The sequence below is a fragment of the Acomys minous genome, assembly GCF_964271855.1.
Source record: "Acomys minous genome assembly, chromosome: 10".
In the NCBI taxonomy this organism is placed as follows: domain Eukaryota; kingdom Metazoa; phylum Chordata; class Mammalia; order Rodentia; family Muridae; genus Acomys; species Acomys minous.
In genome coordinates this window covers 29647872-29769767 of record NC_140491.1, presented here as the reverse complement: position 1 = coordinate 29769767, position 121896 = coordinate 29647872, and the positions used below count along the sequence as shown (strand labels likewise).

Genomic DNA, 121896 nt, shown 5'->3' with positions numbered 1-121896 from the left:
CTTTGGTGTATTTCACGATGGTGTACCATAGCCATAAACATACCATGGTCATTCCCCTGGGGGCTGAATGCATTTAGGAAGGGCACACTTAGTCATTGCAGGAATCTCACCTTGGCCCCTGACCTGCAGCATGAGAGTTAACTGGAGTAGAAAAGCCAGCAAAAGCCTGAAACTCACAGGGACTTTCCCAGTGAGTGAGAAATGCCTCTGCATCCAAAGGTTGAGCCAGGAGCCAGGTCAGGTGACCCTCTTGAGTACTCACACCTCCAGAAGGGGCAGTCTCTGTCATATTTCATCTGCTTCACCATTCTGATCCTCCAAACAGTAAGTGTCACAGTAGATGCTTCTGGAACTATAGAGGTTTTAGCAAGCAGCTTCCCTAACCTTAGCTATTGTCCTAGGTAGTGCCTTTCTCCTCAACCTTGGTTGTGAATAGCACAGCTCCTGATTGTCCTGATTGGCCAATTGATTTCCCCTTAAGCCAATCACAAAGAGAGGTAAAAAAACTGTTTACATTTGTGATAGTTAACACTACGTTTAAGGTTTTAATTGCTGTGATATATATGTAAACCCCTCCCTTGTACAAGCTGTACCCTCTCAGCCCACTTCCCTTTCCCCCAGATACTGAAGACTTTTAAATTTTTTTATTTAATTAATTTATTCAGATTACAACTCAATTGTTGTCCCATCACTTGTATCCTCCTGTTCCTCCCTCCCTCCCACTTTCACCCTACTCCCCTCCTCTAGGTCTATGCCCGAGGGAAGAAGACTATTTTTAAACTGACAAATCTTGTAAAACTTGCTGTTCTTGAAAGAAAGTAGGTCATAAAGCTAACTGCTATTTCTGCTTTTGTGATCAAGCTTGCTTACTCTGCTCAAAAAGGTGACTAGGACAACTGCAGGACACATATGTCAAAATAAGGCCCTGTGTGGTGGTTTGAATGGAAGTGGCCCCGTAGGCATCTAGGGAGTGGCACTACTAGAAGGTGTGGCCTTGGCCGGGTGTGGTGGTGCGTGCCTTTAATTCCTGCACTCCGGAGAGAGAGGCAGGTGGATCTCTGTGAATTCAAATTCGAGGCCAGCCTTGTCTACAAAGAGAATTCCAGGACAACCAGGGCTACACAGAGAAACCCTGTCTTGAAAAACAAAACAAAACAAAACAAAAAGGTGTGGCCTTATTGGAGGAAGTGTGTCGCTGAGGATGGGCTTTGAGCTTTCAAATGCCCAAGCCAGGCCCAGTGTCACTCTCTCTTCCTGACGCCTGCCCATACAAATGTAGAACTCTTGGCTCCCTCTCCAGCACCATATCTGCCTGCATGTTGCCATGCTTCCTGCCGTGATGACAATGGACTAAAACAAACAAACAAACAAACAAAAACCAAACCTCTGAACTATAAACCAGGACCAGTTAAATGCTTTCCTTTATAAGAGCTGCCATGATCATTGCATCTTTTCACAGCAATAGGAACCCTAAGACACCCTGCTGTTGTTATTTAAAACAAACAAACAAACAAACAAACAAAAAACAAAACAAAACAAAACAAAAAAACCCAACCCAAATCCCGGTTATTCAATTTTACCGATGAAAATTCAGGAGCCAGATGCTAGGGTGAAAGCCTACTTGCTCAGAGAGACAGAGAAAACACCCAGCTGACATTCCTACACAGCTCACATCTCAGAAGGAAAAAGCACCCTTCTCCATGCTGTCTTAAACACGTTCAACTCAATGTCCCTTCTTTCCACTTCCTGTGCACATCTCTAAGCATGCTCTGGACTTCTTGTTCTCTATGGTTTTTTTCCCCCCATGTTCACTTCCTGTCAAGCCGGTTGCTTGCTCTGCCTCTTGACCTAGGGTTAACTTTATTTAATCCTGTTTACAGAAAGCTCTTGGATTAAGGTGTATGCTAGGGCTGAGCCCCACCAAATAAGAAACAGGTTTTTTCCAGTTCACAATCCCTGGGTTCACAATGGGATCAAATAACCTACACATAGGCAGAATACATGTAATTTTGTGGTTTGTGCCTTTTTTTTTTTTTTTTTTTTGGTTTTTCGAGACAGGGTTTCTCTGTGTAGCCTTGGCAGTCCTGGACTTACTTTGTAGACCAGGCTGGCCTCGAACTCACAGCGATCCGCCTGCCTCTGCCTCCCAAGTGCTGGGATTAAAGGCGTGCGCCACCACCACCCGGCGTGGTTTGTGCCTTTAAGCCCTGGGCTAATATGGCTAGGGGTTGTGTCTTGGGAGAGCTCCCAGGTAAAGTCCTGGCCCCACATTGGATGCCAGTACCTACCTAACTAAAGCCTTTTCTTATTAAAATTTATTTATGGTCATGGTGAATCTCTGTATGACCCCAGACCTATAGCAATACTCACCAGGACAAAACCTTTCCTTCCAGCCAGCTCTTTTAAGTGGGAGACTTGGTGGGGGGGCGGGGGGGGTGTAGGCATCATCACTGGGATGACCCCAGGCAGGCTCTTGAGGTGCTGGCCAAAATCTCAGCCCCTGTGTCTGACTCAAAGCCTTAGCAACCGGTCCTGTTGGCTTCCTGTTCAGCAAGGACTCCTAGCAATATCTGATTCTATCTACTTTTTTTTTTGCTTTTTTGCTCTTTTGCTTTTTTGCTTTTTTGAGACAGGGTTTCTCTGTGTAGCCTTGGCTGTCCTAGACTCACTTTGTAGACCAGGTTGGCTTCAAACTCACAACAATCCACACGTCTCTGCTGGGATTACAGGCGTGCGCCACCACGCCCGGCTTCTATCTACTTTCTTTTTGGCCTCCTGTGTCTCAGGAATTCACTGAGTTTAGACCCAGAGAGCATCTCAAGCCTGGTCTCTCACTTGGCTGCCCTCCAGCCTGCCTCTGGTCCCTCTGTGCACTCATGGCTCCGTGGCTTCATATCACATCCAAAAAAACAGCCTGTGTGGCTTGTCTTCTCTAGTCACCCTGTCTGCACTGCTTCTCTTGCAGTCTTGGGAGCCAGCTACCTTCCTTGGGACCACTTAAGCTCTGTTCCAGCTGGGGCTGTGCACCTGTCTCACTCACAGCTGTAACCTCACAGCTATGCCAAAGGCTGGCTCATGGCTAGTGTTCAATCATAACCTCCACAGCCAAGAACTGCAAGTATCACTAAGCCTGGTAATGGCTCAGCCATCTTACGCAATATTCAGATCTGACAGCACTGGCCACTGCCCTCGAATCCAGCACTCGTACCACATGTTTCCAAAACAGTAAAGTATGAAGTTAAGACAAGACCATAATGATTGCAGGACCTAAGGGCAGAGGGAGGACAGGCCACCAGCAGGGTGAGCAGCCTTGGCAATAACCTTTCTGCAAGGGTACCTGGGAACATTCTGAAACCGCTGGCATCTTCACCCTGGACACTGTAGTAGTGATAAGAACGGCATAGCAGTCTACGGGTAGGAGGCAGTGTCCTGGCTCTTTGCTCGCCCTGGGGAGGACCTGCAGGTGATGTGGACCCTCCGCTTCTGTTCTGGCATTCTTGTTCTGCCTAGCAGTCTTGTATGAAGGATGGGTCTCCTCTCCTAGTTCAAGTCCCTCCAGAGAGCTTCACATCCTGTCTTTCTGCTCCCTCTTGCTCCCTCCCCTTCCCACCCCTAACTTTGCGGGTTCTCACATATAGAAAGCGAGGGTCCGCTACTGTTGGTGAAGATGCCTGCAGGGCCTGCAGAGAACCTGGGGGATTTAGTGGGTCAGCTGAGGTCCTTGCTGCTGTGTGATCATTCTTCAGAGCCCCTAAAGGTATATGTGACCTGAAGAACACAGTCTGCTCTTCTTTGTCAATGGCACAATTGGGAACACAGAGAAACAGAAGGAGCAAACTGCAAAGCCACAATTTTGTATGGCGTCACTTTCTTCTGATAAAAATAAAAATAAAAATAAAAATAAACCTCATTCTAAGGTCTGCTTTGGTCTTCTAAGAATTAAAGACCAATATGGATTTGTTTTAAGATATTTGGATAGATGGAAATTCACACAGGAGTCTGGGAATCAGAAGTCTCCTGTCTGCCCTTCATGCTTTTATAGAGAAATAAGGAGATGGGGTGAATCCATCTTACACTATAGATGTGGCCATGGCTCAGCAGAGCACAGACCTGCCCTCTGATTACTTAAAAGGATAAAGGCCAGGCTCTGAGCTCCTGTTTGTCGTGAGCAGAGAGTTTACACTCAGAATCCGGAACAAAAGAGTCAGGCCAAGAGCAAGTGGTACGATTTAGCAAGAGAGGTTTATTAGCAATACAAAGGCAACTACAACAAAAGGCAGCGGCTAAGGCTCCAAGGCCAAGCCACCAATACCATTTCATTACACTCTTAAAACTATCTTAATTCTAATAGGAGTAGCATTTAGCATCTTATAATATCAGTGTTCTGGGAGCTTATGCCATTAGGGTATACGACCTGATATCGCGAAGTTCTGTCGAACAGGTTCGCTGCTGCGACTTGAATCAATTCTCGGGTTGTTATCTGACAGCATGTCTGTCCACTCCGTCCGGGAGGGAGCGCCCCGTTGGCTGGCAGCATTTCAAGTGATCATGGTGGCAGCGAGAGAGAGAGCTAGAGAGCGAAGAGAAGAGCGCTGGCTGCTTCTTCTCAGGGTTTTTATACTTACTTTAACCTTACCCTCTCTAATTCACACATCTAGCTTTCTGCGGCACTCTTATCACCAACTTGCAGTCCTGGCTGCTCCTAGGTCAGAACTTACTACTAAGGTTTTATCTATCACTCACACATCTGGTCAGACGTCAGCTTTTTGGGCTGTCAGCTATTTTCTACGCTGGGCTCTGAAACAAGCCCTGACATGTAGCTGCTTCCTACACTGGGCTTTGAAACAAGCCCTGACATGTTTATTACACTGTTGTGCCCTGGCTCACACACAAAAGGCTCACCTGGTCTCAGCTCAACATGCAAAGGCTCTGTAGAGAACCCAGACCTGATCGAGGACAAACTGGAAAATGTCCCAAGGCCACACAGGAAGGACTAAGGTGAGACAAGACTGGAATGCAGGTATGTCTGCTTCCCAAGCCAGGTGACTGTCCCTGTGTCTTCACTTCCGCCCTTTTCCTGGGAGGACCTTGTAACTGGCATTGGTTGCTCAGGCCCGGAAACAGGAGAGGTTTGCGTCTAACGTCTGTGTTCAGTTTATCTCTGTCTTTGCAGCCTGAGGCACAGCCCTCTCTCCATCTTCCTCACACCCTTGGCTTGTTTTGTTTTGTTTTGTTTTGTTTTGTTTTGTTTTGTTGAGACAGGATCTTATTACATGGCCCAGGCTGGCCTTGAACTCATGATCCTCCTGCCTCAGCCTCCCGAATAGTGACGACCCCAGGCCTGTGTCGCAGGCCTCGCAGTGCTCTATTCGTGGTGCCCTGCCCTCCATCTTCCACACTGGGAACAAACTCCCTAAAAATATACAGCTGACTATTGGGGCCTCACATTATATCCAGCTCTCTTCATGAGCTGATGTCTCCACTTAGGTTCCTTTGTGTCATTCCAGGACAGCAAACAGTGCCATTCCACTCAGTAAATTTTGTTTGTTTGTTTGTTAGTTTGTTGTTTTTTGAGACAAGGTTTCTCTGTGTAGCCTTGGCTGTACTGGACTCACTTTGTAGACCAGGCTGGCCTTGAACTTGCAGAGATCTGCCTGCCTCTGCCTCCCGAGTGCTGGGATCAAAGGCGTTGCGTCATCGCCACCCGGCTCACTCACCAGAATTAACACAGGACTTAATGGTTACAGTTCTGGGTACAGACTGGAAACCTGGCAACAACGTGCGGGGGACTGAGTAGGTACTTTGGAGAAAGTGAGGCCTCAAAGGAACTTTATAAAATGGAGATGTTAGACCTTAGAGCTGAAGGTGTGAAAAAACAAGAATGTTCCAGAATGAGAAAGACCCGCTTCACTCAGCACTGCACCTCCAGGATGGTAGATAGTCCACACTACCCTGTCTTTGCTCCTCCTAGTGGCTTTCAACTAGTCCTTTTGTCTCTCATCAGAGAAGCTTCTAGAGTGGTTCAGAATCCTCTCATGTTGATCTGAGCGGGCTGGTATACTGGAATTGGTGCAGGCATGCTTGGCCACAGCTCCATGCCACCATGCTGATTCCCATCAGTTTCAGAATGCAGAGGGCAGCTGAATTTTGCCCCTGAAGCTGAATGACATTGGCACCATTATTACCACTGATACCTTGCATTGATTGCCATCTGTGCTGGGCTGGGCTGAAGGACAAGCCCATCTCTCTGTAGGAGGTGGTGATCCTGGGTCATCGGGGTTTGTGTACTGCAAGATGACAGAGAATTAGGCTCACTGTGACCTCTGTAAGACCGAGACCTTCAAAGAGATCTCTATGTTATACCCAGAGTCCCCAGAGAGAAACGGAGTTCGATGTCATGCAATACACACAGGACGTTTATTGAGCTGATGCGTCAGGGTCTGTCCAGCTCTTTCAAGCTGCAGACCTTGAACAATAGGAGCAAGTGCTTTTTTTTTTTAATATATCTTTTTGCAAAAGCAGAATTTAGCAGGCTAGCAGGGAGGGGTTAGTACATTTCAGGGGCAGTGGAATATTTTTAGACACAGCTGGTTGTCCTTGAGTCAAGCTGGACCCTGTGCACAGACTGAGACCTTGAGTCAAGTTGGACTTTTTATTTTTTTTATTTTTATTTTTTATTTTTTATTTTTATTTTTATTTTTTTGGTTTTTTGAGACAGGGTCTCTCTGTGTTAGCCTTGGCTGTCCTGGACTCACTTTGTAGACCAGGCTGGCCTCGAACTCACAGCGATCCTCCTGCCTCTGCCTCCTGAGTGCTGGGATTAAAGGCGTGCGCCACCACGCCCGGCATTGGACTTTTTATTATCTTTAAACATAAGTTAGCTGTCCTTGGGGCAAGCTGGACTCCACAAGGGGGCCAAACAGCTTTCCCTTGTGTCCCAGACACACAGTGATCAGTGATTTAATATTGGTACCTTGGTTCAATATTGATATTGCTTCCTGGACCCTCCACCTCTGGCTCCTACATCATCAGCCACCATGACCTATGGCTCCTGTATCATCAGCCACCATGACCTATGGCTCCTGTATCATCAGGTAGCTGTGAGGATGCATGGGATGCAACACACACAGCAGTGGAGACAGGGCTGTTATATTTGGTTCCTACAAACAGTGTCCACTGGGAGGTTGGATGATTAGCAGCATAAATTCTCCCTGCAGCATTAATTCCTCCTGGGACAGTAAGGTGACATAGGCACAGGCTCTTGGGATCCAAATGTGGACATCTTCAGGGATATCAGGGATGCTACTTTTGCCTGCCACCAGTTGTTGAGTGGTAACAACACTGAACGTGGGATGGGGTGGGGGTGTATGTAGTTTGTGTGTTTATGTGCATGTGTGTATTTATATACATGTAAGTGTGTGCATATATGTATGGTGATTTGTATATGTGTGTGTGTGCATGTGTGTGCACTCACACGTGTCTGTGTTTTTTCTGTGTGTTTTCCTGAGGTTCAGAAAAGGAGTCATTTCTTCTCATCCTCTGAGATAGAAAATGAACAAGAGGAAAACAGGTGTTTTCCAGAGGACAGTGATATTTAAAAAGTGGCGTGCTTGGGTGGGTGGGGTCTCGTGCCCTCAGAGGATCTGCACATCGTCTTGGCGGCTTTAGCACCCTTATTTGCAGATGAAGAGGGTAGAGTGTTATTTAGTTGTAAGTTCATCCCCCCGACATTTCTTGAACTCTTTTAATGACTTTGACTTAGGTCAAGTTTCCAGCATTGGGTATTGCGGTCTGAAAAATCACGCATGGCTGTTATCGCGCGGCGACTCTGGGTTCCCCAGAGACTCCCATGTGAGGCCATATTAGCTGCTGTTCTCAGTGCTGTGGTCAAACACTCGACAAAGAAACTTAAAAGATTCCATTGGGGGGCTGGAGAGGTGGCTCAGCGGTTAAGAGCACTGACTGCTCTTCCAGAGGTCATGAGTTCAATTCCCAGCAACCACATGGTGGCTCACAACCATCTATAATGTGATCTGATGCTCTCTTCTGGCCTGCAGGTGTGCATGCAGGCAGAGCTCTGTATACATATACATAATAATAAACAAATAAATCTTTAAAAAAAAAGATTCCGTTGGGCTCACAGTTTGAGGGGTTGGTTCATCCTGCCAGAGGGGGGCACAGCAGCCAGAGTGTGAGGCGGCTGGTCACGTGGCATCCGCAGTCAGGAAGCTGAGGGAAAAGAGTGCTGGCACTCAGCTTGCTTTCTCCTTTTACGCCGTCCAACCTCGGTGCACCAACACTAAGGGTTGGGTCTTCCTACTTCTGTCCTTTCTGAAAATACCCTCAGAGATGTACCCAGAGCTGTTTCCATGGTGATGCTGAATTCCATCAAGTCTGGCAGCCATGATTACCATCCCAGGGGCTGAACTGCAATCTCTGCCTCTACCCACCAGTGCCAGGAACATCCCTTTTTGTGACAATGGACAGTGTATCCATGCTCTGCCAAATGTCCCTGGAAGGCCAAGTCACTCTGGGGTTCTTCCTCCCCTCCAGGCCTCCACTTAAGCAAGGCCAAACTCTGCTGCATCCTTCATGGTCTGAGAGGCTTGTGCTCTAACAGCCAAGGGTTTAAGAGAAGTCCTGGAGTGGGTGCTGCGTCTACCACTGTGTTGTCACAATTCCCAGCTCAATGTATTAGTCAGGGTTTTCCAGAGAAACAGATCCAACCCGCTATGTGTCTACATCTGAAAATGCACTGAGATGGTGAGAGTTAATTTAAGGAACTGGTCCATGAGACTGAGAAGAAGTCATAGGTCCCAAATTTCCAGAGCAGGTCAGGGTTAAAGACGCAACAACCCATGCCCAAAGGAGTTTGCTGGTCGCTTTCCTTGTGGCTGGGGCAGGTCAGTGGGGTTGTTTGATTGTTGTTCACCTATGTTGGGAAGCTCCGGCTGAAGTCTCACCTCGATCCAGCAGTGTGAAAGGCTTGTCAGTCACACTTACCCAGTGCGAACAACTTCTAGGCAGAGGTCTGTTGTGACCCATGGTTTTGGAGGGCTGTCTCCATAGTAGGCACCCTCCTTGTTTCTGAGCCTGTGGTCAGCTAGAGGGAGCATCATGGTTGAAGGGTGTGAGAAAGCTGACAGCAGAGAACTCACAGACACATCCAGGAACACTTTACTAATGCCATGCAGTGTTTTGTTGTTGTTGTTGTTGTTGATTTTGTTTTTGTTTTTGTTTTCTGAGACAGGGTCTCTCTGTGTAGCCTTGGCTGTCCTTGGACTCACTTTGTAGACCAGGCTGGCCTCGAACTCACAGAGATCTGCTTGCCTCTGCCTTAACATGTGCACCACCACACCCAGCTGTCATGCAGTTCTCAGTCTACAAGCTGACTGTCAGGGCTAACCATCATAGGAGGTGGAACCTTCCAGAAGGGTTAATGTCTTTCTCAGAGGCTGGGTTAGCTTTCCCTGGAGCAGGATGTTAGATTGTCCCCTCCCCTCATCTGCAGGAGCCTCTGCACTACTCACAGGCACCTGTGCCACATGCGCTTATCCACCCTGTTATGAAGCAGTGTGGGTTCCTTGCCAGAGAGACGAGACTGCCTGACCTTGAGTCTTCAGTCTTCCAAATTGTGAGCCAAATGAAACTGCTGTTTTTTTTTTAAAATTATCCAACTTCTAGTATTTGTTTTTACCACCAGGAAAGAGAGTCTCAATTCTCTGCAAATTAGTGATAGTTTAAAATACTTTCTAACTACTCTTCAAATCAGAATTAGGCATAGACTCATTTCGAAACAATTCATGAATTCTGAGTGCACCCTCTAGAGTGCCCTGAAACTTCCAAGCTCATAACAATTTCTGACATTTCTGAACAGAACCAGCAGCTGGGTACCTGTGTCAATGGCAGATTTTTACCCCAGGCTCACCAGGCTGCCTGTAGCAGTGAGGTGCTTTTTGCTTGCCTGTGCCTGGGCAGGGTCAGATCCAAACCAGTTGATTTTAGAAACTGGTCCCAGAGTTTAAAGTATTAAAATTGTGAAACCTAGTCTGGGCTAAAACCAATTATAAAACACGCACATATACAACACAGAACTAACGAACGAGCAGTTGTGTAACAGGCATTTAGGAGAGGTTCCTGGGGCCTGTGCTGTGGGATGCTATTCCTTAGGGTGTGGCCAGAACCCAGGCTTGCCTTTAGGCACACAGAATATGTGTGAGGGAGGCACCCCTGTGCATATGCTTCATAAGAATGGCATTCATCTTGCTGAAGACTCTCACTGTCAGGCTATGAAGAGGCAAGCCGCTGGGTGGCAGCAGCCATGTGTCAGAGAACTGAAGACCTCAGAGCAGGCACCTATCAGAAACTGAAGACTGAAGATATCTTCAGGTGAACCATTAGGAAGAGGCCATGGCTGAGCTGTGCCCGCTCCAGGCCATGGAAGTGTGAGAGGAAAGCTCTGTGACTTTAGCTGCCAAACTTTTGTAACAATGTTCTCCACCAATAGATATTATTTTACCATTCACAAAGTATTGTAGAAAGAGGAATTAGTCTTTCTATATTAGTTAATACAATAAATTATTACAACAGTAGTTTAGCTGGGCAGATTCTGAGCTACCTTAGTACCTTTAAAGCCCACATAAAGCCAATCACTGCTGATCTAATGACTCATGGGGTGGCTTCTGCTCCATTAGTCTGTTCCTACAGCTGCACGTTCAACACCATCTTGCCTTTCTTCCTTCCTTCTTCCTCCCTTCTTCCTGGCTTCCTCACTTCCTCCTGCTGTTTGTTAGAGAAAACATCTTTTATTTAGACAAAAAGGGAGAAATGTTGCAGGGTATTTGATCCCATTGTGACCCCTGAGATTGTGCACTGTAAAAACCTGTTTTTTGTTTGGCATGGTTGAGCCCTAACACAGACCTTTAATCTGAGAGCTTTAATAAAGTTAAAGGATTTAATAAAGTTAAGCTTAGGTCAAGAGGCAGAGCTAGAAACCAGAGGACAGGGATTAAAGAATAGGAGGAGCTTTTGAGCTGAAGGGTATTTAAGACAGCACATAGAAATAGAAGGAGCTTTAGCTCTTTAGCTCTTCAGCTCTTTGGATGTTAGCTTTTTGGGCTTTTTGAGCTTTGAGCTAGCAAGCTTTGGGGTTTGTTTTTTGTTGTTGTTGTTTTTGTTTTTTGTTTTGTTTTTTTTTGTTTTTTGCTTTTTCCTCCTGGGCTGTCAGCTGAGCTAGTGAGCCTTCTGAGCCTTTTCCATCAGGATGTGAGCTGGGTAGGAAGGTCAGCTGGGTGCTCTCTCTGCCTCTCTGAGCTAGTAGGTTTTCACCCCAGCATCTGGTTCCTGAGTCTTTACTGGTAAAATAGAATGATTGGGATTTTCTTTTAAAACAACAAGGTTTTAAAAAGGGCGCTGAAATATAACCCCACTCTCCTTCTTAGCCCTACCTTGTCTCTCTTTCTTGAAAGTATTGCCCTGATATTGTTTTTCTCACTCTAATGCTTTTCTTGATAGATGTGCCATTTACAGAAATTTTACCAAGTAGAATATGTTTCATGTGAAAAATAGAAATAGCATGCAAGAGCCAAACTCTATTAAGAAAACAACAACAAAAATGGCCAATGGAGTAATTTTTTTTTGTTTTTTGTTTTGTTTTGTTTTGTTTGTTTATTTTCAAGACAGGGTCTCTCTGTGTTAGCCTTGGCTGTCCTGGACTTGCTTTGTAGACCAGGTTGGCCTCGAACTCACAGCGATCCACCTGCATCTACCTCCCGAGTGCTGGGATTAAACGCATGTGCCACCACGCCTGGCTCAATGAAGTAATTTTTTAAGCTGATGGATAATTTTGAGACTCTAAAGAATGTATACAAAATAATGTCCAAGGATCTTGTAGAAGAAAAGTAGTGAGAAGGATTTTGCTGTTGTATCTTTGACATTTCAAAGATGGGATCATCTTTCACCCTTGTGAAATAAATGAATAAAGTGGAATAAAAATACAAAAGAAGAATCCTGTGGTTGCTGATCATTTGCTCCCAAGTTAAGGTGGCTCAAAAGGGGATTATATGTTGAGTGTGTTGGAGTGTATTTATAATCCCAGCCCCAGGGGACTAAAGCAGAGAGATTGCTACCAGCTGCTGTCTCAGAAATCATAAATAAATGAATCCATTTATAAATAGTAAATGTTAATAAAAGGGGCTTTTCAAGAAATTTGTAATAAGAAACCTCACAACATGTTTGTGCCTACCTCTGCTGTGCCCCCCCCCCCCACCTTACTTATGGAAGCGTAAAAAAGTGAAACCACAGCACAGAAGAAAACACCAGCACTTCTGTCTTTTGGTGCTTGAAAACTCCTATCCACTCATAAATATTTAGGAGTGGGATGGTGGGGTACAATTGGGTGTGTATTTCCTTGTCACCTCCAGTGACAAACAGTGAGAGCCACAGTTGGGTAAAGAGTTGCAGAGTCCAGTGGTTAGGGACGTACTTTGAGAGCTGCTTGACTAAAAGGCCACCCTTTTTAGGATCTGAGCTTGCAGTGCTCATGTCCTAAAAAAATATGAGGTCCTAGCAGATGCCTGGGAAGATGCCAGAAGGGGAGCCTCTTTGGCACCTTTGAGGAGCAAATCCTTGACTGAGCTGGAGAGAATGCAGTGGGGACTAGGAAAGCCTAGGAGGGTGATAGCAGGGAAGCCAGGCTGTCAGGCCTGCCCTCCTTCCCCTGAGCTGGGCTAATGCTTATTATTTAATAGTAAAAGGACATTTTACCAGAAGGGGTGAGCCCAAGTGGAAACAACTATCTCTTCTCATCCTGAACAGGGGAACTGTTGAGCAGTTCCATGCCAGATTGTCCTGTTTTGTTTTGTTTTTCAAGACAGGGTTTCTCTGTGTAGCCTTGGCTGTCCTGGACTCACTTTGTAGACCAGGCTGGCTTCGAACTCACAGCGATCCGCCTGCCTCTGCCTCCCGAGTGCTGGGATTAAAGGCCTGCGCCATCACCTCCTGACTCAGATTGTCCTTTTAACAAAGGAGAGATCAAAGGCGGGTACTCCTCCTGCTGTGCCCCAGCAGGCTCCCAGTGCCAATGCTTAGCTGGGCCACTGCCCCTTTCAGCCTCCTTGGGAGGTTTTTAAACAGAAGCAGCCAGTTTCTGTGCGGGTCCCAAGGCTGGAGGACCAGGGCCTCCAATATCTGAGATGAATGTCCTAGCTCTGGGACAAGCGGCAGAGAAAGAAGGGAATGGGGATGGGAATAGAAGAGGAGGCGAGAGGGGAAGGAGAGGAGAGAGAGGGGAGGGGAGGTTAGAATTTACCACCTGCTCTTAGGTTCTACATGCACTTGGGGTGGTACCACTGCTGGGCTGGTGGTCTGGGGTCCTATAGGAAAACATGCCGAACAAGCCATGAGGAACACGCCAGTAAATAGTGTTCCTCCACAGCCTCTGTCCAGTTCCTGCCCTGAGCTCCTGTTGGGACTTCCTGGATGGTTGCATTGTAGCCTGTAAGCCAAATTAGCCCTTGCCTGCCGAAGTTGCTTCTGGCCAGTGGGGAGTTCCCCACCCCCTCCTACAACAGAGCAGATGCCTTACCGACACGGAATCGTCTTTACACAGTTTAGCTACTGGAGTACGATAATCTGTTGCTACTCTTCTGTCACCAGTCAGTTTGTCTGGAATCCTTTTCTTTCCCCAGACAGACATGGTATTGGGATCGGGGCAGATGAAGAGACTCTGGGCTTTGGCGCCTTTGTGGTTTATCTATAGCTGTGACAGCAGCAGGTGGCGCCCTCTAGTGTTAGAGATCTTAAGTTGCCCTTGGATGTTGAGAAACTTACTGTGCTAATGTTACCCATCTTGCTTAGGCCCTAAGAATTCCAGATTTTTAACCCTTGACAGCCTCCAGGCAGGCCTCGGTACCAAGACTGCCCCATCCTTAACGACGGCTACTGTCACAGTTCCTTAACCTGAGGTGTCCAAGGCCCTTGTCCCCCAAAAGGCTCAGCAGTCTTCTCTAACTGTCCCAGTCACAGAGCCTGAAGCTAATGTTGAGTGCCTCCACCCTGTCTCCTCTGCTTCCACTTTCTCCTTTGCTCCTGCCCTGGCCATTTTCTCCAACTGTTCAACCTCCTCTTCATCAGCTGCCGGTCATTGTCACCGCTTGTACAGCTTGGCCCCATGAGGGCTCCTTCCAGCCCCACTCTGCTGCCGCCGACCCCCGCTGTTCCTCCCTTCATGTTGCTGGCCTTAGTAAACATGAAATAAGTGAATAGAATGAGTAAGTACGGCTTCTAATTCTTTTAATCTAGTAGGCTTGTGACACTCTTCTTCCTGACAGCACCATCAGCCTTTTAGAAATAAAAGGATTCTTTCAATTAGGCATTTCAGGGGCAATCCCTAAATCGAGGGGAGCTACTGGCATCCCATGCTCAGAGGCTGGGGGTATGGTAGGATGAGACTGCTAAGCATGCTCAGTGGCCAGGTCTGGGCCCACTATGAGGAACTAACTGTCCTGCCACAATGTCAGCAGTGTGGAGACTGAGGGGGCTGATCTCCGGGGAAACAGTCCAGAGGGGGCTGAGAGCTTGCTGCAGACAGAGAAACTGAAGGCCACAGTCAAGGCTTAAACACTGAAATGAGTGAGAATCATACAGAGGAAGTGGACTGGTTGCTTTGCTATTTGCTGTGACAAGGCACCTGACAGAAGCAACTTGAGGGAAGAATGCCATCTGGTTCACAGTTTAAGGGGGCTTGAGTGGTCGCTCAAGGGTTAAGAGCATTTGCCGCTGCTCCTGCAGAGAGGGCCTGGGTTCAGTTCTCAGCATCCACTTGATGGCTCATAAGCATCTGTAACTCCTGTTCCAGGAGACCCAGTGCTGCCTTCTAACTTCCCTGAGACACACACACACACACACACACACACACACACACACACACACACACACACACACACACACACACACATGCTTATACACATGGAATAAAATAAATAAATCTAAAATTTCTCTTTAAAAAATAGGGTACCCACTTTTTCCCCTACAGTAAATAGGGTACAGTGGAGTTCATGGCTACAGGATGTGGCACTGGAAGCACTCAGAGATCAAGGGGCAGAAAAGTGAGGATGCCAGCACTCATTTGTTTCCTATCTCTTTGTATTAATGTAGGGGTCTGGGCCATGGGACTGTGCTACCTACAGTCGGAGCAACTCTTCACCCTCACTGGGTCCTCATAGAAATGCCCTTGCAGATACACTGAGAAGTGTTCCTCATTAATTCCCTAGGCATCACTTAACCCAATCAAATCGTCAATCATAAGTAAGGATCACAGGTTTTAGACGTCTTATCACAAAAGCAGAAAAATTGGCCCTAAATGAGGAAATGGCTGTGGTTCCTATTAAGAACATGTCAGGGGCTGGAGAGATGGCTCAGCGGTTAAGAGCACTGACTGCTCTTCCAGAGGTCCTGAGTTCAATTCCCAGCAACCACGTGGTGGCTCACAACCATCTATAACATGATCTGATGTGCACTGTATACATAATAAATAAACAAATCTTAAAAAAAAAAAAAAAAGAACATGTCAGCTAGCCTGGGAGAAACAAACTATCTGGACTGGAGCTGACAAGGCAACAAGACAGCTTTGCTCCAGGGCAAAGACACGTGCTTGGTGTCATTTAATGCTAATGGCAAAACTGGCCTCATCTTAATGGCTAGTAGACCAGTGCGCTGCAACCTTCAACAAGTGAAGAGAAGCCGAAAACTGGGGAGGGAATTTGTCTGGAATGGGGGATGTGTGGCTGGAGAGCTACAATCTGGAGCTCAGCACCCTTGCTTTTAAGGCCAGTGTGTGTGTGTGTGTGTGTGTGTGTGTGTGTGTGTGTGTGTGTGTGTGTGTATGTATGTACCTTGCAGTTCAAATATACTGTTAACATACATGCCAGAAACAAAACAAAGCGCCTTAATATGTCTCAATTTGCCCAGAAGTGCCTTGGGCAAGGGAATACATGTGTTGAAATTCGCTGTAAATGGGAGGTTGGTTGCTCTCCTTTCCTATTCTTCTGAGGCAAACACGCTGGGCATGCAGCCACCTCCTTGTAGGCTGTTCTTTCCAGACTCCAAATCCAGCCCTTCAGCCCCCTGAAAAGTGTGTTCACTGGACTAAGGGCTCCCATAAATGGAGATTATAGGAGCAGAGACCAAAAGACATGAAATAGCCACTTGGAGTTGTGTCAATTTTTAATAATTAGTGGTGCTACAGGTGACAATTATGGTGACTTGAGGATGGGGCTCTCTGATAGATGCTTAGATGAATGAATCACTTCCCAAATGCTTCAAACTGGCAAATGGACACAAGAAAAATCCAAGCTGGCTTTCATCTTAACAGCAGACAGAAAATCAGCGGCTGTGGTTTCAGACTGTTCTAGACAATTCGTGTCTGGCTTCTCACTGGTCTATTTTGGGGGATAGTGTCCAAGATGAAGACCCAGAGCTCTCTGCAAAGTGGATCAAGTCTTTGCCCTCTTCCACGGAGAGCAGATTTTCAATTGCTTCAATGAAAACAACGTATCACAGATTGGAGACAGGCATCTCCTAAAATGTAAACAGTATAATGGCATTCTAATTTTAGGTGGGGGTGGGGGGTTCTGTTAAGTGTGCTCTGTTAACCAATTTCTTTTAAACACACTCTCATGTAGTCTTGTAGAGCATTCAGCTCTAGTAGCTTCTGCGTGACTTGTTGAGGAAAAGATCCTTGAGAAGTATTTCATGCCCAGTTGTCTGGTGGCCACCATCGACACCGGGTCAGTTGCATGAACAGAGGCGTGGCTCAGCTTCAGTTTTACATTCAGTTTACATGTGTACACCTCAAAAACCAAGTAGTGAAAGCTGCCAGTCCTAGCATGTGGGAGGTGGAGGCAGGAGGGGCAGGGGCTCAGGGCTAGCCTTGACTACATAGCAAGTCTGAGGTCCAAGAAGAAAAGAGGTTCTGCTCTAACACAGACCTCAGTGGGCAGTTCAATAAGACTAGTATCAATCCCTTTAGCATGGGGAACGGAGTTGGGGGGTGGGAGAGCACCGGCCCAGCATGAGACTCCCTGTGTTCCATCTGAGTGCATGCTACACAGGAGACTACTGGGTAAAACAGGCTGCATTTCTGAGGCCACAGGAGTCAACCTCCCAAGCTGGCCTCTTAACCATAGCATTTAGCAGATCAGTGTGAACTGAGAAAAGGAGTCCCCATACTTTGTCCAGATCTTCTTTAAATTGAGCAATTCTTTTTAAATTGAAAATATATTCTTTTTCATATATTTTGATCATGGGCTAGCCCAAGGGGCATGTCCCCTGAAAGTCTTCATTTATCAGGAAAATGGGACAGAAGGGAGGACATCCTATTGGGACTTTAGGTGAGAGAAGCATGGGAGAATGGGGAACTAGGAGGACTCAGAGGGTTATGGAAACCTACAAGAAGAATTATGATGGGCAAATCTGGGCCCAGGGGTCCTGCTCAAACCGGCACCAGCCAACGACAATACGTGCAGTAAACATTGAACCCCGACCCAGATCTAGCCAATGGACAGGACATTCTCCACAGTTGAGTGGAGAGTGGGGACTGACTTTCACACATACTCCGGTACCTCATATTTGACCACATCCCTTTGATGGGGAGACCTGGTGGCACTCAGAGGAAGGATAGCAGGCTACCAAGAAGACACTTGATACCTTATGAGCATATACAGGGGGAGGAAGTCCCCCTCAGTCAGTCATAGGGAAGGGGAGTAAGGGGAAATGGGAAGGAGAGAGGGATGGGAGGATACATGGGATGGGATAACAATTGAGATGTAATAGGAATGAATAAATTTTAAAAAATTAAATTAAGTTAAAAAAACTAAAAAAAATATTTGATTTGAAGAATGATCTTCAAGACTGGTTGCGTGTTGTCGCCAACAGCAAAGAAAGTTATGAAGTGTGTTACTTCAGATTAACCAGATGAAGAGGAGGAGGAAGAGGATTAAGACACATTGGTCTGGAATGTTTTGCATTAATTCATAAATAAAATTTAGGAACAACAACAACAACAAAACCAAAAAAAAAAAAACCAGGCAAAAATATATTTTTAAAAAAGAAAAACTAGATCAGAAAAAGAAAAAAAAAACATACAGCTGCAGACACACACACACACACACACACACACACACACACACACACACACACACACACACACACAACATACAAGCAAAAGACCTGAAAAGTTGGGGCTGGAGAGATGGCTCAGAGGTTAAGCACATGAACTGCACTTCTGGAGGTCCTGAGTTCAAGTTCCGGCAACCATATGGTGGTTCACAAACATCTATAATGTGATCTGATGCCCTCTTCTGGCCTGCAGGTGTACATGCAGGAAGAACACTGTATAGAAAAATAATAAATAAATCTTAAAAGAAAAAAAAGTTATTTAAAAAAAAAGAAAAACCTCTTTGGCCACCTACTGGTGGGCATGGGACCTGGTTTGTACATCCAGTGAGACTCCACAGGAGAGAACTGTGCTAGCTCCCTTAGGGTGAGAACTAGGCAGCCATGTTGCCTGAGTTGGTTGAGGAGGAGCCTGCCTGGTGGACATGCTGTGCTGATTCAGTGTAGCTGGTGGTCTTAGGACCTTTGTTTCAGGCAGCTGCCGCTGTACCCCAAATGCAATTGACTGGCACAGCTATTGTCCTGGCCACTACTGTGAATGCTCGTCCAAGAAATCAGTGATCTGGGCTTTCACCCTGACATTCTGTGCTGCCTAGAGACTTTCACAAACAGATCTTTCTTGTTGAAATGGCAAAGGTTAGAGGTGTGGGACCTTCTTTTTTTTTTTTTTTTTTTTTTTTTTAAGCCTCCAAGGAAATGAAGCCCATCCCATTAGCACATCTCAGTTACCTGGTTACACATGCAATGGGGTCACTTGATGGTATTATCCTGTAACATGGTTTCTATTCTTACAGTTTGAAAGTTATACTACTTTCATGAAAAAAAAAATCAGCGTGTTTAAAGAAAACAGTTACCAGCACCAAGCATGTGAAAATGTCCCCTGGTCTGGTACAGGGCAGTGTCCATTTCACTTGTCATGTTGCTATTCTCTTGAGAGCTTGGATCTGAGAACTGTGAATGTGGTCAAATGTCACCACTCTCACTGTCTTAGGCACAAGTGTGGGGGCTGTAGGAATGCTTCAGTGGTTAAAAGCATTCAGTGCATAATCATGAGGACCAGACTTACACAGTAAGCCAGGTGTCCCTTGTATGCCTATGCCCCCAGTTCCAAGGGAGCTTTGCTTGGGATTGCTGGCTTGCAGTCTGAGATAACAAGAGCCCCAGGTTCAGGGAGAGGCCTTCATTCAAAGATTCTGGCCCCCACTTATGTAACACATATGCATGTATATTCACACACACACACAAATGAAGCTTGACTTCAGAAAAATAAAAGCAAACACTTTTCACTAAATTCTCCCAAGGAGTCTTCTACCAATGCTTCCCGTTCTCAGTTGATGTCCACCTAACTCAACACAGTGTGAGGACAGGACAGGCTAAGCCCCTCAGGCGCTGCCCACCGACTCCGTCACATTTGGTCTCAATGCCAAACATGTTTCTGACCTTGTTCCGTGGTGGCTTGTGTCTCAAATGATGTAACCTGATTCTCTTGGCTTCTGTCATCTTTTACACACGAATGGCAGAAGCAATAGCAAGAACCAGAGAGGAATGTTTTTATGGAGACTACAAACTTGCCCCCAGGAGCAGTGCTTTGAGTTGTTTTGGCTGCACTGCAAGTTTTCTCAAACTAGATCTAGTTACTGGCTTGAGGTATTGAGGGTGAATACAGGTAGGAGGGTGAGGCAGGATCTAGTCAGTATCAAACCCAATGCTGCAACACATGAGGCTGGATTATAAGAAAGGGGTGGGCCAGGTCAGGCCATGCGGGGTCTGAAAGCAGGGATAGGAACAGGGTGAGGCTTGTTTTCTCTTGGGCTGTCCGGCCATATGATGGCCACAAGGTAGGTTTATAAGGACCTACCAGAGGTATTGGCTGCTGAGCCCCCCAAAGCCTCCCGTCCTCCCACATGCACCACCACACAAAGCCAGTGATCCACAGTCAAGAGGAAAGATATTTAATTATTTCTCAGTCTAATCTCTTAAAGCGCTCAAAGTGTTTTCACAAGTGCAAGGGAAGGGATTGTTCTCAGCCAACATTTACCAGTGATTCCGACACACGCAAAGAAACTGCCAATCACGGTGCTTTATACTTACTTTAATTTCTGCACTGAAAAAGAAAAAAAAAAGGTAAAAACATGACAAGTCACAGTGACATCATCTTGTCCTTAATCTCTGCTCTTGGGGCCAGAGGGGGGAAGAGACAGGAAAACACTGAAGCATGATGATCATGTGACCAGGCCAACTCAGTCTGGCTAACAAGGGCTCTACTTGCCTGGACTACTGTCAGCGCGCCAGCTCAGGAACATGACAGACAACAGTCAAGGTACATTAAAAAAAAAAATCCCATAATTCCATTCTTAAAATCAAGCACAAAATATGACGATGAGATCAAGGTTCACATGTCCCTGTGGGATCCGGGTATGGGTTCAGGGAGGCAGCCATATAACATGACTCACACTGAGGAGCAGATCTGCTCTACACAGAATGCTGACACAGGGGTCTGCATGCGGCTCCTCCTCTCCAGTGCAGCTGCATCCTGCATGGGAAAGGGGAGCCGTGGCCTGCTCCCTACCCAGCTTCCTGATAAGCTGCAAGAGCCACAGGGGCTGGGGGTCTGTGCTTTGGAGGCTGCTGCCTCTGGAATGTTCCACGCTCTCACGATCTGGTGGGCTGTAAGTTTTTAGGTACGCTCCACACGCTGTTTAAGTCTTGCTTTATTTCTCATGTGCAAACTGTTACTGTCTAAAGCTTTCAGAAGGACGCGTACAGACATGGACACCCTGCAGAGAAGAGGGTATTCGCAGGCCCTGCTCACTCCCGGGGCGGGTGGGAAGGGGAGCGTTACAGAAATAGTTAAGAGAAGGGTACTCTGAGGCAGTTAAACTCTAGTCCCTGATTCGGTCCGTGGGGTGAGCGGCGTCTTCAGTAGGTGATTGTCCACTCCTTCACAGAGGCATCATGAGAGGTGGTGACCAGTGTGTGCTCGTCCAGCCAGGCCAGGCTGCTGACATGGTGCAGCCGGTGAGCATCTGGGAAGAGAGTGGAATTAGAAGAAACGGGCCCGCTCTACCTCTACCTGTATTTGACTAAGAACAGAGAGCCACTGGGCCAAAGTCATCAGTGAGAAGCAGAAAGTAGCATAGTGGCAGCTCCACTTTCACAAGGACAAGTTTGTCAGGACAGAGGCGGGAACAGGTGAACTCATCTTTGTACTAAATCCAGGTGAACCAGCAGATTCCTGGCTCACCAAGTGGCTCCTCTCTAACTCCCAACACTTAATCCTCCCTGGGGCAAAAACATAAAAACGAAAACAAAAACAAAACAAAAAACAAAATCCTTTTCAGGATGGATCAACAGTCAGACAGGGTGTAACAGACACACATGTGGGTCCACAGGGTCGGTATTTACAGACTCAACCAATGAAGGAGGGGAAGCATCCAGCTCCACCATGGCTCTGGCTCACTGATCTGAACACACAACATGACAACTGTTTATGTAGCATGCATGCTTGTCAGCTAACGATGGCTGAAGTGTACAAATGATGTATGTAGTTTATATGAAAATGCTACTATGCCATTTTTGATAGAGGAGCTGAGGTCTTGAGGACTGCGCGTCACACGTGGGCCCGGTATGGACAAGAGACGGGACTGAGGACCCGTCTGGCGACTCCTGCAGCAGTCACGCTGGAGCCAATCAACTCCAGCTGCCACCTCACCTCCATTATTCTTGACCACAGCCAGGAGATACTACTGTACTTTTGGGGTTAACTTCAGCTCAAACTTGTCATAAAGCCCCAGGGGCCTCCAAGTTCCAGGAAAAGGGCCCCCCTACAGGATCCCTGGTCTCTAAACTCAAGGCCCAAATTGATCCAGTTCAGCCGTCCCACCTAGGTGGGACAGATGTGTCTCAAAAAGTCAAGCCATACTGGGCCTGAGAACTCTGCAAGCTGCAGCATCCTCCATGGCAAGGCCAGATGCCAGCACCTTGTATTTGAGAGTCTGTGAGCACAATAGGTTGACACCAGCCCCATTCTGCACATGAGCCCTGACACACTCATTAGCTTCCTGATCCAGTTCACTTGTGAACTTCCTAGATTTCCTTACAAACCAAATGGCTCCTTGGAAGCTGCTTCAGAGCTCCTCTTCCTAGTCTGCCTTCTAGTCTCACTTGCAACTGTAGTAGGTGGTGGTCTCAGGATAGCGTTAAAATAGGCCAGGATCCCTGTTCCACTGAACACAAAAGGTTGCCTTTTGTAGCAGGTAGACCCAGGGGACAGTATAAAATGGCATGTGGCTGTCTTGCTCAAGACCACCAGCCATATATGACTGTGGACCCTAACATGGAACTACCAGCAGGAGCAGTGGTGAGAGGTTGGATAATCAGAATAATGATTAAAAAAAAAAAAAAATCTGGCTCCTTAAAAAGGCTTTTCTTCCTGTATGTCCTATATATGGAGATCAAGGATTCCTACCAGAAAGAGTGTCTAAGGATTCACCTGCCCAGGCCAGCAGAGTGCCTAGTGTGTGCTGGATGAAGAAAGAACGGAACATCTCCTCCAGGTCACTTTTAGAGCAGACCCCAGGTTACTTGACCTTCGGAGCCACGATTAGGGGACGATCTCTAGAGCAGCCTACATAGGCCGGATCTTGGCCAGGGCGAGGCCAGGGGTGGGAGTTACCTTGGATCTTCACTTTGGTCTCTGGGTCACTGAGGGTCCACACGTACACCATCATGTCCATGCCACCAGAGGCAAAGTGCTCATTGTCTGGTGACCAGGCCAGGCACACAATTTTTGCATGGTGTCCATAAAACACATTATTCTCCTAGCATAAAAAGAAAACAGAGGTGTAAGATCGGAGTTAGGCCATGTGTCCTCCCAGACAGCCCTCACAGTAACAGGGAGAAGCCCCAGTCCCTGATCGCCAACCCAGTTTACCGCATCTTCCTAAGAGCCCCACCATGTGCCTGTCACTGATGGCGATGAAGGCATGGCTGAGAAGGCAAAGCCCAAGAAGGTCTGGCTAGAGTTCTCCCCTATGCCCGCTAGTGTAGGATGGAGGGGTCTGCACTCTACTCACCGAGTAGCCGTCAGCTACACTGAACACTGTGACCACCTTGCTGGCATCACACACGGCCAGGAAGGCACCATCATGGGAGTAGGCCACGTCTGTCACTGGCCCCTTGGCCTCTAGAAGTTTGCCTTCATCCTTTAGTGTGGTGCCCAGGATGGAGTACACACGCACATTGCCATCCTGTAGGCAGGGACAGGAAGCAGTCACTCCTTAGCATACACACCATGTGCCCTCTGTCATAGGGGAAAGTTGAGGTTTCAGTAAAGAAGTGCTCTGCCATAACTCATTAAGCACAGTATGTGCCCTGGGCTCTGGCTACTGAGAAATGGCTGGCTCCTCCCACATACTCCCTTAAGTGTTTCACCTCAGCAGAAATGATGGACCCCAGGCCTCCCTATGTTTGTTAGCTGCCAAGGCGGCTCCCTGAAAGGTCAGCCCGGAGAACACTGCTCAAACAGCTTCCCAGGCTCTAGAGAGCCTTCTGCTAACAGTCTATATAAAAGACATGGAAGGAGAAAGCTCTCTCTTTGCCTGCTTGCTGCTGCTCTCACTGGCATGTCCATTTAAATAACAAAACCAAACAAAACCCTAGCATTGAGCCTACTTTGGGATTCCGATATATACTGAAGACCTTGGCCTTCTCCAGGCCCCAAATCAGATACCAAGGTCACAGGGTAAAGGAGGACCTTACCGTGCCCCCAACAGCCACTGTGTCCCCACCAGGGTGCACAGCCACGACTTCAGGCTCGTAGCCAGGGCTGTCGATGCTGAAGCACTTCTTCTGATCTTTTAGAAGGACAATCTGTGACACAGAAGATGCAGTCAGATCAGTGGCTCCTGAGACACTGCTCATCATCAGGAAAGGCGAGTTCTCATTAGTGGCTTTCGGCTCTAAGCCACACCCTGGGCCAGTCTCAATCTTTTGATAGAGATATTACCTCCCTCCCCACCAGGACTATGCTGCTGTTAGTTGCTGGCCAGAATTTGAGAAAATGTTGAGTGTGAAGTGCTGGTCTCTGAGGTCAAAGAGCAGAAGCACCAGGAAGGGACTTGATTCTTAACCACTAGGGGCAGTAGTCTGGCCCCGAGAACTCCCACCCTAGATCCTAAGTCGTAAGAAACAACTGATGGCTGTGTAGTGCAGGTTTTTTTCAGCTGGGGGACAATGTGGTGTCCATGACAAAGGTTACTGGACACCCAGCATTGAGTGTCTGTCCAGTCAGGGCAGCATCGGAGCTCTGCAGGAGCAACTGAGCAACCACAGGTGCCTTAAGGAAGACGAGCTGGACAACATGGAACAGCAGGCGGGTCAGCAGGGGTCTGCAAATGACACTGCTCTGAGACAATCCTCAAGTCCTACCCTGCTCTAAGAAAGGTGGAAGACTGTGCGGAGAAGGCTACACCACACTCATTCATACTGAGGCCTGCCATGTTTGCCTTACCGGAAGACAATTCCACATGCCAGGGCTTTAGAGTAATGTGGTGGCCTGATCTCGAGTAAGCTATCTGCTTAGGGTCAAGGTCACACATGGACCTTGGCTTGTCCTCGGCAACCAGCCGAAAACAGGGTGAACACACATGCACAAAGAAACCCCCTTCTATCTGGGAGCCCATTCCCTAACCCACTAGGACACTGGAAAGCTTTGTCATCACCTTCTGAATGGCAGGTAGTCTGAGTCCCTGGTTTTACCCACCTTGGCTAATTCTGATCAGCTTCAAGGACAGGGTTGGCTTACAGCCCTATGACCTCAGATGAAGTAACTGGGGTTGGGACAAGGAGGTATCTGTCTGAGGCCTTGCCACACAAAGTCCTCATGCACTGTGCACCAGGACCAGGTGCTGATACAAGGCTGGCAGCTCTGCCATGGAGAAGCAGCTCTGCCCAGGGCACCCCGTGCAGCACATTCTTTTTGTGTCCTGTGGCTTCCCAGAATGACTGTAGTAATTATTTGGCAGGGACATCTGATTATCTGGGACACAGAATCCACTCTCCCTTTAGCATCAGCTTCAAAGACCAAGGAGGGGTAGGGAGATCCTGAATGGCCCTTTCTTCAGCACGGTTTGCCATGCATACCAACAGGAACCACTAGTTAGCTGCTGGCCCTGACCATGTGATGGGATGCCTGGGTTTGCAGAGATGACACGTGGTGAAGCAGAATTCTGCACAAGTAGGTCAGGCACAGATGTGAGCCAAGGGCCCCACTAGACACTCTAGAGGGAAAGGTATGCAGGGACTTCAGAGCTAGAACCTACCATAGGCTGGGATCTCCCTGATCCTCATGTGGCAGTGTCACTCAACAGCTAACTCTGTGCTTGTTAGAGAGACCACAAGAGCTCAGAATGGGTGAGGAAGTGATTCAAACCACACAGCTCCACCAGGGAAAGGCTGAGATAGGATGGATAATGACAAAACCACATACCTCAATGCCTCAGCCCCCCATGGACAGATGGGTCTACAGTCTGGTGTGATGCTTAAAGAGACCAGCTCTGGTCTTTCCCTGTGCCTGATTCAGAGGGCAGCACTTTCCCTAACAGCACAATGACTCCATGAGAAGCCACAGGCATAAGCAAATAAGCCTGCAGCATAAGAGGGAAGAGGGAACCTCAACTGAAGAACTGCTTTAATTGGACTGGCCTGTGGGGCGCTATCTTGACAGCTAATTGATGCGGGAGGGCCCAGTTCACTGTGCAGCACCAACCCTAAGCAGGAAGCCCAGGGATAAGTAAGAAAGCTACCTGAGCATAAGCCTGAGACAAGTAAGCAGCCTTCCTCCATGGTTCAACCATGGATTGTGACCTAGATTAAAAGCCAAGTAAAATAAACCTCCCCAAGTTAGTTTTGGTCTGTGTTTTATCACAGCATCAGAAAAGGAAACCAGAACATGGATGAAATTCACAAACTAGACAGCAGTACACATCTCGTATCCCACTATTTCTGCTCAAAATGTAGCCAACCATACCTGTCCAATGCACACAACCACAGTATAGCCCCCAGGACCAACAGCTACACACTTTGGTTGAACATCCAGCTTCACAACGCCTTGTCCACTGTTGGTGAGGGACAGGGAGAGACGGCAAGTTACTTCCATATTCGGGTGGCTCAGTGTGGTAACATTACATGCATTGCAAACACTGCACCACTTGCATAGGTGGGGGGAAAAATCCTACTTTAATCTTTCCTAAAGGGCAACTTGCTAAACTATGAGGTGACAAAATAGGACACTGAGGTCAGGGAGAGCTGAGTGGGGAAAAGGTGGCAGCAAGAACTATGTGGTCTCTTCCTGTCCACCTGCGCTAAATGCAGTCATATTATTCCCACCCTTCTGTAGGCCCGAGACTGCAATGTTATAGTTACATACAAAGAGTTCTGCTTCTTCTGTGGGTCACAGCTGCTCTTCCTATGAGGGGAACTAGGACTCCAATTCTTTTAATCAAGATGCCAGTTCCCTCCTTTCTTTTTTCTTTTTTCTTTTTTTTTTAAAGGTAGGGTTTTTCTGTGTAGCCTTGGCTGTCCTGGACTCACTTTGTAGACCAGGCTGACCTCGAATTCACAAAGATCTGCCTGCCTCTGCCTCCCCAAGTGCTGGGATTACGGTGTGCGCCACTGCATCAGGCTTCACCTGACTTTTTCAACAGCTCAAGCTCCATTGTCACTATCTCTGCTAGCAGAAAGACAGAAAGGAGAGCAAACAAGCTAATGATTGATGGGGGCAGGTTTACATCTGGTCATGCCTTTGAGCCTGGTTACCAAGGTCCTGTTGCTCAGCACCAAACAGAAAGGGCAGACAGGAACACCCCTGACTTGGAACCTTTACAGGCACCTGTAATTCATTCTGGGCCTCTCTAGACCTATGGCTTGATTCCTCAAGCAGGACTTACCTGTAGTCTCTCAGTGTCAGGTTGGTGTACCGCACAGTGTCATCCATGCTGCAGCTGACCAACTGCCCAGACTCATCCACGGTCATCCTGGACACCTGATTTGTGTGGCCTTTTCCAGAGAAGGAGTCATTCTCTCCTGTCTCTGAATCCCAGTAATGTAGGGTATAATTAAGGAGAAACTGGACCTCAGGAGAGTGCCACCTATGGCTCTAGAGAGGCACAGGTGCCCTTCATGCAGGCAGAAGACACTAAAGAAAGGACAGGAGGCATTCTCACGGATGGCCAAGCTTGGGATTTCAGAGAGCTAAGGCAGTGTGAGCCAGTGGGGTGTCCTGGCTACTAGCCAAAGGACCAAGGCAATAAATAGCGCAACCTATGAGAAGCATGAGAAGCCAGTGTGACGATACAGGCAGACTTGTCTGTGATGGCCGTGACAGATGACACACCTAATGTGTAACTTTCTGGGTGTAGATACAATACCATGATAGGCCAGGAAGTTCCAAGACATGTGGCAGTTGCAGTCAGAACACAGGCACAGGAGAAACACTGTATAGTGTTAAACCTCTGTACTGTAAAGTACACATAGAACAAATGAACTTCGGGTTTAAACTTGGGTCCCACTGCCAAGGTAGGTTAGTTATCTCTACGTAAACTCTGGAAACAAGGACATAACACTCCTGGCCACAACAATCTCAGATTAGGAGTGCTCCTAACTGTAGCATCACTGACTACTCCTGGAACAGCCTTTAGGTGTGTTCCTGCAGTGGCTCATGTGTCACTGTCCAGTACATGGGAGCCAAATGCTCATTTTGTCTTTCCTGCATCAATAGCTGAGGCTATGACAACCCCAGGTAAGCTGGCTGTGCCCCCAATGCTCAAGTAACTACTGCCTAGGTGCTACTGGTACCAGCCTGAGGGTGTGGGAGGCCCACCTTACAGCGGTGGTGTATGGGTTCTGAGCCTAAGGTGCTCAGGGAGAAGGTGTGGCTAAAGTGCACAACAAAAGAGAATCTCTTTCAAGTGGACACCGTTATTTCCATGGGAGGCTCAGTGTACATGAGCTGCAGGGATGGAAATCCAGACATGGGCACTGAAGGACACAGCTCAAGTGTGAATAAAGACATAGGTGGTGTTGATGGCCCTGGTTACAACTACAGGACAGATTGGCCCTAAGAGCTGCTTGGCCATCAGCTCTAACACTTTTTCTTCCCAGTGGTAAAGGGTGGGTTATCTACCCTTTTTAGGCTAAAGGATCTTCCTGGGTCTTGTGAAAACGTGAGACAAAGCAGGTTTGGGAAGCATGCTGTCTCCAGCAAACCAGCAGCATGTGAATAAGAGGCCATCATGCAGGCAGACACCACAGCACACGCCTTTAATCCCAGCACCCAAGGAGGCAGAGGGAGGCGGATCTCTGTGAGTTCGAAGCCAGCCTGGTCTACAAAGCAAGTCCAGGACAGTCAAGGCTACACAGGAGAAACTCAGCCTTGAACCACCTGCCTTCCCCCCACACCGCCAAAAAAGAGGCTATCATGCAGAGGCAGCCTCACAGTGGTGCAAAGAACAGGGGACAGCACTAGTATGGCAAGCGTGCCACTACTAAGCTCCACACACCTAAAAAAGCCTAAGTTACTGGGGTAAAGGGCACAACGGCAATGGGCACTCCCTCCTGAGTTCAGGCCCTAGCCTGCTCTGTTAACAGCCCACGTGATTTTGGGAAAAGCACGTTGTCTCTGGGCTTCAGTTTCCCTATGTTTAAAACAAAGTGCCTCTGCTGAAGGGTCTTTAAAATTCTGACTCCTAAGACTCAATGATTTAATTGTCAGTGACTGGACAGACAGCAAGGCACCATCGGTACAGAAAAAGGAGCTCAAGTGCAGAGACAAGCACCACGCTATGAGCAATAAGCAGGGCAGAGGGTTTTGTTTTGTCCAGAGCCTGGAGAGGTCAAGGCACCCAGGTGCAGACAGATGTAGCAGAGGCCAGCCTGCTTAGTGAGTGAGCTGGGGCTGGAGCCATCTGGCTGGCCAGGCCCTAGCACCATGGGAACAGAAAAGTCCTCTCTTACCAGTGACCGTGCCAGCTCCCCAGTCAAAGGATATTGATATGTCCATCATGGCTCCCAGAATAGATGTAGGACTTGCCACCATTTCTGTGCACTGTCAGACACTGGATGGATTTACTGTGACCCTGAAAAACAGACAACGGGATGGGGTGAGCTGAGGTAGCATGCCCTGCCCTCTGCCACTCACCAGCTGAACTGTGCTTGGACTGCAGCAGACACTGCCCACAGTAAGTCATGAGCCACAAGCAGTCAGCTGATCTGACAAACCATCACATGCCGCTTCCCTCAGTGCCTAGCTGGACTAAAAACAAGGTCTACAGCGAAGCCTAGCACTCAGGGAAGCATTACCATGAACCATCAGCTGGGTCTCTCAGAGACTGAGGCAGCTAGGACAGGATTACACAGGGAGGCCCTGTGCTCTAGGGTATTTTTCGTAGGACCCCTTGCTACTGATGAAGCAGATGACCTTGCTGTGTACATGGACTCTGTAGAGGGGGCCTCTTGCCTGCTCTGTAATTGGCTCAGCTTGCACTCCTCAAGTGTGCTCTACTCTAACCAACCCTTTCCCTCAGTCCCCACCAGCCTCCTCTGCTATTTTCCAGGAACTCGTGAAGGCTTTCTCCTTACATCTTGTCTCAGGGCTTCTGTGGGTTTCCTTTGCTGCCACAATATGGTATTTACCTCAGAAAAACAATGATAGTCCTTGGTAGAATACACTGTATAACCCCTTAAAAGACATGAAGCCAAGTTATCTTCTGTTTGACCTAGCAAGGGCCTCATAGGTGCCCAGCAGAGTGCCTGGCCTGCTGAATGAAAACCTGTGCTCAGAAAGATTCCAGAGGCTCCTGTGTGCTTCTTCGTTCCCTATGGCAACAGCCCCACTTGAATGATTTAAGGTTTTAACCCTTACTACAATGTCTAGTCACCTCTGAGGCTAAATTGCTTAACACACCCTTAAGCTTGAGAAACACAGGCTAGAAAAAGCCCCACAAAGGTCAGCTCCAGAGACCCTGACTGAGCCCTTTTTGGCAGCCAGTAAGCCCTTTGCTATAAAGCTCCCAGGTAAGACAGCCACGTAGCCAGGGGTATTCTAATCTCAAACTTCTGGTTCACTAGTACACTCTCTGTAGATCAGAGTGGCAGCTGCATGGATCACCTGACGTGATCCATGTCAGCTGTTCAGAGAGGTGGTGATGTAGGTTTCTCTGAGAACTAAAAGACAGTGATACTCCTAGAGCTGGCCTGACCAAGCGGCATTCGCAGGACTCCTTGCTGAGTCTGGCAGCAAGGGTGGCCCACAGCAGTAGTCAGGCCAAGACGCCCAGGAGGAAGCCTACCGGAAACTGTTCCTAAGGGCACAGTTGCTGGTAGGAGCCAGGGCTGCCTGACTTTTCACCATTGAAACTGGAGTCACAGCACAGAAGTGTCTGTCTCTGGGAGATGCTGGCCTCCTCATGCACAATTTCCCACCTGCAGTGGTACTATGCTCTGGGACCCAAGAATAGAGGGGCTCCTAATTCTATCCTTAGGACAGAGCCAAGTTACTTTGTTCTGAGGAGCCCCTCAATGGGGCTAGCAGGGCTGAGAGGTCAGGAGGCCCCTCTCTTCTGTACAATGTCACCTACAGAATGGGGATCATGACCTGGTATGTTTCTACTCTCTAATAGGCTGCACTAGCAAGAGAAAGGCTGGCCTGGGGGGTTCACTAAGCAGCTTAAAATGCAAGCTTTGGAAATGATCAGCAACCAGGATGGGGAGGCGGGGCCAAGGCATGGAGCCTGTACTGCTGCACAGTTTTTGCCAACTTAACACAAGCTAAAGTCAATGGAGAAGAGGGAACCCCAATTAGGAAAATGCCTTTATAAGACTTGGCTGTACGCCACCCTGTAGGGCACTTTCTTAGTGATTGATGTGGGAAGGAGAGGTGGTCCTGGGTTCTATAAGAAAGCAGGCTGAGCAAGTTAGTAAGCAGCACCTCTCCACGGCCTCTGCATTAGCACCTGCCTTTAGATTCCTGCCCTTGCTTTCTTTGATAATGAACTGCAATATGGAAATGTAAGCCAATTAACCCCCTGCCTCCCAAGTTGCTTGTGGTCATGGTGTTTCATCATAGCAATACTAACCCTAACTAAGACAGGCTGGCTGTGGAAAACCTCCCTTAAAAAATCATTAAAGGACCCTGGGAACTGCCAGGAGACAAAGCAAAGGTGATCCTGGGTGCTGTTCCTGTCCCACCTGCCCCAGGTCTCCTGAGAGGCTAAAGTGGCAGGAGCAGATGGAGGAGGCAGAAGCAGCTCACTCAGCCAGGGGAGCACAACGTGGCCTGAAGCCACAGGAAGGGTTTGCAACCTCAAGTTACAATCTTGTCCAGGGTGGCCTTCTGGGCCTCCATTGGAGCCTTGGCAGCTTGTCCAACTTCATTTGCTGCGAACATCAGGACTCTTTCATACATATGTCCATGTTCAAACTTCACCATGATTCAGTCAGGGCCATCCATCTCCCCGCTGAACTCCTAGCTGAGCCACCCCATTTATTCACCCTACCTTAGCCTCCATGCTCTTACCACCGCCCTGATGGTCTCGCATCATCTCACCCTCCATGCTCTATAGCCAGCCCTAACACTTAGAACGCTCCCAGCAGTTGTGAGGCACACTCCAAGTCCTATCAGAAAGCAAGCCACGCAGGCAGTAGTCACTTCTAGCAGCAGACCCCAAATGTGCATTGTCACACTACTTCCAGGGGCTACTAATGCCCCCAAATACCAACCTCACCTCTGCCCAAACTCAAGACCAAGGAAACCTGTCATCTCTCTTCCACTTGCCCATCCATGTTTCCCCGTTTACAGTGCACCAAAGGAGTTTGTTTCCTACACACACCATGCCTAGAACAAGGCTCACCTTGATGACCCGGAGGGGCTTGCTGGGGTTGTTCTTGTCCAAGTAGTTGATGTATCCAGACAGGGAGACGCTAAGGAGGTGGTCCTTCTGCCACAGGCAGCCCAGCTGCTGGTCCAGAACATTGGAGCCCATGGGAAACGTGCTGACCACAGAATTCACATTGACATCCCAAATTTTAGAGGTTTTGTCTCCAGAGGCAGATAGCAAATGGGTGCTATCAGGACTCCAACTAATCTATTTCAACAAAACAGTGTTGCACGTCAGAGGGTTTTAGAGCCACAAGAGCCCTGAAAGCACCTGCCTACAGCTTCCACTTCACAGGAGAGAACAGGGACCCGACAGAGGTGTTAGGATGGGCCTGGCCCCAGGGTCACTGCTCAGCCACTGACTGTTCCACCTCCTGACTATGGCCTTAAAGCTCTGTGCCATGGCTCAAATCTTAGCTGCTCTCATCAAACATTCATCTAGCTTCAAAATCACCTTTGATGGCTCTCAGCATAGAGCCCAGCCACTCAGGGAACACGCTCGTACTCACAGCATAAACTCCTCCGTCATGGGCCTTGGCTCCTCCAAGGGCACACACCTTCTCTCCAGTCTTCCCATCATAAATGAATATCTTCAAGAAACAGACAAGTAATGTAGAAGCTGGTGTAGAGGGCCCTGAGCCCACCATTTCCCAGCAGTTGTGGCTGTACAGTTGGAGCTTTAAGCAGTCTTTGAAATGAAGTGAGAGACTATGTCTGCGGGACTTTGGTGACCCCCTGGGAAGTGAGGACAGGGAACATGGAACCTGCTTACATCCAGCCTCCTTCCCTGCCTCAGCTCTTACCTGGCCATCAGCGCTGGCTGTGGCAAATCTGTTCCCATCAGGAGAGAACCGCACACAGTTGACAAAGCGGCTGTGGTCCTGTGGGAGAGAGGGCTATCAACACTTGACAAAGCTCACAAAAGCTCTCTACTTAACACATGTAGTCCCCCGCACCCCCAACTAACATCAGCAAGATTCATCAGTCCACAGGAACACTTCAGGGCTTAAGGAACTCCCAGGCAGACCCTCATGGCAGTTAGGTCAGCATTCCTGCTCCTGCCTGCTCACTGCTCCACCTGGAAGGCCATTCTTCAGCCAACCTGCCTCCCTTATCAAGTGCCTCCTGATGAATCCTCTTCCCTCTGGGACCTCAGACAGCTTATGTACTAGATGGTTGCGCTCTGAGATTGGCATGTAAGGTACCCCGTTAGGCTTAGTTTGCTAAAGAACAAATGACTTTTAAATCAAAGAGTGGCTGTGACTTTTCATCAGGGCTAAGGGTCAGAGACCAAGGTCTAAGGAGGGCCAGGGCAGTACCCAGTCTTAGGAGGCAGTGATGGCACCAAAGGCCCCTGCTCTTGTTATGGGCCTCCCTGCTTGTGTTTGTATGCACTTGCTGTTCTGCTTCCTTGGTCACTCTCACACGCCCACCTGTTTCAGAGGCCTGTATCCTCATTTGCTTAACTGTAGTTTCTCAGTACACACAATTCACCACACCACATGAAGTCAAAGCCTTCCCAAGTCAGTTTCATAAATACTACATGCTTCCAGCTCTGCCACTGTCACAGTCTGTCGCTGTTCCATGCATAGGGGCCATGGCAAGTTTTAGGGTAGACTCTTCACAGCACAGATTGAGGTCCAAAGAAGCTGAGTAATTCAAGTTGCACCAGCTGTGAAAATCCAGACTCCAGTTTCTTGTCCAGCACTGGCTTGCCTACACTGGCAGGCTTGGGCATACTCTGGTCAAGAGTGACCCTAGTGGGTCAGAGCCTTAACTCCTCAGACTGATCTGCCACCCATTCAGGCACCCATCTCTGGGTGCAAAGAGCCTATATTCCATACCCATTAGCCATGGGGTCAAAGATGATGGAGACAAGATTTCAGAGCCAAAGCCTTTACTGACCACTGTGGGTAGGGGTTGGCTGGGATACACACCTTCTTTGGGTCAAGGTGAAATAAAGCAGAGGAGGTACTGATACAGCCACAGCTAGACCCAAGTATCCAGCTCACTGCCCCTTAACCCCACGCCCAGCATGAGAGCCTCACACTGGCTCCTCGAATCCCTGTTCTGCCAACTCCACAGAAAGAAAGCACTGGGGCCAGCTTACTCTAGGATCCCTCAATTTGGACAGAGTATCAGAGCACTTTAGAATTCAGAGGCCAAAGTACCCGTTCGAGAGAACAGAAGCCTGGAGACCAGAGGGTGGATCTGGGGTACCAACTCATCAGTGCGTAAAAGGAACATTAGCTACCTCAGTGAGTCTCTCTTGGAAAACACACAATCTGGCAGGGGTGAGGTCACGTGCTCTAGAGACCACACAGGTCTGAGAGCCAAGTAGAGGCTAGATAGCAGACAGTGGATGGGTGACAGAGCCTACATAAACCCATTTAGAGACTGAGCCATCATTCCTTCCTGCAACTCAGCCAGGAGACACGTCTGCTCCTGAAATAGACCCTGTGCAGGCAAGGACTAGCCAACAGCAGCCCATTAGCCAAAGCAATGAGGGCTAAGAATAGCGTTTCCCACAGGGAGGGCCAACAGTAGAGAGGGAGAGTGTGCAAAGTTCAGAGGTTTAGTGGCTTCACATGGCGGCCTGAACCCTGCCATCTACTGAGCCTGACAAGACTTCTGGTCCCTGGCCCAGACATCCAGAGGGGTCCCATTCAGCCCCACAGGTTCAGTCTCTTCCCATGTGAAGTTGTCCCATTTCCCTGGAACTAAACTTGGATGCTTGTAGCCAACACTCAATGAACCTGGGGAGAGGCTGTGTCAGTGAGCTCCCCAAGAACCGTTCCCCCACCCTCATCTTCACCACCAAAGAAGCTCTACTTCAGATCTACTCCACTGTCAGGGATTCAGGTGCTCCTGGTCTCCCCACAGCCTGCCTCTGTCATGGACATGCGTACTACCTGGGTTAGCTCACTAAGAACCCTCTACAGAAGCCCTCCTGAATTCCTACTGGTCTCTCAAAGGGAGAACAGTAGTCTGCAGATGATGGTAGGGCCTTGCTCAAAATCCCACAGGTCTCTCCTCTGTGACTCACTTATAGGGACCTGCTAAAGGGTCCAAAGAGGATTCCTATTTTCTCTGGGATGTTCACTGACACTTCAAATTCTACCAGGTCTGCCAGAAGCATTACGTGCAGGGAAGGCAAATCCATAACCAGAGTAAGTACCTACTCCAGTAAGGGCAAAGCATTGCCCTTCTCATGAAGAAGTTGTTCAGTGTAGTCAACCTGCCTTGTTTGGCTGGTCACCCTAGGGAATGGTGCCATACTGGGCTCAGTGTTTGTCTCTGCTGTTGGCATGTCTGGCACTCATCAGCAGCTGTAGCCAGGCTGGTCTATGTTGTCAATCCCATGCAAAACCTCCAACTCTGACACCATGGCCACTTTCTTTGTTCTTGGGCTCCCTGGGTAATGACAGGGATGGCCAGCAGCAAGGAGATCTCGTTCCTACATAGTCTTTCCTCCCCATCTCATCCATTGTCGCTCTTATGACCCATGGCCCTCCTAAGGTCTCCTACGACATCTAAAACACACAGTGGATGGGGACAGGTAGTACTTTGGCCTATTTCAGGAAAAAGGTTTCTCCACTCCACCTTCAAACATAGACAGCACTCAAGTATAGAAGTGAGACCTGGAAAACACAGGTAAGTCTGGCTATGGGTGAACCTGGACTCACTTCACAGTAGCTCACGTCTATGCCCTGCTCTTAACAACGACGTGATATGATCTGCAAACTTGGACTAGCGAGTTGGATATGATCTCTGTATATCAGGTCCTGCTTCTCTTTCTCTCTGCTACTATTTACCTTCTGAGACTGGCACATCACAGGTTGGTTTCAGCACATACCACACAGAAATTCTTTTTGAGGCAGTGGTTTGAACTTACACCTCAACTGTGCCCTGTCCCAGCCATATACTATGGAGCTCCTGCCCAGTGCTTGGGAAAGGTCCCCCAGGGTCACTATCCATCTTATCCACCTCACCCTTACAAGCTCTGGGGCTCTTGCCTAGCGACAAGCTGTCAGGTAATAGGTAGATGGGAGCCTGGATATTTGACTTCAAGGACAGAGTGTCTGTGGGCTGTTCATTTGGATGAAGGTTCTAGTAAGCATAGGCCATCTGGCCTGCAGACAAGAGAAGGAAGTGGAGGTGGCCAAACTTCTAGTATTCATGGTTAGGAATGAAAGATTTGGTGACAAAATCTTGGCTATTTGGTTCACAGTACAAACAAACAAATTAATTTCTTCTGACAAAACACAACAGTAAATACCCTCGCACAGTTTAAATTGTAAAACCTTTCACTAGGAAGGGCACAATGAATTCATCAGAACCTCTATACCTCTAGCTTTCAATTAGAACCCATGTGTGGGTGCTCGGTCCCCATTTAACACACAGCCTCACCACCATGTTTTCTGCTGTTCCCCACCTGTCATTTAGCTGAGGCAAATCAAGGACTCTTCCTGGCCTACCCCACCCCACTGCCATCACAAGGCAGACAGCCCACCATGCAGCCCTACAACTGCAGCTTCTTTCCTGCTTGCCAGCAGACCAAGGTCAGACACATACTCAGTTACTGGCTCCAAGTCTCCAACAGCTTACAAATGGGCCCTCTTTCCCTTGTGTCAGCTGGGCCTGTAGGAATAGCTTTAGATGGAAAAATGAACCCTCCCCACAGTCCAGAGGCATATCTAGCTGGAAGGTAGCAGAACCAACTAGTTCTGTTCCAGGTACCACCTACGTCTCCATCCTTGGTCCAGAACCCTTTCTGCTTCTTCCAGGACTTTCCCCAAGATCCAGGGCTCTGGCTCCAAGGACTTCAATATAGATGGTGGTGTCCACCTAGGAAGAGGGCCAGATGGGGGTAGGGGGGGTAGGGTTCGTGTACCAGGAAAGAAAAAAGAGATGTGCTAGTTGGGGTCCTAGTAAGCCTACATAGAAAATAATGTAGAGTGTAGGCATAAGCTCCTTGGTAGCAACAAATCCTGACCCCATGGCTCCACTAAATGTTCTTCAGCTGCTCTGTGCTCTTTCCACACAAGTCGAATCCACACGAGCAAGAGAAAGGATCACTCCTGCTACAGGAAAGAGAGCCCTGTCCACAAAGAGCTCAGACCAAGGCCAAGAGTCCCAGCAGTGTGTGGGAGGCCTGGGAAAGGTAGGCAGCATCACTAGAAGATGACAGGACAGCCTCTGGTTGCTGCAGAAACCTCATCGTCTTTCCTCCCCCAAGATCAGAACCCAGAGACTGGCTGGCTTATCAGTCCTTAACTCATACCCCAAGAGTCACCCACCCCTGCTTAAGAAAACTGACCTTAGCCAGTGAGGTGGCGCATGCCTGTGATCTCGGCACTTGGGGAGGCAGAGGCAGAGGCAGAGGCAGAGGCAGGCGGATGGCTGTGAATTCGAAGCTGGCCTGGTCTACAAAGCAAGTCTAGGACAGCCAAGGCTACACAGAGAAACCCTATCTTGAAAAATACCAAAACCCACTGAACCGAATTTAAAGAAACAAAACCCCTAAAACCCTCCACCACCACCACCAAAAAACCGACCTTGAGCCACATCTCTCAACTAAGCTCCCAGAACAGCCATGTGGCCACTCCCCACCTGGTAGCTGCAGCAGACCAGGATGAGAACCATGGGAAGTTAAGAAAGGCTTGGATCAGCAAACCTGCTGGACACACAGGCCTCACTTGGCTTCGCAGGGATGAAACAGAACCCGCCTCACTAAAAGAGGAAATCCCTAGACAGCCACCTGTACTCCTAAGTCAAGACCTGCTTATGGAAACTGCCTACTACAAGTCCAGCCTGTGCCCTAGCCAGGACTGCTACGCCTGCTATTTATGGCATGTTACTAAAATACTAAAATTAACAGTCCTCCTCAGCAAGCCACTTTAAGGATATTATCTCATTTAATCCCCAATGAGGTATGGGCACTGGAACCACTGACATTCCTGAAGGATTAGTCTTAAGACCTTGGAGAAGCCCCAAACTCAACTACCGCTAAGGACAGAAGACATGTCCTTTCTGATTAAACAGTCACTTCATCTCCTATGAGCAGAACTAGTACTGGCGATTTGTTCAAGATATGTGGGAAAGAGCCACTGGGAAAGCTTGGACAAGCAGAGAGCTGCAAGGGCTGCCTAGGTCACTCACCCCTGGCACTTGCCCTCACTCAAGAATGGCAGCCTGAGCACTAGAGCAGCAACAGAGCAAGAACACTACCACCTGGACCTCAGACAAGGCCCCATAGACCACCATCCCGGGAAAGGTAACAGAAGGTGGAGGAGCCTATTGGCCAAGCCAGGGACAACTGCAGAGCAGCCCCCACCCCCACTCCTCAAGCAATGCTCCCCAGAGAGCGGGCTGAGTGCTTGCCTCCTCCAATCAGATTCCACTCAGGGGCATCTTTGCTCCCAGTCTCTACAGGGAGGTACTCTTGAGGACAACCAGATGTCCTGAAGGCAGATCTTTTGCTAATTTGGTAGTTTAGCAAGGCCAGCTCAACAGAGCCAAATACACTGACATTTCATTACCCTCACACTATCCTGGGACATACCCTTCCTTGCTGGAACCCAGCCTGAGACCTAGGATTATGAGGGCTGGGAATGGGAACGTCTTCACTGTTTATTTTCCCCACTGAATCTGCTTCCTATACATTACAGCACCTAGAGCACAGTTATGTTCCTACATCAATATCTAATTATGTCTACTCAGGCCCCATGTAGTCATACAAACCACAAAGCTCACCCAAAAACCACCATAAGCCCACTTACGCCGATTGTAAACTTGAACTTGAATGGAGGGCCCTCGAAGAATGCAGCACAGTTATCATCGCTCCCTGTTGCTAGTCGGTAGGGCCTGCTCTGCTTGATGTCCACACTGTTGATGACTTTGTTGTGTCCTGTGATTTCACCCACAGAAGAGCCACTGTCCCACAAGAAGACAGCTCCAAACCTTTCCCCAGTCAGGGTCAAAAAGAGAGAAATAGGGAAAAAAAGAAAGGGGGGAAAAAAGTCAATCCCAGAAGGACAACGGGAAAGCCAATGGCAGAGCTGCTGGAGCACAGACTGGTGGTGAGTGTTGCGTGCCTACCTCAGGACACTCTAGGGGCATATTAGGACATATTGGGCCTTGCAAGCTCTATATCCAAAGGTGTTCCAGAACAGATGGAGACCATGTGAGAAAGGGTCAGGATGTTCATGTCTGCATGGCCCAGTGTCAGCACGTCCCACATGGATCGTGCTATAGGAAGCAGCACTGGGGAACATCTTGATGGCCTCATTTCCCAAGATCTTTGGGAAGGCTGGGCAACAGGCAAGTTGCTACCTCCTAGTGGAAAGGACCTGGCCCACCCTGTGCTGGGATCCATGACAACATAGTCCCATAGCTACTACAAGCTACTAATGAGAAAACCTGGGCTACAGCTCTCACCCTGCTAGTCATTACACCTCCCCAAAAAGATCTGTTCACCTCTTTGTTATACAGAGAACCTCAGGTTATGAGCGCATTTAGAAAAACAAAAACAACAACAACAACAAAATGCCCAGCCCTTCCTGCAGCTTCCAGTGCTAAAGTAGCACACCTACACCTAACCTCTCCTGCTGCTTGGGATGCAGGGACAACTAGCGTCCGGAGTTCCAGGAGGTAAAGGGCTTAGGGCAGTGTGTGGAAAGTGGAGGTGACACTCTGCCTTGGTGGAGAGTGATGTGAATTCTCCCTTCTCCAAGGCAAATTGACCCTAAAGGGGCCGGTGGTCCAACTAGTCACACTACTGGGAAAGGAGTGCTGACATCTTTCTGCAGCCCCTCCTCCTACAAAGGCAGCAAGGCAGAGTGTGGGGGTGGGAGGAGGGAAGGGCCAAGATGAACGACTCACTTCTCCCTTCCTTCCCCGACCACGGCGATCCTCTTACTGTCTTCAGTCCAGGCAATGTCCTTGATCTTCCCAGCAAAAGGCTGGTACTCGTACTTTAGAAGGTGCTCCTTCTGTGTGGTATCCCAGATCCTTAGCTTCCCAGAGACATCTGCAGGACAGGACAGGACAGGGGTGGAAGGGCCACAATTCACCACCAGCCAGAGAAGCATGGGCACAGTACCCTCAGCATCAGCTCCATTTCTTCTGGTGTAGGTTCCACATTCAGTCACTCTTAAATCAAGGTGCTGCCTCCACATAGCTGTCACAGTAACCTTGTGTTCAACCTGCCCAGCACACCTTGTGGGAGGCCCCAGCACACCAGGAACGCGTTTCCTGTAGGACCTGCAGAACATCCACATGGTCTCCGCAACACTTTGACTGAAAACCCCATTTTTCAAGTATTACAATGCTATAGGGCCTGCCTCTCCTGTCAGATACAGGTGCAGGTGCAGCTGAGCAGAACATGTGATGCTATGACAGCCTTTGGCCATTTGCACCCCATAAGCCTTGCTCCCAAAGGCAGATCTGCAGTCTCAGTCTCTCAAGCACTTGTCCCTCCTCCCCATGTGTGAGAGCTGGAGTTGAGTAAGATGCTTCTGCGAGATGGATGAGGTGGGCGGTACAAAGAAAGAACCTAGGCGTGGTACGAAGTGTTCCCACTGGAATGCTGCCAGCAGACTGTAAAGAAAGGAATACTTAGAGCCCTATCCACCTCTTCCCAAATTAGTGCTGTGCCTGTGCCTTGGAAGAAGTGAGATTGCTTTACCTAACACTTCAAGCTTACGAAGCTCACACGGCCTCTAAGAAGGCAGGCAAGGTGTAGCTCTCCCTGAGGATGCCAGACCACTTTAGTAAGGCCTGAGTAGAAGAAGCAACTGAAAACAGCATCAGCATCACTTTTGTACTAAGCAGAGGTAATGGACAACAAGGGCAGAAGCTAGCAGCCAGGCTTTGTGGGTCTAGTGTTCAGGGACCAAATCTGTCTCAGCTGGATACAGGCTACTAGGACCTCACCAGGACCTCATCCTCGGCCCCTTTGTAAAAAGCATTACCTACAGGGCCATCTTATGGGCTTGCTCTAAGATCAAAAGAAAGTCACACGAGTGAAGTCTCAGGCTAATCTTGGGGTGCAGTCAGTCCTTGTTACAAGTGAACCATGAACTAAGGCTCTACATACTAGACCCCATATGCAAACATAGGGCCAATGCCCAGATAAGTAGTTTTCAACCTTCCTAATGCTGTGACCCTTTAATACAGTTCCTCATGCTGTGGTAACCCCCAAACATAAAATTATTTCCTTGCTACTCCATAACTCTAATTTTGCTGGTATGAATCATAATGTAAACACCTGTGTTTCTAATGGTCTTAGGTGACCTAAGGCTTGTCTGATCTCTATGTTGAGAATCCCTGGTCTAGAACCAGGAGAGTCATGAGACTTGAAATGCTGTTCCTATATCATGTCCATCTGGGGACCATGTCCGAGAGAATACCAACCCCAGGAGCAGAAGATAAATTAGGTGGTGGTATGCCAAAAAGACTGTCCTCCTGGTCATCTGTGGATGAAGTCTAGGAAGACAGCAGTGTTAAGGCATGTTCCAGAAAAAAATGGAAACCTAGTTTGTCACTGAACCAACAAGGCCAGCAAGGAAAGGATGAAGTTAGCAGCATGAGGAGTTGTGTATGTGTAGGAAAGGCACTGTTTCTCCCAATATACAAAGGCAACATACACATACATAGGCACCCTATATATACATACACACATGCATGCATATGCATTCATGAATAAAAACGTACCTAGTAAGACACAGACACATACCCACGTAACTCAAGCATACATGACCAGGAGGTCCCTCCCTATCAGGGCCCACACTGTTTCCTGCATAAAACAGTAAGGCTAGGATGGAGGATGTCTCTCCCTTTCAGAGAGCTCAGGACCCAGCTTTTCCAGCCCCTGATTATTCGGCCTCATGTAGTTCTTGCCTCTGTCCCTCCACTGGCATCCAGTAGTTTATGCACTACCTCTGCCACCTGACCAGCTGCCTCTTCCTCTGGCCTCACTTCACTCTTCAGAAGCAATCGGAACAGGAAAAGAGACAGAAGGAACCTGGAAGTAATAGCAAGGCCTCAATCTATCAGGGTAGACCCCAACAGTCATCAAATCAAGTAGTTGAGAATTAGCTAGATCATTTTCAATGATCTGTTAGTCTATATAGCAGCAGGAAGAAAACCGGCCCAGTGCAGTGCGCCTTCAGGGATGGGCTTCTTGTAGGCAAACTCATGTTCACACTTAGACAGGAAGCAGAGTCAGTGGAGCAGCCATTCTTCTGAGTCTGCATCATCCCTCAAGCAAACACATTTGGTGCTGGGAGCACACAGCTGCTCATCAAATGTCATGGGGCTTGAAGGAGGAGGAGGAGAGCTTGAGCAGAGTGGCTTTTATTCCCCAAGGAGATCCAGCCTGTGGAACGCCCCTATGGTGCCCTTCCAGCCTTCATCTCAAGCTTTCCTTTAGGAGGCCTGTCCTGGGCATTGGCCAAATTAGGCATCCTGGCTTGTGGCCTCTTCTTCATCCCCAGGGCTGTCTGGGAAATCACTGTCTAGAGTGAAGAAAAGTGAGACTGCCCTAGAAGTGACTCCTGTGGTCAGAGGGCCTCCCCAGAGGCATGGGCTCCAGGAACAGACCTCTCATGTAGTTAGCATCCTGCCAGAATGGTCTCTCCTTCAGTAGCTGCTGGCCAGCTAGACTGACAGCATATACAGATTTCAAAGAGACATGGCTTCAGGGTACTGGGGTCCAACCCTGCTGGGCACACCCATTAACAGCTAACCTCCCCATGACAGCATAGCCTTTCCTAAGCTTCCCTGCCCCCTCCCTTACTTCAAACATGCAACACTATTTTTAGCCCAGTGCCTTCATGTGCACAGCAAATGTCCCACTGTTCCCCTTAACAATCACTTTGCTCTCCTCAAAATACACTGGAAATGTGGCTATCCTGACAAATTCCCTTCATTCTGCCAGCAAACCAGAGCATTTTTAATAGAACATCAAACCATACAAATGTCCCCTTTTGAGGACCGTCTTTGTTGCACTCTCTGCATCAGCCTTCCCTGCATAGCTTCTGCATTCATTCCGAAGGCCAACAGCCCCATGGGGACTGGTGAGGTCAGGTCTGGGCCCACAGGCTCTCAGATGGAAAATGGCAAAGCAGGAGCTATGCCAAGCTAGGTGGCTGCCTCACCGGCAACCTTCTTCTCTTAATAGATCTCTCAGAGCACTCAGCTCTGTGTTAAACACAATTTTAAAAGGCATTCCAGCCAAATCCTGGGGCTTAAATGAAGAAACACTTTGCTGGCAAGCAGTGCCAGAGGCAAAAAAACAAAAAAACAAAAAACAAAACAAAACAAAACTACAAGGTTACAACATACCATGGGATCTGAGTTAGTTTTAAAGAGTTGAGGTATCTAAGCAGAAACCCAGTAAGTGCCCTACAATGTGTCAGACTCCCAGCCCAGCCCCTCACTATGATACCTCCAGCACACCTGCTGTCTTGCCTCTGTCAGCACAGGGTCCTTTCTCTCTTAAGTCTGCCCTTGTTTCACTGATAGCTGCGTTGGCCATCCCTAGCAAATCTTGCGCTACTAAGTACCAAACACACATCACCTTGGATCCTCAACCCATGGAGGAATTATCTGAAGCTCCAGTTCACAGAAAAAAATAAAGGTACAAGAATGTTAATTACCAGACTAAATGTACAACCAGTAAGGGGTGAGCTAGGGGCCCTCCCGGCACTGCAGCCTGCCATCTCCTTAGGGAGCAGGTCCACAACACCAACAAGGGTGTGAGGGCAGTGCAAATAAAGATGGCCACGGCACCTAAAAATCCTGGTCGTCCCTGTTCTGGTTAAGTGTTTGGACTCTCAGTCCCAGCCATCTCTCATTCACACTTCCCTCCCTGTACTGGAAACAGATAAGCAAGCAAGCCATTAATTGTTTATTGGCTATCTGAATGAAAAACTGAATGAATAATTCCAGTGGACAAATGAATGAGATGCAAGGTACGCAGTCATCTATCGTCTCTGCTTCTGCTTATCTATAAATAGTTAAATTCTATTTCTAAGAGCTAGGAGTGTAGCTGTGCATGGTGGTTCATGCCCATAGTTGCACCACTCTGGGAGGTAGAGGCAGGTGGATCTACAGTCCACATGTCCTTCACACTACAAAGTCCAGGACAGCCAAGGCTACACAAAGAGACCCTGTGTGTGGGGGAGGGGGGCGCAGGGAAGCCCGGAATGTAAGCCACCACAAATGAAATAATGCCTGTCCCATCTGGCACAGTCCCCTACTGAGCCACACAGAGGCCCAAGCTGCAGGGCATAAAGGCCAGGTCTCACACACAATGCCAGATCTGGTAGCAAGGCTGGCTGGAAAGGAGCAGCAGTGGATTAACACAAAATAGCCATTATACACCCAGGGTAAGCACCAACACCACAGTGCAGATATCCAAGGGCTTCCAAGAAGTCCTGCTAACCTCCAGCTAGAGCACTGGAATACTACAAACTACAAAGTGCCCAGTCTAGGTCTGCAATGGGCACTTTGGGGTGTTTACTTTCCTCCTTGCTTTAACTAAAGCTAATAATCAATTGCTCTCCATACCCTTACCAGGCACCACCCCATTCCCAAGTCAAGCAGGTGCCACGTGGGCCACACATGTGTCCAGAAACAGTACTCATAGTTACCTCCAGAAGCAATGTAGAACCCGCTGGGCGCATACTTGGCCACTACAACCTGATGGGCATGTTCCGTGTAGATGTCAGCAATAGCAGGGTTCTGTCGGGGAGAAGAGTGGAGGCTGAATGGAAGGAAACGTACAGGCACCAACCGCTGCTAGCTCCCCAACCCAAGACCAGGGCAAAGACACATAAGGTTTAACATCAGACCATCACAGACCATGTCCTAGAAAGATACTTACCTATCCGTGCCCTGGTGCCCGGTTGGCTTCTTGGAGTGAGAGAATCTGATGCAAATTGTTGCTGGCTTGCTTTTATATACTTCCCACAATGAGTATGAATACGAATGTGTGTGTATGTGTGTGTGTGTGTGTGTGTGTGTGTGTGTGTGTGTATACACACAAACATATTTTTTGTGGAATATTACACAAACTAACATTTTATTAAAGAATTCTATGGGTGGGAAGCTGCCAGCTGACAATGAATTCATGTTGCCAGTCATGTCCCTCTCCCCGGAGCACTGCCAATCCTACCCAAGCACACCTTGAGGTCTATCACAAGATAGCTCCTAACTCTGATGTTGAGGAGCAGAACAGGCTGGAGGCCTTCTGTCAGAATCTTTGGCTTGGGTAGGAATAAGGGTCCTTTGCACCTTCCCATAGCACAGATCAAAAATGGCTGAACTTTGAGGAAAGGATGGGGGCAGAAGCTGGGGCTAGAAACCTCTCTACGCCTCAGCAATGAGGGTTTGGATGTGTAGTTTATAAAAGTAGACCCCTGTTCCACCATTCCTGATGCCCCTTTACACAAGTATACACACTCGGACAGCCCCCAGCACAGCCAGAGATGCTTCTCAGTCTTCCGCAGTTAAATGTGCTTTCTGGAAGGAATAAAGATGAGGTTGTCCATCGTGATTCCTGCTGTCAGCTTTGTCCCATCAGTACTCTTTGGGAAAGGAGGCAGGCTTCCCAGACTCAAGGCTGAGATCGCAGTAGGTCAGGTGGTGCCAAAATTCCCCCGCTCCCCTAAAGCCCCTGACTATCTTCCTAAGACCCTAGAGGTTTGTTTATTCCTGGTAAAGGGACCCCACACTTCTCTTAACTCTATAGACTGAGCCACCATCTGGCACTCCTGAGCAACCTCACTGCTCTGTGCATGATGGTCCCTTGCCCAGCACGGGTGCCTGTTTGCTTGTACCACCACTCATCTTAAACAGCATCTCCTCTATATCCTCTCTCTACAAAACTTGCCAAGCTGCTTTACAGCTCTTCTATACTTCCAAAGCAATCACCACATCCCAAGGGGGATGCATGGAAAGCTGGGCACCCCATTTCTCCACACAGCATACCTGCAAGCCCTTAATGTGCCCGTCCTCCTCTAACATTTCTCTGACCTGCTTCATTTGACATCCCATGAGCCATCATAGCACTTAGCAAATAATGTGCTAAATACATGGTGTGAAGTGGAGGGGGGGCACGGGCAGGAAAGGGATGGACCACTGACCAGTCTTTTTTTTTTTTTCTCACATAGCATATCTACCATACCTACAAGAACCAATGAGACAAAGAGGCAGCTGTCAGTGAGGATGGAGGGATGTTGGAAGCAGAGTGACACGGTTGGAAAATAGCTTGGTAATTACTTCATGTGGAATGGCAGGATAGCTCCATGGATAAAGCAACCTGAGTTCAATCCCTGGAGCCTACATAAAGGTGGCAGGCAAGAACGGACTCCAAAGTTGTCCTGACTGCCACACATGTACCACACATGCCAATGATAAAAATAAATTGAAAAAGAAAAGCAAGTTAAACGCACATTCAGGAAACAATCCCATTCTTGGGAGTACGTCACTAGAGGAAACCAAACCCTGTATCCACAAAAGGCCACAAGGGAAGACTTAAGAAGAGGGCTTCAACCTGAGCATAACCCAACGGCCATCAGCAGAAGAAACTAGGTGTGGTACATCCATTCACCCTCAGCACAACACTGTTCAACCACAGAACTGACCAAACTACTATCCAGCTGGCCCGCCAACGGACCAGGCCTGAAGACCAGGAGGGACCACACACTGCTGACTCCTGTTACTGGGAGCAAGTTTTAGAATGGTAGGCCCCATTATAGTGGCTCAGGAACTGCTATGGATGTAGCATGCCTGGTAGGGGCCGGGGGCTTTTTGGAGTGCTGGGAGAGTTGATGTGATTATAGCACTGGTCAGCTCAAGCTGTGCACCTGCAACTACAGCGCACGTCACTGAGCACTGAGGCAAACCCCTCTCTTGCTCAGATCAGCTCAAGCTTGACATGCTGACCAGCCCCTTCCTTCATGGCATCTGACACACTGCGAGCTGGTTCCGACAAAATACCCACCCTTACTTACAGCTGACACAGCCTCTTGTGGGCTGTGAACCCTGCATTAGCTATAAAACTGTGTGACTTACTACACTGCCTTCCATGGGTAGGAAGCAAGTCAGCAGGAAAAGGCACTCCAAAATGGAGGAAGAAGTAGAGGCCAAAGGCCTAAGATCTGCTCCTAACATTCCTGACCCTAAATGGTCAGGGTGCCTGCAGAGGGTTTGTAAAACCTCAAAAGGCACCAAATCCCGCCTAAGCAGGATGAATCATTCACTCTCTCCTCACGCACTTTCGTTTGTATTCTGAATACAACTGGGTCAAAAGACTCCAAATTACAGATAATGACTTGCATCTGAGTCAGCAGCCTCCCCCCTCCCTCCTAGGATCACAGCAGGAGTAGTTACTAGTGCCAGGAAGATGGCTTTCCTGCCCCAGGCTACTGTGTCCCACTGCAGGAGGCTCAGTCCAGGCCAGAAGACACCCAGAGTGATCACACACACCCTCACCCCTATCCTGCAAGCACCCTCTCCCCAGCTTCCTCCCTAGGGTGAGCAGTCTATTTGAAGAACCAATTTCAGGCTCCTGGGGGTATGGTTACCTGTGTGCAGGGGCCACTGTCCTAGTTAGGGCTGGGGTCAGCATTCAGAACAACCTCCACATGGTGGCCATCCTCACTCTAGACTTCCTTTTTACACTACTACTGCCAGAGGCATCAGGTCAGGGTCCAGCCACCAGGTCAGAGGCTATAGGATTCCTGGGAGAAAGCAGAAAGCGCTACCTCATCCCATTGGACACTCTGTGGGGCCTCCCAGGTTCCTAACAAACCTTGGAACACTCTCATCTGTGGCCACCACAGTTTTAACCCAGTTCTTCCTGTCGCACCTGGTGTCAGCAACAACCACTTAATCAATCCCTCTACCATCTCATCCACAGCCTTAGACGTCGGCTGGCCCATCCTGGGCCCTGGAACCACGGGCCTTTCTTCTGGAGTTCCCAGTAATACATCTTGTGTGGGAGGGCAGCAGCAAGTAGCATAGCCCCTGCAGCTTCCAGAGTGCTCTGCCTTCAGAATGAGGGATTAGGATGACAGGAGGTAAGTCTAGGTCAACTATACCAGCCCACGGTGGACCCGATGAGACATGTAAACTAAACTGTTAAGCCATGTCAGTCAGTGCCACAAAAGGAGCCTCCATGTAATTGTTGAAGGTCTCCTGGAGCCCATGGAGAAGAATACTGGGGAGCCTCCACCATTCATCTGTGTGGGATGGAGGCACACTTCCAGAAAGAGAACTGTGTTCCAAGTACTCCCAGTAGAGAGGTGGCAGGGACTAGGAGCAGATTCTGCTGTGAGCAGGCCTGTGCTAAACACAATGTACAGGGCCCCTCTGTTCACCAGCAACAACCTCATGTTACTGCAGTAACCCAGCTCCAATGTAGGACACACACCACAGCGAACCTTATGCCTGGGCCAAGCTGAGCCCAGACCACACTATGCTGAAAGAGAGAATTGGAGGAGTCCAACTGGTCACTCAGAGCCACTCTTGTTTAGTATAGTGCCAGCCCTTGCCCCAATCACTCACAATGACTGGGCAGCAACCAAACAGCACACCAGACACCTTCACTGGCTGTGTACCACAACTCTCGGTTCACCATGGTCCAAAGTGCTTTCCCTGTTCCACTCCTCAACCAGCCCGTGCTCCACAAATCACTGCTTGAAAACCCCCTGCTTCCATTTAGACTGTGCCTCCTTCCCAATTCTCAATCCCCCCATTCCTAGTCCAAGATGTAGCAAAGGGCATCTTGTCCACCTGGCCTTCTCTGACAAATCACACTAAAAACTTCAGAACGCATGGTGCATGCCCTCAACACCCACATTTTGGGATGTGCGTCCTTTTGTACACCTCACCAACCCTCTATACTAAGTGGACCACACACTTTAAGCAGGACGTGTGTATATGGCTCACAACCCTAAAGAACCTGTTTTTACTATGATGGGCACTGGGCACACCCTTCCATTGACACTCTCTGCAAGAACATGTGAGTTATATCCTAATGCCTAGCTGAATAAGCTAAGGCACAATAACACTAAGTGACTAGATGTGACCCAGGCAGTTGTGGTAAGACAGGACCTGAATAAGTCTTCATTCTTCCATTTGGTCCCATTCTCCTATCATAGCTGGTATCAATCAGCATTAGTCTGGTTCCTGAGCTCAGGAGTTAGAGCTCACCCCAGATGACAGACATGTACATGGCTCTCATGCTGGAGAGAGCCAGGTCCTCAGAGGAGTAGGGTGCACTTACAGGTCTAGGAGTAGTCTAGTGTGACCTGAAAGCATCAGTGACCCTTGGACTGTATCAAGACATTGCCACCTTGTTTCTGTACCTCCTCCTACCTGCCCAGCAGCTGCCTAAGCATGAGTTGTTGGGAGATGGCTCCATCTACCTAATAGAGAGGCAGGAAAGACGTCAGAGAGAACAAGCACAGCTAGACAGCTTTCTGCAGATACTCTGTGAGTCAACCTGGCTGTACCCAAAGACAACGATAACAATGACAACCACTCCTCCTCCTGCTCAATCTCAACATTTGACCCACTTATTAAGGGGTACAATGAGATGAAGAGTCTTCACAGGGAGCGACAGTCCAGAGATGCCCTGAGTGAGACTGAAGGTGGAGATAGCTACGGAGGTGGGACAGGGCCTTTTTAGGAAGTAACAAGTTCAATATCAAAGCTGGAAACCAGGATCTTTTCTGAAGGAAGCATCACAAGGGAGTACTCTCCACTGAGATGGCAGAAGCCAAGCAGGAAAAGCTCTTCAGGAGCCCAGGCCTAAAGTAGGGCTAGGTACCTCTCCATTGGCCTCAAGTACTAGCTTCTTTTTTTTCTTTTCTTTCTTTTACATTAACGGGATCTATGATCTCCTTGCCTACTCCTCCCAGAAGACACACACCAAACCATGCAGTACAGACAGGCTTCTTGTCTAGACTTTGCCCACATCTACTGTGTCGAAATCGACTCTTGTTCACTCTCTGAGATCCCACATGTGCCAGGGTGTCTCCAGCTGTCCTTACGAAACTCTCCAGCTTGAGTGGCTCTTCCCTCATGCTTCACAGCACTCACGCCATTCTTGTAAAACGGCTAATACAGTGTGTGAGACTGTTAGCCACAATGTTCTCGAACCCACTGTTCCTGGCATTTTGGAGTAGGTATTTCTATTACAGGATGGTCCTGTAATTTGTAGAATGTTCTGCAACATCTACCTATGAAATGCACTATATTTAAACACCGGGGTGTTCACCGGGTGAACAAAATCACCCTCCCTCAGGAAACAGTAATAGAAGTCTCAACTTACTGTTTATGGGCTAAGCTAAACAACATCCTGGCTTAATGGATGTGAACTGGAAATATCCAGAAACAGTGGACAACTACCTAAATGACGAGTCTCTGAGCAATGTATTTATCTCCAGATTGCCTACGGGCCTCCTGGCCTCAAGCTTTAAAGTCTCAAACTGCATGGGCAGCTGTCACCTTGTCACTGTCACATATCTTTGAATGCTTCCAGTGGCCTTAAGAACTATGCTGGGCTGGGGTCGGGGATTTAGCTCAGTGGTAGGGTGCTTGTCTAGCAAGCGCAAGGCCCTCGGTTCGGTCCTCAGCTCTGGGGGGGACGGGGGGAGAGAAAGACAAAAGAATTATGCTGGGCTGGGCAGTGAGTGGCGGTGCATGCCTTTAACCCTAGCACTTGAGAGGCAGAGGTGGCTCTCTGAGTTCAAGGCTGGTCTGGTCTACAGAGGTGAGTTCCAGAAGAGCCAGTGCTATACAGAGAGACCCTGCCTCCAAAAAACAAAAGAACAATGCTAGGCTGCCAGAAGGTAGCCTGAGCAACACACTGAGCGCTTAGCTGTCATCTTCAGTCTTCTTAGCCCAGTCTTCTCCCTCATCCATGCTGTTGTAGTCACTACTCTAGCTTATGTACATGATACCCACAGATCCTATAGCCCTTGCCTGTCTGCCCTGTGTTGAAGCACCTTATCCACCAGGTGGTCTTGGGGTGAAGGGAATGGAGTTCCTGGCTTTGGACACTGAGCAGCTATCCAAGTAGCCAAACACACTACCCTGCCCTGTTCTGCTACACAGAACTCATTTCCATGAGAGTGTGCTCTGAGCAGGCCCTTTAATTTGTGCTCCCTTGGCTGACAGCCGTCCTGGAAATGCAGTATCGACTCAGCAGGCATGCACTTGGACAGGGGACCATTAGTCCTCAAGCCCTGTTTCTCCCACCCCCACCTGCAGGGACCACACAGGGTCCGTGTGCGTGGGCAGGTAACAGGTGGTGCCAAATGAAAACTGGTTTGAGTTCAATCTCCTCTAGGCAGTTCAGAGACAAGACAGCGATTAGTCCAATTGCTGCGTGTCACTCTCTGAGACCTGACTGTACAGAACCTAGTTCCCCAGGTATATACCTTAGTTCTGCCACCCAAGAACCAAGCACCCTCTCGTGACGCTCTCCCTATTTAGGGGGGTCACATCCTCCAAGTATAGAATTGTTCTAAAGTTCTCAAATGCCAGCTTCCAGATGGCCTCCATCACCACAGGCTTTCACCCTGAAGAGAGTTTCCTCTTCAAGGGTGGCAACAGGGCATGGGGAAGAGACAGAGCACCTTTCCTGCCAGCTATCCAAACACCAGGTTCACAAAGCTATGGTTCAGTCACAGAACAGGTGACATAGGCACAGTAGGAGGCTGGCAAGAATACTCTTGTGTAAATTCAAGATGTGGGTACCAGAAAATTTAAAGCAAAATGGTGCCTTGCATGTTATGCCTGCATTTTATGTAGCCTTGGCTATACAAAGAAACCCTCTAATAGGAAAACAAATTAGGTGCAAGGAGGTCAGTGGAATACTGTGTGTCACGTGATCCAGTGTAAGGACAAATATGAATAACACAGGAAAAGGCAAGCGAGAACATCCTCAAACAATTAGGAACAGCAACAGCAGCTGCTTGGTTCACATGTACTGCCAGAAGAAAGTGACACAAGGCCAGAGGCAGAAATGCTGTTTGGAAGAAAGGCCCTCCTCCTCCAGTGAGGGAATTTCTAAATGGGAGGGTAAAAGATGGCAGGCCCCAAGCCTTGTGGACACAGGAGAATGAGTCTCTAGGCAAAGGCCACATACCACCAGCAGAGCCTAAGAGGAGTGTGACGGACGTGTGGCATGTGGGGAGTCTGAACCTGACAGAGCAGGGAAGGTCAGAGGAAGAGCCCTGGGGCAACACTGCTGAGTGTGGAACATGGGAGGCTGAGCAGAACTGCTCCAGCAGGCACCTCAGGGCAGCAGCTGTGGTGCACGGATACGGGAGGGAGCCAAACAGCGCATGTCTGTGAGATTCTGCAGGACTCTATAATCAAATGTGACGTGGCAGCTGTGGGGGTCTGACTCTGAGTAGTCTTGGCTCTTGTATCTCAACACTAGAGGGATAGGGTTGGATCTGGGGAAAGGGCCATGCAAGAATCCCAAAGGTGGTCTAGGACACCTAGGCGGTGAGAGGTGTGTAAGACATTCAGACCTCTCATGATATGGTGCTAGCACTTCTGAACTTGGATTCCTATTGGACCATCCTTCTTCCTGCATCCTGAATGTTCCTAAGACTTCACACCTCATTTTCTCTAGCAACACTGTCATAATAAAATTGCAACCCATCTCTGAGGGCTGGTAGCCCATCAGCAAACTAGTGTGTGCCTGATGCTATCCAGCACACAAAGAGATGTAGTAACAGCATTAGCACCGTTTGTCAGGAACTTAACCTGGGTGGGATGGGGAAGTGGCCGCACCTTCAGGAGAGGACAGGGAAGCCTTAAGGGGAAGGAACTGGCACGGGTACACACACAGGAGGAGAACCCTCCCCTTTCAGCTTCCCTGTGCACCTGCTCCTATGATAGCACAGGGCCAGCTAATTCAAGGGACAAGCTGGCCAGGCACCAGGGTGACCACTCAGTGCAGTTCTCCCAACCGGCAGCGAATAGAGACAAAGTGGATTGGGGAGGCTGTGCAGGGGGCAAACTCGTCAATCCACAGAGGTCCCACTGTGGACATCTCCATTTTAATTTGCTTACTCCAAATCTTATGACCTGAGTGAGTACTAGGTTAAGGCCTAGAAAAGGCTTCCCCAGTTCTCAGGGGCTGGGTCAGCTTTCTAGGAATCCATGCAACCAGCAAGGGAGGCTCATACCCAAGCTTCCACCTCATTTGAGGTGCCCAGCAATCACTCAGAGGTCAGAAGCCACCACAGAGCTGATGACTGGCTAGCTTAATCAAACTTCCAGAGACACAGCCAGCCCCCACCACAGCCCAACATGTAGCAGCCTCTCTTTACAAAGAAACCGGGTTCTGCCCTCAGCCAGCTGGGAGGCAGTTGGAGGACAGGCGTGTCTGTGAGCCACCTCACCTGACAACCAGTGATGCGCCTGACATGCAGGAGCTGAAGGTGTCAGCCTTGGTGGACGAGTCAAGCAACACTTCTCTCTACCAGCCCTTTGCCAAGCATGGTAATCAAGTGTCCCCAACTCCAGGCTGCCACCTCCAGCTTTCACTCCATACCATTCCTTAGGGCTGAGGAGGAGAGACAAGATTTGAGCCACCATCCTGGAGGAGAGGAGGCCCAGCAGACTGACTCATTTCAACAACCAGGAGGGAAACCATGAATTTGCACGGACCTCCCCCAAAAAAGCTGGCCTGGGGACGACAGCAAGTGACCTGCAGAGAACCATCCAATAGAATACACTAGTTCCTGTTTCTCCTCTGAGACTCAAGTCCACAAAAGTTGGAGTTCAGAGGACTGGGTGTGTAGGCCTGGGCTCTGGCATACCAGGAAGCCGAGGGTATTAGGATGATTAAGCAGAAGGGCCATTTACCAAGTGCTCCATGTATGCCAGGCCCAGTCAGCATGAGGACACACGACCAGCTCATTCAGCCAGCCCAGCCAGCCAGGGGAAGTGGAGGATCATCTCCCTATCTCCATTTCCCCAATGCGGAAACTGGGCTCTGGGAGGACCAATCACCAACCACCCCACGATCAAGCAGCACCAGACTCACAGCCCTTGGCTCTTAAGGACTGAACTGATCCAAGTCTCAGTTTCCCAGTCAAAGGGGCGGGGGGGGGGGGGGGGGGGCAGATGAAACAGTCCAGTCTAATCTAGTCCACTGAGCCTCCAAGGTGTGGCTCCTGGGCAGAAGGGGCGTGGCTGCCCCCCCCCAGGCCAACCAGCTGCGAATTGAGGGGGTGGAAGGGCAAGAATTCCCTACTCTGAAGATAGATCTCAGGGCAGGGACGGAAGCAGGCCCCGCTGGGCACGGGGTACTCACGTCGATGTTCCTCAGGATGACGCACTTGCCATTGGTGTAGAGGAAATGATCGCCCTTGGGGTCTCCACCGAGGATCTTGGAGACGCCCCGCTCAACCTGGGGGAGGCTGGCGAACACTTTCTCTGGGGAGACACAAACGCCGCACGGGGCATGAGGGGCAGTCCGGGCATCACGGGACCCGGGGAGTCTCTGGCCGTTAGCGCCGGGGGTCCCGGGCCGGTCACCTGTTGCCGCCTGTGGGCTCGGCCGGCGGACTTCCTGGTCGTCTGCGGCGGCGGCCAGGCCCCGGGGTCGCGCAACTCGGCCGGCCCAGCTCACAGCGCCCACTCCGGGATTCCCAAGCCCGCACCCCCGCAGCCGTGCTCGACCCCGGCCGCGCCCTCCTGCCCGCACCGACCCCAGGAGCCGGCGGCCGCACACGGAGGCCCACGGACTCACTGATTTCGTACGGCATCCTCGCCCACTTGTTACGGCGCCGCGCTCGAATGGGACCTCGCAGTGGCCGTGCCCGGGGACGGCGCGGAAGGCGGCGCCGGGCGTGCCGGGCGCGGAGGGGGCGGTCCGAGGCCGGGCTCCCAGGCCGGCTCGCGCCTGCACTGCGCGCTGCCGCTGCGGACGACCCAACCCGGAAGCGCGGCCCCGGCGCGGCTCGCCCCCAGCTTTGACCATATATAGTCAAGCGCTCGGCTCAGCGGCTGCAGCCCTGAGAGCCTGCGCGGACATCGCTCCGCCCCGCTTACGGCTCCGCCCCGGAAGTGACGTGACACAACCCGTAAAAAAGGCGGTGCGGAAGGCTGTAGTTGAGGGACGTGAGGTTCCCTTTGAGCTCTGCATCGCTAGGTTTTTTAGCTAAGCAGATGGTCTCTATCTTTCTTTCAGCTTGGCTCCCCAGCTTGCAAAAGACTTGAACTTAAAAAAATTTTTTTCACTCGATGTGATTAGGAACTCTTTTTTAAATCAGAAACTTTATTAAGAGCTTTCTGGACCTGGACGGCGGGGTTTATTTCCTAACAAACGGGGCTGGGGGAAGTGAGGGTGGAACTCTTCGTGGAGGGGGGAAAAGAAAGCAAAGCCTGGAATTTGCTGAGCCTCGCGATGAGTCACTAGGCAAAATGAGACCTCCTGCTACTAGTTTGAAAAGCTCTGAAACTCTAGTTGGGAAATGGTCTTTCAAGGGAGAGCGCTTAGGAATTTGCCATGGATGAAAAAGTCAAATGAGAAGACAGAGCCAGGTTTGTCTTGCTAATTACTCTGCAGGCCAGACTGAACCCCCGTCGCGGTTCCCCTGGATGCCCCCCTGTGTTCTCTCTGGCCTAATTTAGCTTTTCCTCTATAAGCTATTCTTGATATTTAGTTAGTAGTTCAGATGAACTTATACCCTGCAAGAGCTCCAAATTTCATAGAGAGCGTTTTTTTAAAAAAGTGTTCTAGGTCCTGTGTGGGCGCCTCTGCCAATTTTAAACTGTCTTCTATTTTCCTGTGTACCTATTCTCTTGTGCTTTGATACACCAGCATTGGGTGTGGGGGGGGGGTGCTTTTAGGCTTTCTCTGTGTAACCTTAGCTGTCCTGGACTCACTTTGTAGACCAGGTTGGCCTCAAACTCAGAGATCTGCCTGCCTCGGTTTCCTGAGTGCTGGGATAACAGGCATGCACCACCATGCCCGGCCACCCCCCCCCTTTTTTTTTTAAGACTTATTCATTATGTATACAGTGCTCTAACTGCATGTACACCTGCAGACCAGAAGAAGGCATTGGATCCTATTATAGATGGTTGCGAACCACCACATGGTTGTTGGGAATTGAACTCAGGACCTCTGAAAGAGCAGACAGTGCTCTTAACCGCTGAGCCATCTCTCCAGCCCCACATCCAACATTCTTAAGATTCTGAGAATGCTACCTCCTGCCCTCTGTGATGCCTGTTATTTGCCAGGATTGCTGGTCTGGGGATCCTAGGTGATCTCAGTCACTGCTTTCTCAATGAGTCACCTGCCCCAACCTCTAAACAGCAACCTTCTTGCCACTGTAAATAGGGTCTGAGCTTGCTCTCCCCATTGGCTCTGTGATGTTGATGTAGAACCACCAAACTGTCCACCAGCAACATGTGGCTGCTTAACTACAATTATGACTTAAAACAGTCTGTCTGTTATAGCTACTGTACTGAACAGTGTAAAGGAAAAACATTTTCCCTGATTTTGGGACATACTACCAGACGGCTCTGGTCCAACGCTGTACTAGGCATGTGCTGGGGATATTTTCTGTTAACAGCAAGATATCTGTCCTAGAATTCTGGGCAGAAGATCATGTATGTTAGGGTTCTGCTTCAGTCTGTCTAGCTGTGATGTCATTGCTTACGTGCCACGGTGGTGTGGCCCTGCCCAGGGCTATTTAAAAGGACAGTCCTGCCTCTTACCTTACTCTCCTCTCTCTCTCTCTCTCTCTCTCTCTCTCTCTCTCTCTCTCTCTCTCTCTCTCTCCCTCTCTCTCTCTCGGGTACCCCTTCCCCCCTTCCTTCTCTCCCCATGCTCATCTAATAAACTCCTCTACAACATAATTTCTGGCATCTAGTACCTTATTACCTTATATCTTATTATTAAACCTAAATGTGTAGGCTGGGAGTTTCTGATTAAGTAGAAAGACTTGTTTTAGATAACAGTTTAAAGATGACCTTTCTAAACCATACTAAAGTTCCCAGTTCGGTGAGCTGAGGTAACTTACAGCTTCAAGAACTTCAAGCTCTTTACAGGCTGGTGACAGGCTGGTGACTGTCCTGTATGTCTAAGGCTTCCACATGGACAGTGAACGCGACCCTACAAAACACTGTTGGTGTCAAGCTCTCTAGCAGAATCTGGGCTCTGGTGTATTTTTCAGCTTAAGTTACACTAAAGCTCCAGCTTACTCACCATAAAAAGTGTGTGCCATGTGTCAAGTTTTCCGGGTGTTAGTGTAAGAGGGGCATTCAAGTGTTTCTTGGCTTACTGCTGGGCAAGCTCAGATGTTTTCTTTAAACGGTAGTACAGCCAGGTGTAGCCAACTTGTTCCTGGCAGTTCTAGTCTGCATGTAAGCTAGTAGGGACCTCAATGTGTCAGTACAGTGACTTCAGCCTCTAGAAATGAACCTGGCCACTTGAACCCACTTTCTCTTTGTACCCGGATGTCTCCATGGCTGTCCTTACAGGCAGCTAGTTGTTTGGAGGCACAGGCCAACTGAGATGAATGCCCTGCCTTCCCTTCCCTCCTCACCGCAGGCTTCTTTGGCATGTCCTTGCCCACACTGACTAGTGAGTGGTCCAGCCTCATACTGTAATGGCTGAAACCTTACCCACCCCTACCCTCATCCCCCCACTTTCAGTCCTTCATCAAATCCAGTCTTTGTGAAAGCACTTAAGCTTGAATCTATGCATCTCCACCCTATTAGTGCTAACCCCCTGCTCCAGGCTGTTTCACGTCACCTGAGCTGATTTCAGACACTTGTTTCTGCCCTGAATAGAATCATCCATTGCAGTCAGCGTGCTTGAAGGGCCTCTAGCTAGCCCAGCCTTGGCAAGCACGGCTCTGGCAGGCCGTGCCCTTCTCCCCCATTCCCTCTGCCTTGCTAAAACCCATAAGATTACATTCCTTAAGATAGTCACCAAGGTCCATTGCCTTATTTGGCTACTTCCTCCCCCTGAGGCTGCCTACCAAGATCCAGCTATCAAAGTATTGAAGTCCTTCAATCAAAAGCCCCGTTGTGGCTAAACTAATTAACAAGACGAGTTAAAATTAAACACCTCACCCTAACAGGTGAGCCACAGGGATCCCCTTTTACCTTTATAAACTGTCATTTGCCTATGGGCTAAGTCTGTCTGTCTTTATCCAGAGGTAGTTATTTGTGTGCCCCCCCACCCCTACCCCCCCCAAACACCCCTACTCCCCCTTCCTCATTCCCTTCCTCTTCTCCTTGTCCTCTATCTCCTGTCTTTGTGTCTTATTTCCTATTTCCTGCAAATAAATCTCCTTTGTGCTGAGAACTTGTGCTGAGAGCCAATATAGATCCTCTCAGTGTCTTTAGCTGCCTTACCCTCTACTTAGCATTTGGCCCCTGAAGTCCTGGAGTTCCCTGTCCTGCCTGGTCCCCGAATAGCTTTTTTTTATTTTTAATATTTTTATTTAATTTTTAAGTTCACGTGCATTGGTGTGAGGATGTCAGAACTTGGAGTTACAGACAGTTGTGAGCTGCCATGTGGGTGCTGGGAATTGAACCCGGGACCTTTGAAAGAGCAGATGGTGCTCTTAACCACTGAGCCAACTCTCCAGCCCCCGATCCCTGTATAGCTTAATGAAGGTGGCTCTGCTCTGCCTGGCACTTACCTCAGCCTCCTGTACCTGCTATTTCTAGGCCATGCCAGACATCACCATCTGAGGTCACCCCCTTTACAAGCTGCATGCATACTGTACTGGGCATGGGGTACAGCATTCCTCCCTTCCCCCATTAGCACAGGGCTTTCCAGACAACCCAGATGAAGCTGCTGACTGTCACTGCTGTGAGGGAATGAGCTGCGTATAGTATCCAAATCAGCATCCCGTTCCAGAGCGCGCTGCATTAAAACAAGGGACCCGGAAATACTTACAGCAAGACAATCAGTCTTGAGTAAGCTAGTTTCAGTCCCTTGAATCAGGGGACATGGGTACCCCTCAGTTGGACTTGGGTGTGTTGTCTCATAGCCCCCAGCTGGAAAGCTGCCTCTTGTTTCCACTCATAAGTGGCATGCACCAGAGTTGTGAGACCTCTGTGCTGAGAAACAGAAAACAGGGAGATGGTTCTGAATGACCAAGGCTGATCCAACCCCTTCCTCGCAGCCCTCTTGTTCTTAGGCCCAGTTCTAAACAGAGGAAAGGACATTTCCTTGTCCCCACCTATATCTAGCCTGAAACGCTGCCATTCAGTATCGGAACTAGGCCGGTGCTCCCCTGCCCTTTAAACTCTCCAGGTTTGCTGTGTGGACTGAGCCTCCTGGAGACAGAGAGTGTCCCCTCTCACTGAGTCTGCCTTCTCATGGTCTGTCCTCTAAAGGAGTTCAGTGCCTCTCCCAATCTCCGTCTGTTAAATGAGCTGAGGTAAACAAACCGTATTCAGGGGCCATCTCCAATCTCTGGAATAGCCAGAGTTAGGCTCCCCTCCTTCTACTGCAGCCTCACCTTCTTCTACCTCAGGCTGCACCAAGACAGACTCTCCAGGTGGTTGCCGTGTGCTCTAGAAGAGGCGTGACTGTGGGTAGACATGAACTGTCCTTTGCTGGAGCCAACCTGCAAGGTCCTTGGCTGCATAGCCTGCTTTCTTGGATCTTGGAAATCCTAAAACCTAACACAGGTTAAAGACTTAGGTGCACTTAGATGTGGCTTAGAAAGGTTTTTAAGTCACATGGGGGGCGGGGAATGAGCTTCAAGGTACTTGTTTAATTCCGGGGCAGGGCCTTGGGGCTGGGGAGGAGGGGAGCAGGGGGGCCTGTCTGTTACCTGGAGGGGAGAGCTGAGCGTTTATCCTAAAAGCACTGCTGCTCTGGTCTTCAAGCCCTGGTTGAAGGCATCTGAGGTTACAGGAAGCCTGGTTTGACTCTGTAAACCTACCAGGAAGTTATAGGCCTTAGCATTGTACATTCTTCTGACGGAAAGAGCAGGTAAATTAACTCCCCATAAGGGAGTGTGTTACTGGATCCCTCCTGAGTGTCTCTATAAATACTTTGTTTTCAATTGATCAGCGCCATGGTAACCTTGTAGAGCATCACAATGTCTGCTGGCCCGGTTTGCTTTTCTGTTTCGGTGAAAGATCCAAGAGCAACCTGGGAGAAGAAAGTTTATTTCAGCTTGCTTTCCAAGTTCACAGCCAATCACTGAGGGGAAGTCAAAGAAGGAATTTAGAGCAGAAACCGTGGAGGACCGTTGTTCACTGTCTTGCTCTCCAGCTCATCCTCCTCAAGCTCAGCCATCTTGCTTTTACAGCCCTGGACCACCTGGCCAGTGATGGCGCTGCCCACAGTGGACTTGTGCCCTCCCACACCAATTACCAAAACATTATATCACAGACAAAGCTACTAGCCAGATCTGACTGGGGCAACTCTCTCATCGAAGTCTTCCTATTCCCAGGTGACTCAAGGTTTGTGTCAGGCTGACGTCATAATCAGGCATACTGGCTTTCAATTCTATCATGGGCCCAGTCACTCTCCAGTTTGAGGTCATCTACAGCAGACATTTTGTAAGAACTTTGCCTTGCTGCCAGCATCACGGCTACTTATAACCAGGAGCGTGTCCTGTTGTTCCTTACCTAGCAGGTTCCTGAAACTAACTTTCTAGGCAGCCAAGCCTATTAGTGAGGGATGATCCTTGAGATGTCTGGCTGATGGATAACTGCTCCAGTTGTCAAACCTTGTTTTGAAAGACGTAGGGACCTAAGCATGTGGTCCTATGGCCATTCAGTGGAATTCTCCTGTAGTAGCTATAGGCTCTGTTACTATCTCCTGCTCTGCACCCCCATACCCTCCTTTTTGCTCAAGTACTGCAGTTCAGGAGCTTCAACCTTCAACTGTCATCTTGTGTTCGTGTTTGCCTACCTAGGGCTGTTTTCTGGGATGATGTTTCCTGCCCTATTAATTCAGTGCACACTTTAAGAGAGCTGGCTCTGGGCACTGGCTGCGTGCTCTCAGAACACTTCTGTTTTGTTTTGTTTGTTTTTCCAGACAGGGTTTCTCTGTGTAGCTCTGGCTATCCTGCAACTTGCTTTATAGACCAGACGGGCCTTGAACTCAGAGATCTGCCTGCCCCTGACTCCCCAGTTACTGGGATTTAAAGGTGTGTATCACTACCACCACTCAGCTTAACATATTTTTATATGAGGGGTGTCAAAGAGTTCAGGTTTTGGCTTGTCCAAGTTCAGAAGCTATAAATGGTATGCAACTAGTGTTCCAGATGAAGTCTGTCTTCTTTAGAGCTGTTTAAATACATAAGAGAAACTTATGTTCTACTTACACAGAAACTGTGATGATTGTGAACTTCAGTTTCAGCCAGTCAGCGAAAGTTGATGTTTGTAGAGGTCAAGCTGAAGGGTTTACACATTTTTTTCCTTCTACCAACTTAGGCTGAGAAGTCAGCCCTTTTGGCTTCCAGATGTGTGGTCACATGTCTGTTTGTAATGTTTGGTTCTGGGGAGTGGCTTGCGTATGGTCTCTCTCATAGCTCAAGGTAGGAGGGCTTGACCTTGATTACACTGCATCAGTGTGGGCACTCACATTGCAGGGTCTGATCTGGTTGCATGGAGACAGTTTCTCCAGCGATCTGCTTGTGCAGACTCTAGCCTGTCCTGACTTGCATGTCTAGTTAGCACTGTGCTCTCATCCTGACCCTAATGGGAAAACTGTCATGGGATGCTTTGGGGGTCAGGGAGGAGGGGGAGGGGTAGGATGCTTCTTCAAGCCATTCTTACGGAATTAGCCCAGCCCTCTTCCCAGGGGGTGCTGAAGATCTTTGTGTAGGTCCTGAAGCTTGGAGAACTCCATCCCAGCTCCTGCTTTCGCCTTCTGACCTTGCTCCTAGGGTGGCTGCTCCAGAAGCCTCTTATTAGCTTTCTCCCTACTCTATGTTTCTGAATTAACAGGAGCCAGAGGCCCGCTCCTTCTGAAAGCACATCCATGGGTACCTTAGCCTCCGTGGAGAAGGGATGCTGATGAGCTGGCTTCCCAGGCTTCTTCATTGTCTTGCTTCCTACAAAGAGAGGAGTGAGTGAACTCTGCCCCACAGATGGCCTAGGGGAGGACACGAGTGTAGTTACAGCCTGTCTTCCAAGCTCTGCCTGCTGCTAGTAGGTGCTCTGATCCGCTTTCCCTGTAAGTTGAGTCTGCATGTGAATAAGGAGGAATATTGGTTAACGAGGGTGGTGACCACAACCAAATACTCCAAACCTGAGTGCCTTAAAGATCAGAAATCTGTCTTGAAGAACAGAAGCCCAAATTCAAGTGAGTGCTAGGTCAGTTTCTTCTGAAATGGAAAGTGTTGCAGTTAATTTACCACTACAGCCTAATATTTATGCTTATTATCAGGCCTATAATTATTATTACGACAGTATTTTTCTACCCCGCTAGCAATCAATCAAGACACAGAGACCTGTTATATTTTAAAATATCCTTAGTTAACCTGGGGCAGAGCAGATATTAATTCCCTAAACTACTTCCTATAGTAGGGAAGATATGGGATACTTGCCCCAATCCCTTGCCATCTGCTTCCAATCATTTCTATCAAGCTACCTCTCATCCATAATCCCAAGTCTCCATCCACACTGGCCATGTGCTTCTCCACCTAGCCCATGATCTTGCAATCTTCTCCTCCTCCTCTCCTCTCCTCTCCTCTCTTCTCCTCTCCTCTCTTCTCCTTGGGTCTCTCTTCTTCCCAAGATTCTCTCCATTTCCCCTTGCCCTGGAATCTTAGCCACGCCTATCCCATTTGCCCCGCCCAAGTGTGATGGCCTTTTATTGGTCAAACAGGTTAGGCTCTTAGGCAAGGTACAGGTGGGTCACAGAGGCAGCAAGCAGTAATTAGCATCAAAATACATCAGACCAACCTCCAACAAGAAAGAGAAATCATCTCAGTCTTCTTTCTCGCCAGGCTGCTGCTGTAGGTACTCCTTGGTAGTCCTTGGTTTGGAGCATCATCCCCTTGCACTTGCCATTCTTCCTGTATAAAATTTCCTCAGTCCTCTTCTCTGAGAACACTGGTCCTGTTAATGTGTGTGTTGATGTAAAACTAGCCAGCACGGCCTGTCGCTTGACATTTTATATCATAATGCCATAGGATAACCACTACTCAGCTCGTTAACAATATATATATATGCAGTATTTCTCTGCTTATGTGAAATCCCAAAGTGGGCAGCCCCCTTGTTTTCCATCTAACATATTTTAAAGGATGGAACGTGTAGAAACACATAAGCTACTGTATGTTTTGGAAACTGCTACCGGTTTTGAATGCGTTTATTGTGTATACAGCAAGTAAAAGCAGAAGCAGAGAGCAAAAGCCTAAGGTCAATGCTCATAGCATCCAGCAGAGGTGGCTGGAACAGCCCTGCCAGAGCAAACTAATGGTGACATCAAACTGGGGTTTACAGACATGCAGCTGAAATCGACTTGGGGGCGCCAGCTTGAGTCGCCAATGGAGAGGCCCGGGTAGAAAGAGTGTCTCCTAAGTTAGCTTTTCAATAGAAGAATGAGTAGTGAAAGGTTCACAGTAAAATTGGTACTTAAGAGGATCCAGGAACAGCCTGGGGAAGCTGAGGTAGTCAGATGGAGTTCAACACTGAGTCCCTGCTGTCCTCTTCCATGGGTGAGCTCTCTCACTGCAGGTCTGTTTGGACTGTGGGACCTGTTTGGACTGTGGGACTAGTAACCTGTGTCAGAAATGGCTTATACCCCTAGGCCTTTCTAAGGGCTTATCTTTTTTGCTGGGATATTTGCTGTTGTTTTTTCCCCCCTCCCGTTTAACTACATTAGGGAGTGGGGAAGCACATTTTGGGACTTTAGAGGTCTCGGACACTTGGAAATGTGCTAGAGTCTGGGAGAGGATGGCCCTCATCCCCAGAGCCCACTTTTGAGAACCTTAAACAGCATGTGACAACTTACCAGTGTGTTACACCACATCACACATGTAAATACATATAGACATGTAGAGGAAAGCAAGGGCCCTGCTTACATAACTGAGCATTTTAAAAAAAAAGCCCTCTTCAACTCTAGTCATTTTAGGAAGTAACAAAATGCTGCCCATTGTGTTCATTAAGAAATTATCGTGGGTATCAGTGGAAGAGAAAAAAGCAGACTCATGAATAGTATTGGTACAGAAATTATTAGAAAGGGCAAGTGAGGGGTAAATCGGTTTTGGCTAAAGGTAGGATGAAAAATAGATTATCTAAGCCAGGCTTGGTGGTACATGCCTGTAATCCCAGCACTTGGGAGGCAGAGGCAGTTGGATCTCTGTGAGTTTGAGGCCAGCCTGGTCTACAAATCGAGTCTAGGACAGCCAAGGCTACACAGAGAAACCCTGTCTCAAAAAACAAAAAACATACAAAACAAAAAACAAAAAACAAAAACAAAAACAAAAACAAAAAAACTAAAGAAAATAGATTATCTAATTGCACTTTTTAACCTAAGTTGCAGGTCCAGGGAGGTTGAGATGCCGGCCTTACAAGCCATCCTGGTCTATGTGCGTTGGGAAAACCCAAGAAAATAGGGACATAACAGTAAAGGTGGGACAGGGCAGGACGCCTGGCCTACCCAACCGATGTTGGGGACATTGAAGAAGGGAATATGTGTGGAGACCCGGATGGGATATATGGAGGATGAATTTCCTCTCCCCCGATGGCTGTTGCAGCCCTCAACTCCTTTGCTGCACTCCTGTCCATACTCCCAGGTACTATGACACTGGGCATCGCATGGTCAGGTCACAGATGCTGAGCTGTTAAGTGGGTCAGTTTTTATGTTGGATCCCAGGTGCTGGTCATCCTTGTGGGTGGTCCTTCTGGGAGTCTATTATCTGATCCAGATCCAGAGCAGTCTTTGGAGAGGTTGGGGTCACCCACGTTTAGTCCTGTCATCATGGTGTGTGTGTGTGTGTGCGTGTGTGCGTGTGTGTGTGTGTGTGTGTGTGTGTGTGTGTGTGTGTGTGTGTATGCTTGTGTGTATGTCCGTTTTCTTCTTCTAGATGTCTCATGGGTCACTTGAATCTTTGTCAGCATTTCCCTGAAGACTGACTCTGACCAGTGCACTGAGTACTGTAAGGTTCTGATCCAAGTTTCTTAGGCTATAGGTATTCTGGCTAGGTTTCTTTGATTCTCTAGTTTCCCGAGGGGTGTGGTCCAGCAAGCTGCTGCTGCCTGAGAAGGCATCTCACTGCTGCTCTGGAGCATTAAGATTTCCTGAATTGTTTACCGCTCTAGTTGCAAGCGTGTACCTGGGAGAACAGGGCCCAAAATTGAGGTGGTCTAAAGTCTCACGTCATAGCCAACTTTATTCAGAGCATCAGACAGTTTGTACTCTGAGGGTTTAGAATCACCTGAGTAAAACATTCAGTCACACAAAGGCCAGGCCACAAGTAGCAAAAACATGCTTTTCCATAGCGGCATATAAACAAATACTAGCCTATTGTAATGAGTAATCTAAAGTAAATGCCTATCCCCAACTCCTGGAAGGGCTACAAAAACACCTTCCAAGGACAACCCATGTTATGGAGGAACAGAGACCACATGACAGTCTTGTTTACTTGGAGTTTTCTCACAAGGTCTCAGAAATCTCACACAGCTCCCTTCATGTACTGACTCTGAATATCTCCTCCTTAGCCGCCACACCCAATTTCTCCTTAAAAGTGTTACCAAGAGTAACGGGCACTGCCTTAAGTATGATGTGGGTCACTGGGCACAGGGAAATCGCTGGACCGCCCTTACCATATCCTCTCCCCCGCTGGATGGACTCTTTGAGTTTTCCTTCTTAAAAAGTTTCCTATCTCTTTATAACATGAGAATTTCCTGTGTGGATAGGATGTATTCTGGTAATTTCTCTTGATTTCCCTTGCTTCTGGCTCCCTCCAGGCTTTCTTCAACGTGTCTCTCCCAGTTGTATCTCCCACAGCCCCTCCACCCACTTTAGCCACTGCATCCTAATTAGTGCCGCTCTTAAGTACCTGGGTACGGATTCATTGGCATGGCAACCTTATCAGATGGCCACACCTCCAAAGAGAAATGACACCCCATCTTCCTGCACTATCAACTGCCAATTACTCCTCCGGGTAGGGACGGAGGCTCCGCGCTGGGGGTATTGCCCGGCTTGATCTTGGCCAGGCATTTACCACAACTTTTATGTAACTGCCATGACCTGTGCAGAAGGCAGCATTTCGCAGCACACACCCCCCCCCCCACGCCACCAGTTCTTACATTTCCCTGCCCCTTCTTCCTCGGTGTGGTGTTTCTGAACTTTGTTGGGAGAAGGGGGCTGGTGATAAAAACCTCACATTTAGGACTTGAACATTCAGTCCACTTGTGTCAACTTCCTGGACTAGTCATGAGTCCGTATGTTAATAGAAAGAACCCATGGCTGACAGAAGCGCTGTGGGCTAGACAGAAAGCCAGCAGAGACAATTCTTAAAAACTGTGATAGGGGACCAGCACTTGGGAGGCAGAGGCAGGTGGATCGATGTGAGTTTGAAGCCAGCCTGGTCTACAAAGTGAGTCTAGGACAGCCAAGGCTACACAGAGAAACCTTGTCTTGAAAAAAAAAAAACCTAATTTTTTTTTTTTTAATTAAAAATTGTGAGCCGGGCGTGGTGATGCAGGCCTTTAATCCCAGCACTTGGGAGGCAGAGGCAGGCGGATCGCTGTGAGTTCAAGGCCAGCCTGGTCTACAACAGTCAAGGCTACACAGAGAAACCCTGTCTCGAAAAATCAAAAAAAAAAATTTTTAATGAAAATTAAAAATTAAAAACTGTGATAGGATACTGAGGTGTTGCCCTTCGTGGTAGAGGTCCTTCAGCAGGGATGTGGGAGGGGAAGGACTTAGCTCCATTTATGGGGCAATCCACTGAAAGTTTGACCACACCCAAGATAACACAAATTGGACCTCCCTGGGGCAGGGAGGTAACAAGGGTAGAAGAGGACAGGGAAGAACTGTAAAGTGAATGTAATAGGGGTTTATGGTGTGAAACCCCCAAAGAATAAATAAAATTATTATGTTGTGAGAAAAAAAAAAGAAAAGAAATTGCCTTACTTCTAGCCAGCATTGCAGAGGTGCATGAAAAAGTGTTTTCAGGGTAGTCTTATGTAGTTGGGGGTGGGGAGGCTCAGCTGCTCCTGTAGGGCTAGGGTGCTCCTCGTGGAAGTGGGACAGTTTGGGAGTCTGAGGTCCCACTGTGCTTGTATGCCACGTAGGTAAAGTTATGAACTTGATGGGTTCTCTCCTTGCCTGACCAAAGTCATGCCTTAAGTGTAGCTCTGCCAGGCCAGCAACTCAGTGAGAGCCAGAGATTAGATTGCTGGGTATATTTCTGGGCTGAAGACAAATGTGTTTCCTTTCACCGTAGTATCTAGGACCTAAGAGTGTTCCACAATATCCAGGCATGCTGGGTCCCCAGGATGGTAAAATAGAACTTTGCCGTGTTTGTAGGTGCATGGCATCTTAGTGTCCTTGGATAATCCAGTTGAACTATGAGGGGACACCTGCAAGGGAAGCTGTGCTCTTTCAGTATTCTGTCGGCGGGGCTCTGTGCCCTTCACCCAGATTATACTTAGGGGCATCCTGGAGAACACCTGCTGTGCCTTTAGTTCCAGCAGACCAGCTTTTGTCTCTCCTCCCTGAGGAAAGGAAGGAGCCTATAGAAAGCGCTTCTTTACTGCATTCTATTCTCAAATGGCAAGGCGATTTTTGACTTCTGAGGAACTTCTGGAGCCAGGCACACAGAAACAGTGTTAACACACACCTTGGGACTTGTCTTCTGATTGGAAGCTTTCTAAAGGCTGGTATGCTGGATGATGGAACAATGGATGTTTTTCTGCTACCAAGCAATGGTCTGGTGACCAGTGAGAGGCACATCTAAGCGGCAATGTTCCGTTCATGTTGTTAGAGTCAGACTTCTCTTAAGGCCTTCTCAGATGTGTTTTCCCGGAAACTGAGTCAGGACTGTTTCCTGGGAAAAAGCCCTAGCATGTTAATGACCCTTTGCATAGTTGTTTGCCTGTGTCCGTTATCTCTACTTTATCCACAGCCTAAGATGGGTGTGGTTGGAAGCCCCTTGGAATTCTCTCCAGTTTGACAGAAGATCATGTTTTGAGTTCTCTTTAGGCTTGTGCCAGCTAAGTCAGGGTGTGTGTGTGTGTGGTGTTAAGCTGACAGGCAAGCTCAGGCTTACTCCTGAGAGATTACCTATAGGGCAAGAATGGCCCAAGGTGGTAATTAAGAGGAAGCAGCTCCTTGAAGGTCGTATGTGACCTGGAGGGAGGAATGTCGAAACATGGAAGGACTTTCCTCACAAAGGATTTCCCAGGAGAGTTCAGAGGAGAATCAAGCAGGTCTCAGGTGTAGGATGTACAAATCAACCCAAATGGCACCAAAGTGAGCAAGTGGAACCCGGCGAAGCTGAAAAAGCCAGAACCAAGTAGCATCCTGAGAGCTGGTGAGAGCCCAGCACCATGGGAGAATGATGGGGTTGCAGGCGCAGAGTCTTGAGCTTTGCATCTTCTGCTCAGCTGGTGACTTGCCTGACTTCATGGTGCTCTGGAGGGCCTCTAGGGACCATGCTGTTCTTGGCCAGAAGGAGTGTCCACAAAAGATCACATGGCCCTGGCCATCTACAACTTAAGAGTCAGTCTTGACATTTCAAAGGCATCCCCAGAGTCTGTAACAGCCTGTTTTTCCTGAGTCTTCTAGAGCCTGCCAGCTGTGTGGCCTGGCTGAGGTGGCGCTTTCCTAATGTATGAGCCTGTCCATCTGGGAAAGGCTGGCATGGCGTATTAGGATTTTAATGATATTATAATACTGATCAAAAACTACTAGAAGGGTTTATTTCACCTTGCAGCTTATAGCCCTTCAAGAAGGCAAGTCAGGGCAGGAACCTGGAGGCAGGAACTGAAACAGAGCCCATGGAGGAGTGCTGCTCATTGGCCTGTTCCCCCTGAGTTCTACTGCCCAGGCGTGGTACCTCCCACAGTGGGCTGCCTACTCCCACATTAGTTATTAATAAAATGCCCAAGTTGCTCAGACAGGCCAGTGGGGTGGGGACATTTTCTCAGTCTTTGCGATCTCTTGTGTATGTTGGCATGACACCAAGCAGGACATGTGGTCTCTGGGACACGAGCAGGACACTTGGACTGGACTTAAGGGCCGTTCCAGCTGTTCCAGGAAGTGACTTCAGTTAGGAGCTCACCAGGATACTGTCTTCAGTGTGTGCCGTCTTCAATAGCTCATCTTTTCCATATTCATCCACTGGGTGCTTCAAAGTGTAGCCCTACACACCCTGGTAAAAGACGCCTCAGAGGAGGCAATTCTGCACAGACAGAATGTACTTTTCTTGACAACGAAGCAGGAGTCTTCCCAGAATGAGAGGCACGTGGCAACCTGAGTCTCTGATTTTCAGAGGCTAGAACCTGACGCCTTTGATTCCTGTAAAGCTAGAGTCTGCCTCCGCCAAACCTCCTCCAACTGACTCAAATTGAGCTCCCTTGTTCAATAATGGAGTGATGCGTGCCACCGGAGTGATGCGTGCCACTGGAGTGATGTGCCACCGGAGTGATGCGTGCCACCGGAGTGATGCGTGCCACTGGAGTGATGCGTGCCACCGGAGTGATGCGTGCCACTGGAGTGATGCGTGCCACTGGAGTGATGGGTGCCACTGAAGTGATCTGTGGCATTGTTTCCTGGGAGAAAAATGTTGTATTGTAGAGCTCTGCAGTTCTAGACTGAGATGCCCTGTTTGTAAGGCTTTCCGTTCTCCATTCTGCTATGCTGTCTCTTGGCCACCAGGTGGGGCCAAAGAAATCCCCCCTCAGTTTAGCAGTAGGCATGCTCTTTGGTTTGTGCTTCAACCCCAGTGATCCCCCATGGCCCAGGTTAGATTACTTTGTAGGTCTTCTTGTCCCTCTGCTCCCTCTATCCTTCCTCCCACTCTTCTACAGCACTCCCTGAGCTTGGTCCATTGCCCACCTTGAGTCTCTGCATCTGTCTCCATCAGCTGCTGGACGGAGCCTTTCAGAAGACAGTTATGCTAGATTCCTGTCTGCAAGCATAGCAGAGTATCATTAATAATGACAATGGTCTGCCCTCTCCCGTGGGGTGGGTCTTAAGCTGGGCCAGTCATTGGTTTGCCATTCCCTAATCTCTTTTTCATCTTTGTCCCTACACTTCCTGTAGTCAAGAGACATTTGGGGCCGAAGGATTTATGTGTGGGTTGGTGTCCCCCTCCCTCTGCTGGGAGTCCCACCTGGCTACAGGAGGTGCTGACTTCATGTTCCTTAACATCCGTTGCTTGGAGTCTCAGCTGGTGTCACCTCCATAGACTTCCAGGAGCCTCCCCTGTCCTAGAGATATTCCCCCACCAACAGATTTCCGGATTTCCGTTCTCTCTCCCAGCTCTTCCCTCACCTTTCTCCTCCTCTCTCTGCCCACATGATCTTCACCCCCTCTTCTACCCACTTCCCTTCCTCTACTTTGGATATTTATCATATTCCTGGTTCTGAGTGAGATTCAAGCATCTTCCCTTGGGCTTTCCTTGGCTTCTTTGGGTCTGTGGATTGTAGCATGGTTATCTTGTCCTATATGGCTAATACCCACTTATAAGTGAGTCTACCAACTGTGTCTTTCTGGGTTTGGCTTACCTCACTTAGCACGATCTTTTCTAGTTCTATCCACGTGCCTGCAAATTCCAAGATTTCCTTGTTTTTAATAAGTGAGTAGTATTCTATTGTGTAAATGTACCACAGTTTCTTTATCCATTCTTCAGTTGAGGGGCATCTAGGTTGTTTTTCAGTTTCTGGCTATTACTCAGCTTCTATATCCCCAGGTTAGAGGATGTGCACTAAACAAGCAAATTAGTTTCTTAGCAATATTCTCATGTGTAGACATGTAATTTTCAGGGATGGCTTAGCAGCCTGACACCTTGCATGAGATAGACATCCCCGTCTGCAAACAAAGCCACCAGTCACTTGAACCTAACAGTCCTGAATACACTTGCCTTTCATGCTTGAACATTTCCCAGAACCACAGGCATTGCACTGATACAGAATGGATTTTTTTTTCATGCACAATAAGGCAGACATGGGGGCTTCCTCATAGACACACTTGCCTTTTCTCTAGCCTTCTTCAGTTCTAACACAGTTCAGGACACTCACCCTCTGCCTAGAGAATGGTGTCTCAAATTGGGCCTGATCTCCCTACATCGGTTGACAGTTCCCACAGACACACCCACAGGCCAATTTGCTCCCAGCTTCTCCAACTGTGAGGCATACTTCAGCTGATTCTGGGTCGTGGCACGTTGACATTTTAAACTAATGACTCATGGTGAGGTTTGGAGATTTCCTGTGACCTCACATGGGCAGGGATTGCCAGGTGGTGGTGGTGGTGGTGGTGGCAGCTGCCTTTAATCCCAGCACCCGAGAGTTAGAGACAGGTGGATCTCTTGAGTTTGAGACCAGTCTGATTTTCAGAGCTAGTTCCAGGATAGCCAGAGCTATACAGAGAAACTCTGTCTCAAAATCAATCAATCAATCAATCAAGCAAGCAAGCAACAACTCCCCCCCCCAAAAAACCATATGGGCAAGGATGGCCTTGAGCAATGGTTTTCGGTAAGTAGGGGTGCATGGCCTGTCTTAGCTGTCTGCTAGTCAAATATTGAATAGTTTCCCTATGAGGCTTGCTATACACGTCCTATAATTGAGGGAAGGATAAGTTTCTTTAAGCTGTAGGATCTGAAAGGCTACTAATGTAGCCTCTTGCCTGTGTTTCTTTGTCACAAGATGAGTGAGTACTTCTTGCCACATCCAGCACAACTCTAGGGATGGGCCTGACTTGGCAGGGGTGGGGAGAGGTGAGGTGTGGCAAGGGAATGAAGAAAAGAGACACACACAAAGCAGAAAAGCTGTGTGTGGCGGGGCCGGGGAGTACTGTGCTCTCTGATGGAGAAACCACAGCCTCCTGGGTGGATGCTCAAGGTATTTGTTACATACAACTGAGCCGGGGAGGTAGGTTTATCTCATCTCCATAGGAACAGCCTCCCAGTCTCTGTAGGGGAGCAATCTTCAGGCCTAAATATCCAGGAGACAAAAGATATGGTGTCCTTCTTCTGCACATGCTGCCAACATCCACACAAACGAGAGGAAGGCTTCACCATCGCTCTTGAGTCTCATCCCTGGTGTGCGGGGTGGGTGTGGGAGTGTTGCCGTTTTGCCATAGGTCTGCTGCTTTGGTCCTTAACATGGCTAGCTCATGTCAACATACCCGTTCAGCTGTCTCTGTTCCCTACGTTGCCTGCCCACTGGACTGCGAAGGCCTTTTCTTGCTCTTCAATGGCTTCAAGCAGGACAGTTCATTCCCTCATGGATGTCTCGATTTCTATGCTTTTAGCATCCCTCTAAAATCCTAGATCTGATCCTGTGTTTGGAATCATACCAAGGCCTTCCAGTATCTTTTCCTGTTTGATTGTGGCTTTTGTTGATGGTGGGCCAGTAACAGGCCCTATAATTCCTCAGTATTCTGATTGCTGGCTTCCTTTGAAATGGGGAGTATTTTCACAGCCATTTTGTATCTCTAGCTAGTTGCTGTCCCTAAAGACACCAATGAGGCTACAGGATACATGGTATCTTTTTAGATATTGTCATCATGGGTCACTTGACTTTTAGCTTGATCAGGATTGTTGGGGCCAGAAGCTCAAGAGAACTAAAATCACAGTGGAACTGAAAGCACTAGGAAAAAAAATACAACAGCAACTGATGGGAGCAACAAAGGCTAGAAACAAAGTAGATCTCGGAACTGACATTCTCTGTGGTAGAAGGTCAAGGCTTGCTGGATGAGGCTGCTGCCTCTTCTAGAGAACAGTGTGTGGACATATTGGTGACAGCTTCATGGTATGCAGGGCTGTGACCCATAGTACCACAGACAGCTGTAGCTGCTGGAGGTGGCTTTGCTCAGCATGGTGTGAAATTAAACCTTGCAAGACAGGAAAACACATGTAGATAGCTCTTCTCAACACATGATGGTCGATAACATTCTATTCTGGGCACTTTCCATTGGGGAAGCACAGCCAGCCTGCCTAATTTGCAGAACCTCAGTCACGTGGACGTGACTCCTGCCATGGAGGGGCTAGGACTGAGAGCTATTCTTGATGTTAATCTGAACATAAGAGAACATTCTAGAGAGTTGAGGTTGAAGGAAAGCATAATGGGAGGTGCTAGTCTCCTAGATATTGGGGTCTGAATTCCCCATTTGGAGGGATCCGGTTAGTGCCAGTCTGCTGCTAACCGAGGAAGTAGGCTAGGACCAAGGAGACTGGGTTTAACAGTCACATCTGGCCTCCAGGAGATGGGCTAGTTGGTTCCCCAATTGACTTCAGGGTGGCGCACATTGGCCTCTATCGGAAACAGGAGTCGGTCTTAGTTATTCCCAACATTCATGCCCATGTGTACAGGCTTGGAGGCAACAGTGTTGCCTTGGGGAAGCTTGGTGCCTTCTTGGTCTCCTCACCCCTGGGCTCTGATTGGGATGACCTCATTTATCATGGTGTGCTGCTTGGAGTTTCATAGCAAAAGCTGAGTTTTTCTGGCCTGGCATATGACACTTGATTCTGTTTCTTAGCGTCAGTACAACTTGGCACGAGGCTGTATGATTTTCCTCTAGTGATGTGTCCTGCGTGGTTTTAGTGGGGTCTATGTTGATGCTAACTTCCAGATACAGTGACAACTAAGCATGGCTCTCCATATCTGAAGATGGCATGCTGGAGAAGCTAACTGTCCTCGCAGAGGGGCACTGGGTATGGCGCCTGCAGTTCTTCCAGTAGACGGCTCATGGGAAGAGGCTGACTGAAAGTAAGGTCCCCATGAACCAGGCAGTAGGGAGCACTTGGCTGTGACTTTGGTCAGAGGTCAGGGGACAGACTCTGCTGCCAAGAGAACCCTAGACTCAGCTAAGACTTCAGAGAGTGGACTGACTGGGCTGTTCTTGCCTCTCATTTTGGGAAATTCTCTTCACCTGTTGAACTGTGGCCAAGAATTTGAATAGTGGAGGCAGCAGGCTGCTTGAGCAGCAGCTGAGAGTGCACATCTCAAACTGCAGGTAGGAAACAGCACACACTCAAAATGGTGAGTCTTTAATCTCAAAGGCCACCTCTTAAGGAAGGTTACACCTCCTAAATATACCTAACTTGTGTCACTAACTGGAGACATGAGTATTCAGGTGTCCAAGGATATGAGGGACATTTGAATCGAACCACCACAAAAGATTGGAGACTCAGGGGCTAGATCTGTTCATGGACAGGTCTTCAGGAGGGAGTGGCCATGCTGTAGGTTGAGGTCCCTCAACTTTATGAATTAGACCTCCACCGATACTAGGATAATTGCACAAAGTCAGTTGATTGCTGAGATGATCTACAATTTTTGCAGGCCCCACCGGCATTAGTGTTGTCTGGAGTTTGGAAACTGTATCCTTGATTAGACACTGTGATGGCTTTATCTTTTTTCTTCTTTCTTTCTTTCTTTCATTTTTTTTTTTTTAAGCATCAAGAAAACTGAGTCCCATCAGTTCTAGGGCAGCATCCTGAAGCTGTCGGCCTGTTCATTGCTAGGATCTTCTCATCTTTAGAGCACGAGTCAGAAGTCCCCCTAAGGACAGGATTGTTTCTATGCGCATATAAATGGTTACTGTCACAGCTTCCACTTTGGAAGTGGAGTATCTGGAACAGGCTGGCTTCACTTGGGAAAGGATGATACTGAGGCCAAGTTGTACTTAAGTACCAGTGCATCTTGAAAGCTAGACTTTGAGAGCTTAAGTTAGCAACCTGCATTACCTACAGCAGGCTAAGTAGCCTTTACTTCGGCATCAGGATATAAGAATAAACGGCCTAGGCTTATCTAGTCAAGAAGCCATCTTGTGCACAAGTGGCCTCAGACTATCCATCCCACTGTGCTCTGGGGTTTGTTTTTGGTACCAATGGGCTGTTCGTTTCAGCCTGTCTGGATGTGTCCACCCTTCGCACTGGTCAAGAGTAGGCTTCTGGTTAGAGAAATAGAGGAGGTGCACGGGCTTTGCTGTCTGTGGATGTCAGCTTAGTGGGGTAGGTGGGCCATTTGGATAGGTGTAAACCTGGGTAGGGGTCCCAACACAAGTACCAGGAGGACAGAGCCTTGGCGAGGGTATCTTGGATAAAGGCTTGGTTCTTTGGTTCTTACTGTTTATTTTTCTTAATCAACAGATATGCAACATGTGTCCTGCTCTGACTAAGGGTCTTGAAAGGCTTTCATAAAGGATTAGGAGTTGTGTATTTCTGGGACATCTGATTCGGGCAATTACAATCGCTCATCTTCCTGTTCTTGCTGGTCTGTGAAAGCACAGCACCAGTGCTTTCACGGGCTGTTCTAGTTTAATCTGTTGCTGTGAAAAACACCACAACCAAAAGAAACTTAACCGAGAAGTGGGCGTTATTTGGCTTATACTTCCAGGTCATAGTGCATCACTGAAGGAAGTCAGGGCAGGAATATGGATCAGAAATCACTGGGGAAAAAATGCCTACTAGCTTGCTGTCTGGCTTGTTTTCAGCTGGCTTTTTGATATTGTTGAGGTCCATCTGCTTAGGGGTTGTGCCGTTCACAGTGGGCTGGGGCCTACAACATTAGTCAAGACGATCTCGTACAGATGTGACCACTAGCTAATCTGATCTGGGCAATTCTTCAGTCCAGGTCCTGTCTTCCCAAAAGTGACTAGCTTGTATCACATTGATAAGAATAATCAGTACACTGGTTTACGTGGATTGAACAACCAAGACCTTCATAACTAAGAGGCCTGAGCTCCTTAAAAGCCCGGGCCCTTATCAGTGTCATGTTTTTTATGAATTCCTAATACCCTCAACACTGGATATAGATGCAGAAGATATGCCCTTAGAAAGTCACGGATCTTGTATTTCTTTCTTTCTTTCTTTTTGTTATCTTTTTTATTTTATTTTATTTTATTAATTTATTCATATTACATCTCAATGGTTATCCCATCCCTTGTATCCTCCCATTCCTCCCTCCCTCCTATTTTCCCCTTACTCCCCTCCCCTTTGACTGTTCCTGAGGGGGACTTCCTCCCCCTGTATATGCTCATAGGGTAACAAGTCTCTTCTTGGTAGCCTGCTGTCCTTCCTCTGAGTGCCACCAGGTCTCCCCATCCAGGGGACTTGGTCAAATATGGGGCACCAGGTCTTGTATTTCTTGTCTTCTCTGCACCAGAAACGGTTTCTTCTCTTGGCAAGAGTTCATATGATCCATTGGCACCCAGAACAAGAGCGCTAGACTTACCCTGAGTTTCTGTGGATGAGAGGCACACATCCTTTGAGTCACTGACTAAAGATACAGGAGGAAGTAGTTCATTTAATTCATCTTTATTTTCTGTGGCCATAATAAATTACTCAGACCAAAGCAACCTAAGGGGGAGAGGAGAGGCCTTATTTATCTCACAGTTCAGGGCACAGCCCATCACAGCAGGGAAGTGACAGAGGCAGGAGCTTCATTGATGAAGCTGCTCATAGCCATCATTACTCAAGCAGAGTAATACACATGTGCTGCTTGCTTAGTGCTCAGCTATTTTCTATTTTCACAAGTCCGGGACCCCAGGCCCAGAGACATGTAGAACTGTGGATGATGTCGGTCTAAGATGGTAGGTATCTACTGTCACTAGTAACAGTAGTTAGGCATCTCTCACCTGACCGTTAGATAACTGTGCAGTTCTTAGTGAGTTGTGGTAACTACTAAGTGGGTAATTCAGAGCAAGGGGATGGCTAGGACTGTCTCACAGATGGGATCGAGTGTTGCTTTCCTTCATGGCTTCTGCTTCGGTTTCTGTCTCCAGGTTCCCGCCTGGGATTCCCTCAGTGGACTGTGACCTGGAATGTGTAAGTCAACGCTCTCCTCCTTGTACCGCTTTGGATTATGTTCTCTATCAAGTTAATAGAAGCCAAATCAAGGCATAGGGTAAAAAGCAGTCTAGCTCTGTCTCTTTGTTATGTTCCACTAGGGATGGTTCCAGGTGGCCTGGTTAGGGAGAAGAAGACTCCTGAAGCTAGGGACCACTGATTTTTGTCAGCTTCTTTCCAGCAGAGATATTCTAAGTGGGGCATGCATGTGTCCATGAGATTTAAGCCCTGGTGCGGTGACCAGGATATTAGAATCTAGTATGAGTGGTCCACTCTTGGATCAGAAACCCCATGAGTTTTATTGCAAGATTAGAGAAGAAGATGGGGGTGGGGACCCTTAGCCTGTGTTTTAAAGGGCTAACTTAGTGGATAAAGTCTTGTGACTGAAATAGATGTTGGCAACATCATGAACACTTGTTCCTGCAGTTTTTAACTACTGAGCAGAATAACCAAGTAATGAGGCAGTTTTCTTGGTCATCAAGTGGTTGTGAGAGTGGAATTTAAGTTTACTCTTTCTGCTGGGTGTGGTGGCACACGACTTTAATCCTAGCACTTGAACTCACAGAGATCCACCTGCCTCTGCCTCCCAAGTGCTGGGATTACAGGCATGTGCCACCATGCCCAGTGTAAGCAAGGACTTTATAACTTTAGTTGGCACTGGCAAGTAAAGTTCTATGTTCAGTATGTCCAGCTGTGAAATGTAGCCCGAATACAGAATTTCAGGACATCAGCCATATTGGAAGTAGCAGAATGTATTCTCCTGTCAGAGTGGTTAGGACCACTGCTTCTCTCGGTACTCCTATGAAAGAAAGGAATTAACTTGCCAATCTTGGCGGGGCACTGTGCCCTGGTCTTTTCTAAAGCTTAGCTTGCAACTGACCCCTAGGAGGCCTTGGTCAGTGCTGACCTGAAACTAAGGAAGGCAGAGTCAGTACTGAGCTTTGAATGGTTAGGATCTTGGAGCTTGTGGGTCTTAGAATCTGAGTCCAGTACTCAACTCTCACCACAGGCACTCAGTGGGAAGTGCTCTCTAGGTCACTGTCCTTGTCACAACGTTATAAATGTATCAAAGTTGTCTGCAATTGATCTTTCTAGGTGTTCCAAGTGTATTTCCAAGCGTTATTTCAGAACAAGACGGCTGTAGAAGCTTTGGCAACACACAGCCCTCCCTGGGAGCCCTCTCTGACTCACTCCTGGAGAGGCTGCCGTGATACCGTGCAAGTATCTCCCACCAATTCTTTGATAGACAGGAGAGTGTTTTGACAGGACTGCATATAGAAACTCTCAAAATGACACGGAGGAAGGCTCCACTGCCACGGTTTCAGTCTAGACATCGCCTCCAGTCAAATCTGACAGCTTCCTGGATCTGTTACTGCTTGACATCTTAGAATTTTCTTACTGACTAAAATCTCAAGGGAAGTAATTCTGCATGTTTGCGACTTGGTGCAAGTTCCCTTAAAATGCTTGCCTCATTTCTAGCAGCCTCGTTGTTGTAGTAACTGTGTGATATGTGTGAGGCCACAGACCCCAACTTGTCTTTCTGATAGCAGGTAAATCTTCCTGGAAACTCATTTGGCTGCCCAAGGGGACCATTTAAAGAAATGAATTTTGAAAATTACATAGACAACTCCTAAACTAGGAAAGTGGCACAAAAGTAATTAAGAACATGCAATCTTCAGCCACCTTGGTGTTAATCTCTCATCTGAGGTGACAAACTGTAACCTCTGGTGACTCCTACTTGCATTTGCTCTGGATTTCTGGGTATCTGCTGTGATGCAGATGTGAGATGTTAGAAGTCAGGGAAGGACAGATGTGGCCTTTTTCTGACTCTAGACAAGCACTGTCAGAAAGCACATGTGCAGGTCCTCCTGCCTCTTGTTAACTTTTCGTGGATTTTCTTTCCCATTCCATTGGATCTGTGAACATTTCATATTATGACTAGTCCTCAAATGCTAGTCTTCTCAGACCAACCTGGCTTCTTCCAACTCACTGGCTGAGTCGGTGATGCCAGCTGATGGCCAGCTGCTCTCTAGATGTCTCAAGCTCTGTGCCTACCCTGAGATGGTAGTGCAGCATTCAGAGAGAACTGAATATGGATTGTATGGGGGAGGGGCGAGGGGGAAGAGGAAAGGGGAAAAATGCATAGGGGAGAATAGTTTGTCTTCCAGGCAGCTGGTGAGGCTAGCTGGCACCGGAAGAACCAGATGTGTGAGATGCTGGGGCAGAATCCCATGTCTCATGGAAGCCTTCTAGAAGATTAATATTGGGGGCATTAGAGAGTGGGGTGCTCTCACCAAGGTTGGGTGGCATTAGACAGACACTTCTCTGCTCTGTTGGGCAGTAGTGTATGGCTTTTGGTAGTTCGAGCTTTGTGAATATCTAAGGCACCCACACAGCCACAGTGCAGGCCGCAGCATATGGGGTTCCCTATTGCCTGACATTTGAAGATGACACTGCTGCTGTTGATTTTCTAGGGGAGCTCTGTGCAAGATGTGCCTCGGTGGCCTATGGTGGACTCTGAGTTGGGACGTGAGCTTTATTTCGTTGGTAGCTCGCCACGTTCTGGCTACGCTGGAGGTCTAGATCTTACATAAGGTGTTAGAACTGGGTCTATCTGATAGCCAGAGGAACAGTTTCCCTGTGAGCTGAACTTAAATGTGCCCTTGAGGTAAGATCTCTGTCTAAGTCTAACCCTAGCCTTGTGATACCTCATGTGTACGCAGAATGCGAAGAAGATGACAAATGCCATCTTCAGGAGGACCTGAGGAGGTGACATTTGTTTTACTAAAAATTCATTATGAGAAGCTTGCAAATGAAATATGCCTTTCCGGGGCCATCACTGAGACAAGCTGGAGACCTGTGCCAGCGTAGGCTACAGGGTAGGCTACATGAAGATGTCTCTAGCTTAGCCTCCTAGTAGCAGGGGGCATTGAGACTAAGGAGGCTACCTTATGGCCAGGCAGGACCTATAGTGGTGGGAGGGGAACACCAATCTACCTACAAAACCTTTGAACCAAATCTTCCCTGTCTACAAGATGTGCAGAAATAGAGACTGAGAGAATGATTAGCCAATGACTGGCCCAACCTGAGACCCACGCCATGGGAGAGAGCCAACCCCTGACATTATTAACAATACTCTGCTATTTATTTATTTATTTTACAGACAGGAGCCTAACTTAACCGTTCTCTGAGAGGCCCCACCCAGTAGCTGATTGAATCACATGCTGAGACTCACAGCTAAGCATTAGGCAGAGCTCAGGGAGGCCTGTCAGGGGAAGGATAGAAGGACCCAGAGGGGAAAAAGAACTGCAAGGAGACCAACAGAGTCAACTAACCTAGATCCATGGGAGCTTACAGAGACAGAAGTAGCGACCAAAGAGCATGCGTGGACTGGACCTAGGCCCCCTACACATATGTAACCTATGTGCAGTTAGATCTTCATGTGGGTGCCCTAGTAGGTTGAACAGGTGCTTCTATGACATGGACTCTGTTGCCTGCTTCCAATCACTTCACCCTAACCAGGCTGCCTTTCCTGGCTCCAGTGGAGGAGCTCAGTCCTGATGTGGCTTGATGTACTGGGGTGGGTTGGTGGATGGGGAATCCTTTTCTGAGGACAAGTGGACGGGGGATGGAGGAAGAGGGTGGGAGGGAAGGTCCAGGAGGAGAGGTGAGAGGGGGCTATGATCAGGATGTAAAGTTAATATACAAATTAAAAGTAAATAAATAAATACCAGGTATGGTGATGCACGCCTTTGATCCCAGCTCTTGGGAGACAGAGGCAGGCGGATGTCTGTAAGTTCGAAGCCAGCTTGGTCTACAGACTAAGTTCCAAGACAACCAGGGCTACACAGAGAAACCTTGTCTCGAAAAAACAAAAATAAATAAATAAGTAAATAAAATATGCCTTAAAGCTAAGAAGACCCAAATCTACGTATCTCAGTGAACTTGTGTACAGTTAGAACAACCATTCTGAAGCTGTGGAACTTCACAATGGATTTACCATTGAATGTACTATTATGCACTTATCCACTACCACGGCAACTAGAGCTAGGAAGGCAGTTAGCAGTTAGGGGCACACCTTCTTCTAGGAGTTAAGGGTCTGTTTCCGTCCCTCAGTCTTCATAGCGAGTACTGTCGCTTCAAGGATCTCTCAGTTTGGCTGACCTCATTTAGAAATAAGACTTCTCTGGAAACATCTGGATCCCTACTTGGGGTTTCTCTGAAACTCTGGTACTGCATATGGGATGACAGGGATAACATCTTTTCTACCATTGCAAAAATTAACCATGCCCACCTAGGTGGCATTCTGTTACCTTTAGAAATACAAGACCGTCTGAGCCCCAGTGGTGAGCTCCTGTTTTGTTTGTTTGTTTGTTTTGTTTTGTTTTTCAAGACAGGGTCTCTCTGTGTAGCTTTGGCTGCCCTCGACTCACTTTGTAGACCAGGCTGGCCTTGAACTCACAGCGATCTGCCTGCCTCTGCCTCCCAAGTGCTGGGATTAAAGGCGTGCGCCACTATGCCTGGCTTGAGCTCCTGGTTTGTCACCACCTTCTTCAGGTCAGGGTACCTGGGAAAGATTGACTTTCCCCATCCTCGGAAGACTACTTATTGCATGATCTTATTGCTAATTTTGTTTTTATTTTTGTCTTTTAAAAAGCAAAGATCATAGTTCATTTCTATCATTAGACATAGGATGCTTTTGGGAAAAAACGTGACCCAGGGGAGGTGGTACTCTCTAGCTGAGACCATCCTACCTGCTGACAGCAGTCTCACAGTTGGAAGAACACATTCCTGGAAGGGAGAATCTGATGCATTTTCTGGTCTGCAAGCTTGCTCTACATGTCAAGTCAAAATTTCAGGCAACCTTTCAGGTGATGATAGGTCGTAATAAGCTGATAACGGAATGACTTTGCAAGTTAAATTGCCACTGAGGAAGGCTCTCTGCACCACTGTTCCTAGATGTGTTACCGTGGTTCGCCAAAGATACTGAGAAGCACCATGGTAGCACATTATATACATGTAACTTGAGATAGAAAAGTTTTGGGATAGTTCAGGGTTTACTCAAGCATCACCAGTTAAACTGGACCCTCACATGCCTTGTTTAGTTGGAACACACAGACTGAGGAGAGCTGATAACTTGGCAAGGGTAGAGTTCTCTAGATGCTCCAGTCTCTGTAGAGAACTTGCTGTATCTGGAAGCACTTGTTCATCAGTTCTTTAAAGGATGAAGTGTTTCCCAGGCCTCCTTGCCACGGTTGGAGATTCTCCAGGAAGTGGAGCCTGACAGGGTCGCACGTAAGATGTTCATTTAGGGTTGTTCTTTTGCCTCATGCCTATATAGCAGGGAGATAAAAGGCGGGATCAAAAAACTTGACCTCTGCTATGGGAAAGGGGTTTCTAGTTCCTTCAGTTGTCCCCATAGGGAACTCTGGAGTAGAAATAGACTCAAGTTGTGACGTGTTGGCCTAAAACTGTATCTTGATAACTCTAGTAAATGGGTGTGGGCTGCTCTTGAAAGGCATCATCCATCCAGAGGGCACTCTGGAGCCATCCTGTCTGTTTTCATTCTCACAGATGCTGAGAGGCCATGGTACTCCTTGATGAGGGTGCAGGTGGTGATGCATTTTCTTATCTATACTACAATAACATGTTATAAAAAACCTACATCACCTCAAAGAGAATGCTATATAGTTTATTAAACCAAACACGAATGACCAGATTTATGTTGCTACAAATCCCATGTTCCAATGTTTCATGAAATTTTTATTATAATAAAACAAAGAAAGCCATAAATACATTTTAACCCACTGAGTCCAACTAGTGTTTGTGTGTGTGGTCCATTGGGCTATGGGGACACTCTTCAAATATGTTGATAGTCACAGAGAAAAAAGGTAAACACCAACTCTGCCAAAAACTTACAATGGTGACCTGCACTGAGTGTGATATGATGGTGCAAGAGTAGTTGGTACTCGAGCAATATTTGGGCAAAAACTATGGTTGGATTTAAGGCCCACTCCGTGAGATAGAAGCTATGCCTGACAAAACTCAGTGACCAAAAACCCGAGACTAAGTAGGCCTGTAGGAAAACCAAATATCACTGTCCTGCTAAAGTAATGTAGCAACAAAATGACTCTGAATGACATTCTGCTATCCCCATTAATCAGTGTCTTACTCAGCTATCAGCAGAGAAGCTTCCTCTTGGAGTAGAGGGGAAGTAATAGGGACCTACAACTCAACAATATGTAGAGAGTTAGACACTGGAACACTCAGTTCTAAATGAACCTTGCCCAGGGTTCAGGGCTCTATGCAGAAGAGGGATGGGAAGACGGTAAGAGCCAGATGGGAGGGAGGACACTGAGGAACCAGGGTCTTCAAGACACAACAAGACTGATGTACATATCAATTCAGAAACTGTGGTAGCATGCACAGGCCTGTACATGTCCAAGCCACATGGGTCCCAGCAAGTAGGGCAAATGGGCACGGACTTCTGTGCATAACCAGGAAGCCAGCTCCAATTAATAACTGCTTGCAAAGGAAAACTTAGTTTTCTCCAGTAGAGGCTCACTGATTATACAAACAACACTAAAGGGCAGATGCCATGCCCAGCAGTAGGCGGCCAACACAAAAGAAACTCAATGGTATAACTGGATTTGTTTTTTTTTTTTTTAACCTTACTGATCTTTTACTTGTATAATATAATTTCCAGTTTTGTGCTTATGGGTTTTGTTTGTCTGTTTCCTCGTATTTGTCTTATGATTCTTGCTTGTTGTTTGCTTTTAAATTCTGTTTTTTAATTTGCCTGTTTGCTTTCTAAGGAGAAAGAAGGGGTCGGGTTGGAAGGATGGTGACAGGAGGAAGATCTGGGAGGAGATGAGGGAAAATCAGGATAAGAATATATTCTATGAAAAAAAAAAGAATATATTCTATGACAATTATTCTCCAGCAAATAAATAAATAAATAACTATACAAAGTGGAAAGACAGAGTAAAAATACCAAAAAAAAAAAAAAAATCAAAATCCCCAAACCAAAAAACACGTTAGAGGTGTAAGATATTATCTGACGACATCCTTAGCTTTGGGGGTATAGAAGCAACATTCTACATTCCAACCTGATTTACTGAATAGTCACAGGACATTAGGTCACACACATAGGCAGGTGATGAAAAGCTGTTTAAGGGGCAAAGATGCCACAGATAATTTGGCTCAGGATCTGCAACATAGCAACCTCTCTACAGTGAATGATGTGCTAATCAATTGCCAGCCTCAGAGTACTCAGTATGGTTGTTTTAACTACACTTAACTTCAATCCATTCTTTCAGGTACATGGGATCTATTTCTTGACATGTCTGGAAAATACATCTTCCACAGATCAGAATGCTCTCTTCCTGAGAAAGCTAGGAGTTTGGGTCCTTAAAGGGAAAGTCTAGTCACTAGCATGACAACTGGTCTCCCCTCCATCTGCAACACTGACTGCCTTCTGAGAACAATGTAGCTCCATCCTCATCCTACACTTGCCTGTTTTGCTAATTTCCAGGTAGCACACATTAGACACTCCTCCATGGAAAGTATCTTCCTCTGGTTAGCCATGTTCCTCAGAGGTTGGAGCTGTGTGAGTCCCCTATCCATCCCCATCACAATCAGGAAAGGAATGCCCAAAAGTGGCCAAGTTGGTCACTTGTGTTCCAAGCATTCTTCCCTGTGCCAAGGGGGGCTCAGAAGGCCCAGATTTGCCTGTTGATGAAATAATTTCTTTGAGTAAAATTTAATCACTTCAGTCACTGTCTCAGTTTTAGTGAGACATACACAACCCAAGAAAACATTAAAAAAATATGAACACTTCAACCACCTACTGCTCTAGGAATCTGAAGTCTACTTCCTAGTCTTCAAAGACACCTTTTATATTGCATCCCCTTTTAAGGTGTATGAATGACATGTATGTGTGACCCTTTGGTCTTTGAAAGTGCATATCTTTCAAAAAGAGGGGCTTAAAGTTTTTCAGTCTCCTCTCCACTATAAGTTTTCTTTTTAAAAAGATTTATATATTATTTATATAGTATTCTGTCCGCATGTATGGCTGCCTACCACAGGAAGGTGCTGGATCTCATTACAGATGGTCATGAGCCACCATGTCGTTGCTGGGAATTGAACTCGGGACCTTTGCAAGGGCCGACAGTGCTCTTAACCTCTGACTCAGCCATCTCTTCAGCCCTCCACTATGAGTCTTTAAGGTATTTTGAAATTTGTTAGATCAAGGCTTCAAGGAGTAAAACAATCCCATGACAATACATTTTCCAAGAGAGTCCATAACAGTGAACATTATTCTTGGGCACAGATGTCCTCTTGTTTTGTGTAATAAGGAATGTGTTCAGATAAGCCATGGAGGGGACTGCAGCTCTAATGAGCTTCTTGTCCCCACCAGCTGCCTTAGTACCTGGCTAACTTCCTCTGGGTACATGGGAACTTTCCTGTTGGTGCCCTGAGCAGTACATAATTGTCACTTAGATGGCAAGACAAGTGACTCAAATGGGACATGTCTCTACTGGATGCTTGATGTCTTAGAGTCTTGAAGTTAGTAGCATTTCTAAGTAGATCCATGTGAGCACCATCCAAGAGCATAGCTAAAATTGGTTTGAGCATTTCCTTGTGACAGCTGAGAATCTCCAGTGAGTGCACTTGTGCATTCTATGTACAGACACTGGCTGGGAGATCATGGGCATCTGTTGCCTTCTCTAAGCTCACTGCAGCATGTCCAGGACAGAGCTAGCCAGTAAAACAGCTTCCACCAAATATAGTTCCCCTCAGGAGCCACCAGGAGTTGATGTGACAAATCTGGCCTGCTGGATTAAACTATGTCAAGAATGCCTAAACAGTTACATTCCAAATTGCTAGTGGTGCTGGGGGAGCAAGGTGGCTGGGTTCAGAGTGATGGAAAACTACAAGGTAATGCTTGAGCTCTTTAGTAAAATAGGTTTGTTTTCCTCATTGTTGATTTTGGTCAGGCTATGCCCTAACCTAAGTTACAACATATTGTATTGAATAGTGGTTTTCAAACTGGGTTCGAACCTGAAAGACTTTAAAAATAAAATAAAATAAAATCATTCATATTACATCTCAATTGCTATCCCATCCCGCGCATCCACCCATTCTTCCCTCCCTCCCGCTTTCACCCCATTCCCCTTCCCTATGACTGTGACTGAGGGGGACCTCCTCCCCTTGAATACGATGCTAGGGTATCAAGTTTCTTCTTGGTAGTCTGTGGTTTTTCAAGACAGGGTTCCTCTATGTAATCTTAGCTGTCCTGGAACTCGTTCTGTAGAGCAGGCTGGCATCGAACTCACAAAGATCCCTCTTCCTCTGCCTCCCAAGTGCTAGGATCAAAGGCATGCCCCACCACCTCCTGGCAAGAGACTCTTACATTTATGAGCAGCTTTTGACTCCATTCTGAGGATGGAGGATGCCCCTGCACTAGGTAGAACATAGGTACCATCTTTCTTACACCACTTGTGAAGCACAGATTGATGGACTTATACCTGGCAGTTGTAAGGGGAGCCATGTTATAAATTAATTAGAGTAAACGGGGATTTAAGGGGAATAGGTAACATATTAAAGTCCTACCAGGAAAACCAGACTCATGAACTGATAAGACACACCAGACTAATAGATGTAACTTCCTGACGTGGGCTCTATGAAGAGGTGGGTGGACACCTGGCACCACGATGGCCACCACAGACCTGTCATCTGACAAAACATGGAGTGTGCTCATTGCTGCCTTTAAGACTATTGATTTTAGTATCAAAGCCTTGTTTATTACTCAATAAACTCTGGCACTGTGGGAGAAACAAATGTTTGTTTCTGATATAGCACACTCACTATCAATTGGTATCTTCTTGTTTGTTCTTAGTGAGGTAAGAGCACTGTAACTGCGTTTCACAATGTAAAAACTTGTCTGTGTCTTGGATGACATCAGGTGACTATGATTATGTGCTGGCCATCTCTCATCTCAACTGTGCAGCAAAATAGGCTGTTGGGTAAAGGGACTCTCCAAGTAAGTAGAAAAGCATCCATCTTGTTGGACCCTGCTGTTGAGGTTGAAGTCTGGCATTACTGGAAAGCCCTTAGGCTCGATGTTAAATGACAGACACCCTTCCTCAGCTGGGTTCCCTATTCTGTGCCTGAACTGAGGAAAGCCCAGATCCTTTAAGAAGTGTTAAATAGGACCGGAGCATGGTGGAGCATACCTTTAACCCCAACACTCAGGGGGCACAGGCAGGCAGATTGCTGTGAGTTCGAGGCCAGCCTGGTCTATAGAATGAGTCCAGGACAGTCAAGTCTATACAGAGAAACCCTGTCTCAAAAAACCAAAAAAAAAAAAAAAAAAAAAAAAAAAAAAGAAAAGAAAAGAAAAGAAAAGTCACACATACCCACTTATAATTGGACACTAGCCCAAAAGCGATGTTTCATGAAAGTCTTCACTTACCAGATTAGGTTAGATGTGAGGACACCCTATTGGGACGCTAGGTGAGAGAAGTATGGGAGAATGGAGAAACAGAAGATCCAAAGGGTCCTAGAAACCTACAAGAAGGACATCATGATGGGCTGATCTGGACGGGGGAGGGGGGGGAGGGCAGGGAGGGTCTGCTTAAACCACTGCACCAACCAAGGACAATACATGCAGTAAACATTGAACCCTTGCTCAGATCTAGCAAATGGACAGGACATTCTCCACAGATGTGTGGAAAGTGGGGGCAGACTCTGACATGAACTCTGGTGCCCCATATTTGACCACTTCCCCATGGTGGGGAGGCCTGGTGCCGGGGAGGCCTGGTGGCACTCAGAAAGGATAAGCAGGCTACCAAGATGAGACTTGATAGCCTATGACCATATAGTGGGGGAGGAGGTCCCCCTCGGTCACAGACCTAGGGGAGGGGATAGGATAAAAGCAGGAGGGAGGGAGTAATGAGTGGACACAAGTGAGGGGAAAACAATTGAGATGTAATCTGAATAAATTAATTAAATAAAAGAAAAAAAGAAAGAAAGAAAGAAAAAGTCACATAACCCTCACGGAGATTATAGGCCCAACCCTTTCTGAATAAGAGACCCCTTTACTGTGCACCTGGGGATTTCTGGAAATACCCTCCATCCTAATGAGATGTCTTGGTACTTTAGCTTTCAGCCAATGCCCCTTTTCCATATCTCTAACTGTACCTGGAGTTCTTCCCCCAACCCCCTGCCTACAGGAATAATTAAGTGCTGCAGTTCCCCTTCTTATGATAGGACTGTGCTGCTGCATGTAAATGAAGTATACTGGCACCCCTAGCCTCAGCGAATCAAACACATTCACCCCCCAAACCCCACCCCTTGCCCAAGGTTTATAATGTCCCGGATACATGAAATAAATTCTCTCATTCCATTCTTCTGCTTGCTCAGGGTGCAAGCTTCTGCTTTGCTGCTGTTGGACAGCAAACCACACCATCTCACATTTTATTGTAGCCCTCCTAAATGAAGGGCTTCCAGGGATTAGATAACTCTAAGGGCAGGTGCTGCAGATAGTCTTTTCCCAATAGTGGTAGATGGCTTATTTGAGCCCAGCAAATCCGTATAAGGCCTCCAGGTAGAAGCACCTTTCAATCCCGAGAGGTGTAAGTACAAAATAAGAAATCCAAATTCAGAGCCCCCACTATAACTAGAAATCTGTATAGGGGCCCCGTATTATTTTATTTATTTTATTTTTTATTTATTTATTTTTATTAATTTATTCATATTACATCTCGATCGTTAGCCCTTCCCTTGTTTCCTCCTATTCCTCCCTCCCTCCCACTTCCCCCCTTCTCCCCTCCCCTATGTCTGTGATTGAGGGAGACCTCCTCCCCCTATATATGCTCTTAGGATATCGAGTCTCTTCTTGGTAACTTGCTATCCTTCCTCTGAGTGCCGCCAGGCCTCCCCATCCAGGGGACGTGGTCAGAAAAAGGGACCAGAGTTCGTGTGAGAGTCAGATCTCACTCTCTACTCACCGGTGGAGAATATCCTGTTCGTCGGCTAGGTCTTGATAGAGGTTCGAAGTTTATTGCCTATATTCTCCTTGGCTGGTGCCTTAGTTTGAGGAGGACCCCAGGACCCAGATCTGCCTGTCATAAAGTTCTTCTTGTAGGTTTCCAGGACCCTGTGGATCCTACTATTTCCCCATTCTTCCATGCTACTGTCACCTAAAGTCTCAATAGGATGTCCTTTCCTCTGACCCACTTTCCTGGTAAGTAAAGTTTTTCATGGGACGTATCCCTTGGACTAGTGTCTTGATATAAGTGAGTATATACCATTTGTCTCTTTTTGCTTCTGGGTGAACTCACTCATTATGATAATTTCTAGATCAATCCATTTGTCCACAAATTTCAGGAATTCCTTATTTTTAATAGCTGAGTAGTATTCCATAGTGTAAATGTACCACAGTTTCTTAGTCCATTCTTCTACTGAGGGATACTTAGGCTGTTTCCATGTTCTGGCTATTATGTATAAAGCAGCTATGAACATGGTTGAGCATATGTCCCTGTTGTGTGGTAGGGAATTTTCTGGGTATATTCCAAGGAGTGGGATAGCTGGGTCTTGAGGAAGCCCTATTCCCATTTTTCTGAGAAAGTGCCAGATAGCTTTCCAAATTGGTTGTACTAGTTTGCATTCCCACCAGCAATGAAGGAGTGTTCCTCTCTCTCCACATCCTCACCAGCATGTGGTGAGGGGCCCCGTAGTTAAGAGAACTTTTAGAATTAGACACTGATTTTGATTGGGCACTGTGGTTTGAATGAGATGTTCCCCCATACGTCTTGGCACTTGAGTGTTTGGTCCCCAATTGGTGGCTGTTTGGGTAGGGTAGGATTAGGGAGTCTGACCTTGCTGGGGAAGGTGTGTCACTGGGAACGGATGAGCTTTTAAGGGGTCAAAAGATTTGGTACCATTTTGAGTGTGCTCTCTACATCCTGCTTGCTGTAAGATGTGAGTTTGCAGCTATTCGCGCCACCTGGATCTGCTCAGCTATCATGGACACTTAACCTTCAGGAACCTTGAGCCCAAAATCAACCCTTCCCTCCTTCGGTTGCCTATTGTGGTGTTTTACCACAGCGATGCAGATAGCAACCTCCGCTTTCCTTGCTTTAATCAAAATCTTAGGCGAATTGTTTACAGAATTGGGTCTTATGAAATAGCACCTTAGGTAACTAATGTAGCAGACAGTTTAACACCAGAATGGTGTTAAGCACACATTTTCTGCTAATTGGGGCTTGCTATAAACATCGTCATGCTGTAGCGACACTCCCTCAAACTGTAGGCTCCTCAAGCCTCTGGCTGATAGCTCACCGAAGATGATGGTTAAAACACTGCAGTACTTTAATGCAACACTATTGGAAAGTAGAGTTTCGCACTCCTGGGATTACTGAGCTTTACTTGTGGGTTGCAAAAGAGCATCTTTCAAGTTTAAGTCACAGCCCATATTAAATGCCAGAAAGCCTAAGGACTTGGTTGCCATAGGATGAACATCACACGTTGCTCACAGCTTACAAGCCTGGAACAAAGCTATATTCATGACAAATTACCCCATTACTCCTTTGAGATAGAGCTGAGAATACCAAGATTCCAAGGATTCTGTCAAATGGTACCACAAATGACCCAAGCAAAATCCAAATGGTTGATCTTAAGACTAAAACAGCAGAAATAGTATACTCAGTGTCCGCCAATGTAACTCTATCCTGGAGGCTATTGATACCCCAATTCCAAAGAGGTTACTTTCTATCAACAAAATATTTATAGGCAGGTGGTGTTTGGGGAGAGAAGAGTGAGTTCTTAAGGTAAAAAGATGCTATGAATCTGCCGGGAAGTGTCTGCCAAGGCCAACAACTGGGTCAGCTTTCCATGAGCAGCTAGCTCACAAGTATTTGATTCTGACTCCTGATAGAAAATAGTATATGGATGGTTTTGGTACCAGGAGGAGCCAATGCAGAGAGGAGTGGGGTCAAGTAGTGTTCAACTCAGTAAATCTTGTCAGGAGAGTGGTAGGCACGGGGACCACTCCTTTCTCTGCCCTGGGGCCTGCATGTCTTGGTGCACTTAGTCCTGTGCCTCCCACCTTTGCCCCACCAGAAAGGAGGCCAGGTAGTGGCAGCCAGGTTGAACTTCCCCTCCCCCTTATAAGGCCATGCCCAGCAAGCACCTGGAATTTCTCTTCATGCAAATAAGGCATTCCAAACACCTTAGCCCCAGCCAACGATGTACGCTCACCCCCAGAAGCCTCGCCCTCTCCCCAGAGGCTTAAATAAGCTTTGTTCCCTCCAATTAAAGGAACTGCTGAACAAAGCCTGCTTTCTGAGAGTCTCTTCTAACTGTCCTGTCTCCACCTTCCTTAGCTCCCTTCTCCACCCAAATGTGGGGTGGGGGGGTACGGTGAGGTTGGGGGGGTGGAGTGGGGGTGGGGTGGGGTGGAGTGGGGGTGGGGTGGGGTGGAGATGGGGTGGGGAGCAGAGCCCAAACTGCAGATGGTGCCACCCAGAGGGCAACTTTGATAGCTGCTTGCCTCCCATGTTGATTAATAGATCCAAGTCAGAAAGCTGTCCAAAGTTCAGGAGGGCCAGAGTAAGTGGGAAGGTATCACATGTATTCAAGCACTGGTACACTGACAGTGTGGGGAGCTATTGCTCCCCCAAACAGAAGCCAAGTTCCAGAACTCAGGGACATGAACCGGCTTTTATAGAGAGGAAATGAGGCACGGGAGGCAATGGGCAGGAAGGCTCAACAGAATCTTTGTCATCCAGGGACTGTGTTTTCTCTTGTGTTGGAAGCTCTTTGAGACAGTGCTTTCTCACGTACCCACCCATTTCATTTCTTCAGACAAACATTGTTCTGGCAAGTTACACGTCAGTCCAGGTTCTTAATCAAACTAGATTAGCAAGTCTTTGGCCCACACGTTGATTTTTTTTTTTCTCCCTGAGACAGGGTTTTTGTGTAGCCTTGGCTGTCCTAGACTTGCTTTGTAGACTGGGCTGGCCTCGATCTCCCAGAGATTCCCCTGCCTCTGCCTCCCTGAGTGCTGGGATTATAGGCGTGCGCCACTGCATCCAGCCCTTGATTCCAATTTTAAGACTACAGGTGTGCCTGGCTCTGAACGCAAGCGCGGCTGAGAGAGTGCTGGGAGCCATGGTTATATTGTTCCTTTACCAACAAACAGTTAACAGCAGCAGGTGCTGTCTCTTTAGAACTTATGATGCTGGGCAAAAACAAAACAAGAAAATCACGTAACTTCACAAAAGACAACAAAGGAGACAAGCATTCATCTAAAGCAGGGCATGGAGGTCACAGTGGCATCGGCATTAATCCATGCTACAGCATCAGGTGAGTCAGTTATCAAAGTCAATCAGGCATTACGGGGAACAAAGAATTTGGAGTTCTGGGTAAGAGGGCAGACTAGCGGATGCCTCTTTGAGGACCTAGAGATAAGTCCATACAGTTATGACCACCTAAAAAACATATTTAAAAACATATTAGAGAAAAGACAGCCTCTGCAATCGATGGTGTTGGGAAAGCTGAACATGTAGAGTGAAACTAGACTCCTTACCATCCTATGTAAAGAATATCAATGCAAAATGGATCAAAATCCTTAATGGAAAAGCTGCAGCTGAAACCTCTAGTTTGAGCAAAACACACTAAGATACAGACATAGGTGAGTGAGTGCTTTCTGAGGGAACTCATTAGTTCAGAAAATAACCTCAAGTATTGAAGAAGGCATTGCATGAAGTCAATCTTCTGCACAGCAAAGGAAACAATTACTGAGTGAAGAGACAGCCCACAGAATGGGAAGAAGGCTTTACAACTATACGTGTGACAAGATTTAATATCCAGGCTATATGAAGAACTGTAAAATGTAAGTCATCCATTGAATGAATAGGCTATATGCAACTCTCAAAAGGAGTATAAAATGGTTGATAAATACTCAGTGTTCAGTGTCCTTAGCTATCAAGAAAATGTTAATGAGAACTGCTCTGAGGGATGGGATGTGTCTCAGTTTGTAGAGACCTTGCCTAGCATACACAAAGCCACAAAGCCCCCAGTTTGACCCTTTAGTTCTCAACTGGGCATAGTGGTGCACAGCTGTAATCTCAGCACTCAGAAGGTGGAGGCAGGAGGATCAAAAATTCAAGCTCATACATGACTAACCAACCACATAGTTTGAAGCCTGTCTTGGCTTCATGAGACCCTGTTTCAGAACACTGAAAACTGCTGGGCAGTGGTGGTGCACGCCTTTAATCCCAGCACGTGGGAGGCAGAGGTAAATGGATCCCTCTGATCTACAAAGGGAGTCTAGGACAGCCAGGGCTACACAGAGAAACCCTGTCTCGAAAAACAAAAACAAAGGCCGAGTGGTGGCAGCACACGCCTTTAATCCCAGCACTCTGGAGGCAGAGGCAGGTGGATCACTGTGAGTTTGAGGCCAGCCTGGTCTACAAAGCGAGTCCAGGACAGCCAAAGCTACACAGAGAAACCTTGTCTTGAAAAAAAAACAAAAACCAAACCAAAACGAAAAACATCTTTAAGGTTCTGTCTTAAGCAGAATGGCTAACATTAAGAAAAGAAATGACCAAAAAGCACTGTCAAGGATGTGCAGAGAGAGAAAGTTGTTCCCTGCTGGTGGGAACATAAAGTTATGAAGCCACTGTGAAAGCCGGAATGGGGGTTCCTCCAGCCGAATACAGGACCCAGTTATACCACTCCTGGAACTGAATAGAGAATGCTGCTCTCCCAACTCAAAGGGCCCCCAGCCGAGACCAAGAGTGAGCTGGAGGACAGGTGCTCTTGTGTGCCAACGGGTCGACTTGTCTATCATTTTCTCATACTTCTGATCTGTGTCTTTGCTCATATGTTCTTATTCATCTGATAAGCATCACTCCACAAGTGTTCTTGTTAGGGAACAGAGGAAGGTGGCAGTGAAGGATACACCCATGGCAGAGCTCCAAGGTAGGGAAGTCTACAGACATGCCTTCTTTGAGGGCAGCTAAATCCATGATGAAATCAATTCACTTTATGAAGCAGCTCTGTGGATGCTTCCTAACTTTAAGTGTATTTGTCTGAGATAGCTGGACATTACATACCCCGGGGCAGTTCTTGTTGCTCTTGTTGGCTTTATTTTGGTTTTGGTTTGACATGTATTTTTCAGTTCCTATTTTGAGTATGTTTCTTGTGTATAACATTGCTAGTTTTTTTTTTTTTTCAGCTGTGAAAACAGCCTGCTGAGCTGGGTGGTGGAAGCAGACGCTTTTAATTCCAGCATCCAGGAGGCAGAGGGAAGAAAACTTATGAGTGCGAGGCCAGCCTGGTCTACAGGGTGAATTATAGAATGGCCAGGGCTATGCAGAAAAACCCTATCTCAAAAATCAACCAACCAACCAAACAACCAACCAACAACCAACCAACCAACCAACCAACCAACCAACCAACCAACCAACCAAAAATAACCTGCTAAAGTAAGATTTCACTCTCTTTGTGTTTGCTGATTGGCTGTGTATTTCTACCGTTGCTGATTGGCTGTGTATTTCTACTGTTGCTGGTTGGCTGTGTATTTCTACTGTCCTTTGCCACCTTCTTGCAATAACTTGGTTTAGATTTGCTTCTCTGTTAGCTTTCTCCCCAGACTTCACTAAGATGATACTGATTCAATGTTAGGGTTAGTCTATAGATGTTAAATTGCTTTTTTAAAAAAATGAGCAGTAGTTATCATCTTCTTCTACCACAAAAAAAAAAAGGAATATCAAGAGTTCAATCAGTCCTTTATGGTTTATATACTTGTACTACTATTTTGTTACCTCAAAATTAAAAGCATTGCACACTAAATATTGTTACTTTACATTTTTTCCATTCCAAGAATTCCTTCTTCTTTCATATCTTCCTGTGAGGACTCTCCCATCCCTATCTGATGGCTTCTGTGTAGGTTCTTGGCCTCTACAGAACCTTAAGGTTAACTGTACTAGTCTAAACATTCAAAGTTCTCACTCTTGCTTGCTCTCAGCTGACTCTTGGTGAGCTGGAACTTGGTGCTCTCCCTCCCTTTCTCTCTCTCTCTCTCTCTCTCTCTCTCTCTCTCTCTCTCTCTCTCTCTCTCCCTCCCTCCCTTTCTCCCTCTCTCTCTTTCTGTCTCACTTCCTCTCTTCCAGTTGTGTTGTCTGCCCCCTTCCTTATAGTTAGAATAGCAAGTGTTAGTTCAGAAGCCCAACACCCTGCTTCTAGGTTGCCTAGCAACCTCTGCTGCTGCAGCCACCACTGCAGACAGTGGTCCAGGATGGAACATCCATCCATCCTGCACTCTTTTATTTCTCTCTCTCTGGTTATTCTCTGTGACTTCCTTGTTTTTTCCCCCCTTTGTATCTCTGTCTCTACCTATGCTTTCCCACTGTCTATTTCTCCTCCCCCCCCCCCCATGGCTTACTTTTTAAAAAAAGATGTATATTTATTATGTATACAGTGCTTTGCCTTGCCTGCATGTACACCTGTACACCAGAAGAGGGCATCAGATCTCATTACATGGTTGTGAGCCACCACTTGGTTGCTGGGAATTGAACTCAGGACCTTTGGAAGAGCAGACAGTGCTCTTAACCACTGAGCCATCTCTCCGGCCCCACTTAGGAATATCAGCCATTTGTATTTCTACTTTGGAGAACCCTCTATTCAGATACTTGAATTCTTTGTATGTTCTAGATAGATATTCTCCATCAGGCACGTAGCTGGTAAAGATTTTCTCCCATTCTACAGGGCATTTCCTCACTTCATTATCAATTTTCTTTGATTTACAGAAGCTCACTCATTTCACAGGGGACTGATGACAGGCTGAGAACTTTTTTTTTTTGCCCAGAACTTCAATTTAACATGATCCTAACTGTATGTCCCTAATCTTATGCTGCCTTGAAGGGGTGTCTCATGAACCTGCTCACTGTGAGTCCCTGGCAGCCTCCCAGCTGGGTTGGTCAGTTCATAGTTACCTGCAGAGACTGCGTGCCTCTGTATTCAGTCTTTGCCTTCAATAATAGTTCTTTAAAAGCTACCTCCTTTTTAACTCTCTTACAGCTATTATGTAGCTGGAGAGATGGCTTAATGGTTAAGAGCACTGTCTGCTCTTCCAAAGGTCCTGAGTTCAGTTCCCAACAACCACATGGTGGCTCGCAACCACGTAATGAGATCTGATGCCCTCTGTGTAGCACACAGAGTGCATGTGATCTGAGTTAGTAATTTTAGTAATTAAGTTTGGACTAAAAGAGTTTGTGACTGCCACCAGCTACCTTAACAAGGGAAACTGGTAAAGTGCAAATAACAAAATTGATATAGCTTGTGAATTTTTTTCTTATACATTTTAGGATTATGAGAAGAGAGATGTCTGCTTTTTAAATAGTTTACTTGGTGGCATTTTGGAAGAAGACACATTCAAATAAGGAACAAGAGTAGTTAATTTAGAGCCTAAGGAAGCATGGGTCTCTTGCAGATGCCTGAGTTCGCTCCCAGAGCCCTGTTAGACATCTCAAAACCATCTGTAATTCTGGATCTAGAGCATCTGATATTCTTGGCCTCTGTGAGGAGCAGCTGCACTCACATGAATATATACACACAGATAAACACACAGGGTTCTCTGTTTTGTTTTTTGAGACAGGGTTTGTCTGTATAGCTTTGGCGATCCTGGACTCAATTTGTAGACCGTTCTGGCCTCGAACTCACAGAGATGCACCTGCCTGTGCCTCCTTGAGTGCTGGAATCACAGGCATGCACTACCACACCTGCTCCTTTTGTTTTTCAAGAGAATGATTCTTTGTGTAGCCTTGGCTCTCCTAGAACTAGCTCTGAAGGCCAGGCTGGCCTTGAACTCACAGAGACCTGACTGCCTCTGCCTCCCAAGTGCTGGGATTAAAGGCGCACCACCACCACCCAGCCACACACAGTTTTTAAAGTAATAAAAAAAGAAGTTTAAATAAAAAAAAAAGGAAACCATACAATTTGAAGAACAGAGAGCAAAACATGGAGGGGGGAGGAAATGCCTTAGGGAGTTGTGGGACAATAAGAAAACCAACTACTTGGGTTCTAGAAACAAAAGAGTTATGCAGAAAAATATTTGAGAGAGGGCTGGAGAGATGGCTCAGAGGTTAAGAGCTCTGTCTGCTCTTCCGAAGGTCCTGAGTTCATTTCCCAGCAACCACATGGTGGCTCACAACCATCTATAATAAGATCTGGTGCTCTCTTCTGTGTGTGGGCACACAAGCAGGCAAGATGCTGTATAAACAATAAATAACTTTTTTTTTTTAATGCCACCACTCCCCTGACACTCAAATATGGAAATGAAATCTGGGATGGGAAGATGGCTGTGTTACAGCTCTGAGGGGGGAAGGTATCCGGGCAGCCAGGAGCCAAAGAATACTAAAAAGTCACACCATGCAAGGGCGGCTGCCTCTGCTCAGGTAAGAAGCAGCAGGGAACTGAATGGGAGGCAGGGGTTTCTCAGGAGGGGGTAGGGGAGCATGGATGAGCTTTACAGAGTGGTCTGCAGAAGAGGGCATCGGATCACATTATAGATGTTTGTGAGCCACCATGTGGTTGCTGGGAAATTGAACTCAGGAACTCTGGAAGAGTAGTTAGTGCTCTTAACCTCTGAGCCATCTCTCCAGCAGTACTGCCCCCTCTTTTTTTTTCTCTCTATAGTTTGGAGCTTGGCTGCCTGTGGCTTGTAGAGCTGAACATGGCCATGAAAGTAGTCTGGGTGCAGGACCCGGGGACTCCTGTGCCTTGGAAGGCGTATACTCTCCCTTTTACTGTTTACTATTGTCAAACACTCAGGGGTTGGGATAGGGGTGCAATGTTCTCGTTAGAGTACATTCTGCTGAACTTGAGGACAAGCTTGATCTTCAGGGTTTAATTGGCGGATGCAGGCCTCTGACTCCATAGCTAGGGGCTGGTAATCCTGTAATAGCAACTCACTGAAAGTGTGGTTAGAGGGGCCAGGCATGGTGGCGCACACCTTTAATCCCAGCACTCAGGAGGCAGAGGCAGGCAGATCGCTGTGAGTTCGAGGCCAGCCTGGTCTACAAAGCGAGTCCAGGACAGTCAAGGCTAATACAGAGAGACCCTGTCTCGAAAACCCCAAACCAAGCCAAACCACCACCACCACCACCACCACTGATGACGATGACGATGACGATGACAACGTCTGGTTAGAAATCCCTTGGGTCTAGAGAAGGCCTTTGTAAGGCAGAGTGTGACTAGCAGGATAAGGAAAAGGAGGAAGGATGGTATCATGGAAGGCCAAATGAGCTACACTGTCAGTGTTAGTGATGACTGCAGAGGGACATGGAAGACTTCTGTGACAGCCCCTGCCTCCACCCCACCCCACCCCACCCCACCCTCACCCAATAAATAGTAACAGCCTAAACAGCAAACCATCAAGAAGAGTTCTTAAAAAACTGATAGGGGCTGGGCATGGTGTGCATGCATTTAGTTCCAGCACTCGGGAGGCAGAGGCAGGTGGATCACTGTGTGTTTGAGGCCAGCCTGGTCTACAAAGGGAGTCCAGGGCAGCCAAGGCTACACAGAGAGACCCTGTCGTGAAAAAAAAAAAACCAAAAACCAAAAACCAAACCAAACAACAATAACAACAACACAGTGATAGGGTGCTGAAATTACGCTCTTCACAATAGATGGCTTCCAGCAGAATGTGGGAAGAAACGGACCCAGCTCCATGTTCTATTTAAGGGACACACTCCAGTGAGTGTACCAAGAACGCAAATGGCACTTAAAGAAAGAAAGAAAGAAAGAAAGAAAGAAAGAAAGAAAGAAAGAAAGAAAAACTGAGGCAGGGGGAGGTCACAAGGGTGGGGGTAGTAGTGGACTGGGAAAATCTGGAAAACAAATGAGATAAAGGTGTATGACGTAAAATCCCCCAAAGAGTCAATAAAAACTATTGCGTTGAAGGGAAAAAGAAGGGTAGTATCTCATTCCATATTGGACTGTCTATGATGCTTTGGCCAGAGGCGTTGTGAGCTTTCTTGCAGTTTTGGAGATCCATCTGCAGTTGTTGGATATTGTCTATTACTGTACCCGACTGGTTGACACGGAAGCAACATTCCTCCATCCCTCTCTGCTGTTAGTCAATCTAATCCTTGGCAACTGTACCAATGCTGCACTCAGGGAGACTATTTGGCCCTGGAGGGCAAGGGACCATCTGATTCACCCATTGGAGATCCTGTTTAAACTTAGAGGGAAACTGATGGTAAGTACCTAGGGAAGTAGTCTGCCCCACCACCACGCTGGTGACCCCGGCAGTCATGGCCAGGACTGCCAGAAAGGATAGGACCTGAACTGCTCATTTGACAGGCCGCTATCATCCCAGTGACAGAAGTTGGCAAGGGTTCTTCACCAGGTGTCACCTTGAGTTCTGGAAAAAGTCACACAGCAGCTGTCCCAGAGAGGAGAAAAGGTGGACTGGATTGAGGGCCAACCAGCCAAACTTTCTGTCATACATGAAGATCGGAAGAAAATTACAAGCTGGGGTGTGGCAGTGCATGCCTGTGTGTGAGCTCCATGACAGCCAGGCCTGCATAGAGAGTCCTTGTCTCAGGCAGGCGTAGTGGCACGCATCTTTAATCCCAGTACTCAGGAGGCAGAGGCAAGCGGATCACTGTGAGTTCGAGGCCGGCCTGAACTACAAAGGGAGCCCAGGACAGCCAGGGCTACACAGAGAAACTCTGTCTCAAAAAAAAAAAAAAAAAAAAAAAAAAAAAAAAAAAAAAAAAGAAAGAAAGAAAGAAAGAAAAAGAAAGAGAGACCTTGTTTCAAAACAAAACAAAACAAAAACATAAAATAAATAAACAAACAAAATTAAAAAATAAAATCCCATCTTGTTTACTATTCCTTTAGTTCACTTAAATATGGCCTTTGACACTGAAGGGTGAGTTTGCCAACCAGACTGACTTCTGAAAGCTGCTTGCTGTTTCTTTACCACTACATCCCTCCCCTAACTCTCAGAACAACTACAGAATAATCCAGGTGTCCCTAGAGTTTGGAATTAGCTAGCTTTGTCCTACACACACACACACACACACACACACACACACCCCAAATAGAGCCGTTTGTCTTGATTAATTGAACACTGCCATCTCGTGGGCACAGGTGAGAATAGCAGTGGTTGTAGGACTGGAAGTCCTTTGAAACAGTAAGTTTGTATCATCTATTTCTTAGGGTTTTTGTTCGCTTGTTTGTTTGTTTATCGTTGTTGTTAGTTTTTTGTTTTTGTTTTTGTTCTTGCTTTTGAGACAGGGTTTCTCTGTGTAGCCTTGGCTGTCCTGGATTCCCTCTGTAGACCAGGCTGGCCTCAAACTCAGAGAGATCCGCCTGCCTCTGCCTCCCAGAGTGCTGGGATTAAAGGTGTGTGCTACCAGGCCCCTGTTTATTTCTTGTTCTCTTAACCCTGCTCTCCTAGTGAAAACATTGAGGTCATAAAGTCAGACCGATCTTGCCCAGATCTCTGTGACTTGCTTGAAAAGGTAAAAGGAAAGCTTAGAGAACAGGTTGGATTTGTGTGGACCTCCTGCTGAGAGGGAGGACCCGCTGCGGAACCAAGCCCAGCCAGGGGCACCTGCATATTGTCATCACCTTGCTCTGAGTGCCTCAGGGTCCCTGAATGCCTCACCTTGCGCCTTTCCTTGGAGAGGCTGCCCATGGCCTTCACACCATGAGGAAAAGAGAGATGTAGGTGAGAAAGTGTAAGCCCCTCCCCAGCAAGACTAAAGACTGGGTGGGTAGGTGGGGATACAACACTGAACGACACGACTGGATGGACACAGAGCATGTGGCCTGGTCACATGCACGTCCTCTTTCTGTCCCAGTTTAATGTGGGAGAACAGTGTTTAATAATCTCCATCAGGGATCTGATCTGGGGGAGTAGGAACACACAGACCGTGCTCTTCTGTCTGGAGCCTGGGCAGCTTTCAGTTCCAAAACAGGTCGTCCCCTTTGCTCTTCCTCTTGCATATGGTGACAGGCAGGGGCTGGAGGGCAGTAGAGTTCTGGGTACTAAGAATTTTTCATCCCCAAAACAGTTGTGTGCACACCTCCCATATCCTTTATTGTTGCTGTCTGAAAATTTCAACTGTATTTTTTATTTGTGAAAGGAACCCACAGGGCAAAATCGGTATGTGGTCTCAGTGCCCCAAACCAGTCATTAATCACGCCCCCCACCCTCCAACCCCCTGTCCCCCCCCCCCCCCACTTACTGTATTCTTTCAAACAGGTTTTCTGGGAGTGATGCATTCAGAAAACTAAGAATTGTCCTGTCCAGGACACACAGTGTGAGTGTGAGGCTTATGAAATGTGAGTGGCCAACTTCCATATCTGGAAAATTGGGGCATAAACTCCTTTGAGCAATTAGGGAGGTGATGGGCCCTCATCCTCAAAAGAGAAGCCCAAGTGCGCTCTCATCCTGTATGGATGCGATGCGATGCAGGGGCTTCCAGATTGCACAGATACCCACAGCTGGCTTGTGAAAACATTTCTAACAGCCTTCCCAGCGCTGTGCTGCACAAATGAGCGAGCTCATGTAACCAAGGTCTGCTTAACTAAGGGTGGACTGTGAGTGTGGAGGAAGTGTAAATTCTTCTCAGGCAAGAGTGGTCAGAACTGTTTTTAATTTGGTTTCTTTATGGAGCAAAGATGTCATCCTCTGCCAAGAAAGCATTTTTTAAGAAACGAAATCCCCTTCTACAAAGGAAGCAACAAGCATCTGGGAACAGCACACATCCTTGGCCCCTGGGTTCTCAGCAGGACCTCCTAGAGGCTTCTCCAGGATGCTAGAACTCAGTCTGGAAACTAAGATTTGTGTTTGATGATGAACAAGAATGCCCCTGAGTCATAGTTTTTTGTTCATTAAATCGGGAGGATAAAACAACAACAACAAAAACAAAAACAAAAAACCAAAAGAAAAAGGAAGTCTTGGAGGATTATAGTAAAACTTAAAGGAGGCAGTGTCCATGTGTGTTCCTTGGCACAAGTCTCCACCTCAGCCCCTGTTTTTTAATAGTTTGTGAGAGAAGGGGAGAGATTCCCCTTCTCCTGTCTTAAAGGGAAGTGTTCCCTGAAGTCTTTTGCACTTAGCCTGGTCATTTTGATATAGCTTTATTTACCTAGAGTTTTAAACCTACACGTTGCGGATGACTTCTGCCTATTTATCTCCAACGTGGGCCTCTTCCCTCACATTCCACAATCCTCAAGTCAGCCCCAGGCTGCTGTCTTCTCAGGAAGTGGATTTCTGTAGCTTTGGCTTATCCACTAGAAGCAGCCCTCTGTAGGGTAAGGAAATGGTCCTTTCAGGGGATCATAGGTCCCTACTACCTCCCACCAGCGGGAAGAATCCGAAACCCAGAATCTATGCTCAAAGGAATTCCTCTTCTTTGTTTAGCAATTTTCCGGAAGTAGACAGCTGGGCCTACTGAGGGCTGTTAAGTGTTGCTAAAAAAGCCAGGTCTCCAGTTGTAATCATTGGAAAACAGAACCCAGCGCTGTGGACTGTTACACTGTAAGGGTTTTAAAGTGAGCTAAGGAAATGGAAAGACATTTGTGCCAACCGTTGAGTCCCTGAATCTAGCTGGGCCAGATGTAACCACAGACGGTTTCACAACCATGAAGGAAGTAGCTTATACAACAAGGAACCCATCGCATTAGTCTGAACCTACGTTTCACACCACCCACGGACATTAACATGTCAGCTCCTCCCAGAAGATTCTCCCGTGTTCTTGCTTCAGTGTGTTAGCAGCCTCAGCTTCCTTGGCATGCTGCAATGCACACTGTTTAGAGTTGTTGGATCTGTCCTATTCTACCCTACTAGGTCCTGGCAGGTGGAATACTGAGAAAGGCAGGGCTTGTAAATACAAATGAACAGAAACTTCAACAGTTTCCTCGCTTCCTGAGAAGTCATTCTTTCCCGATGGTTCACTGGCCTTCACATAAACTGAATCCACTTCTCTTTTCAGCTAGAGACCCTCAAATGCTTTTCGTATGGAATCGTCTATAGGAATGTTAAGCTTGGCTCCTACTTTATTTTTTTCTCTTCTTTTCTTTTAAAAAATTGATTTATTTATTATTTTGGATGCAGTACTCTGCCTGCATGTACAAATGCAGGCCAGAAGAGGGCAGTAGATCTCATTATAAATGGTCGTGAGCTACCATGTGGTTGCTGGGAATTGAACTCAGGACCTCTGGAAGAGCAGACAGTGCTCTTAAGCTCTGAGCCATCGCTCCAGCCCTTGGCTCCTACTTTGTGCTCTGCCCTCACCCCTACCCCTGTCCCGTGGGGAAGGATGGTCCACCCCAGGATGGAAGGGAAGAAGAGCTTTGTTTTAGGAATCAACTTCACGAAGGCTGCTGAGCCTTAAGATAAAACCTCTTACTGGTGCTGGTGAGATCTCGCTCCCAGGATCATTCAAATAGTACTGACTTCCTTGGGGCTGGCTATGTGATGCCAATGGAGAGATTCCCCACAAAAATGTCTGGCCAAAGGGAAGACTGGCCCTAAAAAGTTGAGGCTGGTTCTCCTCTCAGGTTCTAAGTGTTTCCTCTGAGAAGGAAGGATTCCCTGTTGTTCTTGTCACCACACAAAAGGCTTTTGTGTTCCTCTAAATGGGTGCATGGGAGACCTTCCAGCTCCCTGTCCCTGACCTCTGGCCTAGGCAGGAAGTGTAAGTGGTAGACTTGGCTGGGGTCGGGATGATGCGCAGAGCACGGCCAGCCACTTGGGTTCCTGATCCTCCCTGAGCTTACCCGCCCAGATCAGGCACTTCCTCCTGCTTCCTCTTGCAGGGAACTTCAACAACAGCAACTGTTGGTGTTTTGTCAGTAGAGAGTGGAAGGACTCTTATATCAGTGTGAACTGTCACGACTCAGAGTTCACCCAAGGACTTTGACCTCCGTCCTAGTAGTCTTGAGTAACGTTGCTAGGTTAACTCTGTTGGTCATTTGAGTCTCTAATTCAGTTTGTTCCAAATTTGGGAGTAGATACAAGGTCTGAGGAAGGCCAGTTCACACTGCATCATGGGAACTGGCTGGGGACTTAGGGACACAAATTCTAATGCCTGAGAAGAAAACACCCATGGAACAGGATCAGGTCCTCACATTTGCGAGCAGTGGCAGTTGGTGGTCACAGCAGCTCACACAGCTAGCAGCTGTTTCAGGCTGGTCAGGCTGATGAGCACTCAGAAGGGGGGAGCCCCGTGGGGCTCTACGGCTCACCCCAGCTGACCCGGCATCATGTGCAGGCACATCCTCTTGACAGAGGGTGGACACCACAAAGATGGGAAGAGTATCGCTGAGCCTTGGCTCAGGCTCTATTCCAAAAAGGCAAATATTTCCCACATGGCCAACTAGGTGTTGGAGTCATTCCTATTTATACTGTTTGTTAGCCAAATCTGCAGGCCAGAATTTTAATGTGGAAAGATGGCCATGATTCATATGAAGTCAGGCCAGACCAGTTGTCCCAGGCTCAGCTCCTACTTAGGCTGTTTGCAATTTTAATTATAACCAAGGGGAGGGGCCACGGGGCAGTTGGGGCACAGACAGCTTCAGACAATGATGGTCAAGTGAGATGGTGTAGGACTGTGATTACTTCAGTTTGAACAATGCAGTTTGAGATTTTTTAGAGATGGCATATATGAGTTTTTGTTTTGTTTTGCTTTATTTATTTATTTTTGATTTTTTTGAGACAGGGTTTCTCTGTGTAGCCTTGGCTTGGCTGTCCTAGACTCACTTTGTAGACCAAGCTGGCCTCGAACTCACAGTGATCAGCCTGCCTCTGCCTCCCGAGTGCTGGGACGAAAGGCATGCACCATCATGCCCGGCCTGGTTTGCTTTTTTCAAGACACAGGTTCTCTGTGTTGCCTTGGATGCCCTGGGCTCACTTTGTAGACCAGGCTGGCCTCAAACTCACAATGATCCATCTGCCTCTGCCTCCCAGAGTGCTGGGATTAAAGACGTGCACCATTGTGCCTGACTGTATAAGATTTATTTTAAGAACATGCTAGGGCTGTGTCCCAGTGGTGCACACCTTTAATCCCAACACTCAGGAGGTGCAGGCAGGAGGACCTCTGTGAGTTCCAAGCCAGCCTGGTCTACAAATCGAGTCCAGGAAAGTCAAGGCTACACAGAGAAACCTTGTCTCAAAAAACACATACATACATACATACATACATACATACATACATACATACATACATGATTTTAAACACAGCCTTACCAGTGTACACCCATTCATTCCCTATCACCCTGGACAGACAGTCCAAATTCCCAAAATGGACCTTGCAAACCTTCGTCTTGTTTTTCTCATCTTATCTAGTTCCTTCCAGCCAAATGTCTTAATTACTTTCTACTGCTGTGATAAACACTGACCCTCACCTACTTGTGGGAGGAAAGGGTTTATTTATTTCATCTTAAACACCTTGCAGTCTTATCGTGAAGGGAAACCAGGATAAGAATCTGGAGGCGGGAGCAGAAGCAGAAACCATGGAGGAAGGCTGCAAACTGGCTGCTACTGTACAGGCAATTCCACTGGCCTGCTCCCAGGGACCTAGCAACTGCTTAGGTCATCACCTGCTGCTGTTGCCGCTGCCTGGTGTGTGCTGTGTTTAAAAATGGACCACCCGCCAGCCAGCTGTCTCTCTGTGACTGACATTCCCTCTGTCTCTTCTATCTACATGCACCCCTTCTCTCTCCCGCTCTACCCCCTCTCTCTGCCCTCATGTCCGTCCGCCTGCCTACATGTTAACATGTCCCTTCCCCAGGTCCTCACTTCCCTCCCACCCCTCCTGCCTCCCTCAATAAACCTCAATTACACCAGATCCATTGCATGGCCTAATTTCTCAGGGGCATACCTTGGCTCCAGCGCCAAACGTACTCTCCCTAGCTTCATTAACACCAGCTCACTGCCAGCCTCCCAGTCAGCTGCCTTTCTTACACCTTCTAGGCCCACTTTCCCAGGAGAGGCACTGTTCATGAGTGGCTGTGTCCTCCCATTAGTCATTAAAAAAGAAAAGAAAAATGGAATGCTCCACAGACTTTTCTATAGGCAATCAGATGGAGACATTTTCCTCCACTGAGTTTCCTCTTTTCCAGATGATGATAGAATTTTGTCAAGTTGACAAACAAAAACAAAACAAACAAGAAGCAAATAACCAATACTGCCCCCTTTCCTCATCTCGTGCTTTCTTTTTTAAAAACTCTTTTTATTAATTTATTCATGATACATCCCTATTGTTATCCCATCCCTTGTATCCCCCAATTCCTCCCTCCCTCCTGCTTTCACCCTATTCCCCTCCCCTATGTCTGTGACTGACAGGGACCTCCTCCCTCTCTATATGATCATAGGGTATCAAGTCTCTCTCTTTTTTTTTTTCCTTTGGTTTTTCAAGGCAGGCTTTCTCTGTGTACCCTTGGCTGTCCTGGACTCATTTTGTAGACCATCAAGTCTCATCTTGATAGCCTACATCTGACAAAGGTCTAATATCCAAAATATAGAAAGAACTCAAGAAATTAAACATTACCAAACCAAATAACCCAATTGAGAAATGGGGCTCAGAACTAAACAGAGAATTCTCAACAGAGGAATGTCGAATGGCTGAGAAACACTTGAAGAAATGCTCAACGTCTTTAGTCATCAGGGAAACACAAATCAAAACAACTCTGAGATTCTATCTTATACCCATCAGAATGGCTAAGATCTCATGTTTTCTGAACAGAAGAATATTACAATGTTTATTTTTCCTCTTATCCAAGCACATCTCCAACTCAAAGCTCCTGCTACCTGTGCAGGTGACTAAAACAGCCAAGTCCACAAACCTTTTTGACATCTAGGCATGGGCACCCCTGTTATCAGCTCTTTAAATAGGAGCTATATAGAAGACCTCTCTGGGGGCCTGAATCATGGGGCAAGGAGAATGGACAGTAGAGTCCCGGGCTATATTTTACCAGCTTTGAGTATCTAGTCCCAGTGATGGCAACTCCCATGTGCTCTGTAAACAATGGGTGTGCCTTGTATATTTGTGGTGTTTAAAGCCCTCCAGGTCACTTTGTCGAAGCACACTGTGTCCTCATGCTCACAAGGGGACTATTCTTATGTATACTGTAACATATCAGTGGGCAAGCTGACTTACTCCAAGAGCGGAAGTAAGTCAGCTGTTGCTTTTGTTTTGAATTCTCCCCTAAGCCACAGGCCTATGTTCAAGGAGACCAAAGCATTGTAACACAGCACACGGGGATCATCTTATCTCCATCTGCCAGTAGAGAAAACTCTATAACCATGACAACCAGAGATCCAGCTAGAGCTATGCTACTGGTGCTAGCCCTGTTAACAGTTCCTATTGAGAGGGGTGAAGGACCACAGGGCAGTAACACAAGAGTCAAGCCTTGCCGCCTCATTATAAGAATGGCAGTGAGTGGTTAAATGAAGGTAGGACTCTGTGATGATGCACCTTTCATGATGTCATCATCCATGAAGAGGTGGGAACAGCTGCCAATGGGAAACCGACACTCCTGTAAGTAACTTCTCACTTATGCTCCTGTAAACAAATCCAGTAACCCCATTGGTTCACCAAGCTGGACTTGGATGGGATTCTTACTGTGGTCTGTTTTCATTTGTCTATATGGACTTCTGAAACTTAACGGGTCCCTGTGGGACAAAGGCAGTGAATGAGGATTAAGTGCCAGACTGAACAAAAGGGAGCTGAGTACCAACTTTCACATTTACTTTTTGACTACATAAACTGTGACCAGCTGCCTCATGAACTTACAATATAACATCCTCACATAGTGGACTATACCCTCCAAGTGTGAGCCAAAATACACCTTTCCTTCCTTTAAATTGCCTTGGCTAGTATTTTGTCATGGCAACGAAACAGCAACCAGTATAAGTCCTACTTGGATCCAGCCTGCTACATTAGCAACATGTTAGGTTAGATGTGTCTGCTTGCGCAATCTTGGCATGACTGCTGTAGGTGAAACCAACATCATCTCAGTTCAAGTCCAGCTTCACAAGAGGACTTCATGTTTGCAAGCCAGAACAAAAATCTGTAGCTGGGAAGATCATAGGGCTTGGTGAGGAAAGCAACTGCTATTTAACACATATTTATTTTACCTGGCATGGTAGCACACACCTTTAATCCCAGCAGAGGCAGGCAGATAGATGTGAGTTTGAGGCCAGCCTGGTCTACAAAGTGAGTCCAGGACAGCCAAGTCTACACAGAGAAACCCTGTCCTGAAAAACCACACACACACATACACACACAATTTTTTTTGTTGAATGGATGTGATATGCTTCCTAAAGATTTGTGTTCATACCTGTAGATTACTGCAAACACTGTTTTTATTTTCTCAGATGAGGGGATGAGGTGAGAGCTGTGCCCAAGTTTTATGAATACATAACCTGGACTGAGCCCAGAGCATTTCTAATTAAATATTTCTAGGCCTGGAAGCTTCTAACCATCTTACAATCTAATCTTCCACAAGCCCAGACCTTGAAGGTTTCAGCTTCCGGCCTCCATCTGCTAACCTAGGCCTAGAATGTTTCAGCCTCTGAGACTTACTGATGATTAAGCTCACCTTTTGCAGTTCTTTTGAACTCTGGCTGGCTAGTTCAACTCAGCTGTTCTGGATTAAAACTCCCTCTTTCCGCCACTCTTCCACAGGACTCCCTGAGCTCTGCTTAATGCTTGGCGGTGAGTCTCAGTATCTAATTCTATCGGCTTCTGGGTGAGGTCTCTCAGAGAACAGTTAAGTTAGGCTTCTGTCTGTAAACAGAGCATCGTTAATTGTGTCAGGGGTTGACTCTCTCCCATGGGGTGAATCTCAGGTTGGGCCAGGCTTTGGCTGGATATTCCCTCGGTCTATTTTACCTCTGCATATCTTGTAGGCAGGGTAAATTTTGGTTTCAAGGTGTTTTGTTTTTTGTTTTTAAAGATTTATTTATTATGTATACAATATTCTGCCTGCATGTGTGCCTGCCTGCCTGCCAGAAGAGGGCAGTAGATCTCATTATGGATGGTCCTGAGCCACCATGTGGTTGCTGGGAATTGAACTCAGGACCTCTGGAAGAGCAGCTAGTGCTCTTAACCTCTGAGCCATCTCTCCAGCCCTGGTTTCAAGGTTTTGTAGGTGGTCTGGTGTTCCCCTCCCACCAGCCTGGGTAGAAGGTGACCTCCTCGGTCTCATGTCCCCTGCTGCAAGAAGGCTCAGCTAGAGTCATCCCCATATTCTCCCTGGAGTCTACCCTGTTGCAAGTCTCTAGCTTGTCTCATAGATGTCCCCACCCTCGTTTTCCCTGTTCTCTCCAGGCCCTCAAACCTTCCCTCCTCACGTCTGATCCCTCCTCATCTCCTTCCCCACACCCTCTCCTACCCAGTTCCCTCTCTACTTCTTCCTCTATTTCCCCATCTGAGTGAGATTCAAGGACGTCCTCCCTTGGGCCCACCTTGTTACTTTTAGCTTCTTTGGGTCTATGAATTGTAGTATAGTTATCCTGTAATAGATGGCTAAGAGCCACTTATAAGTGAGTATGGACCATATGTATCTTTCCAGGTCTGGGTTACCTTACGCACGGTGATCATTTCTAGTTTCATCTATTTCTGCACTGCTCTTAAATAGCTTCGGTTTCCTGTCTATCCTCCTGAGAGTTGGGCATATCTTATCGCTGACTCATTCTGAGAAATCTTTTCCTGATTTGACACTTTTTCTGCCCCTCAATTAGACATCATGGTTTGGATCTAAAGGTGTGTGCTGAATTCCAGCCAGAGCAACTAAGGGTGTATATTTCAGCCAGAGGGATTACAGGCATGTGCTAAGGGGGTGTCTGTATTCCAGTCACACCACAGAGACCTAGGAGGTCGCTGAATGTGATCCCTTGTCAGAGTAGCCATGTTGCTGGATTAAAATTCCTCTACATATTACTGCTGTTTTGTGACAAGGTAAGACAGTGAATCTTATATTTTTGTTGAGGCCATTTCAGGTTTAACAATAATTTGATCTCTTTGACAGAGAATCCCATGGAAAAGTATCCAACTCTATTCTAGATCCCAGATGTGTGGAGAGCCACAGATAGCAGTGCCCCCTGCTGCTTCCCTGGCACAATGCGCCCCTTTTGTGCATGCGCAGGGCGCCCCTTTTTGCGCATGCACAGTGAGCAAGCCCCTTATGCGAATGCCTGAAGGCATGGCATGAGGTGGCGTGATCTGAACAAGGCATAGCGTGAGGTGGCGTGATCCGAACGCACCAACCAAGAGCGACAACGTGGCAGTCTCTGATAGGACCAGGTACACTATAAAGGTTCTGTGGGAGCTTTTCCCGGGGTCACTCCGATAGTCTAGGATCCTGAATAAGCTGTGGCAAGAAGAGTTCCCGGTGTTGGTGTCTTTCCTGCTGGTCGGGGGTGGCATCGACACAGATGATTTATCTTAGCTTCTGATAAATTATCTGATTGTGGAAAATTCCCACTCCAGCTAACCATTTATCTTAGCTTCTATTAAACTGCTTGCTTGCACAAAACTTCCCCCTGTAGCTGCCATGTGAGATACCAGGATGTGGTTTTTGCCTTTTAAAAACTCTTTATCCTAAACACGTGGTGTTACTCTTGTGTCTGGAATACCTGAGTATAGCCCCAGCTGGCTGGAATAAAGACTTTTAACTGGCTGTGTTTCAGTGGTGACTTCTGGTGGTTTCCCTACAACACTTTTTTCTTGCTTGTGGAGGGAAGTTTCTTACTGTAGGCAGTGAGAAGACATATTTGCAAGTAGTTTTAGTCAGTTTACAAGTGATTTTTATGGTAACTTGGTAGCTGAGTGCTCAGAAAAGGATTATACATATATCACCCCTTCAAAGGCTCAGTGTCAGACATGAGCCTTTGCTTGACAAAGTTCCAGAGACCTCTGACTGTCCAGCATGATCACTAGACATCCAGAGCTGGTGTTGAGGTGCTTGACAAAGTTCCAAAGATCTCCTGCTGATCACCACTGCCCCCCAAATCTTATGTATGGTCCAGGTGTAATCTTGTTTAGAAATCTGCTATTTCTCCTAAAGCTGTTTTTTCTCTTTATTTCTCAGCACTTAGGAAATTCATTCAGGGAAAACTCTTTCCCACAGAGAATGTTGAAAGAGGGCATCTGGCCAAAGGCTTCAGACAATGATAAAGTTTTTTTGCTCTGGCTGTGAGCACCCAAGTAGAAACTGCATGAAAGAAAGTTAAGACCTTAACATAACAATACCTGGCTAGATACTATTGTCTGTAGAAAAGTTTCTTTAGAATCTGCTTTGAGATCAATAGCAAGCTTGGAATGTCATGTTTTACAGATATCTCACAATAGAGGACCCTTTGGCAGTTAGCCTAGGTTTAGACAGCACACCTGTTGGTCTGGGACTGGAAGTAAGTCAAGTTTTTTCTTTCTAAAGAACATTTAGTTTCAAGCTATGTTGCTATAACAATCATGTAAACACAACGACTTTGGCCTGGGGAAATTTATGATTAAACTTTCCCAAGTATTGCTTAAGAAATAATAATCAGGTCATGCTGACCATTGCTTGGAGATTGATTTTTTTTCTTTATGCTTTATCACAGGCTATACAGAATGGTTTGTATTTCTTTGTTAGATTGTTTTCTTGCACTGTTGATTTTTAAAGGCTCTATTGATTGTAAAAGAAGAAAAAAATCATGATGTAATCTGTAATGAAAAAAATTGAACTTCATTTCAATAAAATACTGGGGTTGGCCCATGGAGTTAGTACGTTGGTTAGTTAGTTTGACAAACTGACAGCAAGTGAGACAGAGATGGAGACAGATAGAAAAGTTCTCCAGGGCTTTAAGACCTTCAGCTTGTACCACATGTGCCTGAGTCTCCGAATATTTCTTTTTCCTCTGTTCAACTTCTCCTCAACAACTAGTTCCTCTAGCCAGCTGTTCAACCAAGAGTTGGTTCCCCTTAACCAGCCATTCACCGCCTGCTCAATTCTCCCTACTGTGGATCCATCTCTCTTCTCTCCTCTTTGCTGTTCCTGGAGCTGGTCTTGGTAGCAGCAGCTCAGGGAACAGCATAGACGATGTGGAAGAAAAAAAGTAAGAGGCAAATGAATAGAATCAAGTGTTATAGGGCTTTTTCCTTTAGGTACAGTCTGATCATCTCATCTCTATTTGGGAATATAGATACCTTTGGCTGGATAGTCGTAAAAACCAAATAAATAAGACAGTACAGTGATAGCTACCTCTGTGGTGATAGTAGGTCTACTAACACTTCCCAGTCGGAGGCCAGGAATGATCCAAGGGCTTTCTCACCCAGGCATCCAGCTTTTCATTTCTGGTGAAAATTGTTGCTGTGTTTATCCACTCAACAACAGGTAAAAAGCAGAGGGTGGGTTCTCTTTCCTGGAGTCCTATAGTGAGCACCTTTCTGGTACCTGAATGAATGTTAGCACTCCTTTCCAATTCTTTCTATGCAATCTTATACAGGTTCATAATCAACATCTGCCTGTAAGAGTGCTCACGAATCCATAACAAATGGAAACAAGGGAAAGCTGGGAAAAAGCCACATGTTTCACTGAGCACCGCAGCAAGGCTGATTGACTGAGAAGAACTCTAATGATTGTGGAGGGATAGGAAAGTTGCAAGTGCATAGCCTAGTTACAATTTATCTTGTACTATTTTTAGCTCCCTGGCTATTCCTTGCCTAATCCCTGCCGAACAGATAAAACCTTTTGGGATGTATTAACTGAACAAAAACCCTAGATCCCATCCCATGAACCAAAAGGCTTTAAGAATGTCTTCAGATAGCTCTGAGGCAAGGTCTCCCCTGTTTTGTTTCAATGGTCTACTGAATAGTTCCATTCATGTAGATGAAAAGAGTCACTTATATGACTTTGTTTTGTCACTATAAAGACTTCAAGCTGCTGCCATATTGGAACATGGAATTGGGGGCAACCTAATCTGGGTTCTTGACTACGGTCATTCGTATTTGGCTTCATAATAACTACTTTTGTCCCCTTCGAGGTGAAAGTTGTATTTTGCTTTGTCAGTTCCCAAAGAGGAACAACTTTGTAAGTACTGTTTAAGTGAATGAACCCATCTCCACATTCGGCCATCACTGCTTTGCAGTGGTCATCGTCTCCCTTTCAGGGACAGCTGCCTTTGGGCCCCTTACCGCTAATAAAATTGCAACCATCAAATGACTCATTGACTAAGTCATGACTCCTTGTGTGGGCAGAGTTGCAGCATAAATCTCGATCTGGATGATAAAGACAAGTGAAAAAGGAGTAACATGATTTAATGAGTTGGAAATGCCCAATGAGGGCTGGGGAGATGGCTTAGAGGTTAAGAGCGCTCACTGTCTGCTCTTCCAAAGGTCCTGAGTTCAATTCCCAGCAACCACATGGTGGCTCACAACCATCTAAAATGAGATCTGGTTTCCTCTTCTGGCCTGCAGGTGTACATGCAGGCAGAACATTGTAAACATAAATAAATAAATAAATACAGTAAATTTAAAAAAAAAGAAAGAAATGCCTAATGAGGTGTCAGAGGGATTAACACAAAGAACAACTCTAGTTAGCACTCAATGTTCTGAGAATAATAATTACAGACTACTTGGGTGCCTCTGAATTCACTCATCGTTGCAGATTTAAACATGAACAAGAATGAAAACTGACTAAGAGAATCCACAAGTGGAACTCAGACCTCACAGCAGAACCACATTTGAAAAATACAAGCTCAAGAAATTATGAAATGTAGATATAAACTAAAAGAGGACTAGGCTGGCTGGGCATTGGTGGTGCAGGCCTTTAATCCCAGCACTCGGGAGGCAGGGGAGAGAGAGAGAGAGGGAGAGAGAGAGAGAGAGAGAGAGAGAGAGAGAGAGAGAGAGAGAGAGAGAGAGAGAGAGAGAGAGAGAGAGGCTGTGGGAAAGGCATTGGGACAAGCAGCTTCATCTTGGCCTTCAGTATTGCTGATGGTGTATTAGAGATCAGGGATGGGAAATAGTCTTGGAAGAAGTCATATTCTGTTTTGATGAGGCCTGAAATGAACCCCAGCATTATGGGTAAACTAAAAGGGGGTCATAATAGCCTCAAACAGTTCCCTGTAGGCAAAAAAGCAGACTCAATAACAAGCCGGAGTAATGATCACTGGTGCAATTAGCAGAGGGTAGAGCTTTGAAAGGAAGACCCTTGAGGAGTATTCTTGGCTGACTGGTCCTGGCGTCTTTACGAGTTCTCCAAAAACACATTCATTACAGCACACTCAGTGGAGCAAAGTATAGCAGAGCTGGTGTCTGAGTCAAGGCTAGCCCATATGGTGAAAGACTTTCTTGTCATAAAAGGAAACCCAGAAGCAAGTCCCTGGAATCTCTTCCTGAAATAGAGCAGGAGTAGGGGGTGGGGGTGGGTAGATAATAAGACTGAAGACTCTTGGCAAGATAGGAAAGTGTGCCCCAAAGGAGAGGAGATCATCCTCCAGAACTTGGCTAAGCAGCTCTCTAGCATCCTCAAGTGACATGCCACTAATGGCTTTCAAACTTTGATTACCTGCCTCGGAAGACAGAAAAAGCAGATCACCAAGCTTTTGTGCACTCAGGAATAGTGAGAAGGCAGCTCTCTTCTATCTACATTGTTGACTCCAACCTGGGTTTCCCGGCTCCTGGCTCAGTTGTTATTCTTCTGGAAGGCAGTTGCTCATAATAGATGTGACATATAGACAGGGCACTAGAGGGCTACCAGAACAAATAAATAAGAAATTATTTTTCTGTATAAAATTTTCCTGTAAGTAGAAATACAAAAGAATAGTCTTAAGAGTCTTGCCTTTGCAGCCCTCAGTTGAGAATGTTCTAGATGTGTGCGTCTCATAAAATTACTATCTTTATCATATCTTTGCTCTAGTGTCACCCTTCACAAAGAGGCTCGGAACATAATATATAAAGGAATTTGGCATCCCTCTCTTGGTTACCTTGCAAGAACAATTCAATTCTTCCCTATGTGGAGGTTTGCTGTGGAAAAAAGACAAAGAAACACCTTCTAGGCCAGCTCAGCTATAGAAAAATCTCCATAGTGGGATGGGCGTTTTTTATATTCTTAATGGTCATCTGTGCTTGAGCTACAGTAGGTGTCTTAGTTACTGTTCTATCACTGTGAAAAGACATCGTGACTAAGGCAACTTATAAAGAAAGGATTTAACTGGGGGCTCACAGTTCCAGATGGTTGAGTCCAGGACCAGTTTGGCAGGGATTATGGCAGCAGTCAGAACAACATGGAACTGGAGCAGTAGGAGAGAGAGAGAGAGAGAGAGAGAGAGAGAGAGAGAGAGAGAGAGAGGGAGAATGATGATGATGATGATGAGAGAGGGGGGAACTAGAATAGCATGGCCTTTTGAAATCTCAAAGCCCAACCCCCAGTGACATACCCCTCTCAAACAGGGCCACACCTCTTAATCCTTCCCAATCAGTTCCACTAACGTGGGACCAAGCATTCAAATATGTGAGCCTATGGGGATCATCCTCATTCAAACTACCACAGTAGTAGGCATTCAATACATGTTTTTGTTTTTTGATTTTACTTCTGGGGATTGGACCCAGGTCCTTACACATGCTAGGCAAGTCTTCTATCAGTGAGGTACAGCCCCAGCATCACTAAATATTCTGGAAGGAAGGTGAAATCTAATGAATGGACTGAAATTTGAATCAGGATCCTATTGCGTTTTTCCCTACTGTTGAAGTGATGTTTTTGTGCAGTGTGTAAAGACTGTCTTTGTATATTCAAATGCTGATTTCTGTGCCATAAGATTGCTGAGTACAGACTGGACTTTGGTATTATTAAGCATCACCTGTCTCAATGTTTTATAAACATTGTTCTGCATCACCTTCTGATTGGTTGAATAAAGAGCTGAACAGCCTATAGCAGAGGCAGGAGAAAATAGGAAGGACTTCTGGAGAGAGAGGTACTCTGGGAAAAGAGGGGGTGCAGAAAGATTTGCATACAAGACACAGAGGAAGTCAGACATATGAAATTGGGGAGCGGTAACAGGGCACAGGGCAAAATATAAGTTAGTATAAATGGGTTAACATAGATTATAAGTACTAGTTGGGAACAAGATTAAGCTAAGGCCTAAAGCTATTATAAATGAATATAAGTCTCTGCATCATTACTCAGAGCTGGGCAGGCATAGAAAGCCCATATGGTTAAAGTTGGCACTCAGCATGGAGACTGAGAAAAGTCTTGAGTGGAAGGTGGGGAAACATTTATTGAGCAACCACAGTCTCTCAGGCAGGCCCAGTGCTAGCAGTATAGAAGAACACGATCCCTTTAAGGTACACACAGCAAGGCCAGCTGCTTCCAGGCACTTGAGCAGCATTCTAGGAGCAGCAGCATGGAAGGGGGCGAAATAAAGTGCCTGTGCTTCAGCACACATGAGCACACGCTAGCCTGAGGAGGCTGCCTCATCATGGGCTCAACAACTTCTCAGAGTTGCAGCATGACAAAGTGTGACCCAGAGCTGGGTCGGGTAGCTGTTGTGGGTCAGCACATTCCCATCCTGTAGTGTTTGTGAAAACTCGTGGCATAGAAAGGTGACCTACCCTTCTGCACCACTCTGCTCAGGAGCTAGCAGAGGCTCTGACCCAGCACAGCAGTGCACGGAGGCCCTGGACAAGCAGCAGCAGATTGCAGGAGCACACTAGCCTAAAGGGTACCTACTGCTCTGTGAGCGAGTGAATAGTGGATCTGATCAGAGTTGGATGGTAGACAGAGCCTGTGAGCTACCGTCAAAGCAGGCAGAAGAGGTCCCTGTAAGGAAGATGCAGGTTTTGGTTTTTTTTTTTTTCCCGGTAGTCTTTTGACAGACCTGGGTGTTGGAACCAACTCTTTCCTGTGAGTAGAAGGGCTGAGGCAGGGGCAGTAGTCAATACAATGCTTAGCTGCAAAAAAAAAAACTCTGCACCTACAGAGGTCCTGTGGAGTAGAGAAGCTTGGCAGGGCAGAAAAATCATGCCAACTGCAGACACATGGAAGTGGTGGGGGAAACCAAGAAGTCATCAGTTTGGGTAAGATACCTTGGAAGCCCTTAAAGAGAGAGTTAAATAAAATTAAGAAGAATAATTCACATAAGGAAGAGAAATGCCATAACACAGGGCTTTAGGAACCTATATAATGCTATATTTAGGTGGTTTAAAAATAGAGACAGAAAATGAAAATATAAATGACTTAACTGAGATTGCCTCAATACTGCTTAAGATTATAATTATTTGGGGTTTTCATATTTTATTCTTAATAGACATAATGGATTTTTATGCCTTCTCAAACAAAAACACTTTAGAGACACAGGAAAAATATGAAAAGTGGATTGATAAGAGACAAGCCTTAGAAAAAAATTTAAAAGACTTTAAAAAAATGAAAAAGGTACTCAGATAGAGACAAAGGAAGACAAGAGTATATTGTGCCCCGTATAATGAAAGTAAAGGAGCTAAGCCAAAAGATGTTAGAAAGCCAACCTTAGCTTATCTGGTGACAATACAACAAATACCAGCAGATGATAGACATCTCCAAGGTTATGAAGAATTTGCATGACTTCCTGTAGAAATGATAGATTAAAAAAATTTAAGGAATCTGTAACATCATATGCTATGCATTCACCATGTGTGAAGAAGATATTAAATTCTTAGGTGATTCAAAATAGAGTAAACCCCTAAGAATGGAAAGATATGACAAAAGCAGTATTGGAAGCTTGTCCCCGGTTATTTTTGTTGTTGTTGTTTTCAAGACAGGGTTTCTCTGTGTAGCCTTGGTTGTCCTGGACTCACTTTATAGACCAGGCTGGCCTCGAACTCACAGAGATCCACCTACCTCTGCCTCCTGAGTGCTGGGATTAAAGGCGTGCGCCACTCCCTAAAGATTTTTGAGAAAAGCCAAACTGTCAAATGTCTTAACTGTGGCAAGCAAAGTCATTTCAAAAGGAATTGTAGGCAGAGCCAAGCTAATTCTGACAGATGGCCTGAGCCTTTTGGGATATGTAGAAGGCGTGGCAAAGGCAGGCACTGCGCTAAGGAATGCAGATCAACAAGGGATAAACAGGGTAACCCTTGTCAGGAAGCACCCAATGGGGCCTCTCCAAGGCCCTGATATCAAATTCAAATCTACCATTTCAGGTCAGCAATGGGAAAACCCATCCACAGAGCAAATGAACATCACTGCTCTGGATATGGACAGTGATAACACTGATATCAAATTCAGAGCAGCTTCAATAGATAAAACAAAACAAAACAACAACAAAACCCAGGAGAGACCAGAAGACAAATATTTTGGCAAACTGCAATATGTGGCCGGAGGCCAAAATCTGAAGGTATTTATAAATGATATTGAAATTAAAGATATGGCAGGCACAGGAGCAGATATAACAATAATTTCACCAAAATCTTGGCCTCCATATTGACCTCTTTAGGAAGGGTTAGAATTTTATCCCACAGAAAACAAAGTGTGAGATGGCTTAAGTATACAGGGCCAGAAAGTTAAATAGGAAAATTAATGCCATGTGTGGCTAATAGAGCCCTGAATTTATGGGGAAGAAATTTTGCAACAGTGGGAAATACAGACTAGCATCCTCCAACTTCAAGAACAAGCTATAAAAGAAGAGATATTCCTGATGAAAGTATCAAAAATGTTATCAAGGACAGTCACAGAATGTCCAGGTTGCCCATAAACAGGACACAACAGAGGCTGACTCTTTTAATTTATATGGGGGAGCCACTGCTGGTAGAACACTAATTGCCCTGCCTCTAAAATGGTTAACCGACAAACCTGTTTGGGCAGAGCAATCGCCTATGACAAAAGAAAAATTACAGGCTCTTTATCCATTCTTCTATTGAGGGACACTTAGGCTGTTTCCATGTTCTGGCTATTATGAATAAGGCTGCTATGAACATGGTTGAGCAAATTTTCTTGCTGTGTGCTGGAGCATCTTCTGGGTATATTCCAAGGAGTGGAATAGCTGGGTCTTGAGGAAGCCCTATTCCCATTTTTCTGAGATAGCACCAGATAGATTTCCAAAGTGGTTGTACTAGTTTGCATTCCCACCAGCAATGAAGGAGTGTTCCTCTCTCCTCACATCCTCGCCAGCATGTGGTGTCGCTTGAATTTTTGATCTTAGCCATCCTGATGGGTGTAAGATGGAATCTCAGCGTTGTTTTGATTTGCATTTCCCTGATGATTAAGGAGGTTGAGCATTTCTTTAAGTGTTTCTCAGCCATTTGATATTCCTCTGTTGAGAATTCTCTGTTTAGTTCCATGCCCCATTTCTCGATTGGGTTATTTGGTTTGGTGGTATTTAATTTCTTGAGTTCTTTATATATTTTGGATATTAGACCTTTGTCAGATGTGGGGTTGGTGAAGATCTTTTCCCAGTCTGTAGACTGTCGCTTTGTTCTCTTTACTGTGTCACCTGCCTTACAGAAGCTTCTCAGCCTCATGAGGTCCCATTTATTAATTGTTGACATTAATGCCTGGGCTGTTGGTGTTCTGTTCAGGAAGTTGTCTCCTGTGCCAATATGTTCCAGGCTCTTTCCCATTTTTTCTTCTAAGTGATTTAGTGTCTCTGGTTTTATGTTGAGGTCTTTAATCCACTTGGACTTGAGTTTTGTACAAGGTGACAAATATGGGTCCAGTTGCCTAAGTGTCCCTCAATAGAAGAATGGATAAAGAAACTGTGGTACATATACACTATGGAATACTATTCAGCTATTAAAAACAAGGAATTCCCAAAATTTGTGGATAAATGGATTGAGCTAGAAATGATCATAATGAGTGAGTTAACCCAGAAGCAGAAAGACTCAAATGGTATGAACTCACTTATATCTGCATATTAACCCAACGGGCATGTCCCACGAAAGCCTTCACTTACCAGGAAACTGCGACAGAGGAGAGGACATTCTAGTGGGACTCTAGATGAGAGAATCATGGGAGAAAGGCAAAGTAGAAGGACCCAGAGGGTCCTAGAAGCCTACAAGTAGAACATTATGATAGGCAGATTTGGGCACAGGGGTCCCGCTCAAACTAAGGCACCAGCCAAGGACAATACAGGCGGTAAACCTTAAGCCCCTACCCAGATCTAGCCAATGGACAGAACACTCTCCACAGTTGAGTGGAGAGTGGGATATTACTTTCTCACATACTCTGGTGCCTCACCTTTGACCATGTCCCCTGGACGGGGAGACCTGGTGGCAATCAGAGGAAGGACAGCAGGTTACCAAGAAGAGACTTGATACCCTATGATCATATAGAGGGGGAGGTAATCCCCCTCAGGAATAGTCATAGGGGAGGGGAATAAGGGGAAATTGGGAGGGAGGGAAGAATGGGAGGATACAAGGGATGGGATAACCATTGAGATGTAACAAGAATAAATTAATAAAGGAGGAAAAAAAAAGTAAAAAGAAAAAAAAAAAAAGAAAAAGAAAAATTACAGGCACCAGAACAGCTAGTCCAAATGAAGCTAGAGGCTCAACAAATAGAAGAGTCCATCAGCCCTTGAAAGTCTCCTATATTTGTCATAAAAAAAAAATCTCAAAAATGGAGGATGTTAACAGACCTGAGAGCAATCAACAAAGGTGTTCAGCCTATGAGTGAGTTCCTTACAACCTGGAATCCCTTTAACTTCCTTATTACCTAAGGCACGGCCTATGAGAGTAATTGATTTAAAGGATTATGTTTTTACTGTCTCTTTGCATGAACATGATAGGGAAAGGTTTACTTTCTCAATTCCTACTTATAATAATAGTTGTCCAATAAGGAGATGTCATTGGAGGGTCTTGTCACGAGGAATGTTAAACAGTCCTACCTTGTGCCAATATTTTGTACAACAACAATTATAAATAATTCATAAACAAAAATTTTAACCTATAATTTATCATTATATGGATGATATTTTACTGGCTGATTCAGATACTGATACCTTAGAAAAATGTTTGGTGAAATAAAGAGAATTTTGCCTTATTGGGGATTAAAAATTACTCCTGAAAAAATACGAAGAGAAGATTCTAGTAATTATATAGAATATAAGATAGGCCTGCAGAAAATTCTACCACAGAAGGTACAAATCAGGAAAGAACAATTACAAACTCTTAATGATTTGCAAAAAATGCTGAGAGATATTAATTAGTTAAGTTCGACAACTGGATTAACTAGTTTATTTTAAACCCTACAAGGTGATAAGGACTAAAATAGTCCAAGAAAACTATCCGCTGAGGCTGAGAGAGAATTGGCTCTGGCAGAAAAATTACAAGATGCTCATGTGGATTGCTTCAGTCCAAATATTGATTTATTTTAGTTATTTTGACTTTTGCTCATTGTCCCACAGGTATTCTTTTGCAGAGAGAAAACAATATCTTAGAATTTGTATTTTTCAGCATATAAACAAAGTAAAAAAAATTAACCAATGTAGAAAAGAGTTCTGAATTGATTCTGAAAGGGAAAAAAATGAGACTTAGTCAATTATCAGGAATAGACCCAGTAGAAATTGTAGTTACTTTCAATAATACTGAAGGTGCGTCATTGTGGGCAGAAGATGAACATTGACAGAGTGTGCAGTAGTTCTTTGGGTGAAATTAACAACAAATATCCACAAAGCAAGAGACTTCAGTTTATATGTGGATTCTCCCTCACATAGTGAATGGGACACCAATTTCTTGAGCCCTACATTCTATACTGATGAAAATAAATTAGGAAAGGTTGGTTATAATCCAGAAA

At 47.0% G+C, this 121896-nt stretch overlaps 1 protein-coding gene and 1 long non-coding RNA gene across 2 annotated transcripts; one reads left to right on the top strand and one right to left on the bottom strand.

Annotated features, from left to right (window-relative positions):
* Positions 1-20110: 20110 nt before the first annotated feature.
* On the bottom strand, positions 20111-55102 carry WDR1 (WD repeat domain 1). The gene is made up of 15 exons (XM_084799822.1): positions 54903-55102; positions 54465-54586; positions 44767-44857; positions 39992-40139; positions 38890-39070; positions 32911-32988; positions 32617-32697; positions 32082-32315; positions 29220-29309; positions 27123-27301; positions 26204-26291; positions 23935-24045; positions 23250-23423; positions 22850-22994; positions 20111-21200 (listed from the first exon to the last, which is right to left on the bottom strand). Exons 1-15 carry the CDS (start codon positions 54916-54918, stop codon positions 21094-21096), a joined length of 1845 nt encoding a protein of 614 aa, XP_084655948.1. The 5' UTR covers positions 54919-55102; the 3' UTR covers positions 20111-21093.
* Positions 55103-60499: 5397 nt separating this feature from the next.
* Positions 60500-78565, top strand: LOC311606886. Its single transcript, XR_014782447.1, has 3 exons — positions 60500-60595; positions 77046-77088; positions 78205-78565. It is a non-coding gene; the product is annotated as an uncharacterized lncRNA (long non-coding RNA).
* Positions 78566-121896: the final 43331 nt, after the last annotated feature.

Bases quoted from the DNA above. Each gene is read 5' to 3' on its own strand.
- WDR1 (XM_084799822.1), bottom strand. The intron at 32,698-32,910 runs GTAAGAGCTGAG...TGTTTCTTGAAG, and splicing joins CAGCCAGCGCTGATGGCCAG to ATATTCATTTATGATGGGAA. The intron at 22,995-23,249 runs GTGAGTAGAGTG...TTTTTATGCTAG, and splicing joins GTGTAGCTGACGGCTACTCG to GAGAATAATGTGTTTTATGG.